The following is a 144,179-nucleotide window of genomic DNA, read 5'->3' as shown; positions in this document are numbered from 1 at the left end:
GTAATGAAGCAGAGATCAGTTTGTTCCTCACTTTCTGTGCTGACGCTGAGATCGTTTACCAGCTTGAGTGAAAGAATAACGTGCCTAGCATTTTCGACTCCTACATTACATGTCACGCCCTGATGTCACATGTCGTTTCGGGACCTTTACGGGTTGTGTGTGAAAGCACGCACATATCCCGGGTAATCACTGGCAATGTGAAGGTGCAAAATCTAGTGACCCGGGAACAATTGCCGGAACAATTTACCCATATATTTGCCGGAATCTCAGTGTGAAAGGGGTTTAAAACAGACACATATTGCTATAGGAAATTAATTTTTTCATTAATTCATAAACAATTTTTTCTCAGACTTTCCTATCATGCATATCCTCAGGTCTTTGTGTACCTCCTTGTATATGGTCTTGTGTATTACTATTTTATGCATGCATATAGATCATGTAAACTCATCTATACCATGTATGGTCTCCATGTTTTCTTTTTCCGATGATCTAATTGAGAGTGTATATTATATGTTTATACCTGTGCTGTAACACATTAGTGTTCTAAGAATATTTAGTAGTCTTTGCATTAACATCCAATCCAGTTACATATGCAAATTAGCATGTTACATCATAATCTAATTGCATAGACATAAAATATTAATAATTATCTTGCTGATTGTACATTGCACATTGTATGAATTCATGTTTTTTTTTAAGATTATTATTTTTTCTTTATTTTTCCTTATTTATTTATTTGGAAAGTGAATAAAAGGTTTTATTGAACCAATTTGTGTGTTAGATAAAGTTCTCAATGCCAATCAACAGAACATTTCTAACAGTTCCAACTCATGTAGAAGCATCAATCTACTTGATTTTAAGTAGTAGTACTTTAAATAATTTTGCTAATTTATTATGATCAGTGCTTGCAGTTTTTTCATATTTTTCTTCTTCTGCGACAAAACCTTAACAGTTTCAGTTAACAGCTTGCAATGAAGTTACAGATAAACATATATAATTCTATATCATACAAGGAAAAAGCTTGCCATTTGAAGGTTTTAATGTCATAGACAGACAGACAGATATATATATATATATATATATATATATATATATATATATATATATATATATATATCTGTGTGTGTGTGTAGCAACGCAAGTCAGAACAGTCTGAAGGTCTGACTCGAGTTTGGTGGTTGTAGCTTGAAAGCTCTAGGATGAATTAGAGTCAGAAATGTTAGTCCCAAAATAAGACATTTAGAGTTTTTCTCACCAGACAGTGTTGACTCGTCTGGTTGTTGACTACATTTAATTCTGAGGAATAAAATGAAATATTTATCCGACTATGTGAAGTTAGATGTGCAGGGGCTCTCAGGATGTAATTTCTTGTGTGAGAACACGTGTTTACCTATCTTCCTCTGAGGAGGTTGAGGCAGTCAGGGGCTGCTGGGTGGAGCAGTCCCAACCGTGTTCCAGCCCCTCGTGCCGGGGGTGTCACTTTTGTACTCCGCAGACTCTGGAGTCAGAGTTGGTGCTCCCAGGCCGAGGAAAGCGGTTCTGCAGATAGTCGTTTTTGCTGGATAGCCTTCGTCATAACGTCCTGACACCTAAGGCCTAGGACTTTTTTGAGGGCCAGCTCCCTCCGGTAAAGAGCGGTGCACACCGCATTACATGGTGCCGTCTCTCCTCAGTGGCCTCAGGAGATCGTTCTGCCAACCCTACTGGTGTTCCAGGCCACAGAGGTCTACGGTGAGCGCTTCTCTCAGTTACTGCCCGGAATCGTAGCGGTGCTAAGAGGCTCGCTACCTCTATGGAGATCTCTAGAGCAGCTAGTACGGTCAACCCCTGCCGGTCCGCTGCTTCAGGGCACCGAGTTAGTGGCTCTAGGTGCACCAGACGACGTGGGTCTGAGGATCGTAGTTTTTAGGAGACTTCAGCTGCGAGAGTCCTGATGCTGTGGCTCAGAACCTCGGATGGCAGGCCCCTCTGGGAAAAAGCGGTGTACACCACATTACACAGTGCCCATCTCTCCTTAGTCCCCCGAGATCGTTCTGCCAACCCTGCCGGTGTTCCAGGGTGCAGCGGTCTCCGGCGAGTGCTTCTCTCAGTTACCACCCGGAAACGTAGCGATGCTAAGAGGCTTGCGACCTCCTGGGAGGTTTCCAGAGCAGCTAGTTCGGCCGTCTCCTGCCGGTGTGCTGCATCAGGGCACTGAGCTAACTCTTCTGATGACACCAGAGATCAGTCTTGAGAGGCTGATTCCCATAGTAGACTATTTGGCAGCGTGAATACTACTACCAAGTGTGTCTCAGTGGGTCCTGCACACTGTAGTGAGAGGCCACAGAATCCAGTTCTGGTGGGCCCCAAGCAGGCTCTGATAATGGAACAGAAATAGACTCTCTGAGGACAGAGGCCATCAAGGTGGTCCCTCCTCAGGTTGCAGAGTCCGGGTCCTACAGCCGATACTTCACTGTTCTGAGGAAGGATGAGGTGTTGTGTCCTTTTTTAGATCTGTCCTTTTTGAACCGCTCAGTCAGGGGACTGAAGTTCAGCACACTTGCACAGGCCAAGTCCAAGGACTGGTGTGTCATGATCTATCAAAAAGATGCACTTAGCTCCATCCTTCTTCATCAGAAGATCGTGAGGTTTGCTTTTGGGGGCAAAAGCCTACCAGTACGGGTCTTCCTTTGGCCTTGCACTCTCACCCCACACTTTCATGACTCAAGCACACTGACGATTGGTTGATATTAGCTCAATCAGAGCAGATGACGGTTTGGCATCGAGGTGTCGTTTCCTGATCACATGAAAGAGCTGGGGTTAAGACTTTACGCCAAGAAAAGTGTGCTTTCTTCAGTACAGAGAACCACTTATCTGGGCATGATGTAGGATTTGACCATGATGCAGGCACGTATGTCACCTGCTAGGATTGAGTCGATCCTCACTGCAGTCGCGAGAGTGAGAGAAGGCCGGTCACTCACTGTCAAGCAGTCTCAGAGATTGCTGGGTCTGATGGCAGTGGAAACCCACTTCACATGCTAAAGGTCATGCGGGGTGCCTACATGCCTTAGACAAATGGAGAAAACCTTGGTTTTTTGTCTCAGGGCCCGGTGCTGGGAGCTCCTTGTCGCCATGTAATGCTAGCAATGGACGCATCCCTCACCGGCTAGGGTGCGGTCATGAGTGGTCACCCTGCCATTATGCTTTATTTCAGTTTTTATTCCTAGAGATCAATTGGTAAAGCAAGGCAAAAAAACAAGAAACAAAAAAAGATAATAATGTAATAACTTAATAATTTAACTTTTTTACTTTTTATAAGTAAATGCTCTTGTCTTTGGTCAAAAAAAAATAAAAAAATAAAAAAATAAAATATATATATATATATATATATATATATCTTTTAAATTGAAATGAATCTATCGGTTTGATAAGATACAACTGTGACTGTGCAGTTCACATCACATGTGTAGTTGTACATACACGTGCACATTAATATTGCCTAATTTTTGTCAAACCGAATAAAAATAATTTCTGTATTTGCATTATTGTTGGAAGAAGGTGTAGACGTTAATAAAACACTATCTAATAGGTAGCAAATTTAAGTTATTGTTAACCAATCTATCCCTTTAGTCGAAAAACTGAAAAAAGCGCTCATGAATGACCATAAGTGGTTAAGGAAGTGTGATGGCGCTGCTCAGCTTTGACGTCATTGGCTGTGAATATCCCTGTCACCGCAGGACTGTCTGTGGTTGGACTATCTTTTAACCCATATTAAACAGCGCATCAAGTTAAAAAAATAATGTTTTGATGCTAAGTTATAAGTCAACAATGAAGTGTTTCTATGTTGAGAAAAATCACCTCTTTAGTGAGATCCTAACCCTAACCCAAAGAATAACTTCAATGAACTACAAAAACAGCGCCTAGTTTTCCCTTTCCATAGGTAGAACGACGGAGGCTTGTGGTAATGTAGTTTAAAACGTTTTATTAACGAAATGAAATGAATAATATATTTAATGTAAAACTGGAAACATAAATATGTTCACTGTGTAAACCTCTATGATATATTTGAGAGGCATGATGAAATTTAGTATTTTAGAGTGAGCAATATTTAAAATGCCTTTATGCCACCTTTCCATTTATTTCTGAAAACTGTGCCCAACATTATTTATTTTATCAACATAGTACAAGTAGTAATCCTGCTGATTTTCGCTTTGATAGGTTAATTATACTCTGATTTATAGCCTTTTGAAATGTACAGTTTTGGGATCTTCCGGGGGGTGCTACTGGGCCCCTGGGGGTAGAAGGGCAGTAAAACCTACATACATGTATTCTGCTCATCATGGACAACAAACTGAGCTGAGTCACATTTATATCTGACTATTTTCACAGATCAATCTTTTCTATTTTTACATCATTACTAGTATACCTTTTGATACGACATTGTGAGGCCATCTGATGAAACATGGACAAAATTATAAAGAAATGATTTAATAATAAAAATAATAGATTATTTATTTGATTTTTTAAGAAAACAGCAATAAATATAATGGATGAACCTGCAATAACTTGCCATTATCTATTCCCCACTGTTAAGCAGTAATCAAGGACAATGTATACAAATTGTGATACTTCACTATTACACAAGGACAAATTAATTCATATATATATATATATATATATATATATATATATAAATAACTAATTAGCAAAAATCAGTGTAAAAATGTCCTCCTCATCCCCGTATCTTACTCCTCAGGTGCTGGACATCAGTAATGTGCATGCTCTTGGTTTGAATACAGTACAAGATCCACGTTGATCATTCCTGTTACATTCTCAGTTATCCCTCAAGTGTTTGTAACAATCCCATGGCACAATCTTGTAATGCAAAATAATGAATCTCGTAACTCCCTGTATTTCACAAAAAATCGGCATTTACTAAATATAAACAATAATAACTTTCTGGTGTATTTTATTTCCCAGATGTCATTAATCTGATCAAAAATGTTTATCTCTTAAGTCAAAGAAATTATCCCGATAATTAATAATATGTAGTTTTTCCAAGTCTAAAATAAGCACATATGAGCCTACCTAGTAAAATGATGTGTTTACCAAGAATCTTCAGAACACAATATTCACCGTTTTCATTTTATTGAAGCATAGACTATAAAGATGATAAAGTAGCATCAAGACAAATAAGATTCAAGTAAAATAATTATTTATCATCAAAAATACATTAACCTCATATATTAATCAATTCACACAGATGAGGGATGAAATGTCACACAGTCCCATCCAGTCAACTGTGATACTGATCATGTAATACATATAAGACATTTGATACTGTTTCAGAAAATAATGATTCCTTATCATCACATCTAAACTGGTTTCATCTCCCCATCATGATCTTCTTCTCTCCTGTCTGAAAACAGTTTGTGGTTGATATCCAGTGTAGCCTTTTCTCAGCCAGAGGATCTCTCAGTCCTAACATCCCATTTTCAGACAGTTCCCAGACCTGGTCAAGTAAAACAAAAAACACAAACAATCCAGATGAAGTTGTTTAATGGACAGAGAGCTCAGCTTATGTTCTGTGTGATTTTAGCAGGGTGAGCAACTATGACCCTTATAGTACTGTACACTTACCATTCTTCAAGCTGTTTTAAGACCTTTTGAGAAGCTTTTTCTCTGAAGACAATTTACCACATCCTCTTCTTTCACTCCTTTCAAGAGCATCACTTGGTCAAAACCCCTCATTTGGCTGATGAGATCATCTGTACAAAGTAAAATTGTTAAAATACTGCAATAAACGATTTCATTCAGCAATAATTAAGAAAAAGTTAGAGATTCAAAAGGTCTTGCTCATGAGACTCCATTAGCATGTGTAGTTCTGGTTTTGTCTGGTCTGAGGAGAACTGGCCCCCCAACTGAGCCTGGTTTCTCCCAAGGTTTTTTTCTCCATTCTGTCACTGATGGAGTTTCGGTTCCTTGCCGCTGTCGCCTCTGGCTTCCTTAGTTGGGGTCACTTCATCTACAGCGATATCATTGACTTGATTGCAAATAAATGCTCAGACACTATTTAACTGAACAGAGATGACATCACTGAATTCAATGATGAACTGCCTTTAACTATCATTTTGCATTATTGACACACTGTTTTCATAATGAATGTTGATCAGTTGCTTTGAAGCAATGTATTTTGTTTAAAGCACTATATAAATAAAGGTGACTTGACTAGACTTCTCTTGCTTTAGCTGTGCTCTTCCACACTAGGCAGAGATTTGAAAGTCTGGCAGCGTGGGCTTTCTTGTTCCCCAAACGCTGACTCATAAACACACTGCCCTTTCAATCACAGACTTCAGCTCCTCTTAAAGGTACAGGATACTTTTGGTATGTATGCAACTATGACTCACAAGTTTTTGGAAAGTTCACTTCTACTGCTGTTCATGCCTCTGGCAAAACAGTAAGGAAGATTTAAGTACAAATGGCATTGCACAACACAGTATCGTTTTATAAGAATCAAACCTAAAATAATGAAATAAAATAAACTTAAACTTTAAACCCACCTCATAATTTACACCTTCTACTTTATGACCTTATTAAGAATGCGTGGTTCTAATTGAAACAATTGAATTTGAGTATATTAACCTACCTCATTGTGAAGTTGTTATTTCTAAAAAGATCATAGATACATTGATATACTCTGTCGTCAAGTAAATTGGCATTCTTTTTTTCCAAGTTTTACTGAAAGAAAACTAGTACTGATGATTTTGCCAGCAGATTATTACATCAGTATATGGATTAGGCTGACCCTGGTAAGTACCTGAAGCAATATTTCTTGATGAAAAATAAGGATGCACTGGCAGTTGCTAAGGGGAGTAAAAAACAATATATACTAAATGGATTCAGTGGTTCACTTCAATCCTCTATCTCTGTCACATGAAGTAAAAAATCACCTTAAAATATTTTTGTTTTGCCATGATCTCATTGTATGAGCAAATTTTGTTTCTAGATTTACATTGATTTCCACATTGGAGAGTGAACAAAGAGGACAATTTCAATAACTGAAAATGGGCACACACATTTAAAGAAATGAAACTTAACTGGAGTTGGGCAATTTAACGTAAATCATGTGAAAACGAGTTACTACTGTGCAATAACTCCTCCTACTTAAATTGTGTCTGTCATAAATGGCAACAAGGTTTGAATGTCTTCTTATTTAAACTTCATTTTTTTTTACATTTTATTTGAATAGTCTGTTTGTTTGAATGCACTTGTTGTGAATACAGCATAATAATTAAGCAAAACACCAAACATAAAAGATTTTATAGACATTATTTGTACATAATCAGTCAAATGTGGTTATACTGTCCAGGGGGGAGGGGAGGGGGGAGGGTGTGTTTACAACAAATTTAAACTGCAACATATTTCACCTCATCATAAAACCTGTTCCTAAACAAATAAATGAGGAGTTCAGATCTGCGGTACTCTATTTTTCTCCTGAGCCAGAGACAACATTAAGAGGTGAGATAGCATACATCTAATCTTAAAGCAATATATTTTAAATCAGTTAACGTAAGAACATTACATGAATATAAAATTAGATTTTATAAGTATAAACAAATGATTTGACGTTTCACATGTAAATATGATCTATTATCTCTCTAGGATTCTCCATAACTTACTTGTTTCTCGTCTTTAGACAGGTTGAGTCTAGGGCAAGCTGTATTAGGATCCAACTATGACTTTCTAAAAGAGTAGTTAAAGGTTTACTATGACATTTGGGTTTGTAGCCAATGTATTATGTTTACAGAGGATTTAGAACACACCATTACAATAAAGTGAAACTGAAACTACATTACCTTAAATCCTTACATTTACTGAACATTAAGTTCTTCAATCTTTGGTTGTGAAAAACAAAGATAATCAGTTCTGCTCTGTTTTCTCCTGAAAGTCTGAGGCAACACTAATAGACAAGATTTTTCAGGTGAATTATTTTTTTTAATTTGACAAAGTAAGCACTGCTGTAGAGCACTACGGTTTTTTAATTACTTTTTTGTTATCTGTTGGTATACAAATTGTACTGAAACCCATTTAAAAGTGATTCTAGAAAGTATGGTGTAATGCAGTACAGTGTTTAATTAAATTAGGATTAAATGCATATCCTACATAAATCAAGACACGTAGTCAAAGTCTGGATAAAATATGATAAAAGTGCAACTGAAATGAATTGCTTTGTCTGGGAAAAAAAATAACATATTTTTAAAAGAATCCTGAACAATAACAGATAAGAGAAAGTATTTTACAAAAAAAAGGATACACTTTTAAAAGTAATACAGATGTGACTTGTAAATCAATTTACATTGAACAGCCTCATGTTGTTACTATTGTTTCACTTATAGCCTTGACTTCCTTTAGATGTTGACAAGCCACTTCAGTGCCATATCACAAGGTATGCACTGACCCAGTCACTACTTCATGCAGACGCAGGTACGGTAGTGACTGAAATGTTCTTCTTTTTTTTTTAAAGAAGAATTTGAATCTACAGTACAACGGAAAATAAGGACAGCTTGATTAGAGGTGGCTGATCACATGAAGATGCAAGAGAGCCAAAACAATAATGTTCTATGTGATGCCTGCCATGGAAATGAAAAACTCACTGCAGTAAAATCATGCTTGCAATGTGTAACATCTTTCTGTGAGACTCACTTGGAAAATCACAAAACAGCAGCAAGGCTCATGAAGCACAAACTGATTGACCCCGTGGAAAACTTGGAAGATTATATCTGTGAGAAACATGAAAAACCACTGGAGTTTTTCTGCCGAGATGACCGGTTATTTCTCTGTCTGATCTGCTTTGAAATAGGACACAACACTCACAATATTGTTCTTATAGAACAAGAAAGTGGAGGTCAGAGGGTGAGAAACATATAAAACACTAATATCTTGAGATATTTAAGCATAGAAAATTTGTGTAAATAAACCAAATTTTGAGATATCTACAAAATTATAAATAAAGTGTCTGTCTGCTTTTTGTCTTCAGACTCAGCTGGTACAGACACAAGCAGAGGTCGAAATGATGATCCAGGATCGAATAAAGAAGACTGAAGAGATAAAAAGCTCAGTAAAAACCAACAAGGTGCACTTTCAGTCATTCAAAACCATAAAAACTATGGACATACAATGCAATCAAAATTATTCAACTCCCCTGACCGGCAAGAACATTTTCTGTACAACAACAAATTCGAAATTTTACCTCTGATCCAGAGGCCCCCAAATTATGATAATTACACATGAATGCAGCTTGAGATCCAGTGAGAAGCAGACAGAGAAGGGATTTTGGGAGCTCAAGCAACTGCCCTTTTATTTCCTGCATTAAAGTACAGTATATGAACATGCTGTAGAGCACGAGGGAAGTTAATTCTATACTGGTGTGTTATCTGTGAAGCAGTTCTCTCTGAACACATGCAGACATCCGACATGCGTACAGAAAACTGCTTTAGCTTCTTAACCTCTTTCACACTTCAAATGGACAAAAAACAAAAATAAAACACATAAAATTACGCAAAATGCCTGTTTTTAGCGAGTGACATTGTAAACAGTTTTAAATGGGTTAGAAAGTCCTAAATGACCATAAAGAGTTGGGAGGAAATCAGTTGTGTCTTGTGTGTAAGGTTTTAAAGAGACAGAGCTGCTTTTAAAATGAACTTGCTGCAGACTGTCATTGATATAAATCAGAATGAGCCAATGAAAGATAAATCACTCAATGCTTTTCTATGATTAACTTTTGTTGCTTGAATAAGGGTAAGTTTATATTCAATTTATAGTTTATGTGATTTGTTTTGTTTTAAGATCACATAAAAGATGTTAGAAGCCTATTAAATGTTTAAAGAAATAATAGCTTTCTGTTATAATGTAATACTGAATGGTTATAACTAATGGCTTAAATTAAGGGGGAAAGGCATTTAATAGAGACGTCAGTAGCAGTATTGGTATCAATAATGCTGGTCTTCATTACTCACCTTGAGGAGCTGGTAGAGATAATGCTATAGAATTCTTCATATAAATCTTAAAGCTAACGCTTTTCCTAATCTAACCAGAACAACAGTGTCAAAATTCTCACTGCTCTGATCCACTGCATTGAGAAATGTCAGGCAGAGCTGCTGGATGTGATGGAACAGAAGCAGAAAACTGCAGAGAAGCAGGCTAAAGAGCTCATCAAAGAGCTGGAGCAGGAAATCACGGAACTAAAGAGGAGACATGCTGAGCTTGAGATGCTCTCACACACTAAAGATCACCTGCACTTCCTACAGGTCAGTGTTCCTTGCTCAGTAATAGCTATAAAAGGTATTTATTCAGACTAAACCACATATTTAGGGATCTCTTTCTCTTGCAATACTGCAGACTTGCTCATCTGTAAGCGGCCCCCCACAAGTCAAGTCCTGGACCAGCAACATTATTGATATGAACATAGATCTAAACACAGAAATCTTGGACAAAGCTCTCCAGAGTCTTCAGGAAAAAATAAAAATGGAATTGAAGAATTTCTTTGAAATCAGTAAGTATTAAGAACTAATTAAGGAATTTAGGACTATAAGGAATGTATGAGCAGGGTCGTAGCTGGGGTTTGCGGGGCCCTGGTGAAGGTTGTACCAGTGGGCCCTGTTTGAAATTGTTTAATTTGTATGTTCGTTCATTTTTATTTATTTGTGCTGTTTAAACAATGCTTAAGTTTTTTTCAAGTTTGGTCAAGTAGGTGTCAAGGTACAGAAACTAAATAATTAAATGTAAAATAGCACTGGATAGTCTTCAATGTAAAATGAAATATACAATCAAACCAAAATGTATTCAGACCCCTTGAACATTTCTCACATTATTACAGTTTATTTGCTATTGCTTCTAAAATGGTTATAAAATATGACAAGAACTTAGAGTTAAACTGTCAGATCAGATTCATCTTGATAATGTCATAACTTTGATAGAAATGTATGTAATGGATTGCAATCAACCAAAACTACAGACAACTGTTTTTATGACAATATATATATATATATATATATATATATATATATATATATTTAAAATAAACATTTTTATCAATTTCTCTAGTAGTTCACTGTATGAAGATTCTTTGGGTATAATATGTCACAGTTCGCTTAATTTTGCTATAGTCTAATCACTTACATAAATGTATCATAGTGTCCTGTACCTACTAGTAAAATCTATAGCCATATATAAAAAATTGTATCTGGTGTCTGAATAATTTTTGGTTTGACTGCGCATAAAATCTTGTTAAAACTACAAAGTAATTCAGTCAAGAGCAGTGAGTGATTTTCTTTCATATTCTTGGATGAACATTACAGCAGCTAGTAGCTAAATGAGGTGCGGTCACTTTAAGAGATGATGAACGCATCCAAAATAATTCTTTTTCCGCAGCTGTTTACTTTCACTTAAGAAATAACTGACAGTTTTTTTGAGCATACTTTCCAAGGCTGGAATATTTTGCGGCTCGCTCTCTCATGCGCACCGAACACAGCGTGCGAGAAACCAGCTACTCTGTTCAGCTTTTCCGTGTCTTGTGTCTTGGTTTGGATGCTTTAATGTTTGAATCGACAAGCGGTAATGCTTAAAAACACGTGAACAAGATAAGCTTTCGTGACGACGCGCAGCAGTGGCCCGTCAACTGTCCTGAGTGTGTTTTTAGGCTGGCCGAGGCCAGGCGATTGAGATCGTTGGACCCTTCAACCCCCCAGGGGTTTTCCCATGATAACGCTGATCAGTACATTTGTTGGTTGTATCTTATAAGGTGTTGTTGAAAGTAAAAATAATGTCCTCATTTTTTTACTTTCTTTTCATCCCTTTCAGTATAAAAGCTAAAAGCTCAAAGGCTCTTGTCAGTGTAATCATAATCACCTTCAATAACACGTAGATTCTCAATACAAAATAAGATTATTAAATACCAATATTATTAATATAAATATACCATTTATTGAACAATTATATGTCATAACAATAGCCATTATAAAAGTTGCTAAGAAATTCTGTCAGAAGTACAAAGCAGGTACAAAGGACAAAGCGAACTACAAATACTTATTTGTAAAAGTATAGTTGGGTGGTCCTCATAATGTTGGCTGTGAAATGCTTAAAGTGAAGTGCTACACACTATGATATATACTTGCACTAGGACAAAATGTTTTTGAATAACTTTTTCTTTTCATAGCCCATTGTCCACACAGACCTTCAATTGTTCAAGAGACTTCTGGATCAGATTCTGGGAGTACAGATTCTGTTCCCTCTCATCCTTTACTGGTGTTTGAAAGTTCTTCAGTGATGGAGAAAAGAGATGTATCTGCTATCCTGAGCAAACAGCAGGACACTCTGACAGAAGTTTTAAAACCTACAACAAGCAGTGTTCAGACAGAGGACAAAATCTACTTTAACGACAAGAGCAGCACTCCCTCACCCAAAAGCGTGGAAAAGATTAATAAAAAGGTTTTTGTCACTGGTAAGACAGGACTGAGGATGGTTTTTTGCTTTAAAGTCTTTTAGTTTTTAGTATGTTTTGTTTTTGTCTTTCTGTGCTATTTATCTATAACTTTAACATCAATTAAAGTAATTGAAGTTTAATGTCAAGTACAAAGAGAGCTACTGTTAAATTTAAAACAATTTTTAAAAAGAAACATTTTGTTTTAGTGCAGCAAACAAGTTCGAAAAAGTACTGAACAACTGAACAAACCCCATGTTACAACCTTTCCATTTTCTCCTACACTATGTGTGTGTGTCTTTTGCTGGGAAGCGGCTTAGTTATTGATTAAGGTTACTAGCAGTGTATACTAACATTCAGTATTTCTCCATCAGCAGATCTGAGTACAATACAGAAACTTTATGCAGGTAACCTTCAAATGATTATGATAAACTCAAGCTGAGATTCCTTTTAGATTGAGTCTTTAAATTGGCTGCTTGTATTTCATCACTGTAAATGTGTTTCTTTGGCAGTGAATGTGATTTTGGATCCTAATACAGCTTACCCTAAACTCAACCTGTCTAAAGACGGGAAACAAGTGAAGCATGGTGGATCCTGGAGAGATGTTCCCAATAACCCTGAGAGATTTAACTCCTCTGCCTGTGTGCTGGGAAAGGATGGCTTTTCCTGTGGGAAATTTTATTATGAGGTTGAAGTTGGTGAAAAAACAGAATGGGACTTAGGTGTGGCTAGAGAGTCCATTAAGAGAAAGGGGAAAATAACAGTGTGCCCAAATAAAGGATTTTGGTGTATTTGGTTAAGAAATGGATGTGAATATGTGGCCAATGAATCACATCCTGTTTCTATTTCCCTAAAAGACAAGCCCCAGAAGGTGGGGGTGTTTGTGGATTATGAGGAGGGTCTGGTCTCATTCTACAATGTGGGGACCAAAGCTCTTATATACTCCTTTACTGGCCAGTCATTCACAGAGAAAATCTATCCATTTTTCAGCCCTTGCAACAAAAGAAGAGATGAGAACACAATGCCTCTGATCATATCTACTAGTTTGTGCAATTATTAAACAATCAATGTTCCTTTTTAAAAAAAGTTAATGCAAGAAATAAATGCCAGGGTTTACACGTTGCCCAAGACTGAACCTCTAACATTTCTCAGAGGTTCAATTGCTTAGCTAGATAACTTTTTATGAAATATTGCGCTATTCTAATTCTATTCTATTCTAAGGCAATTGATGTGGTAGTTTTGTGCTTCTTCTGCTTGAATTATTTTCATCTTTGGGAAAAAAGCATGAATAAATATAAAGGTGGTGGATTTGGTTCTGTTGACTACCGCAGGGCTTCCCAAACTGGGATTCACGGGGAAATTCCAGGGGGTTTGTGAGTTAATGAAAAGCTATTAATTAAATAAATTGTCATTAAATCATAACATTTAAATAAATTAATAAATAATGTAAAAACTATTTATAAATAACTGTGTTTGAGTACTTTTTGAATAGTTCGAGCACATTTAGGTTCCGTGATAAAATTGATAAATGTGATCATTTTGATCACTTTAATTGTGATATTAAATTTTCATGCTGTGTCATCTTTAATAACAAAAACGATGTAAAATAATTATCTTAAAAACTTTAAAACAGATAAAAAAAAATCGAAATATTTTTGAATTAAACATGCAAATTTGTCATTAAATTATTGAGATATTTACTTTTAAAAAAAAAAAAATGGGGGTGGCTACTGGTTCTCAATCTTGATTCTGGTGACCCTGTAGCTCTTTTGTAGAGTTGATTTGAATCGTGTGTTAATAAAAAAAAAAACATACAGAATATGCAATTGTGGTTAAAAGTAACTAGGAAAAAAAAAGAATTAGTATATATATATATATCGATTTTTTTTATTATTTTTTTTTTTCGAAAATTCACTTGTATTAACTTCCTTTAAAATCGTATTTCACAATCAGGCCACTAGATGGAGCACTAGTACTGTGTAAACTCTGATCATTGCAATTGTTTAAAAAAAAATGTGCCGTTATTAAATAAATAATAATAATAAATTAGAAATCAAATCAGCGTACAAAGGACCTTTCCTATAATTCTGAGAACGTCGGAGCACCCATTCCTATAAAAAAGTAGCTAGTCATGATAAGGTGCAAGAAATAACATGATTTTTTTATATAGTCACATATGATGGAGTTGTCTCTAGTTGACTCCAGCAGTGGATTTAGTCATATTTGAATACATAAAAAGTAATTAACTGTAGATAACAGCAGCTCTTGACTTCCACAAATACAGTAACATTCTTAATTCCTCATAACAGCCCTGTTTCATTCCTCTCAACACCTCGTACGACTACAGAATGTAAGAACACCCCATCACACCCCACCCTCTTCTTTTTCTGTTCTTCCCTCCCTCCCTGTTCCCCAGCTCTTTTTCCTTCCCTTTTCCTGAGCTGAATGAATGGAAGGTCCCCCACAGCACAATGGAAGCTGGTCTCTATAGGAATGACAGAAATGTCTGGAGTCAGCAGGAGACGCCCCCCATGACATCACAGACGCGTCATTCCTCCTGACTCTACTCCACTTCTCTCCCCCATCACTCAGTTTTTCCTGAGTAAAGCAGTACATTTGAGGACTGAGACAAAGGTGTTTCATTACATTTGTTTGTAATAGTTTTTTTTCCCTTTGGGGCAATGCATGTGCTTAGTAAGGAAGTGTGTATGTGTGTCACATTCAAACGATGTATATTTAAACTAGAGCCCGACCGATATATCGGCCGGCCGATATTATCGGCCGATATGAGCTAATTGCATTTAAATCGGCATCGGCGTTTATAACGGCCGATGAAACATGAGAAACAGTCTCATATTCTTCACTCATGTTATGAGTGTTGCATAGTTTGCCCACCAGAGGGCGGTCTGCAGCTCCAGAGTTGCAACAGCGCCAGAAATCCACAAAGAAGAAAGCGATCAGCCAAGCCACCCAGGTGAGTCTGTCGTTCGTCATGTGAAATGATTGTAGATTTAGTTCATACACTGTATATAAAAACGGTGTGGTAGTTCTAGTTAACGGTCCTATCATTATCACTTCTAAATATTCTGTAACATCACTTACAGCAGCTAATGCATTGCTATATTAGATTAGCCACAAAGCTAATACCATGTTTATCAGTGGAAGAGCGCGAACGTTAATAAGAGGTCGAACTATAAAGTTAGCGTTTAGTGCTTATTCTATTGCGGTGTGTTTCCCACATAATGACCGCGTAATGGGCCTTTCACACAGGACGCGGTATGCACAGCGCTTGGCCGCTGGGTTTAGCGTTGCCCTTCAGATATAACGCGATTTGCGCTGCGTTGCGCTATGGCGTAGGCGGAGTTTTAAAAACTTTTAGCGGGAGCTCTTTCATAGTCTGTTGTTCCTCTTTTCGGTCAGCAGCAAACATGTATCTGTCCCGTTGTAAGAAGCGAGCGATAGCGCTAGTCCTGCTGATGAGAATTAAGAGAGAAGCAAGGAAGAAGAGGCTACCCTCAGGCCCAGGGAACAATTTGGTGAATTCAGGCTGGTTACGTTACTCTAACGCTAATATAGCTTCCTTTTTAGCAGGCCCCTTAAATGCTTGCTATTAACTTGTTTGAAGGTGGTTCTTCTCAAAATTGACAGCGGTGTGTTCATGGCACTAACGTTAACCATTTTGATTCAGACTGCACAAAGAGAAGAGGAGAAGATATACGGGTCCGTTGTGAATGTGTCTGTGAGAGCAAATATAGTGTAGTTACAGTAACTACAGTAGGTGCGTAAGAAATGATTAAATCAGAGGGGACATGTAAATAAATGTGAGCTGAACAAGCGCTTTTTTCTTTTCTTTTTTTTTCTTACATATTGTTTCAAAGCAGCTTTACAGACATAACAGGAAAATGTTGAAATAATATTGTTAAATATAAGGAGGTTAATACCTATTGCTTGACAAATAAAAAAAATATATATATATTTCTCATTTTTGCCTATGTAGGAGATCCCTGTTTATTATTATTATAATTCTAATGATGACATGAGTAATGATACATGGTGATATTATTAATACACATGCTTATTCTTTCTATGTCTCTCTTTCTGCCCTACAGATGGCTGAAAAAGGTGAATGATGTAGCAGCAAAAGTGTGGGACTACTTCTGCAAATACTTTAACTTTAGTATTATAATTTATTTACAGTACACACACAGACTGTTAAAATCAGCTTCAACTGGAAGAAAGTAAAAGTGTTAAATGTTTAAAATCAGACTGTTTTTTGATCGTTAAAAAATATATACTTTTGATGTGCAATTGTTTAGTGATTGAGACCGTAATCTAAGGCTTTTTTTTACATAAATCCCTTCTGGAAAATGGTTTATACAGCCCACATACATAGAACAGGCAGATATTTTGCCATTGAATGTTATGTAAGTGCAGCTTATAGGAAATGGGTCTAATATCCAGTTTATTTTCAAAATCAAAATATCGGCTTATAAATCGGCTCTTTTCAAGTTAATATCGGCATCGGCCCCCAAAAATCCATATCGGTCGGGCTCTAATTTAAACAGTCTCCTCTCCGAACAGGGAATGGTTTGAAGTCAAATAAACAATATACTGACCATGTTTCCACACAGTTTTTCTCGATGCGACACTATCCCGGGGCAGAGGTTCAATTCTATTCTTTTGACAGAGCAGCATGTGTCAAAGAAAAGATGTCTGGTGTGGTTGTAATTTGGAGTACTGTCCATAAATGGAAAAGCACGGCAACAATCTGCACTGTTTGATTCATGTGATATTGGATTTCTCTCTTAGCTTTGTTCAGATTCTTTTTTTCAGAGTCTTTTTCTCTGTTTCCCCCACTCTGCCTCTCTTTCTGTCTCACTCTCTCTATTCCTTCTTCCCTCATTCTTTCTGGCAGGCATTCAATTTCACACATGGGGGAGCAGAATGAGGGGGAGGTCAGGGCTGTGTCAACAGAGGCTAGCATTTTTTATTATTATTATTTATTTATTTAATTTTTTATTTCATGCTGATACAGGGAGAATGAAGGGAGAAAGAGAGACCTAAGTGTCCCTTTTCTTCCCTCCTTCACACATACACCTGTCTGTTCTCTCACACACTAGCAGTCACTGATTGCTTCCCTCAGCTCTTCTCACTGGAGTTGTCTTGTCTATCCGAGCCACAAGAGTTAATCGTGAAAATGACCTTTCATTTATAACTCTCCAACTGCTCAGGGATGAATTCTATGGAAAAATTGGCATGCAAGTTAACAGCTTGTACGTTTATTGGATTTTACACAAGAATTAATACTATTAAAACTAACAAGAAATTGGCACAGATGCTTTACAGTATGTTTCAGTGGATGCAAAATAAATTCAATGCTTCTGCATTCACTCACAAAACCTTTTTCTCACAAAAGTATTGAAATATGTATTGCTTTACTATTTCTAAATGTTTCCATCACAAAGTTTTGTTGTTGTTTGTTTAGTTTTTTTTAGCAAATTCAGACTTTTTTCAGGGGAACACAATGTTTTTGAGCAACCGGTCTGCCTGATTCCCAAATTAATGACTATTATTATGAGCCAGTTGTTTTTAGTGAATCATTAATTATTATTTTTTTTTACTGAATCTGAATTCAATGTGATACTGTGGTTTTTTGTTGTTGTTGTTTTATTGTTTTATTGTTAGTGTTTTTGGACTGTGTGTGTCCTTAGTAAAGTTTAATGATGAATCAAAAGCAACCAGAACATTCACCAATTTTATGTTATGCTATGCTATGCTAATCTGTTACGTTACGTTACATTTAATAAACGATACTGGCACCCCCGATCTAATCAATTACCAATAGTAAATTACTTGTAGTTAAATATCAGTTTTGTTTTTTTTTTTTTCATTTTATATATACATATATAATATATATATCTCAGAAATATGTCATGTTACAGAAGTACAATAGCTATGTAACCCCACATTTTGTTAATGCACAACTCAGACCTATTAACTGGTGTATGTATGTGTTTGCGTGTGCTAGTGCATGTACATGAGCAAAGTTCAAGCTGTAATTTCTGACACACCCTACTGACTGACTCACATTGGCTAATGAATGCAAAAGCAAACAAGGTGAGGCAGTTAAACATATTTAGTTACATGTCTCATTCTACCATACAGTGTCTTTCCTCTCGTTCTCACTCTCACTTTCTCTCTAATTACTCAGGTGTTGGCAGTGAGTTTTGTAGTGTGCTAGTGCCAGCTTTGCCAGCAGGGCACAAAGGATTTACTGACCTATTGCTAACACTGGGGGCTTCCACTAGTAAGCTAATAAAATGCTTCACACACTTACATTTCAAAATCACACCATGTAACCCAGTCCCCAGCATATGCTGCTTAATACAGATGAAACTTTGCACCTAGAAACATTATTTATGTGCCTATAATTAGAAGCTCATTATAGAAGAGCTCAATTTAAATTACACATTTGTAGCACTACATCTTCTTCTTCTGTATTGCTGACTGTGTTTGCTTCTGTTCGTATTGTTCTCTTTTCTAAGTCATTTTGGATAAAAGCACCTGCTAAAAAAATTAGAAGTATATTTTCATCAGTATGGCTCCAATGAAGAGGGCAATCCTAATCAGAGACAGTTATCTGAACTTTAACAATTAAAAAGTAAATTATATATTAAATATTTTCTCTGTTTTGGAAGTGCTATTATTGTTGGAAACGGTTTGTTAAATTTCAATTAAAAGTGCTGTCAGTGATTTAAGGACTTTTGATAATTACAACAACAAAGACAGCAAACCTAAATACACAAACTAAGTTACATGCAAAGAGTGTTTCTGATTGGCTGAAAAAAAGCATATGCACTATGATTATTTATTTTCCTGTTACAGAAGCAGATGTGAATCCTTATTGCAAATGTTATCAATAATGCTTTGTTGAATTTGACACTTATGTGAAATATATAAAAAAGAATGCTTATAAATCCTTTAAAGCAATTTGAATCACCACATAAAGAGCTGATAATCCATGTGATTTCATATTGCAAACGTTATCAATAATGCTTTGTTGAATTTGACTCTTATGTGAAATATATATAAAAAAGAGTGCTTAGAAATGCTTTAAAGCACTTTGAATCACCACATTAATCAATATAGAGGAGCCTAATAAAGATCTGATAATCCATGTGTCACAAGTCAACAGCCATCTGTACTTCAGGAAAAGTCATAGCCATTAAATCAGAAAAAAAACGGCAGACTTTGCATGCAGCCAAGAGATTAAGCAGGCTGTATTACAGGTGACTTGTCAAACAGAACAAAGAACAGGTGCAAACAAAGAACAGAAACCATGACAACAAAAATAACATTATGCAGACAGGGAGCTCTGGTGGTGAACTTGAAATCTGTGCTAATGGATTTGATACAATGCCCTCCCTCTATACAGACACGCTACCATTCAAAAGATTGGAGTCAAGAGGAGGTTTTTATAGGAAATTAATAATTTTATTCAGAAAGGATGCATTAAAATGATCACAAGTGAGAGCAAAGACATTTACATTGTTTCAAAAGATTTATATTTCAGATAAATGCTGTTCTTTTGAACTTCCTGTTCATCAAAGAATCCTGTAAAAAATCCTGGTTTCATAAAAAAAAAAAAAATTAAATAGCACTGTTTTCTACATTGAGAAGAATAAATATTTATTGAGCACAAAATCAGCATATTAGGAGGATTTCAGAATCCTGTGTCACTGAAGATTGGAGTAATTGTTGTTTTGCTATCACAGAAATAAATTTAATTAAAAAAAACTGCATTTTAAAACAGAAAAGTTACTCAGCTCCACGAGGGTGTTGATAACCTGAATTGGCCTTTATCTATCTGGTTTGGTCAGTTACATTTGGAGCTCTTGAGTACCAGTTTTGGTACTGTTTAATTTTTAAGCAGATATGAAAATGATGCTGGGTGTGCTTTAGTGGATCAGTATCATAAAGCGAGAATATATTTATATGTATATAGCAAGATGAACATGAAAATTAGAAATGAAAGAAAGAAAGATCTAAGTTGTAGTTCTACATACCACGGTACATTCATTTTAGTTTAAGAGCTGCCTCATAGCAGGGAGTCTTTATAAACACTAATCTCTCTCTTTGTGTGTGTGTGTGTGTGTGTGTGTGTGTGTGTTTGGGGAAGATGGAAATTACAATTCGATAATGGGAGGCCTAAGAGTAGAGCTGAATGTAGAGGCAGACTGGTGGCTTGGAAAGTTCAGTTCTTGTTCTTTTGTCAGTTCTTTTAATTTTGTGCTAATGATGGTTTTAGGGGGTGTTCTACCCTGCTGTTCAAAGAACAAAACCGAGAGAGGAGAAGAGAGAGAAAGAGAGAGAAAGCTGACCTTGGCGGGTGAGAGGAGAGGTGGGTAAATAGATTGCATTGAAGTTACCTTGACAACTGGCTATGCTGAATTTGGCCATCTCTGGGCCTATGGGAAAGGGAAAGAGGGGAGAGAGAGAGAGAGATGGTGAGGAGTCAGTTATTTTATGTGTGGTGTGTGTGAGTTTTTTTGTGTGAGGGAGAGAGAGAGAGAGAGAGTGAGAGAGAGATTGAGAGAGAGAGAGAGAGGCTGCAGCCATGCATGGACTTCATATTAATCATTAACACAATGTTCCCGAAAGTTCCTGCCATACTAATACGGAAGATATTCATGATGCACTTTTTCTCTCTCTCTATCTATTACAAGCTCTCTGTCTCTCTTTCTCATTTCTTTTTATTGTTGCTAGACTATGATAATTCTAGTGTAATTTACTTGCTTTTCTTAATATAGAAAGGGAAAATGGAAGAACTGACTTTGGCCAAGCAATGATTTATCCCATGACACATATAAAGATACAAACATAATCCTGCACACATAAATTAATTTTATTTTTACAAATTATGTTTTAATAAATCATTTTTAATTATAAAGTAGTGTTATTTTTTATTATTAACATTCTGATAGAATGCTACTTTTGTTAAAGCTTAGCTAGGTATTTAGTACTCTATGGAACATAAAGCTGTACAGTGAATTTACCATGCTACATTGTCCTAAAAGCTATTGTAATACCATAATTATTTTTTGTACATTGTGCTGCAGAGCTTATCTGCGTTCATGTGCATTGTGTGTGAATGCGCTATAGTGTTACTTCAGCCCTCTAAGACTCCACTCAGCAATCATCAGCTTAATTGAATTCGCAAGACATCGAACGGAGAAAATATAACCAGTATTTTGCCTGAATCAGCTGTCCAGATGATGAATGATACAGAAAGAAAGGAAGAAAGAAAGAGAGAGAGTCATCTGTGTACACTGTACATCCATTTCACACATACTGCACATGTGTAGAGGAAAGAAATTAAAGGTGGAAAAAAGCCTAACACATAAACCAGTGAGGCTTTAACCTTCATGTCAGCCTAACTGGAATGAGTGACATCACTGCATATACACAAAGTTGATAGAAGGAGCGTTCTTGTTTAGACTACTCACGTTGAGCAGCACCCATTCTCTCTCTCTCTCTCTGGCCGTCTACGACATTGTGATAGCCTTAGTATGTATGAGTTGGAACACTCAACAATGTAGTTGGACACAGGAAGAAAAAAATGGGCTGGGTTAGAGGGTGAAGAAGAGGTTTAGCACATTTGTAACCTGATGCGTATGAAGAAGTTGCAGGGAGTGTCTGAATACTTGAGATTGCTATCACTCTGGGATTGCGCTTTTTGTGTATGTTTGTGTGTGTGTGTGTGTGTGTGTGTGTGTGTGTGTGTGTGTGTGTGTGTGTGTGTGTGTGTGTGTGTGTGTGTGTGTGTGTGTGTGTAACCATATGCACTGCCATGAGAGTTGTGGCATTATATCTGAAGTACAAACACAGAATGGCGATAAAGACAAGCATATACACTTGAAACTGTTTTGAACTGCTATCGAACCCTCTCACTCTAGGTTAGGGGCCATATCTTCCCATTCCCAATGCTTGTCAAAACATGAAAAGTGATTAACTTTGTATTGTAGGCTTGTATTTGAATGAGCAGGGTGGTGGGGTGGGGGGATTTTCCTCTCTGTGTGAGCATTGCATTGTGTGTGAAAGAGCTTGGGAGAGGGGGTGCCTCTGTGTGTGTGTGTGTGTGTGTGTGTGTGTGTGTGTGTGTGTGTGTGTGTATGCGTGTGTGTGTGAATTGCTCTGTAACCTAAACTCTCCTGACTCCAGGTGCAAGCAGAGGATTAGAACACTCTTTCTCTCTTTCTGTTTGTGCCAGCCTTGATATGAGAGGGTTATATATGAATATGTTCACTTATCTGATTCTCTTTGAATAAGAGCTGGTGTAATGAGTAATTTTGGTTGTACTTTTGATACTTAATTCTTCACTTTTGGACAAAGAAATAGCCATTAAAGCAACTAAGACCTGATCCCTGGAACTGTCAAATAAAATATAAATCTTTGAAAGATACTCATTGCTTTTTTGGAGCCATTTTAACCAGATTTTCAAGTGAAGTATGTATTATCCACTTTTTTCTCAGATTTTTTCCCCCTGTGAAATTATCAGTAGACAGATAAACAAATTAAAAATAAAGTCTACAGTCAATGTTTTGTTCTTTTTTTGTATGTGTGTGTTTTAAGAATATTAAAGGGGGGGGGGGGGCGAAATGCTATTTCATGCATACTGAGTTTTTTACACTGTTAAAGAGTTGGATTCCCATGCTAAACATGGACAAAGTTTCAAAAATTAAGATGTACGTTTGAAGGAGTATTTTTGTTCCCAAAATACTCCTTCCGGTTTGTCACAAGTTTCGGAAAGTTTTTTTCGAGTATGGCTCTGTGTGACGTTGGATGGAGTGGAATTTCCTTATATGGGTCCTAGGGCACTTCTGCCGGAAGAGCGCGCGCTCCAGTATAGCGAGGCAGAGCACAGACATTTCACTGATCAGAACGATTCACTGATAAGAGCGAGAGCGTCGCGAAAAGTCACAAACACAGTGTGTTTTTGGTTGCCAGGGCAAGACAACCCTGCACAGATTACCAAAAAAACAGCATTAAGGGACCAGTGGATGGAGTTTATTTTTACAGAGCATCAACGGAGTTGTGCAAGTGTTTTTGTTTGTTCCCTGCATTTCGAAGATGCTTGTTTTACAAACAAGGCCCAGTTTGACGACGGATTTGCGTATCGTTTATTTCTTAAGGATGATGCAATCCCAACGAAAAAGGGTCACGATCGTGTGTTGGAACCGCAGGCGGTGAGTAAAACTGCTTCAAATATCTCTGCCTCCTTGTTAGTGCGTCCCCTCCCATGCCGGAGACCCGGGTTCGAGCCCCGCTCGGCGCGAGTCGTTGCTGCTGCTGCTCTCGTTCAGTTTCAGCCTCGGGATCTGATTCTGGATCATAAATAAACGGCTGAATCTGACTGTTAGCCATGGTTTGTTTTGGTTGTTTTTTTTCCTCACAGTGTCACAGCTTCCACATGCTCTCAACGCAAAACTCTACTGGCGCTCGTGATTCTTTAGCTCCGCCCACACGCCACGCCTCCAGCCAGTCGTGTTTTTCCGGGAAAAATCGGACTATCTTTCTCTTATGAATATAATAAAACTAAAGACTTTTTGGAGTTATGAAGGATGCAGTACTACTCTATAGGTACTCAAGATTAACAGGATATTGAGTGAAAACGAGCATTTCACCCCCCCTTTATTGTGTTGGCTTGTTTGCTTTTTTTCTACACCTTTCCAACGCAACCTATATCTCAATTTAATTATGACATCAACAACAGGTTAAAGTTTAAGTTCACCAGTTTGGACTGTTGAGAACCACTTCAATATATATATATATATATATATATATATATATATATATATATATATATATATATATATATATATAGGCTATTGCATAATTGTGCATACAGTACAACTGTTTGTGTGTGTGTGTGTGCTCTTGTTTTTGTGACATATCAGGACACAACTGTGTATAATGACATGGGTATGACCCAGTATTACAAGGAGAGGGTGACTTATGAGGACATAAACCATGTCCCCATATTTCAAAACGCTTATAAATCATACAGAATGAGTTGTTTTTTTTTTTGTTTTTTTTTTTTTTTTTTTTGGAGAAAGTCAAAATGCAAAAAGTTTGCTGTGAGGGTTAGGTTTAGGGGTATGGTTGGTGAAGGCCGATAGAATATACAGTTTCTACAGTATAAAAACCATTACTCCTATGGGATGTCCCCACTTTTCACAAAAACAGTGTGTGGGTGGGTGGGTGTGTGTCTAAGTGTATTTATATGCACTTTTTATGATTACATTAAGTAAATTGTTCAGTGACTCATCCATAACACACAAAAAGACCCTCGCTTCAACCTACAGAAAAAGGATTTAAAAGATTCGAGTCACAGGGATGAAGCAAAATCCCCACCGATTCTTTGAAAAGCCCATTCGCGTGAGAGCACAGAGAATGTCCCTTTAAGCGCAGACTGCGAGAGGAACATCGGCGTCTCCTCCTCTGTGACATCGCGCAGAGGAGCGTCCTATGGACTGTCTGACTCCGCCCACGAGCCAGGAAGCCACAGAGCTCTGTGATCGTAAGTGGCCGTGTAGAGCGAGAGCTGACACAGACGTTTGTGTTATTAGTCCCTGTTCAAGAGAATCAACATGACTGGCGCTTGAACGGAATGTCAGATTAGCTTTCATTTGGACGCAATCCTCATTCCTCGTTGTCAATCGCGCACACAGCTGGGCGATAGCACCATTTCCAGACTTATATCAACAATCTTTTATTAGATTCCCAGTCAGGCTTTTCTGTATAAGACAGTTTACACATACTGAAACAAAGTGGATTTAACAGTGGCTACGTGGTTCACCCGCACTCCAAGATGCTTCTGGTCTCCCAGCGGCTAGACTCACCTCGCATGGACCCATTAGTGAGTTTATGAGTTTCATCTTATTGGATTGCTTTAAACGGTGGCTCGCTCCAATGTTACGATCATTTGGTGTTTACAACTAAACCCCTGTGTATTTCACGTTGTCAGTACGCGCACCTCTTGCACCTCCACACGGGCTTTTTACGCAGCATTTGCCTTTTTATACTGTAACACATCTACTGCTATGCTTAGGGTTCACAGTGAAGTTTGGAGACTTGAGTGGAGAAATCCCAGTTTTGTGTGTGTTAGATAAGGCAGACATAGATAAGAAGACAAACTTGAAGACTGCACCAACAATTAACTGGCTCTGTCCCACGTATTTACGCACACATCCTGAAGTTCCATTTAGCCTACTGTATATATTTTGCTAGTATTTTTATTGAATTATGAAGCAGTCATTCTGACTAGTCATGTGCCAAGTAAGACTGCTGTTTTAACATGAGAGAATGTTACTGGTAGCAATTGAGCTAGATAGGAGATGATGTAGCTATTAGCTTATCTTTTAAATATGTTGGCTAGTAAAGCTGCTATATAAACTAATAACTACTACAGTTGATATCTGTATCACAGATCCCTATAGAATTCAGTGATTAAAATATACAGTTATTTGTCATTACTGTGATTGTGATTAGTAGCAGGGAAGTACTGGTTACGAATTGAATAGATTCATTACTGGAATAAGCAGGCTACTTGTAGCTACTGATGAATAGGTCATTGTGATTGCTTGTTATTCAAAAAATATATGTGCTAGTAACATGATTCATAAATCCCTGGTTAGTTGAAAGGTTTGACCATACACTCTGCTATGACAAACTCTGATTCAGAGAGAATAGCAGGTTGAAAGAGACTCGAGATCCTATCAGCTCAGTCATTTAAACAGCTTGCATGCATGCTTTATCGATGCATGTAACGCAACTTGACGATTGATAAAACCTTTGTTTTTTATACATACGGCTTAAGGCAATATGGAGCCAGAGAGGTAAATGTGCCACACTGTTAAAGCAGCATGTGGTCTGCTTGTTGGAATGAAATAGCATTTATCAAACACTCTGCGGGGCTGCGCTCGCTAACAAAAGACTGAGAACTGGGGACGAGAGCGCGGCTCTGGGGCTGCAGGCGCTGTGTAAATCATCTCAGAATGAGCGATAATGTGAGTTTTCACTGTCGGAATCGCGGCTGCGTTTAAGCCTCGTGTTTAACAGTTAATGTGGATAGCTGAGAGATAAGAGAGACAGCCGGTGGTTGAAATACCGGACAGGACTGCCAGTGTGTCCAGGATTAAGCAGAGCAGAATACGTAATGGGATTATTAAAGTAGCGGAGGGCTCGTTCACTATCAGAAGAAGAAAGACTAAGGCAGCTTGTATCACTCATTTTCAGAGAAGCACGCGAAGAGTGTCTCTGTCTGTCTGTTTTAGAACACGCTTGAGATCACATGTAGCCTACTAAATAAGCTTCTTGCAGATCAATAAACTACAAGGGAACGTTCAATGACGCGACTGATTTACGCGCTGTCCCCCTTCCCCTTCGCTTTGTCACGGATTTGCCCAAAACACATTTCCGAGAGCTATTATTATATTTTACAGCATGTTTACCCCGGATGGACAGTCCCATCTTCTCAGTATCAGAAATTTCCCTTAGTTGAAGAGGGAGTTTCCTCGGATCGTTTTCTGTAACATTTGACAAGCGGTGGGCTAACTGATAGGAGAATAAAATAGATTTTTTTTTTGCCACGAATAAAATAGATTATGAATAAAATATGAACAGAGTGCAATTTTTTTTACACTAGGCATATATCAATCATTTTCGCGAGACTGTTTGTTGACATGACAGTCACTCATGTATTATTAATATATATATATATATATATATATATATATATATATATATATATATATATATATATTACTTTCAAATAAATAAATCTATGTTCAATAATATTTATATTTATTAAATATAAATTTATATTTTATTTCATTTTAAATGATAAAAAATATTTTACAATTCTGAGTTCCTGTGAGCGAGTTTTTCTGGAATCCAATACCACAGTTGTAGATTTCCCGCACCGGATATTCTGCTCCAGTCGATTTGAAGTGATCTGTGGCCAAATGAGTCAGTGCGCTTTGAAGCTGCTGCTGACGGATGAATAAAAGGGCCGGAGAGGAATGCGCGCGCTAGTTGTCGGATCTCGTGCACGAACAGAGCGGTTCACTGTTATGCGAACCGCGCTCGTGAATACACTTGGATCTCACCTCAAAGTTAGGTTAAAGTTTAAAACAACACATCTAACTTTTATCTTACCGCCGTTTCTAGGATGAGATCACTGAGTCAGGGCTTGTGCGAAGGAATTTAACTATGAGGGTTTTTTTTTTCTTTGTGAGTTCAAAAACAGTCTTCAAAGAGCGAGACTCAGCACACCCTCATACCACAAACAGTCGCTCTGTCATTTTCCTGCGCTAACTAAGAACACTTCTCAAATGCATCACCTTGACTTACTTGTTGTTCCTTCGTGAGGAGACAAGGATGAAATTGTGCTGATTTGCAGGAGGAACCATATGGTGGCTCGAGGAGATAGATCAGGAGGATGGGAGGGAGAGATGTAGATAGGGTGTTGTTGAAGTGATTCCAATCCAGACAAAGAAGTTAGTAAGGTTGTGCTGTCCTAGCCCAGATGTTTTTTTCATAGTGGCTGATGGACATTTCTACCTCTTTGTCATGAGCTTAGGTGTCAGAACCATTAAAAACCAGTGATATTGGACCCACTCACTTTTACCGTTTAGCACAGATGTCTGTTCAACAGGGACAATTCTTGGAATTTCATTTTAGGGAGGCTCAGCCCCCAATGAGGGTATAATATTAACAAAAAAGAAATGAATGAATTAAATAAAATATTTGATTAATAAGGTAGGGTGGTATAGCCTACTAAACTTATTGCAATATTCCACTGTATTGCATGGGTTTAACATTTGAGTATTGAATTAGCCAAATACAAGTCTTCCTGATCACACACACACAGACCTGTTTACTGTACAAACATACACTTTTACTGTTTGCATTTCTAGTACAAACCTCTTTCTATGCTCAAGTACTGTCTGTAATCATTTCTGCGCATGACTGTATGGTAGTTACATGCACTGCAATATGTTTATTGAAAGTTGAATTTTTAAATGAAATTGCATTCACTTCATATGTGTTAAAGGGTTTGTTCACCCAAAAATGAAAATTAGCCCATAAATTCCTCACCCTCAAGTCATCCTAGGTGTTTATGACTTTCTTCTTTCTGACGAATCCAGTCAGAGTTGTATAAAAAATGTGATCTTTGATTTTTCAAGCTGTTTGATGGCACTAAGGGGGTGTTGCTGTACATCAGTCCAAAAGTCGTAAAATAAAAGGCACAGTTTTGTTAAACAAAACATCGGTCTACAACTACAGCCTTGACTTCCAATCTGCTGCTTCCTTAAATCCATTCCACTTGGCTCATTCAGTCCATATAAATTGAACACCATTCCGTGTTTTCACTACTCGCGCCTGGCCGCTGCACTACCATGACCCATCGAGGTAAACAAATCATCTAAACATATCTGCTGCTCAGGTGGGTCTGGCTGTGTGCTCACATACTGTCACTAAACAAGCTGCTATTTAAGTGAATGGGCGTCATTTGTTCGCCTGCTGCTTTCAAAGGCATCATGTTGTCTGCGTTGCAGCATCGTATTACAGTTAAACTATGTTGTTATGACTGTTATCTGACATTATTGCTAGACTAGCTAGCTAGCTACAGTACATCAATTTGTTTGATCAAAACAACTTACTAGACTTGTGTTGCTGTGTTCATTTTTGGGAAGCTTTGTATGTGGCTAAAAAAGCAATTTTTTGATTAATATATACCAGAATACAGCAAATGGCATCTACTCCAGTACAATTTTTCTGGAGTTGGACACACTCACATTTATGTTTTTATTTTTTTGCTTCCAACGCCCATGTTTATGCTCAGAATTAGCATGAGTACCAGGGTAATTGGAAGATAAATCAATGATTACTCATAAAATTACACTGATTGTGTGATTCCAACCTGGTCTCCTCAGAAAACGTAACCGTTTTATGAAGTGTTAGTAAACTTTGTGGTCTATAAGCACACATGCTTTTCATAAGTAGACCCATATCTAAATTAAAAGAAGTGTCCACATTAGTCTTATATAAAAAACAAACAAACATGATTTTCTTACATATTCATAGGAACCCTGCCAGCTCCAGACCAGGTATTTGGGACTGACTCTTTGCATAGAAAGGGAACTGGAAAAAAAATAAAGAATGAATGTGAGGAAAAATGCATGGGCCGTCCGCCCATGAAGGGAAACCCTCATGTGCTCCTGCTATCACTCTGGCTTCCTGATTTAACGTCAGATGGCGAAAAGGACAGAGAGAGCAAGCTAAGGTGAGGAATGAGAGAAAAACTGTGTCACTGATCAGGCAAGACCTCACCAGGAAATAACAGTGTTGCCTAGGGATGAAAAACAAACAGGAGCACATACAGAATATTGGGTTGAGTAATTTCTTTTCCTGTCTCCAACACTTTGCACAGAAACTTAGTCAGAGGTACTAGACTGTAGATCACTCACCTCAGAGCTTTGCCAGCTTAAAGCGACCCTCTCCGGAAACCCCTGCGTCTCACTGACACATGGAAGAAAGCTTGCAAGCACCTTATTTTTGTCAGAAGTGAGAGCTAAATCTGGCATAGCAGAATGAAAAGATGAAGTCTAAATGCATAAGCCCAAATAGTGTTGTCAAAATTACCAATGTTGGTACCAGTTGGTACTGAAATTTAAAAAATGTGACTATACCAGAATTTCCAACTAGCATATTGAGCACTGTTGTGTGGCTTCTCAAACAACTCTAATTCACCTATCAGTAAGCCCCGCCCCTTTAGTTACTGTTGCTAACTCAGACAAAGAAACTGAGTTTTCTTTTTCATTGGGATTGGGGTTTAATGCTAAGGGATATTTTACTCTGTATTGTTTTGGTTTAGGAAATGGAATAAAATTAAATCCATTTCCCATCCTCTCAGGATATCTGGAATAAGTTTTACACGTACTCCAGGCACATTGTTTTTCCATTTTTGTACCATAAACACCATCAAACCAGTGAAAGCTTCAGATTTTCCAATGTTTCTCTATGGCTAAAACCTAAAGTTGTCCGAGTTATGCAACTGATGCTCAACTGCCATTGGCTCATCTGTGTTCGAGGGGAGTGGCTTACCGATTGATCAGTTGGCCAATGTGTTCTCGTGTTCAACAGATAAGTCTTAGATTGGCTACTAAGATCGCTTCACACTTTTTACCGACCGCTTACACAGATACACACAGGAGCGTTTGAAAGCCACATCTATCAGTGGATACCTAATAAGTAATAATGTAAGTGTAACCCTTCTCTTCAGGGTCCTCACACCTCGTTCTTGTTCCGAGTGGGTCGGTTGAAGGTGGACACACAAACAAGGAGCCCGGCACCTACTCGCTGGCCTCCATTACATAAGCGCTCCGTGAAATGTGTGAATCTGTAGCCAATCAGAGACATATCTGTTGAGCACGTGAAAACAATGGCCAATCAGAGGAAACTCTAGCATTGTCACATTTTTATTATTTCAGTACCAACATCGGTACTTTTGACAATACTAGATCCCAATTATTAAATGAATTTGAGATCCAGAGCTTAGCAACAAGGAAATGTATGCTGCCTCTGGAGAAAACGTCAGGGGATGTGATGGCAACAATGATAGAGACTGCTTACTTTACCTCTGACAGTCAGCTACTGTAAAGCCCCCTGTGAACTCAGCATCTGTTATGGCTCGAGAGCCCAGAGGAACATCATTCATTTGGCACATCATTTTAGCTGCATCAGCAACTAAAATGCTTTAAAAAGTTGCATACTCTCCACACACCGATTTGGAGCCAAATGCAGCCAAGTTTTTGTTTCCGTGCAGAAATGTGGGAAATTTATGACTTATTCCAGGCCTGTGAGTGGAGTCGTTCTTCTTCCTCTAGTTATTGCTTATTAATTGAGAGTGAATTATGCTAAAATGTTTTAGCAGTTTTCATGCTAGTTTTATTTGACACCAGGAAAAGGTGTCATTTGAACTTGCATCACCATATTTAGAGCTCGATAGCAAATCAGGGATTGATGTTAGAAAGTAAACTGTAACATACCCTAAATACAACTTCTGAAACCAGATGAAATTGCTGGTCTCTCAGTCTGGTTTTGAATGGGTCGAGATTTTTTCCTATTTCATTTATTACATATATTATATTTGTCCTATTCCAGCTAAACACCTGTTCGGCCAGGCTGGAAAACCCATTTTAAACCAGATATGACCAGCAAATGATCTTAGGTTGGGATAAGTGCTTTGTTTTCTAGCCACTATTTCTGTTTCACTGTGACTTTAAAAGGTTTTTAGTGAAGGAATTTAAATGAAAAAGGGAAGATCACTTGTGAAAAAGTCAGGGGGAAAAAGCTAAACAAAACACTGAGAAATGGAAGTCTCCATGTACCCAGTGAATGACATCATGCCTACAAATTTGCAAGGACACAGTTTGTTCTGGTTATTGTACTGCTCTGAGGGAACAGGGCAGTTGCCATGGTTAAGTAACTGTTTTGGTGTTAGTGTATATTTAGCATTCCATTTTGTCTCATTTGCATGACTAATTCAATAGTTTACATATAGAAAATCATTCAAGATCATCACATTTCCTTCTCCTCTCTCATTATTAGACTCTGTTGCAACACTGTCTGTCTATAGTCTCACTGAATGGAATACAGGTCTTTGTTCGGCACCAGCAGTGGCTTCCCGCTTGCATCATCATTACACGGTCAGACTGTAATGAACCTGTGGCTCCTTTTGCAGAATGTAGGCATGTTCTCAGGGTAGATGGGATACAGTTTGTTTTACCTTCCACTATAAGCCCTATAAGTCGCTCGCAGTGATGAAATTAACTGCAACCATTCTTTGATCAGACAGACATAAAGTGAGAATATTGAACAGTCAAGAAAGCATTCCCAGGACATCATTCCAAAAAGTGTGTGTGCTGTTGAAGAACGAGACATAAAATGTGTGCAGCTCCACATTTCTGTATTGTATTGTAAATGAGTGTTCACTGTTCAGGACTTGGTCAATTAGCAAATTTTCATGTTTCAATTCTGTGCTGACCAGATTTTCTAATCTAATCTATCAATCTAAACTTTGTCATCAGACTATCTGTTCTTTATATAAGGATATGAAAATTTTAGGGTAAACCTGTCACCAATTTTTCAGGCCTTGCAATGCATTATGCAATGACAGATTGTACAATGTGATCTTAAAAAGATAGACAGAGAAGACTGTGTGATGTTTACAGCACTGTAGCCATTTAGCCTTGGTTCAGTGTTGGCAAAGCCAGTTGAACACACTGGATGAGAAACACTAGGACAGTTCAGGATTGTAAAACAGCCAGTGGGTGTGCGATCATAAAAAACTGTGCAAAAGTCCATGTGCATCATAACATCTGACACTGACAGAACTCTGTTGGAGGCTAAGATTCTTCACAAGGACCATTACTTAAACCGCGTTCAGACTGCACGATTTTAGTTTTTGGCTCGCCGACAGGTTTTGAGAAATCGCCAACAAATGCCCTAAATCACAGGCAAATCAGTGCTCGTTCACGCACGTGACAATCACGCAGTGTGAATAAGCAAAGATGCGATCTGAGAATATCGCAGACGAGTCGCCGATGCCCGTGAGATATTTGGCATTCTAAATATCTGGACTTGTCTGCGATTCAAAATCATTATAGACCACAATATCAGCAAGCATGATATAGGAACACACAATCCTTGTTCCTCGCGTCTCCCCAACAATTTCCTCCTCCATATTCTTCTTTTCTTGTTGTTGTTTTCGCTGCAAATCAGTACACAGGCAATTCTTACTGCAATCTTCTTGCGGGCTACCATTTTTAATAATAATCCCAGTCTCACTAGAGAACTCCAGTCTTGCACGTGTGATATCACGTTGTTTTCTTGTCACATCTCGCGTGTGTTTGGTTGTGAAACTTAGTTTGCGTGCCAGACACAGTTGTCTGCGATTCTTACTATCGTAAAGTCATGCAGAGTTAAACCTTCTGTCACCAATCCATCGTGCATTGTGAACACAGCAGCGACTGAATGCTGGCCAAGATAGTCATGCATTGTGAAAACAACAGTGACCCGACTACTTTGAAAATCGTGCAGTCTGAACTCGGCTTTAGTCATTGATCAACGTCACACCAGGTGATCAAAGACTCATGAATTTGCACTTTGACAATAGAATGATTCCAGAAATTCCAGACAGCCAATATCACATATAGTGTGCATCAGGCTTAAGTCAACATGACGCCACAAGTGCAATCCATGTTACCTGACGTAATGTGACATACACTCACCTAAAGGTTTATTAGGAACACCTGTTCAATTTCTCATTAATGCAATTATCTAATCAACCAATCACATGGCAGTTTCCATCAATGCATTTAGGGGTGTGGTCCTGATCAAGACAATCTCCTCAACTCCAAACTGAATGTCAGAATGTGAAAGAAAGGTGATTTAAGCAATTTTAAGCGTGGTATGGTTGTTGGTGCTAGACGGGCCAGTCTGAGTATTTCACAATCTGCTCAGTTACTGGGATTTTCATGCACAACCATTTCAAGGGTTTACAAAGAATGGTGTGAAAAAGGAAAAACATCCAGTATGCGGCAGTCCTGTGGGCGAAAATGCTGATAGAAGAGCAACTTTGACTGAAATAACTACTCGTTACAACCGAGGTATGCAGCAAAGCATTTGTGAAGCCACAACACACACAACCTTGAGGCGGATGGGCTACCACAGCAGAAGACCCCACCGGGTACCACTCATCTCCACTACAAATAGGAAAAAGAGGCTACAATTTGCACAAGCTCACCAAAATTGGACAGTTGGAAAATGTTGCCTGGTCTGATGAGTCTCGATTTCTGTTGAGACATTCAGATGGTAGTGTCAGAATTTGGCGTAAACAGAATGAGAACATGGATCCATTATGCCTTGTTACCACTGTGCAAGCTGGTGGTGTTGGTGTAATGGTGTGGGGGATGTTTTACTGAACACTTTAAGCCCCTTAGTGCCAATTAGGCATCGTTTAAATGCCACAGCCTACCTGAGCATTGTTTCTGACCATGTCAATCCCTTTATGACCACCATGTACCCATCCTCTGATGGCTACTTCCAGCAGGATAAGGCACCATGTCACAAAGCTCAAATAATTTCAAATTGGTTTCTTGAACATGACAATGAGTTCACTGTACTAAAATAGCCCCCACAGTCACCAGATCTCAACCCAATAGAGCATTTTTGGGATGTGGTGGACCGGGAGCGTCATGCCCTGGATGTGCATCCCACAAATCTCTATCAACTGCTAGATGCTAACCTATCAATGTGGGCCTACATTTCTAAAGAATGCTTTCAGCACTTTGTTGAATCAATGCCACGTAGAATTAAGGCAGTTCTGAAGGCGAAAGTAGGTCAAACACATTAGTATGGTGTTCCTAATTATTCTTTAGGTGAGTGTATTTCTGAGTTAAACTGGATTGTCAGTGGGACAAAAAATGCAGTGTGGGATTTGTGCTTGGAGGAGATGCATTGAAAAGTATGAGGGTTTGGTGTTGTCATCTGAAAAGTAAAGACCACAAACATGTTAAGAATGTAAACAGGGTCAGTTTTGATTTTATTTTGGTTTTTAGAGAAATTCTAAACTTGAACAACCTCAGTGGGTGTTCTTCCAAGGGTGCAGCTGAACACAGATGTGACTGAAGATTAATCAGTAATGTGACTCACAGGAAACTTCAAAGAGCCCATGTTGCAACAAAAGAACAAGTAAATATTTCTTGGTTGAACGTGCGTACAACGTGATGAATGTTCCTCCAAGACCTCGAACATGCCCACAAGAATGCACATGCTTGCAAACAGCCGCAATTTCTTCTGCGGCCCAAAGTAAAAATACCCAGAATTCCTGGCACTTCATAAGGCACTTATTCCCAGAAGCAGTTGTCTTAGTAACCTTGGCAGTTTTTCATAAGTGCGATCTTTTTCCTACTTCTTTCTAAGGAATACAAATGGAATGGGGTGTAAATTATTAATTAGTGGAGATGGTAGGGGAAGGATTTTATTTATTCATACACAGACATTTTTATCTATGTTTGTAATGAAAGAAACAAAGTAATGTATGTGAAATGAAAATGATCTATGACTGTGCACATAGGTTATTGTGGTAACAATCTATCAGGTAACGGTGTTGAATTAGTGAGTATTATGGGCTGTCTTCTGTATTGTTTCGTTGTTGTCTTGTCTGCAAGCAGTATTCTAGGTCACTCCCTCCTCCCTTGTGTCATCCATTAACAGAGCCTGTGTGTGTGTGGCTCTTCGTTTGATCACAAGTGTGTGCTTGCCACTTTCATGTAGTTCCTTTTCGTGAAGACTGATAGACACCTATTTTTCTCAGTTTTTTTCATTGTTCCTCTAATGTTCATTAAATACACCCACATATATTTTCTTTTTCTTTTCATTGCCTTCCTTCCTTCCTTTTATTATTTTATCCTCTTTTTGTCTCCATGAATGTGTGTAAGTGATGAGGTCAGTGAGAGAGCCACTATGGCAGTAGTAGGCCTATGCTTGAACACAAAGTGTCCGTTTGCAAGCCCATAGTAATAGATTGTGGCACATGGTTCACTGTGTAACTTGTTTCAGACAGAATGTTTTACCATGGTTTGCCCAGTGATTCAGGTTACAAACATATACAGGTGTCTCCAGCCATCCCAATAAACTATTTTAAAGAACCCACATTGAGATGGGAATCGGTAGACTTTTGTGAAATCTGTGGCACTTTCTTCAAAGTTTCCATGTGGAATGATAAAAAAATAAAAATAATTGATTATTGTTTCAAGAAACTAAACAAGAAAAGTAAAAGAGACTATTGTCTTAGAGCCAAGTTATACTTTGCATTTGATTTAATTGGCTACAAATGTGCCAACAATTCTAGATAAAGAATGCACTATCATTGGAAATCCTATAGACAGAGAATAAGAGCAATAAACAAATTGTTTATTGTTGCAGTCATTTGCAAACTCTGCACACATCACTATGTCTCTGTGGTTCTTGTTTTTTTTTAATCCACTGTTTAGTTATTTTTAGACATGAGAACTGAAATCAAGATGCTCATTTTGGTGGAGGGGCAAGCTCATTTTGTACTGTGATTGCATGTCAGCAATGACAGGAAAGTCAGAGCGAGGGAAGAAACAGAAAGAGCGTGTGTGTGTGAGTGTGAGTGTGTATGAGAGAGAGAGAGAGAGAGAGAATGGGAGAGATAATGAATCATTCACTACAAAAGCCATTTAAAAATCAGTCATACTTGTCTGACTCTTTTCCCTCTTCTGTATCCTTCAGCCATTACCAGAATATTAAAACAAACTGAGAATTCCTTCTTGGCCTGGTAAAAAGACTGTAACTCTGATTGCATGTGTGGAAGTGTCTGCATATACTGCAAGTGGCGGTTAGAGGGGAAGTATCTTAACCTCTTGTCCCATGAGACCTACAAACAGATGATGATGTAACTGAGAGCCAGGTCATCAGGTAAAGCAGGGTTTGCCAGTGCTCTTGTGTGGATTTCCACGGCATTACATGCACAGCTGCATGTTATTTCTCACATCCTTTAGTGAACATGCAAGGAGTTCATCAATGTAGACCATCCAAATAAACCTCTAACAATTCACCTTTTGGTCAAATGTCAGACTGTTGTGAATAGAGAGGACAATAAGTTAGTCATGCACTTTTCTCCCTGCTTATTTTTCCATCCCTTACTTCATCTCATTTTCTCATGCACACCCTAAAGTGTTTTGAAGGGGTTGCTCTAATGGCTTCAATCACAGTTTGGCCCAGATTTCCTAAACCCCGGAGAGCTCTGAGATGAATTAAATCGCTAAAGACCCTGCCGAAACCACAAAATAGGGCGAGACATCAAAGTGTAGGATTTCTTGTGCGTGTTATCGCTCTCACTTCAGATATTAGTGTATCTAAAAGTCAGCAGTGGTGTTTTGCAAGTTTTTAGGAATGAGGCAGCACTCGGTTTTATCTGCTATCAATTTGATGTGTTGCTCATAAAGAGTTTATCATTTGCTAAACAGTCCCATAATATGTGTCATAAGCTTGCGCGCAAAGAACTGCGTCAGCCCGGGAAAACAACCGCAGATGAGTTTCACTGTCAAATGTAAGATTGATAAAGGTGAAATTTCCTCATTAGAAATGATTTCGCACTTATCTCCTCAAGAGTCGGCTTTATTCTCCGCGAGTAGGAGGAAAATATGTCTACCTCTCTCAGACGTCCAAATCAAACACGATGAAGGCTGGAGGTACTCTCCATTAGGACCAAATTCCACAGCTACCATGCAGCCAGGGAATCTTATTACTCTCTTTCTCACTCTCCCTCTCCGTGATATTTGTTTAATTACTTTAATGGATTTTGAAGGGATTCTGCGGCAAGCATCAACAGTTACTCACTACTGTAGGCCTACATGTAATTGACAGGACATCCACGAATCCTAACTAAACAGCCGTCTGAACTGAGGTGACATTGGGATGATTTGGAGTCTACAACAGGTTTAATTGCATCTAAGGTCAGAAAACATTGTAATTTTCTCAGAATATACATTTAATATAAGAGTAATTTGCCAATGATTAGGAAATGATTCGTTCAAACCGCTCCCTTCCCCAAGCCTACTCTGCTCTGATTGGTCAGCTGGACAAGCCGGTTGTGATTGGCACAGAGAGGAGTCATTGAGCCAGTGCTACTACTGACAAAGCACCTTTACATAAAACAATTGAAAATATACACAATGTATCAATCATACTACTTACAGGTTGTGGTTCGGTGCGCTTGTTAGTCCAAATTATGAAGACTAGAAGCCAACGAAGATAAAAACCAAGATTAGAGAAGCGGTCCTTGATAAAATTACATGCACACAACAAAAGGTTTGAATTGTATTTCTGTGTTATCCTTGAACACAGTGTCTTCACAACATCATGTAAACACACTAATAGCGGAAGTGCTTGTGTGCAGGTCATACTTTGTTTGTATGCACATTTGTTACCCAGTGACGTATACCGGTAACAGTCAAAAGATTAGAAAATATAAGACTCGTTGATGCGTTTCAGAACCGACTCTCTCTTTTGAGAGACAGTATCTTTATTTATCATGCACTTTTTTGATTAACAACTTTGCAGATTGTTTTCATTTAAGGATAGCTACATTATAAACTGCAAAATAAATATTTTTCAAAAACCCATATAACCTGCTCTTTAAAGCAACAACAGAACGGTTGTGCGTCTCCAAGCAATGCACAGTATCTGAATTAATCCGCATTATGAATGAATCGTGTGAGCCAATGATTCAATTGGCCATTCATAAAGAGAGCCATTTACTTAATTCCTGAATGAATTAGCCATTTGAACGAATTTAATGAATAATTAAATGACTTGTTCATTAAGAAATTTACTGCTACCTATGGCAGTTTAAGTAAAATTTCTTTCTAATGCCACTTTTTGTAATACCCTTGTGATGCTTTTCTCATGTGACAAAAATAGCTTTAACTGATGTTTTGTGGGTATTTTCTCAGCCAAATTTGATGTGAGATTAATATCTGATTAATTAGATTCATTAATGGCCACATTGTGTAATTAATTAGATTCAAATTTTTAATTGCTTGACAGTTAAAGCCCTAATATCGGCTATACATACATATATATTGCTGAAATAAAAATTATATTGAAAACTATATTGAAAATCAATACCTACTTTCAGCTGACCACAAATTTGTGTCTATTCAAGGTAGCCAGATCGGACTGTGGCAAGATTATGTAAGCCTGTTTATGATCAGGATTGTTTCACATCGTTTTACAAGTGTTCTGCCACTGGTCGCATCCCTTAATTCACTCTATTTGGTCATTTCTGCATCTTAAATATGTCCTCCAACAGTTTGATTGAGTTTCTGCCCCCAGGCAGCTTGATTTAAGAAAACACAGTTTATGTAGGACTAGCTTGCTGAGGGTATTTCTCTTTTTCTCTTCTTTCTACGTCTTGTTAGTTTAGATCTTTCTAGTTTTCTCTCGATCACACTGCTTTCTATTATAACAGCTGGGCTGGGCATTTCTATGCTGCCACATCAGGGCCTGATAAATGTACCATACGCTCATTGATTTCCCAGTGCATGTTTATGCAGCTGCTGTAATGACATCACTTTCCGAGTACATGTGGTTGTGTAGGAGTCAGCTACATGTGTTGTTCTTCAGCAGGATGTAGATGGCATCTTTGGCCTTTCAACCACCCAGCAAGCAGTAACGGTAGGATCGTCTCTCTCTGTCTCTGTTATACAACAAGACTGACTGCCACTCAGGCAATAGAGGCACTTTCCCCCATAAAGCTCCCTGTTCTCCGACCTACTGACACAACAAAATATTGGCAGTAGTGCTGTGGTGCAGTCTGTGTGTGCGTTTGTGCTGATACAAAGCATTTTTGTTTTTCGCCATCCCCCTTTATAGAGTTGCTGGCTGCAGGAATACATTCCTCCTCTTTTATCTGTCAGAACTCCCCTCCCTCTCTTTACCTCCTCCTTTTCCCCTAAATTGTTGTGGCACTGTAGCACTTGAGCGTCTGGTGTTAAAATATTCCTTCTTAATGACAAATGAACATGTGGATAGATTCCTCTCCCTAGCAGGTCATTAACATTTGACACATTGGAAGTGGCACTGATGCCACGCCGCGGGCACGGTTCTCTCTGCATTGCAATGGGGTGATTGCAACTCTAAGCGCCTGGAGTATTAATACATTAATTCATTCCATCAAATCCCTCTTCATACAGATTATCAGACCTCTCTTTAACCAAGAAGATGATTTTATTTTATCCCACCAGTTAACAACTGTGTGTGGTTGTCTCAAGTAGCCTATGTATGCGCTTCTATGTGTGTCAGGCTTGCAAATATAAATGTCAACTTCTCTGTGCTTACAAATAAGTGAGTAGACATCCATAAATATTATATTTTTGGCCTAATAATGTCCATAAGTATACAGATATTAGCATTTTTCTCTGTTCAGACATTTTTGGGTGAATTTGTAATAAATATTTTAGCATATGTGTACTTGTAAATTACATTAACCAGATACATTGCATATCCGCCATATGCCACTGAAAGAAATCTATATCCGTCAACCCATAATAGGAAACATCTTTTGATACCTGTTTGACATAAGCATATTCTGCATGCTGCGTGATGAAAGCTCATTCTTTATTGCTGTTTTAATAAGCATGGGCCCCACAATACATCTGGTGTGAGACATATGTATTTCCTGGCTGGCTGCTGTAACGGAAAAAAGTCTTTTGGCAGCTTTTATTAACAAATGTTATTTCCAGTAGACATATGTGGCATAATAAGCACACTTTACTTAACCTGCTTTGCTCCCAAACAATGTTTGCACAATTAAAGCAAACTTAAAAATACTTAAAAGTCTTTGCATTTTGTATCATAAGTGCCATTTATTTTAAAGTTGGCTTTTTTCAAAAGACATGTTATTGATCTCATTGTGAACAATTCCTTCATGCATATTTCAATTTTTACTTGTTTTTCAATGTCAATGTCAATATTCTGGTGAAAAATACCGACTTAAATCCATTCCTACAATCAAGTGCAAGCTCTCATTCATTGTGTAATACACTCAGATGTGCATAAAAAACAGAAGAACGTCCATTTCATCATGACGTTAAAGACATTTACACATGTCTTCTCACACCTTTTAAAGAGATTTGGCTAAGTTTCAATTACCTTACTAAACCATAAGGCCATGGCAAAGGACTTTTGGTTACAAAAAGTGATGTTACAAAGACTGACATCAAATTATGTGCTAACATCATAGATGTAAACAGAAATTGTTAAGAAAAACAGCTATTTCTGATACATTGTTCAAAATATCTACAGCAGGACTGGTGTGTAGGTATTGACTGAAAAGTCAACTCAGACCTTTTTGTTTTTTTCCACACAATCTAATGTGACTATAGAAACAGTCAAGAGTGTGGCATTTTGATAGTATAGGTGAACAGCAGTCAATAGTCGACTCTATTTGACTTTGTAGAATACTGTTGGGAGGACAAGGTAGAGGCAGTGCTCTACAAGAGAAATCAAAAGCCTCTGTGTCGTACAGGGACCTCCAATCAATAACCAGCTCTTCTCTTGCCCCCTCAAGGACGTTATCTCACAAACAAACACAAACACAGGGTCTAGGTTTATGTGGTGCCGTTTTAAGAGGGCTGTATTTGCTGTGACGCATTTAAGCAAGAGCTAGTGAGGGAGAACCATTCATGAGATTTATTAGAAAGGGGGTCCACCAAAAGAGAACGTGAGATGGAAAGGTGGGGGGACAGGAGGCAGAAAAAACAGATGACCGCATTCAGTCCAAAAGAAAGAGATAAAGAAAGGAGGGATGTGGCATCAGAGAAAGAAAGTGAGCAGTGGACATTGATCTGAGTGATCTCTGCTCTAGAGCGGGCCGACCCAACTACTGCAGGTCCATTATTTAGCCTTCAGAGATAAAGAGACAGGAGGCTTCTATGGTGGACGGGTAAGTGAAGAATGGAGGGATACACCTTAACCGCAGTGTGCCCGTAGTCTCACACACATACATGTTGGGGGCTTTCCAATTATTTCAGTTGCTTTAATAGTGAGCTGATGGTATTCTCTCTGTCTCTCTCTCTCTGTCTATCTATCTGTCTTTATGTATGTATGTGTGTATGTATATATGTATATATATATATATATATATATATATATATATATATATATATATATATATATATATATATATATATATATATATATATATATATATATGTGTGTGTGTGTGTGTGTGTGTGTGTGTGTGTGTGTGTGTGTGTGTACAGTATAAATATACATAAAACTGGTTCTAACGATTGCTTTTGGTTTTCACAATTCAGGCAAAACCAGACCTAAACATCTACAGCAGTGTGGCCTTTCACTTTTTCAAAATTGCAAAACTACAAGCGAACCAAACTTGGAATTAATTCAGTGACAGTCAAGCAACACTACCCCTACCAGTAAAATATTTAAAATAATACAAAAGATCTTAAACAAATGCTGTTCTTATATTGATATCAATAACTTATGTTATATCTATCAGCATATTAGAATATTTTCGGAAGTTTCCCAACTGTCATAACAAAGAGAATCTTGTTGAGTGAGTTAGATCTCACAATTTATATGATTAGATCAAACTACCAAAAGTATAACACATTGGAACAGACAAGTGTGTATCTGTATGTTGCATTTCACACAGGGTTCGAAATGACTTAGGACTCTTGGGGGGGGTCCCCTAAAATGTAATTATTAAAGGTTCTTAAGACTACCTTGCTACACTATATACTGTAGGCAAAATTATATGGTCCAATGTTGAAGGTGGGATAATGGTCTTGGGATGTTTTTCATGGTTTGGGCTAGGCCCAATATTGTAGTGGTGTCTGGAGAAGTGGCTATAATCTAACAGGTAACCCTCTAACTCTGGAGAGACAAAGTTACAGCAGTTTTCATGTTAAAGTATATTTGTGGGGGACCCCCCAAAATCCAAAAATGAATTCTTATGGGGGGTCCCTAACGACTTATGGAGGGTCCGGGACCCCCCCAGACCCCACTCATTTCAAACCCTGATTTCACATGCAGGTTGTTTAGATTCATCTCACAACAAAACTTGGAGAAGTCAGGGTTTTTGTTTTTCTCTCTCAATATCACACCCACCTCATCAACAAAAACCATGAAGGAGAAATACTCAGAGAGAGAGAGAGAGAGAGAGAATCTGAATCCCTCTGTGGCTCTTTCTGAACAGCCATCTTTATCAAGGCAGATCCATTTTTGTCTGTGAGCAAAATCAAACAGAGATTGGAGACACACAAACACCACCTCCAACTCTGCATAATAAGGAAAGAAGGGGTGAAAGGGGGAGAAGTTAGGAGGGGGAAAATGGAGGAAAAGTGTGTGTTGAGAGAGAGGCAGGCCTTGAAGTCACATTCTTGTACTGGATAAGGAGAGACCCCATGGATTGGATCAAGGTCGGAGTGTTCATTTAAAACTGCCTCACTGACAGCAGCAGCCCTCAGCATGAATATTAATACTGCTTTAACAACCAGACCAGCAAGACAGCCAGTGCTTCTGCGTGTGTGCGTGCATATGTGTGTGTGTGTGTGTGTGTGTATGTTCCAGCACTAACTCAGGCAATTTGCACTGTGTTTATTCCCTCCACTTTGGCTGGACTAGGATTTGGAGAACCTTGGGTGCAGGATTCCTGCTCAAAGTTCTCACTCACTCACACACAAACAGTTTTGCAAGTCTTTTGAAAAGCATCCTCTTGGACTAAAAAGGAAACTTGCTTGTCTAATAAGCTTGTTTGGTTGCAGCAGTTTAACAGAATATTTTCAGAAAAGGGGGGAAAAATCATCATTTACCTCTTTATTCCACAAATTAAGACATTTTGCAGAAAACTCACTCTTCAATAGAATTAAAGTAAATAGGGACAGAAGCTGTCAGCAGGGGCACATATTTAATTTTATGGAATGGAATGGAATAACTTAACACACTTTCATTTTATATAATATAAAAAAAGTTTATATAAAACTTTAAAATATCTAAAAAGCACCATACGATGGTCATAAAAGTAGTCTGTAGTCTGTTATGTCTTACATGATGAAGAAGTCTATCCATCTATTCTATTCCACAAACAAAGATATGATTAGTCAGCATTCTTCAAAACATCTCCTTTCATGTTCCTCAAAGAAAGACAGACATATGGGTTTAGAGGTACATTTGGGTGACTAAATGATTTAATTATGAATTTTCATTTTAAGGTAAACTATCCTTTTATGCGGTTTCGTTTACATGAACAAAAGAGCTTTTCTTCAAGAAGAAAGGCATGTATATAATAACGTACTTTTGTTACCAAATCTCACACCTTCTCTTTCCATCTCTCGTTGTTCTTGTTGTCCTTTGTTTGACTCTGAGTGCGTGTGAGTGTGTCTGTTGGGAGATCCCCTTAGTAATGGTCTCAGGGCAGCCGGTATAACAGACAAAAGCACTTCCTCTTTTTTTCTCCATCCTCCACTACTTCCCTTCATTTATTATCTCATCTGTTCATCTGCTCCTCTCTTTACATTCAGTCCTCAAAGTCTCAAGCTCTGTTGTAGACATTTTTAAAAAGGCACTCACACACAGTGTTTTCGTCTTTGGATTGTATGTGGTTACTTGGGTTAATGTTTGTAGGAATAAGGATTTATGATGTTTAGCTTGTGTGTGTAAGAGAGAGAGAGAGAGAGAGTGCTAATGCGTTTTATGATTGTCTGTATAACCATCCTGTTGATTTATACATGTGTGTTTATGAGTTATGAACACAAGCATGTCTGTGTGATGGCAGACAGCAGGTTGTAATGTCACAGTGAGGTGAAGCTCATTAGTGTTATTTTCCTCACATTCAGAAGACTGGCCATGCACTGGTAATTAGAGATTTTGTGTTTTGTGTTTTGTGTTTGAACTCATAGATACTCCCATGGTCAATATTATAAACATTACAATTAAGTAATCTTTACAATTAAACAGCCTTGGTTTTTGTTCTACAGGGAATTTTAAAACATTTTTTAAATGAAAATATTTAATATTTTAATATTAAAGTTAATATTTTGTAAAGTAATCAATCCATTATAATTTTTTTAAATTGTAATATATATATATATATATATATATATATATATAATTTCAATTGGTTATAATCTTGATATGCATTTTTGTTTTGTTTTGTTAAACAAGCAACATTTTATTCCTTCTAACTTCAATTGGTGAGATTAACACTGAACAGCCTTTAGCATTTAAAATCCATTATCCTTTGTTTGTATATGTAAGATCTGCATTTGCTTTTGAATTCTTTTGTGTAAATTTGTGGGATATGCCTGTATATCTTTGTTTTTGCTAGGTGTGTGTTTGTGTGTGTGTGTGTGTGTGTGTGTGTGTGTGTGTGTGTGTGCGTGTGTATGTGTGTGTGTGTGTTTGAGCCCCAGGGCTCTTTTCTGCTAGTGGCCTAGTGCCACTAAAGCCAGCCTAAGCTGACCTATTTCCAAAGTACCCCACACACACATACATACATGCACATGGTTGCCGTTTCTCATCTCTCCTGCCTGTCAAAAACAATAAGACATGCACACACATACATTCACACACACACACACACACACACACACACACACTCACAGTGCTACTGGATGTCACTGATCAGGAAACTTGTGGGTTTGTTTTGTGGGTGTGTTCTCTTTTGTGTTTGCTCATGTATCTTTTAATGTATATCCAGGTTCCTGTAAGAGGCACTGAGAGGCCGCTTGTATGTTTGTGTTTGATATATCAGTCAAAGTGTCTCCTGAGCCATGTTTTCACTCCATACACATGGGTTCCAACACCCCTGAGAAATTCTTTTAAAAGTCTTTCTGATGAGATCCTTTGTGATGAGTATATGTATCAGAGTTGATCGATATTGCCGATATTGGATATTTTCTTGGCCCAATATTGAATTTTTTCTGCCTGATTTAATTTAGACTATGTTTGCCATCATTTTGCAAAAATGTGACCCTTTAAGCGGGCTTTACCTTTAAGAGCTCTTGTTTCACTTGCAGCATGCTAGCTTTTTAGTGCATTTTAATTTCCTTCATTTTACAAAAATATATAAGTGAAGTGACATTCAGCCAAGTATGATGACCCGTACTCAGAACTTGTGCTCTGCATTTAACCCATCCGAAGTGCGCACACACACAGAGCAGTGAACACACACACACACTGTGAGCACACACCCGGAGCAGTGGGCAGCCATTTATACTGCGGCGCCCGGGGAGCAGTTGGGGTTCGGTGCCTTGCTCAAGGGCACCTAAGTCGTGGTATTGAAGGTGGAGAGAGAACTGTACATGCACTCCCCCCACCTACAATTTCTGCCAGCCCGAGACTCGAACTCACAACCTTTCGATTGCCAGTCCAACTCTCTTACCAATAGGCCACGACTTCCCCATTGCTTTATATTGCTTTATAATCTAGGCTGTCATCCATTAAAACAGTTGTTGAATTTCAATACTGAAGCATTCCTACTTCAGTTATTACAAGGAGAAAAGTCACAATTACAACATGCAAAGTTGCAATTTTGAGAAAACAAGTCAAAACAGTGACAACTGCAATTCCGAAAAAGTTTCACTTACAATAAAGTTAATTTTTTAATCCAACAGTTCGCTATTACGAGAAGAACGTTTTTAATTATGAGAAATAAAGTTGCAATAGCAACAATTATGAGAATGTTTTTCATCCAATTTCAAAATTATCTCTAATAATTATTTGAAATTTTGTATATTGGATATTTATTGGCCGATATTTCATTGTTTCTGTCAATTTAAACTACTTTTGCCACCATCTAGATCTAATGTTAAAGTAGTGTAATAAATTCAATTAATCTGAGACATTGGATGCAAAATTCACTTTTACTTGGTTATTGCATGTAAATGTGACACAACCACCCTACAATGATGAAAATCCATTCACTCCTTTTTTTAATCCCCAAATAACTGATGTGTTTTTGTAAAAAACATTTCCATATTTGTAATGTATTAATTTTAATCTAGCTTGGTTTTGGCACAGAGTCTATGTTTGCTGCATTGCTCATGCTCAGTTAATCACATTATTTACAACATGTTCTATATGCAGGGGAATTTTATTTTTTATGGTAACGCGCCACCATATACACAAAAAATGGAAGAGATGGGCGAGATGAGCAGTAGCTCATTATGATTTAAAGAGACATGCACTGTGAAACGAAACGAGTCACTGTTATGAGAGCTGTCTTTGACAAGGTAAAAAGGGTGTTGTTTTACATAACCATTGAGGAATTTTAACCAACATACTTAACCTCATGAAGACCCTAAAAAATCATACCAACTTGTTGAAAATGGCATTCAATGTCCACTTTAAAGGAATAGTTCACCCAAAAATGAAAATTATGTCATTAATGACTCACCCTCATGTCGTTCCAAACATGTAAGACCTCCTTTTATCTTCGGAACACAGTTTAAGATATTTTAGATTTAGTCCGAGAGCTCTCAGTCCCTCCATTGAAGCTGTGTGCACGGTATACTGTCCATGTCCAGAAAGGTAAGAAAAACATCATCAGAGTAGTCCATGTGACATCAGAGGGTCCGTTAGAATTTTCTGAAGCATCAAGAATACATTTTGGTCCAAAAATAGCAAAACCTATGACTTTATTCAGCATTGTCTTCTCTCTCGTGTCTGTTGTAAGACAGTTCAAAACTAAGCAGTTTGTGTTCACTTCAGTTCTCTCTTCACATCAGTTCAGTTCAGTCAGTGTACTGTTTGAGTAAATGAATTACTCCGGGATATTGGTTTGTTTTAACTCCGAGTAAGTGTCAGCCACTTTTAAAAAGTTAACAACTTAAGTCATTTGTGGATTAATGCTTATTGGAGACGCGAACCATTTCAAACGATTCAGTTCGATTTGGTGAACTGGTTCAAGAAGATCCGGTTACATCGAATGATTCGTTCACGAACCAGATATCACTAAACTGCAGTGTTTTAAACTCTCTCACAACAGACCCGGAAGAGAAGACAATGCTGACTAAAGTCGTAATTTTTGGACCGAAATGTATTTTCGATGCTTCAAAAAATTCTAACTGACCCTCTGATGTCACATGGAATACTTTGATGATGTTTTTATTCCCTTTCTGGACATGGACAGTAGACCGTACACACAGCTTCAATGGAGGGACTGAGAGCTCTCGGACTAAATCTAAAATATCTTAAACTGTGTTTCGAAGATAAGAAGTCTCACGGGTTTGGAACGACATGAAGGGTGAGTTATTAATGACATAATTTTCATTTTTCTGTGAACTAACCCTTTAAGGCAGAGATTTAACCCTGTAATGGTGTTTTATCTATAAGAGTGCTTGTTTCAACTGTAGCATACAATCTATTATATCTAAAAATTAAAAACATTGTTATCGAATTTCACTATTGATGCAGCCCTAATGCAGTTATATTCACTGTAGGTTTTTAAGATACAGTATTACAGCACAACTATTTGAATATAACCATATCAAAACAGGTGTTATTTGTTAGTTTCAATGAATATCACTCAAATCTAAACTAAGGCTGAGTAAGAGGGCTTAAGTTGAAGCTATGAGCCTGTGACATCATGAATGACAAGAATTCAGTTAAGGTCAGAACAGACGGGAACATTGTGTGTGCGCCTGTGTGTCCATTTGACAGTCTCTGTAAGTGAAGTCAGGGCAGTGTGCCTGCTATTTCAGCAACATTTCTCTCTCTCTCTCTAATTCACTTTATATTCACACAGAGACTTATGCAGAGAGTAGGATAATCCATCGAAAACAGACTCCAGGGTCTTGCGGTAAAGAGCTAAAGGAGTTTGCTGATAGTCCTAGCACCCTTGACGCACAAACAAGATGGTTTGCGTCAGTGGTGTGACAGTCTAGTCTACCGATCCAAATCGGTCACCAAGTAACCTCAGGTTACTTCAGTTTAATATCTGTCAAATCTTATTATAGATTAAAGAAAACTTACAAATTTTAGTGTGTCCATTTCTAACTTACTCAGAGACTCATATTTAGTCAAATATTTAAGTGGTGATTCAGAAAAAGTTTCTGACTTTCTTAGTTAACATAAAAAGAAGGCAGTTTCCTCCATGCCTTTATTTTCTATTTTAAACTTAATCTTACAGGTTTAATTGTTAGATATAATAAAAAGCATAAAGCTGCATTAAAAAAAAACATAATTACAATAAAAAAGTTGCTTAAAAAAAAGGCATAACAGCACGAAGTTGCAGTTAAGAGAAATAAAGGCACAATTACAAGAAATAAAGTTGCAGTGATGAGAGACAGTTCCGAGAATAAAGTTGCCATTACAGGAGCAATGTCGTAATTGTGAGAAATTAAGGCACAACTGCAAGAAATTAATTTGCAATAATGAGGGACAAAGTCACAATTATGAGAAGTAAAGGCACAGTTGCACTAAATAAAGTTGCAGTTATGAGGAACAAAGTCACAGTTATGAGAAGGTACAATTGTGACATGAAGTTGCAGGTATGATAAAGTTTTGATTGGAAAATAATGAAGTGAGTTTATTTCAATTGTAATGCAATTGTAAGTTTTGTAAGTAATTATAAAAAATTAAATAACAATTGTGGGGTGTAAATTTGCAATTACCTTTAAAATTGCATTATTTTTAATTACCTGGTGGAACCAGGCTTTTATTTAAAAAAAATAAAAAAAATAAAATAAAACTGCTTAGGGCTACAAACCCCAAAACTGAAAATGTTAAGAATAAGGGATGCAAAAAGGATCAATAAGCAGAGGAAGAGCCTGGGATGATGGACAGAAACAAAGAGAGGAAGGGGGAAAGGAGGGCAGCTGTGTCTCGGTGGCCATAGAGCTGCAGGTGGGACTTCATCAAACAAAAGACACTCAGTCTCAGCGTCTCTGTCTTTTTCGCTCACCCCTGCCTTTTCACTTCTTGGCAAAATCGCCGTCCGTCTTCCAGTCATGCAGCAAATGAGTTTGTGCTCAAGCCTGTCTGAGAGAGAAATAGAGAAAGTCTGTTTACCCTTATTTCAATGCTGTCTTTTGATCGTGGCGTGACACTGGAGATTAAGCCAGACGTACACCTGTTCTGGACACACACACTGACACATACAGGCTACTGTAATTGGCTCAGTGCAGGTTCGTTCAGGTTAGTGTGTTTATGCAACATTAGAGAGGAGTGTCTGCATTGTTCTACATATATGCCATTAGCCACTAAACATGGGACACCTTCAAAACACATCTGATCCGTCTCTTCCTGTCCCAGATCATGCAGATAATCGTAAGGCTGATTAACAGCTTGACACCTGATGGGTGAACACAGTATGATAGCAGATCAAAAGACAGGTGAATGGTAGATTGAGCTTTTACCAATGAAACAGAAACATTATTAAGTGATTGTGTAAGTCACCTGTCTCGCTCTATTTTTCTCCTTTTTATTTCTTCAGTTATTATTCTTCCCCTGAATGTGACTCATGGTTGGGTTAAAGTGTGAATATGCATCTGTGCATTCAGTGTCTGAATGTTCTTATGTGCTGAAGTTTGTGCATGTGTGCACTTTTGTGTGCACTTTGTTGGCTGTGAATGATATAACACACACTCCACCACCCTGCCCTATAGTGTTTCAGGGGCATGAATGAGGTCTTTATGAAAGAGAGTTTCCTCCAGTCAAGCTGATCCACCTTGCTAATATCCTGACATCTGAAGTGAACCTTGTGAGTATTCTAAACAGATGCTCACTTTTCATCTTTCTTCCCATAGGTGAGAAAATAATGGGTCAGTGACAAATAAGAGAAGTTAAATATGAAGAAAAATTTTTTCGTTTGATGTGGTGGACGAATGAAGTGAATTTTAATTCTGAAATTAAAAACATGTTTGACATGCAAGAGATGTGTGTATGACATCTCGTCAAAAAACATGGTTATGCAATGGTACGCTTTAGTATGCTGTTTTTCTAAAAGGATTAAGGCTGAAGAGAATTGCATTTCTGAGGGCTGAGAGTTGGTGGACAGTTGGCAGATTATGAAAATGGATCCAGAAATGCAATACTGATAAATGAGACATAAAAATATTAAGAGGTCTATCCATTTGAATGAGTTTTAAGAAAACGAAAGAAAAATAGAAAGAGACATACGCATTTGTGTGCTTATCACCACAGGCTTGTAGGTTTTGGGCGGTCCTGCAGGGATCCTCTAGACTGTAGAGTTCAGCGGTGGTCTGCTCTCTGTGGGGGAAGGGCCCTTACAAAGCCATTTATTTTATTACTCTTCCATTCAGCCCTCAGAGGCTCTGTAATCTGCCATTAAACCATTACTGCAGGAAGAGAGAGAAAGAGAGAGAGGGATAGAGATGGAGGTAGGGGTGGGCAGTCACACTCAAGGAGCCTTCCCTGAGGGCCAGGCTTACAGTAAAGCAGCTGGCCATAGACACACGTACACACACTTGCTAAAAACGCTCTGTTGTATGCCTGAATAGACTTTCTACCATTTGTGAATGAGAGCATTTGGTGTAGTAGCTCATAATGGAGTTCAAAAGGTCATGATCTGTGACTTTTGATGTTTTTACGGTTTGGTTTCGCATGCATTCCTGTGTTCACATATTTGCTGAATAAGGATAAAGTACCAATTTTTTCCATATTGTTTCACATACACTCCCATTTAAACGTTTTGGAATAATATTTGGAAATGTTAATAATTTTTCGCAATTTTATTTTTAATCTTGTAAATTCAGCCTTTGTGAAGAATTGAAAGAGACTTGCAAACATTAAAAGTCTTAATGACCCAAAACTCTTGAACGCTAATTATACCGAATTCTGCAGCATTATTACTGTGTGTAGTGTTTCATGTTCATTTTGGGACAGCATGACCCTTCTAAAATGGTGTATAGGTTCATATAAAGATGTATACGATTCAGCTTCAGTTATTTTATTGAAACTTCTGCAGATTCGTCATCGCATGCATATATGCCAACATTTAGATGTCAGCAATGTTCGTTCTTTGCTCGAAAACATGACCCACCGAGTCACTTTGAAGTAAAAGTAGCAAAGAAGAACTAATGATAAGAATAATATGCATAAACGACTGTGTCCATGTCTGTTTTATTTATCTTTAGCTTATTTCTTTCTCTTATTCGTAAACGCTCCTTAAAGGTCTTAAGGGTCTTAGTCTTAAAGGCCGCAGCCAAAAAAAAAAGGTAAACAAATTGTGATTAAATGATTGCTCCACCCAAAAATGAAAATGTTTATGTTAATTTAACATTATAAAGCGACGACAGGAGGAAAGGAATTGTTGACTAAAGCCATTATTTTAGTTTTCTTCATGTACTAAAAGTATTTTTCGTAACGTTACAGTTGAATCACTGATGGCAAATGGAATATTCTGACGATGCTTTTCTCCTGGACCTTGACACTATTATTTATTTGGCAGATCTATGGGACAGTCTCAAGCCTACCGGTTTTTATCCAAAATATCTTAAATTGTGTTTCGAAGACGAACAAAGCTTGAACAGGTTTGTAACAACATGGGGATAAGTAATTAATGATAAAGTTTAATTTTGGGGTGTAGTGTCCCTTTAACATTCCAAGTGGACCGCGATAAAAACTTCAAATGATAAAAATGGGCAACTATGAAAGTATGGCTTTGGTTACCTTCTGAATATGAATGGTAGATTGCTTATTATTTTGGAAGAGTGTGTTCCTTTTTTCTCTAGCAGGATCAGCAGTTTCCCCTCCCTTTCCATCCTCTCTATCGTTCTCTCTTACTGCTTTCAGATTGTGTCATTCTTCATTCAGCCTTGTATTCATTTTGATTCTGCTCTCGCAGCTGACATGTGTGAAATGAATACAGTATCTGTTCACTCCCTCTGTTCTTCCCTCTCTCTCTCTCTCTTGCTCTCTTCGTCTCTTTGTCATTTGTGTGTTTTGGAGACTAGATTCTGAAGATTTGGACGAGTTGATTCTCTCTAAGCCTTTTCTTATCTGAGGAAGGCATACAAAACTAAGTATCTTTCTTTAAGTCTATTTGCTCTTTCTCTTCTGCTCAGGGGGATAAACTGTGTGTGTGAGTCAGAGGATGAAACACTACTGTAGAGGCAGGGAGAGCGGAGATTGGTGCAGATTTCTGGATTACAGGGTCACAAGGTCAAAATGTCAGAGGGTGAACACTGGTACAGAGCCTTTTAGCAAAGTGAACTACTGAGGAAAAAAACATTATTGATATTTTTTGGTTTAAAGTAGTGATCTCTTCATATTTAATATACATATATGCTCTGTGCCTGTGTCTGACCGCCCACTAATATATGTAAAACACAGAATCGCTGCTGAATCTCCAGGGCTACAACAAAAGAAATCGCATTTCATCTGACTTGTGAAGGCAAGTTGTCTATTGAATTTATTGTGAAATGGCAAGCATTACAATTGACAGTTTTCCAGTTCATGGACCAATGACTCTAATGAGTAAGTTATTTTTAGTGAATCAAAAACCTACAGCACGACCACTGTAGTCCGAATCTTTTGAGTCGATTCAATTTAGTGATTCAGAAGCATATAATTTGACCAGAGAGTAGAACAATTCCAGAAACGAATGAGCTTGTTCTTTAAATGAATAGCTAGTTCAGAAAGATGAATTATTTGTTTAATTTCATACTGACGCAGGCACTTTCGTTCAAGGCATTACTGAAGGAATGAACGTTTGAACTAAAATATGAATCTCAGTTCAGTCAAACTACATCTGAATCTAATTAGTAATCTAATCTAATAGTATCTAACAGTACAGTACATGTTTGTAGCCGTGCTAGGTCTCATCTTCATGTGTGGTCAGTGTCAGACCCCTCAGTGTGTGTGTGTGTGTGTGTGTGTGTGTGCGTGCGTGTGTGTTTTGAATTTGCTTTGACGCAGCTGGAGTGTCCAGTGAGACTAGCAGAGCTGCTAAATTAGCCCTACCCTACAGCTGTGCTTATATATAGCCACACGCAAACACACACACTCTATCTCTCTCCTGTTTTATTAATAAAAGTGCTCGGATGGATGTTAAAATGGGCTGAGGAAGACAACTGGGATCGCTGTGTGTCTGGTCAAGATGACTAACAAATGCAGTAAAAAAAAATCATTGAATGAACACTTCCTATCTGTGCTAACACAGATGTGCCTACACGCATGCATATCCAAACAAAGACGGGCTGTCTTGCATTTCTTTTCTCTCCGTTTCCTTTTGTCTTTGTCCTGCATTTATCTTTAGCTATGAAAAGGCTGTGCATCTGTCTCTCTCCTCTCACTCGCTCCTCGTAAGTTCATTGACATTCACTGAACACAGCACAGGGCGCTCAGACCTTCCGGCACTCTGCACTCAGAGACTGTTTGTGTGTGTGTGTGTTCATCACTCTAGCTCTATGATTAGGATTGTTATTCTGTATCAATAAGTGAATTAAATCACAGTCACGCTTTTCTTAGATAAAAATAACAGATGGAACCACTTGGTTTGGTGTCAATGTGTTTAAACTGGAAAATGTTCATGTTTTAATCAGTATTTTTATCTTGTTTTCCAGTAATACATCTTTTTACATAATAAACAAGATTATTCACCTAATAAAGAAAAACTGTGCAAGATATTAAGACTTTTTAGAGATTGCATAACCTTAATTAATTGTTTTTCACTTGCTTTTTAAAAAGTTGATTTAAGCTAAAACGTAGTACTACAAAACAAACTTAACATATCAATGCTTAAAAGATTTTGCAGATGAATTTACCTTTTTTTCTTCTAAAATAATTATTTTACTTGGGAAAAAAAAGAGATTTTATTTATTTATGTTTTTATTTATTTGCCGGTTATTTGGCATTTTTGGCAGTCTTGTTTTTTCAGGTGAATTTAACTTTTCTTTTGTCTTCTAGAAATGTTTTTAATGGAAAATATTTTTATATTATTTAGAGTTGTTTATCAGGTGAATTTAACGATAATTATAATTTTTTTTAATAGTTTTTGTTTTTGAGTATATGTCAAAAATTGTGAAAAAAATTGTCTTTGCTTTTATATATATATATATATATATATATATATATATATATATATATATATATATATATATATATATATATATATTAATCAGATGCAATGTCACTTATAATTTATGATTTTTTAGATATTTTTACTGGAAATCACGATAAATGTGTACATTAAAACATTGTGGAGAAAGTTAGCGGAAAGTGCATTTAGGGTATTCCCTCAGTCTGATATCTGTTACTAGTTGCGCGTCATTTACTGAAATCAAAACCGGAAAAACATCCTAATGTCACACAAACAAACATTCGCACATTGTATGAGAGTGATTTTCAAGAATGGAAAGAAAAACAAGAAGTGACTCAGAATAAAAGTGCCCCAGTTATCTAAATCTCACTCTCTCTTCCTCCTAATGAGAATTCAAGGACTTCTTCTCACACAAGAGCTTGTATGTCACCTTACTGCTGCTCGCTCATTTCAAGTCTGTAATATATAGACATTGACTTTTTTTCTCACCGGTGGGAGTGAACGACAAATGAATCCAATGAGCAGAGCGTGATTTGGTCATACGGTCAATATGACCTGTAGGCTGACTGTTGTCTTGACTAATTGTTATCAAGTATTATATTATTTTAAGGGGATATGCAAGGGTGAGAGGGGTGAATATGCCTTTTTTTGGGCTGATTAGTTCACTTGTTGGACATTTTTTGGGTGAGATGGTTGACAGATTAAAAAATGATTACTGTTTGTCTTTCTTTGTTTTAGCTGTGATTTGCTCTCTATCTCTGCGTCTCTCGCTCTTGCTCTCTGGGGTGTTGGGGATGGGCTCACTCCACGCTCTCCTAATCCCCTTTATCCTGTCTGAAACCTACTCCACCTGTCATTACACATCTGGACACACACACACATTATATGTTACCGCAGTCATACATAAAATACATTTAAGGTTCAAGCTTATAATATAGGTTAATTGTACAGGTATACATAGTGCACTTATAAGTGATGTATGAACAAAGCTGTTTGTACAAAACATGGTTTGTTATGTATCCAGACTGTCCTATTTATATATATATACATAGATAGATTCTAATCTGTCATATATAGCTAAGATTTAAAGATATAATGCAAGTAGTTGGCATGTGGCAATGGGAACTGGGTTTCCAAATGGGTTACAAATACATGAAATGTGTGAGCCAATTATCATAATACGATGTAATATTCAATCATATGGTGAGACAGTTGCTAAATCAGTCAAACTTTAGTGTTTTAGATTATATTTAAGATAAATGACTGCACAAAAATTGTAATCAGTTCATCTCCTTTTTCAGTTATCCACACAATTATTGCTTCCTAATGAAGATTTGAATAGCAGTTCGGGTTTCAGTGTGTTTTGGGGATTGTGATGATTTTAAGATTGAAGATCTGGGCTAGTAAGCTGTCTGTTAGCGGTTCATAGAGTGCAGAATTATTGGGATCCCCATAGGCAGTGTGCCTTTGAGTGAGGAACTGAACTCTGGGCTCCTCCAGAGGGAAGAATCCCTGCAATAAATGTGCAGTTAGGGTAAGAAAATATCTGCCTAAATGACAATATTAATACGTGATAGTAAGGTATTTCCATTTAGAAATGAACTTTAACAATACAGAGTTCCTATACACTATTTGGGATCAGTAAGATATATTTTAAATACTTTTATTCAGCAAGAAAGCATTAAATCGATCAAAAGTGACAGTAAAAGTTTCTTATGTAACAAAAGAAATTCTGAAAATAAAATTAAGTTTCCGCAAAAATATTAAATAGCACAACTGTTTTTAACATTAATAATAATAATAAATGTTTTGAGCAATAAATCAACATATTAGAATGATTTCTGAAGGATTATGTGACACTGAAGACTGGAGCTTCGCTGAATGTCATTTTTAAATATATATATATATATATATATATATATATATATATATATATATATATATATATATATATATATATATATATATATATATATATATATATATATATACAATAGAATAGAATATATGAATATAAACATTTATTTCAAATTACAATAATATTCCACAATATAACTTTTTTTTACTGCTTTTTTGTCCAAATAATAGAGCTTTGCTGAATCAAAAGCTTTCTAAAACATTGAAAATCTTACTGACGGCTAACTTTTGAATGGTACTGTAAATATTTCAGAAATCGTAATGCTGTTATTGTCCTATTGCATTTTTTTTATCGAATATATGATGTTTCAATATAGGATTTTTTAAGGATTTAGACTATAATAAATTAAATAGAAAAGTGCAATGCACCAATATGTTTTTCATATTATGTTTGCTGAGATTTATTATCCCCATTACAGAACAAAAAATATTCTACAATAAACAAATTTTGCCTCTATTTACAAGAGAGTCAACACAATCGATCCTTTTAACCTCAGTTTATTTGCGGAGAGTTGAGAGAAAAGTTCCATTTCTCTTTGTTTAGATGAATTACTAATCTAACTATAATATATTTCCAGCTTCATGTATCCACATATAATAGAAGAAATCTGCTTTTCATTACGTCTGTTGTTGTTGACTAGTTTTATTGATTAGTAGATGATACATTTCTACTACTGTATAGCTCATGCAGTAGACCATGGCCTAGCAACACCAATATCACAAGTTCAGTTCTTGTCAAACATACACCTTGATTGTACTGTAAGTCACTATATATATATTTTTATATATATATATATGATTGTAACTTTTTTCACTACACTTAAATTGACAAGCTATCATTAATTCAATAACAAAACAAAACAAAAATCTAGTAATTTATTTTCTTAGTTAACATTTATGTGACTAGACAGATCATGTCTAAACAAATGCTTATCTTCAAGGTCATCCTGTTTGTGTTTGTGCTGCAAAAGACAGAGTTTGAGGCAGAAACCACCACCAGAAGACACCAGCGCATGCTCCCACTAGTGCAGCGGTGTACGGCTGGCGGGCTGTTCTTTGTTTATTAGCATATCTAGATGACAGTGGCATCGCAGAGGCAGCAGTAATTAAGGGCACAACAATGGAAACAGTAATGATGATTGGCATACCATTACATGCCACAGGGAGGGAGGGAGGGAGGGAGGGAGGAAAAGAGAAAAAGAGTGCAGTGGGAAAGAGATAAATGAAGAAAGCTTGCTCTTTTAATCTCAGCAGGGCTACTACCTCAGTGTACATGCGGGTCTGTGCGTGGGTGTGCACGTGTGTGTTTGCTCTCTTGTTCGCCTTTGTGTAAATATGCGCCAACTCGTTTACTTTTACTGGGAAGTCGCTTGTTTTCCTTTCCCCTCCCTGTCACACAAGCACACTGATTTCTTTGAGATGGCTTATTCAGAAAGGAGGGGTTTTCTTTCACCCCGCCTCACCTCTCTTCACGTTTACTTCTTTTACTGACTATTTTATGATGCTTTTTTTTTTACCTTTTAGATCCTGGAAGCCCAAGTCCTCATTAACTTTCATTATATTGAAAAGAGAGTGGCCAAAATGTTAATCAAAAAAATTGTGTTTTGCGTTCCATAGAAGAAAGAAAGTTGACCATACAATGATATTTCTGGGTTTAATTGTCCCATAAGGATCAGTAAAGTACCTCTATCTCAGCACCTCTTTGAGGGTGTTTGTCTTTGTGAGCGTATGAGAGGTTGACTGTGTTTTCCAGCGCACACAGGCATATGCACACACATTAGGTGTGTTTATGTTGGTCTATGAGACGAAACTCTGTTTATATGCGCAAAAAGTGTCTCCAGACCCCTCCCATTCTGTTTCTCTTGGCACAGACCTTCTCTCTGCCCTACTCTGTATCTCTATCTTTCTTTTTCTTGCACACACTCTCCTCAACCTGCATCTGTGTTCTCTAACAAGAGCAAAAAACCAACATTTGATGCTTTTTATTTTAATCTCAATACCCACCAAATCCATCAACCCAGTTATTGATATCTACCATTACACACACTCAGACTGCACTAATTTACTAATCCCCTCTCATCACTGTACCATTCTGTTTGTTCAGCATTCTCTGTGTGTGTGTGTATGTGTGATTGCTTGTGTGTGTGTGTGTGTGTGTGTGTGTGTGTGTGTGTGTATTCAGTGCAGCTTTAATGATAATCAGAGCAATGCAATCAGATGTATGCCTTACCAGCCATAATTATGAGGAATATGCACAGCAGTGTGGATGATAGGTCTGCTCTCTCTCTCTCTCTCTCTCTCTCTCGCCAGAGCTCTGTGCTGACAGATGGTTGTGTCAGTCATAATGGGGCAAATCCGATCGCTACCGAATGAAAGGCGTCCCTCCAGCAGAGAGAAAGAGAGGGAGAGAGAGAGACGGTCGATGTGTCTGTATTGATGTGTTTACTCAGGGTGAAATTGGCATCCATTAGAGAGAGGATTGTGTGTGCGTGTGTGTCAGTGAGAATATAGGCTCTAAAATGAAGGCTGCATTAATTCATATTCTGTTACACATGCACAGACACTCTTCCGTCAAATGTCCACACTGTCTCTTTTTCAAACACAGACACACACACACACATGCACAGCAGGGTGGACTGCGCAGACAGCATGGCGATGCCGGGGAAGGTGTGTCTCCGGAGTTCCATTGTTCTAGTCAGAGAGGAATCTATGTGGAAAACCTCCTATATAAAAAGGGGTTAGTTAATGTGGGGATGAAGGAAAAGAAAGGAGTAAAGAGAGCTTTAGTAGGAAGTGGACTAGCAGTTTCCACAAGCCAGCTTTTTGGGAAGGGTGTGAGGTTTAGTGTTTATACATTCCTGTATCGAATCTAGGCAGATACAATGTAGAGAGCTGTCAAGAATGTTTCTTCTATATGATATGTACAAGGCAATATTCTGTAACTGTTTTCCCAATTGCTTTTACAAGTCTTCAAAGGAGCTTAAAAATGGATAATGGTGTCAAGATCCTCATAAAAAAGAGAAAATGCAGAGAAGAAACGAGAATGAAAAAATGCTGCACATTCTTTTGCTGGTGGAATGTTACAGTAAATTATTCATCCTGTCAAGAATCCATTTCTAAGGAGGTCTCTCTTCATTCATCACTCGATCTCTGTCTCTCTCTCTCAATTTTTCTATAAGGTTAAAAGTGCCATGGAACACACAGGATTTCAAGCTGCACTGGGACTGAAGTCCACCAATACACTGCCCCCCACCCCACCCATATCTGTCTCTCTTGTTCTCCTTTTTGTACCTCCCATTTGGGCGTCCAATAGCCTCTTAAAAGATAAAGAAAAAAGGCTAAAAATATGTTTCTCTCATGAACTGACACTGCTAGTACCTGGTTTTTCTGGTTGATTTTGTAAGAACAGAATGAACACATGCTATTTTAGTTTACCAGCATTCTGTTTTAAGTTTCATTCGATGCTTTGGTTTGGTAAAAGGAGTTCCTTGGAGGCCACACATCTAAAACAAATCCCCAGGCTCTGTCGTTTATATTATGTGATTTGCAAGTTTGCAAACATCTTCATTCTGAATGTGAATGAAGCGCTTTTGATTGGCAGCTCTTTAGTCTTAATCCGTTAAGAGGGCTCTCCAGAGGGCTAGAATTGGGGAGGATGGGGTAAGAGAGAAGGCGTTCACAGTGTTGACCCATGCACTAATGGAAACGGTCTGCTGAATGATCCCACTTCTGGCACCATTGGACAACAGCTGGGCCTTGGAAGGCTCAGACCCAAAAAGCCCATTTTGGAAATAGGCATTCATGCTGGTAGGGTTTAAAAGATAGAGCCTTGAGATCCCTACAGTCCATTTGTGGGAAGTAACAGACCAGTTGACTTGTGGTAACAATCAAGTTGTTTGCTAAAAACCTAAATAAGTATTGAGAAACGTGAATGAATGTCCAGATTTTGTCTCCAGAAGTTGTCACATAACATTACACAAATCTTGTCAGCAGTCTTATATATGTGTGTGTGTGTGTGTGTGTGTGTGTATATATATATATATATATATATATTAGTGCTGTCAATCGATTAAAAAAAATTAACTAATTAATCGCACAATTTTTTAAAATTAATCGCGATTAATCGCGATTAATCGCAATTAAAAGACTGAAACTTTTTGGATATGTAAATGTAAAATGTAAATAATTAATGTAAAGTCAAGACAAAGAAACTATTTAAATTCAAAATATGATTGTTTATTGGAATTTTTGTTTAACTTGTAACACAGATTTTCTCATGTAAACAACATACCTGCAATAAACCATCAATATCCTCCAAATTAACTGTTGGCTTGAAAGCCATATTTATTACAGAAATAAAAACACAGGCATGTAAGTACCATTTGAATTTCAAAACAATCAATGCCAATAAAATGCTGGTACGCTCATTTGGACATCTGTTTTAATAGAGGTTTTAATCTTTTACCTGCACTGCCGATTTTCAGAGCGCCCTTCACAATGCAAGCTTCCTAATTCATCCCACCCAGAGCAGAAACTACATTACCCATTCACCCTTAAGTTATACAAGTGAATAGCGCATGTGTCGCTTTCCCACTGTTAAGTGTCAACAACTCAACGTGGCCGGAGAAGGTGTGTGAAACTCGTTGTGAGTTATACTAAAGCAAAATCTTGAATATTTATTGTCTGATAAACATTAAAAACTGTCTGCGGAGGTTGAGTCGAGCCCCCGCTGGCTGTTCATTGGCTGCAGCATCTTTTTTCTAAGTTCTAAAAAAATACCGTAGACGGCAAGGCACAAATTTAGATATTCATTTATCTAATTAATCTATAGCCTATGCACAAAGAAAATATGATCTTTTTGTCCCCTTTTTGTTTTAAAGCTTGATGAAGAGAGCGCAAGTTGCTGCAGCTGAGAAGGACAGTGATGCACGCGCACAGGGGTGATTGACAGTTCGCGGCACTGTGTACAAAAAATACTCCGCTACACAATTATTATGTTATTTTCGTTAAGCTTATTAACGTTAGCGTTACAGAAAGGTCTGATTTACGCACTGTTACATTGTTTTTTTTTTTTTTTTTTTTTTTTTTTTTTTTAAAACAATGACATTTGAGTTCATGATTTTAATGTTGCTGTTTCTTGTGGCAGACTGAATGAAGAGTAATGTTTCTTGTGGCAGACTGAAGAGTAATCCGTTTTATACTGAAACTTTCCGTCTAAAAGTCCTTCCTTGGTCTTATCCATATTTCTTTGCACGTTGAACACACATAGGCCACAACTGGAAATAAAAAAAAACTGCAACCGCGTTAATTGCGTTATTTTTTTTAACGCGTTAAATATTTCAAATTAATCGAATATATATAATTATATAATCGAATATATATATTTTTTTTTATATATATATATATATATATATATATATATATATATATATATATATATATATATATATATATATATATATATATTATATATATAATTTTCCGTTTTCCTTGAAGCAACTTGCTTTGATAATAAGGCTTTGCCTTTCTGTGTCTCCACAGCTGCCAGGAGCTCTGAAGAGGAAATTGACTGGTGCCGCTGAGAGTTCTGCATTACTAAACGGGTTCTCTGACACGTCTATGACCCAGGGAGGTGGCAAACGTCTATGTCTGGAAGATGTCACCTTGGACATGGGCCCCAGCTACCCTCAGCCCCCGTTCCCTTCTGGGATGGACAACCAGGGGGGCCCTCTGGAAGCTAATCGACTGAACAGCAACAACAACAATTTGGGGTCGCCATATTCCGTACCCCCAAATGCTAGTCCTGGATCAACACAAGGGACTGGGGGAGGCTCAGGGGGCTTGACAAGCAACTTCAACCCAAATGGGAGCTCAGCCACTCCTTCAGTGGAACAAGAACTGCAGGAGATTTTGGATGAACTTACAAAGAACCCTGATCCCTCCTTACCTGAACTTGACATTGAGAAGATCTTAGGAAAAGAAAGTGATGACCAGGCAAGTAGTGCTGGAGGTTTTGTCCACCTGGAGGGTAATGGCACCCCCAAAAGGTCTCCACAGAGACAGTCCCACCTGGAGGCCCACCTCACTCAGTCCCCTGGTTTCTCTCAAGCTGGGTCGCCTCAGGTGGGTCCAAGTCCTGCTGGGGCACCATATACTCTACCACACCCTTCCAAAACAGTTCCGTCTCCCCTCTCAGCATCACCCTTGTCCTCCTCCTCTTCACAAGGGCAAAATCAAGCACGGTCGCCCATGCTTTCTGCTGCCCTATCAAGCCGGCCCGGATCCAACTGGCATGACATGCCCCGGGCCCAGCAGCTTCAGCAGATGGCATCGAATAGTAAGCATCATTCCAACAACAGTGCAGGTCCCCCACCTGCACAGTCAGGGTTGTCTGGATTGGGCCAGCAGAGTACTTCCTGGGCTGGTCCCTCTCCACCTTACCGACCAGGGGATAAACTGCCTAACTCATCACCTCATCAGCAGCCTTTCAGCCCAGCAGGTAATATTCAGAGCCCCCAGAGTTCTCTAATCTCTAGCATGGCTCCAGCCCCGTCCACCAGACCTTCACCACCCTACAGGCCAGAAAAGCTAGCCAGCCCAGCAATTGCTCAGCCCCCATTCAGCCCCCAAAACAGCATTCTGTCTGGAAATGCCCCACCGGGAGTTTCAGGCACTGCAATCCAAGGTTCTCAGGCAAGTTTTCTTCCTGGTGTGGCCCCAGCATCAAACAACACTCGACCATCCCCTCCTTACCGACCAGATAAACATCCAAGTCCAGCTGGGCAATGCCAACCAGGAACACAACCTCCCACACAAGGACTTCTTTTCAACTCACAAAATACTCAAGCACCTGCAATGTCTAGTCAGCTGTTCAAGGCCATCACATCCAACCAGCCAACCAGTAGCCTCAAGCTCCTAATGCAGGCGCAGGGAAAACCCTCACAGCTGCAACTAAACAAGACCACCACCGCTAGTATGGGTCCAGAACCATACTCTTTCAACAACACCAAGCCGTTACGTCATTTTGACCCCAATCCCTCTGTGAACAAACCGGGTCCTCTGACTGTGGGAGCATACCGCAATGCTAGCATGCAGCCCACGACACCCACATCAGCCACAGGACATGGACATCTTTTGCCACAGCGTGTGCAAAGGGGCATGCCTGCTGGTGGTATTGTGCCTCACTGCAGAGATGTGAGTAACATTGCTTGCTTGTTTTCACAAATGATATGAAGCCAGACAGCTAGTATAAAAATCTACTTTTAATGTGATCTTTAAAATTGTGGGAGTACACAATTTTATTTTTGTAATTCTATTTGGTGTCAGTAGTGGCATGAAAGTGACACTTTACTTTTAAGTGCAAGTAATAGAAGACTTCTGTAGCTGTTATTTCCTAAGACTGTGATGCATCTATCTGTTGTTGTCTTCAAAATTCTTGATTTATATAATCGATAGATGATTTAGCGCATTGAAAAGGTGTCAAAAGAATTATGTTTTAAACAGGACTTTTAGAAGTAAGCAATTAAAAATACAAAGATATAAGAAGACGGAATTACAGCCCTGGTTTTTCCATTAGCTTTGGGTATGCTCACTTCATACTGGGGGAGAAAGATGGAGTGGGCACCCTGTGGTGTGTACTATGGGAAGGGAGGGGAGTGGGTGTTCCGACTCTGATGTGTGTATAAGAGGGGCAGTTAGGAAGCTCCAAAGGTTAATTGAATGGACAGCTGAGCAGAGAATGAAGGAATGTGAGTCTTTGTATGCGATTAGCATTCATGCTAAAAGGCTGAACATGCCCAGTCCATCTCTGTTGATTAGGATAGGGCCAAAATTACTTTGTTTTGTTACTGTCATTTCTAAAAAGATAATTTCTTGAATGAAAAAAAGAGACCATGTAGAGTTCTATAATTTGTTTGCTCTGAAGTGAAAGTATGTGTTTGTTTATGCAGCAAAGAGCAAAGGCTTTTGTGACTGTGTGTGTTTGTATATCCATGCTAAAGAGAGAAAGGCAGTGTGTGTAAATGTGTGTGCCTATAGAGTTTCAAAGTGCCGCTGTGCATTCTGTCTCATGCGTGGCGGTCTGTTTGAAGACAGAGTCCCCCTCTTTCAGCCCAGTAGTCCTCTTTCATCACACCAATAAAAGATAATGAATTTTAGAGGAGACTGAGATTGAGGAAGAAAGAGAAAAGGGGGTCGGTTTCTTTAGTGACATGACATGCATGGTTGCAAACTAAAGAGGGATTCAAAACTTCTATCCCCCAAAACTGACACTCTCTCTCTCTCTCTCTCTCTCTCACACACACACACACACTCACTCACAAAGTTTATTCTAAACCAAATTTAAATACTCAACTCACAATATTTTATTTTTCTGAGCCGAGATTAGAATTTAATTTTAATAATTAAACCATTTACATCTATTTCCTTGAGGAGCGCAAATGAGTAGAAAACAAAAGTTTGATTAGTTATCAAGACTCATGATTCACAAGAACTCAACAGCAACACAGGTATTTTCCCAGCAGGAGCAGCTTTCTTGTAGTCGTTGACTCAGGTGGGGATTCCCTCCTCCTACTGAACACCACTCTCTGTTCTCTCTCTGTCATGCTTACAGTTTGTGGAGGAAGTCTGTTTGTCTGTGAGCTCAAAAGCAGAAGTGAGATTGTATTTTTATTTTTTTTTTTACCTTTGAAACCTCTCTGAGACTCCACCATTCGGGAAAGTAAGAAAGAAAAGAAAATGAAAGAGAGAAAACGTTTAATTGCCCTCACAGCAGTAGTGAATTTTTTATTTTTTTTACCCCGTATCCTCTTGACCACATGTACTGAATATACACACACTCTCACACAAAGCCTACAGGCTATAAACATGCCTAATTTGTGTCTGTGGTGTGTGCTGTCATGTCTTCTATCTACCTCTCTGTGTGTTTAAGTGGTTGCTGAAGAACCCCAGGTGTGGCTTTAGCTGATTGGTTTATGTGACTAGAGACATTTGTGAAGTCATTTGAGTTGTGCTAAATTGATGCTTAAGTGACTCTGAGGTCAGAAGGAAAGCATTTGTGTAATAGCAAAGAAAGGTGGAGATGTGGTTTTCTGGAGAGAGTTGCATTCATAAGGAATCAGTTAGGAACTGTGCTATCTCAGTATCAACTTTGAACTCTCCTAAAAGTCCTTAGATGACTTGGCTTTGGAATAATTGAATGAGAAATGTTTTGTTTATGAAAAATGATGTTGAGACTTTTGGAAGTCAAACTGCAGTCATCATCTCTAAGTACGTGACACAGAGCACAGCACTGAAGTCAGTGATTATTGTGTATGCATGTTGGACCAAGATGAAGATCTGGGTCTGTTGGTTTGAATTTGAGAATTTTAGTTTGACTAAAGTGTATATACTGTATGACAGACTGCTGGGTTTAGTCAAAGACATTCTCTCTCCCACCAATAACAATTTCCACTAGTTTTAATAATATAATAGTATTTATTAATTTAGGTTCAAATATCTTGTTTTATATTTTCAGTAGTTCAGTAGTTTTTATCTGTGATTTTGTATTTGTGTAATTTCATTTTATATTTACATAAATATTAGCTTTATTTTTATTTCAGTGCTAGTAATTTTGATACTTAAATACATTGTTGCCTTGGTGACTTACTGAAATAAGTTTACATATTTCATCTAATATTTATTTGTAATTCATTTTATTACAATTTTTATTTAATTCATCGAAAACTATTTTTATCATTTTAATTTGAATTAACACTGATCTCCACTCTGTTGGTATGTAAATGTATGTATCTCTCTCTTTTTTGTGTTGTCATGTCCTTCCTTCAAGGCTGAACTGGTGGGTTGGGGTAGGGGGGTTGGCTATATACATGGGAGAAAATATTGCATGCCAACACCAAACACACACACACACACACACACACACACACACACACACACACACACACACACACACACACACACACACACACACACACACATCCACAGCAGTCTTCCCAGCAGGGTGTGGAGAGTCTAGCCTTGTTTTGTGCCTCTCTTCTGCTTGGGCACGTTCAATGATTTTAACCATTTTTAAAAGCTCTAAGTGGGTCAGCTGTACATAAATGTGTCTGAGAGAAATACAGAGACAGACAGAAAAAGCAAGAGTGAGGTCACGCTGCCACAAGAGCACATTTTATCTATAGAGTTTGCATGTGTTTGTGTTGGTTTCTTTATTTTGAAAGTTGATGCGTCCTGCATGATGTTATACTCCATATAAAATTGATGTAAACATAATTTTTATAATAATTTTTCTATTTATTTTATATCAGTTCTCACATCAACTAGTATACCAATATCAGTATCAACTAGTGAAAGCAAATATGGCTTTTAAGATGTTTAAATGGAAATTGATTGTAAATTTGCACATAGGATGTTGAGAAAAATGTTCACTGACATGTTATGTGTAGAACACAAAGATCAGAAATGCAAAAACAACTTAAAATCTTGTTGGGAAAGCTTTTTGTGTGACCAATAAGATATTTAGATATCATCTGGTTAGAGTGCACTCCACTGTTTCCTGTGTGCAACTACAAACACAGCATAAGCCATGAAGTCCGATTTGCAAACTATTGACTCGTCTTTGAACCTTTTTTCTTTTTTTTTTATGAGTTGGTTAAAATGATTACTGAAACAGCCTCAAACTTGCTGGTTTGAATCAGACTCAATGAGTCATTGAATCACATCTGGAGTTCACAACTAGCTGATTCTCACTCTTCCTCACTAAACTCTTGAGTTGAACTGAAATGGGAACAACTGCTGTGATTTGGAAGCTACACCTTAGTTTCGGAAACTTTAAAATGCTGGTGTATAATTTAATTATTATATTTTCTGATAAAACATTTTTTCAAAAAAAAAAAAAAAAAGGCATATTTTACAAAGTATCAGTTCTCTTTTTGATTGCTGATTATGGGATCCAGTTGTAATAAACTGTAATTCAAAAAAATTATGAGTGACATAAGAACCATAATCAACTACACATTTGACTTTTTTAAAGTTATATTTAAATATCACAAATACAATGATTAGAGTGACATCATCAAATGGTAGCTATTTTACACAAAATACAAATAAAAAGCCATATTATATGTTAGATGACTTAAATAGTGTATTTATGTATGTACATTTAAATGTTTAATGTCCTAAATGTTCATTTATTTTATTACATTTTTTGTGGATTACCCTTGTTTTACAGCTTAGCCTTTACTGAAAGACTCATATTAAAGACACAAATGATGTCTTGATTTATTGTAAAGAAACTGACAAGGAGGTCTTAGACTAAATGCCTCCTTTAATTTTATTCAGAGTGTATGAGAAAGAAGCCTTGTTGTGTCAGCTTCTGTGCTTTGTGCCCCGAGGAGACGGAGAGAAAAGAGAGATGGAGATAGAGAGGACATTCAGCAGTTCAACCCCTCATCAGTATTTTAATATGAGAACGAGAGCCTGCTTTCTACACGCTCAAATGTTTCTTCCTGGCCTTCATACTCACATTTCCAGCTGCTAGAATCTACAGACGTACTCTGTCAATGTCAAATAAATTTACCTATCCTCTCTGATTCTTTGTTTGTGTGTGTGTGTGTGCGCACGCATGTTGTTGCTGTTGTAGCAAGAACGGCAACGATTAAATCCATCTGCACCAAATGTTCTCTCTCTATGTCTGTTCAAAGGCAGCTCATGTTTAATTCTCTCATTTTTTCATCTTACTGTGGGGGGAGAGAGGAGGGGACGGATGCTAGAGAAAGAGAGGGAGGGAGGGAGAGAGAGAGAGAGAGAGAGAGAGAGAGGGAGGGAGGGAGGGAGGGAGGGAGGAGAGGAGTGTCCGTGTAGAGACTCTGAGAGAGTCTGACTCCAGACAGGAGAATGAGGCAGACATGCAGGAAAAGCATAGTGTGTGAGCAACACTGAGAAAGAGAGAGTATGTGAGTTTAGTGCTGAGGGAAGAAGAGAGAGAGAAGGAGGGAGGGAGAAAGTGGAGGCGGAAAGGGAGAGACAGACAGGAGGCAGACAGAGTGAGACAGTCTTGGCGACTGAGTTCTGGGAGCTGCTTTACACACACAGACACACACACACAGACACTCTCTAAAAGTATCATATACACACTCTATAAAAATATCCACCTACACAAGAGCATTTATATATATATATATATATATATATATATATATATATATATATATATATATATATATATATATATATATATATATCTAGCTCCGATTTATTCAGGCCTCTTGGATGTTTCTGTAAGTCATTTTTCTTCTGTTTGAGATGTGTACAATATGATGTCAAAGCAAATTCTGTTTATTTTAAAGACAGATTACATGAGCACATATTTAATAGCTTAGGTGTTAAATGTAAAAACAATAGATTTGCTGGTCACAATTAAGACTAATGCTACTATATTCTTTTATTGTATTTTTTACTTTCTGTATTTGTTTCTTTGGCATGATAAGCATGTAATGAATGAAAGCCTGTTTCCATCATACAAGAGCAAAAATCTAAACTAAAATATGTAATATTAATAGAAGTCGTATTTTGATATAAACTCCAGAATTATGACTTACTAAGTTTAATGTTGAAATTGAGTTTGAGATAAAAAGTCATAATTCATAATTATAATTTAGTATATTGCAATTTACTTTTTGTCATAATCATGATTTTTAACCCCATCAACCCCATCAATTTTTATCTCAAATATTATATTATATATACAAATTATGATCTCAAAAATGTTTGTTTTTTTTTCACTCCCGAAAACAAGTGTTATTTAAATCAGCAGATCTTCATTCATGAACAAGATGCCTCATTAAAGTCTTTGGATTCATATCAAAATAGTGACTTGTTTAGTGAAGTGCATGTTCATTAGTTCAAACCAATGAAACATTCACGTTCCGAGAGATATGAACTAAAAATCCCAGTGCATTAAAGTGAATGAGAACTGTGAAGGTGCTTAAAAGGTTAATTCAAAAACACAAATTGAATCATGAACTGTGTTTTGCTCTGTATCTTTGCCATATTGTAAATTCCAGTTTAGTCTATAATTCCCAGCTTAAGTCGCTAAACTGCGCTCTTTGCATATTTAACATCAGTTCATACAAACTAGGCGACATGACCAGCCACGTGTGATGACTTTTGGATTTGGTTAGACACTGTGTTTGTGTTACAGCGGGTTATAGAAATGTCAGATTGAGTCTAACATGACATGAAGCCATGTGTGGACAGTGATGACTGACTGTTTGACAGCTCTCGTGTATCTGCTTGCCAGAGTACATTTTAATACTTATATGTATGGTGCTTTATTACATTTGTTCATGTCTTCGTTATATCAAATCTATGTGACTTTAATGGTCAATGCAAATTGTGTCTTAAAGACAGTGTTCAAAACTGAATGGAACAATATATTAAGTATATAATATAGGATGGGACTTGACTTAATTGAATCATTAAAAGTTAAGTTTGATATTAGTTTTAGTTTTAACTTCAGAGTCGAAGGAAAGTACTTTTTGAGGAGCAAAACCTTCAGCTCAGACAGTTTGAGTCTGTTCTTTTTTTTTATTATCGCCAAATATTTGTATTGTAGTTATTATTAAAGTAGAATCATGTATCCAAATGTGCTTAGCTCATCCTCAGAAACCATGAACAGAACTACTCAAGCTAAAAGAAAATATGACCCTGACTACATTAAATGCTGTACGGGTTCAGATTCAGCGAGGACAGACATGGTTTGTGCTTTTAGTGAATTATTGGCTGCAGAGAGCATGAAAGTCAAAAGTTCAGAAGGCCATCAAAGTCCAAACAAACTACAAAGAAGAGCCTGTGGTTAGTCTGAGCCGAAAATATTACAACAAATGATCAATTTTGCATTTAGGATTAAGAGAATTAAATTTTGTATTTCAGAGCCATTCTCATTTACTTTTGCACGCTAAACAATTTGGGGTCTGCATTGGGTCGCCACTCTCTGTTCTAATGCAAAAACTGAGCCCGAAGCCAAAGCGGTTGAGAAACAGTGATCTTGACAGCGGCTCTTGCTGTGGTGGATGCTGATTCAGTCTTTTCTCCTCTCAGCGCCTTCCTGCTCCTGTTTCTCTCTCTCTCTCTCCCTCTCTCTCTCTCTCTCTCTCTCTCTCTCTCTCTCTCACTTTCGCTCTCACTCTTCTTCCACCATTCATTCTGTCTGACATGCAGTCGTTTGTTGTTGTCTTTTCCTCGCCTTCTTCCAGACACCCTGCGGAGAGAGTGATGAAGGAGAATACAGAAGAGGGTATAACATGACGAGGAGGGAGAGGAAAAAAGAGGGTGATGGCGTAAAGCTAGCGCTGAGCATTTGAGTCTTTGTTCTACTTTTATTGTGAACAGGAATGAAAAATGCTGCGGTGCGGTTAGAGAATTGCCAGATCTGCGTCTGATTCGGGCGTTTAATGGGTGCCGTAGCTTTAATAAGCATGTGTTGTCTTGAGCAGGTTAAAGATATCAGTCAAGTGCAGCATGTCACAGTTTCAACATAATGGATCTCTCTCTCTCTCTCTCTCTCTCTCTCTCGCATCCTGTTTCTCCCCATCCATCTCATCTTTCCCGATAGTAATGCACTCTCAGCTATAAATGTGTTATTTTAAGTGTGTAGAATACAACACTCACAAAGCATCTAAAAAAATTGCTGTCATTTACTGGTGGTAGTACACTCCAAATATTCTAGTGCCTAATATCAGAGCATCATTTCGCAGTGGAGAATTGTGTATGTCAAAGTATAGCCTTATATAAGACAAAAAAAAGCAATTTCAGGTTATTTTGGAAGTAGCTGGGAATTTAAAACCATTTTTTTTTTCAAACCGTGCAAAAGAGTGAATAGTAATGGAAAGTCATGGAAATGTCTGAAGTGAAGATGCATTTTGTAGTTGCGCTCCGCTCTAAATATTTAATCAGCTGGATATTGCTCTTCTGTGGAGTAAACGCGCTCGCATAGTGTTGTCTGAACATTACAAATCATTGCTTTGAGACCTTGTTTTTGAATGAATCTGGTTCACCATTTGGTCTTCATGATTCATTTGCAAATCAGTCTAAATTAGACTGTATTTTGTTTATTTTCATTTCATATCAACCACAGATGAATAGAAAGGTTGTGGTTAATCCACTGGTCATTAATACGAGGAGATCTAAAAGAACTGCACAGCAGAAATAAATGCTCTGCTTTACTGTATCTATTCAAACAACCCAATAAACACCTACATTTAAACACTCACACCCAATGCTTTACGCCCATTGGCTGAGGAACATGCACAGGGTTGTGGCTACAGTCTAAGCTTAGCTACCAAGTCTAACACTTGTACATATGTGTTTGTTCCTGTCTGTTATATGCAGTGTGTGTGTGTGTGTGTGAGAGAGAGAGAGCCTACAGGATGGTTTGTGTGAGTGGTTAGTCTGAAGATACTTGAAAACCTCTCTCGACTTGACCTGTGTAAAATAATTCTACATTATACAGTATATGGGTGAAAAGAAAAGCATGTAGTTGTAGATACTTAGATCCTCATAAAGATATGACAATCAGCAAAACAATTTGCGTCTAAGCAACTGTTCAAAAGTTATAGGGGTCGATAACCTTGTTGAAAGAAGTCTCATCAAGTCTGCATATGATCAAAAATAGAGTAAAAACAGTAGTACTGTAGTACTAATTTTAACATATTTTAATTCTAATTTAGTCCTGTATTGACAGCTGAATTTTCAGCGACCATTCCAGTTCCTTCTGAAATATGCTAATTTGGTGTTTAAGACAGACATCAGTGATACTGATTTAATAATACTTTTAAAAATACTTTTATGGCAACCATGATACATTTTTTTTTCCAAGATGCTTTGAGTTATAGAAAGTACAGAACTCTCACTTTTGATCAATATAATGCATCCTTGCTAAATATAATCATTGTAAAGAATTTATTATCTCACTGAACCTTCAGTTTTGAATGGTAGTATGTCAGTTTAAATGTTTTGGTTGATGAATCTGCATATCAATGATCCCAGCATAACACGAACATATTGCAGTGACATACTTTCCAGAATAATTTAGACAAGATTAAAACCAGGATTAAATTTGGCGATCCAGCAGCAAATGTTACGAAAGCGAATCCATCTCTTAGATTCCCAACAGGGGATCATCTCACACATGGATGTTCATCCCTGCCTCCTCTGTCGCACTCTTGCAGAGGAACATATGGGCGAGAATGTGGCTTGCATAATTAGACAGATCTCCAATAACACGCTAACACCGGTTTGTTTTATAAAATTCCCATTCTGCCTCATTTATTTTTCTCCAGCTTGATTTGTTCTCAACTTTAAGAATTGCTAATCGAAACATTCCCTTTCAATCATTAAACTGATGTACGCGAGTCGAGTGCTCTGTATAATGCCTTTTAAATTGCATATGAGGTACTTTGATGTGTTTCAATGTTTTATACAAGTAGCTAATGACAGAGTAAGAGGGTGAAAAAGGAGGTTTCATTTGGTTTCCTCTTTTAAATAACAATAAATAAACATAATGATAAGCCACTGTGGCCCCTTAGCGTGCGATTTGTGTTGTGCATGTTTGACATCTGTCAGTTTTAATGGTGGCGGCTCCTTCACTCATCCCATAGGGCTTTATCTTCCACTCCGCACACAAATCTCTCAATCAATTTACCAAATGAAACCGGGTGTGCAGTGCTTAAAAGAACAGTCCGTGCTTACTGAGCACGAGATGGAAAGAGAGAGAGAATATATTGTTGATGTGACCCGTTCCCCAGCATTAACCTAATTCATTTATCCAGGATTACGATGCGTTATTAAAGAAACAACGGAGGTTGAAAGTGAGTGAAAAGAAGAGAATACATTCAAGAAAGTAAGACAGCATAAGAGACGGGGGGAAGAATGAGAGTGGAAGAGAGATGGGCGAATCCATCTTGAAATATAAATATGTCTGATGCTGATTATACGGTTGATTCTGCATTAAAAATACCTGTTTTAGCGCTACCCCTTTAGTTATTTATTCAGCAAGAAAGTTCATGTGCATCAAACCTCAAAAAGGCAAAATGAAGAAAAGCATCATGCATCATATCGTTCATTATTTTTAAACAACAAGCAAGCTAAATGTGGCATCTATATTTTGTGGCATTTACAGCAGAAAATCACCACACTAAACTGTAGAAGCTGTTTGTTTTATATTTGATGTTAGAAATGTTTTTTTTTATTGTTTAACGACTATAATTACCCATAATTATCTTAGAAAATTACTATAACATTGATGTTATCTGTGTAGATTTTATAGTACTTGATATTCAGTTGATAAAAAAAAAAGAAATACTTTGTAACAACCTGAAGCTTTGACTGTTTAGTGGACTTGGTTTAGAATCTCCACATCTTTCTGATAGCTCCTCCCCTTCCTGATCAGCCTAGCTCAGGTTATCATACTAGGAAAGAAGAGAAGAAAGAGCAGCCACATAAAAACACACGAGGGTTTTTAGATCCTCACATTTCTGCATCATGACAAGGGAGAGGGGAGTGATACTGAGATACTAGATGAATAAAGGGAGAAAGTGCCCAAGGCCATGTAGTGTGTGTGTGTGTGTACGTTATCAGTGGATTTAAATTGCTATCTTTGCATGAGGAAAGAAAATAATTGGTGGATCTCAAGGTCTCCCTTTAATAAAGATGACAGAGAACCTTGAACGTGCTGCAGACATCACAGAAAACACACACATCTTATGCATTATTTTGATTACATCTCTCTTTGGAAAACTCCAAATTGGTCAATCAAGACATGCTGGGGTCAGTTTCGATGTAACGTTGTATGTACAGTTATATATGTAAGTGAGTCTTGGTACTGACCACCCTGTTGGGCTTTATAGCCTTTTCTTGAGCTTTTAGCTAACATACATGGTTTATGATTTAAACTGTTACTTTGATTGGATTTCATTTAAATAGTTATTTCAGCATTTTTCTTTTTGTATGCGTTTCACTTATCCTGAAATGGAAGCCAAATCTTTAATGCGTTACGAAAAGATTTGTGTGGTTAGAGGAAGATAAACCCCTACGGAATGAGTGTTATTTTAGGGCGCCAGCCTGTCGTGGTAGCGTTGTGGAGTGTATTAGAGGCTAATAAGCACAGGGTTTACAGGTTTAGAAAGAGCATCGGAGGTGTTTATAAAGTGTTTGTAAGGGATTGTCTGTTCCGTGCAGCTTCAACCAGTCTGATTTAGACAAGGGTGAGTGGTCTAAGCAGCTGATCTATCCTGACAGCAGTTATCCCCCCACCATCCCTCTATGTGTGTGTGTGTGTGTGTGTGTGTTTCAGAGTACATGTGTGTTAGCATAAGAGCGGAATTGAGCAGATTGAAGAGGGATGGAGAAATAGAGTTAAATAATAATAGCAGAGTTTCATAATGAGCGAGGAATGAGGGGAAGTGTGTGTGAGTCTAAATGAATAATCTCTAGGGAAGGTGTTGTGCTGCTGCTCAGACAGAAGTAGCTCTGCCTTATGTTCATCCCTCTTTGTACACACACTCTCACACATACACACACGCACACTTGTGGTCTACAGGAAGGAAGTTCTGGTGAGCTGTTGACTGTTTTTGCAAACTGAAAGCCAGAGGAGCCACGGCATGTTGGCTGACATCTCACAGACCACTGTGATATTACAAACAGCTCTCTTTCGAACTCTAAACCGAGGATGAATAATTAAAACCTCTTTCAGCTTAGTTCCATAATAACTGCACATATACGCTCTTTTATGAAGCGTTTGTGCTTCAGTGCTCTTTCAACTGAAATGTGGATATTTAGCTTTATCGTGTGCATCCCAGAGGATGCAGGCTGAATCTTGCTGAAGTTTTGTTGTTTAATGTCGTGTGTTTTGTGATGTGAGGAAGCCTCATAGGGAGACTGCATATTCACATATCTGCATAATGAAGCAAATTAATAACTTTGGCCAATTATTTCCTCGGTGTGCAAGTTTTGTTTGCATTCTGTGGACAGTTTGAGAAAACAGCTGAAGAGACATACAAAATAATGTCTTATCCTAATGTCTTACCCTAAAGTTACGATGTTTGGGTAGGAAATAAATCTGAAAGTGTATGGACAAAAAATATTTTTTTTCATGTTTGTGAATGACGTTTGAACTATCCCTTTAATGAAAATCTAATAATAATAATAATAATGTTGTTATTATTGTTGTTGGAAGGGAATAGAAAATATCATTAGCTCAGTATAAAACAATAGAAGTCAATGAAAAGTCAACACAGTGATACAAAAACAAGCATATGTGTGTTTTAACTGAAGATATTAGTCTTTGGAGAAATGGAATAGTACACTGTAGCAGCACACAATGCTCTTCATTTCTCTGTTTCTAATAATCTCTCCCCATTTCCTCCTCGTTTTTAGATATGAGCCACCAGACCTGTGTGCTTGGTATTCTGCACCACACACACACACACACACACACACAGATAGATAGACACACACACATACACCTGTAAGGTATCAGGATCTCAAGAGAACTCAGTGGAAATCAAACTTCTCTCTCCCTGTAAACAGTCTACACTGGAATCAAAGCCCTCCTGTCTGTGTGGTCAAACAGACTCTGTGTTTGCCAAGTAGATGAGAAACGCAAAGCCTGGACATGTGATCAGATCAAAAAAGAAGAAATGTCAGAGGTCTGTCCCCCATCAGGGACTGTAAGACATCCAGTTATAGCAACGTGTGTTTTTCATGAAAGAGAGGAAGTCTGGAAGACACTGTGTAAATGCAACATGTGAACTAGTAGTGAACTGTCATTCAATTTTCAACTCCATTACCAGTGACCAATCGCTGGCTGTTAATGTTATGCGTTCTATTTGATTGTTTATGTATTCTTTTTTCATATTTCTTTTTTTCCTAATTAAATTGTACATACCTCTATTATTTTAATAAATTATATATATATATATATATATATATATATATATATATATATATATATATATATATATATATATATATATATAATACATTATGAATGTAAATGTAATGATTTATTATTCATTTAATATTTAATATGTATTAAATTCATATTTAATTAAAACATATTTAAATAGAATTTAAAATAATTAAAATAAATAATATACTAACTTTCTATATGCATTTGCAACAAAACATACAAACATTAACAATATAATAAATTATAAAGCATATCTAAATGTAATAATGTATTACTTAATTAAAAGAATATCATTTTAGCAGATTGACACAATGCATTTTAATTAAATTGTACAAAGCTCTATGATCTATTTTATTTACTGTATTATTTCATTTAAAATTAAATGTAAAAAATGTTACATAAACTAATAAATTGTTAAATGTATGTCAATTTAATTATTATCTATTAAATAAATACAAAATATGCATTATCTATTGAGCTCCTGTAACATATTAGTCAGCCAAGCAACACACCCAATATCCTTCTGGTTTATATGAGAACTCATGCATTGAGAATTTGAATTGATTCAGTTTCAACAGAGCTCTTTTGAATACTAGAAGATATCTATAATTGTTTATTCAGTTAAAATTATTAGTCAGTGTACAGAAAGAGGATAAAACAGGAGTGACAGAGAATATTCATGCTAACAGTATAAGACAACAGTGACTAAAATGGCTTATTAAAACACTCGGTCAGATGCAGTTGAAGGCCGACCGTGTTGTCTTTGTGTTCGAGTGTAGCAGCTAAGCAGAGCCCGTCCCTGGTGACCTTGCCCTGAGGTGGAATAGAGGGAGGAGGGTGGACAGGAGAGGGGTGGGAGGGGGGTGTACACAGATGGTAGAGAATATGGTTCCAGGGTATTTCGGATGGGGCCTAGCTCGGACAAACGCAAACAAATAAGCCTCTGCATTCAGTGCGGAGAAATAGAGCATCATTGTTAAAGAACTGCTGAGACGGATCTTAAAAGAAAGCCAAGGTAAAGTAAATCAATTCAAGAATTTACTTGGTAATAATTAGAAGGGTCCACCAGGGCCGAAGGTGCCGAGAGCTATACTGAAGATATCGTAGCCCCAGCGCCGTTCTGTGGTTCTGCAAGGTTGAGGACACAGAGCCCAGCTGCGGCAGAAATGAATGCTGAATAAATTAAGCACTCTGCCAAGTTAACACTAGGCTGGCAGCAGCTCTTCCCCTTTAAACCCAGGTGTGTGTGAATGTGTGTACTGTACGTGTGAGAACATTTTTAATGTGCAAATATGTTTTGTGTGAATGCAGTATGTGGGCATGCCCCATCACACTTGTGTGTGTGCGCGCGAATCTTACTCTTTTCAGTGTCTGGCACTGGTAGGGGGATGGGTGAGTGTGTGTGTGTAGAAATGCATGCCAAGGTGAAGCGGTGTTTGGAGCGCCCTAAGAAATGAATTTTTGTGATATTATGTATAGAGTGACGTGACATACAGCCAAGTATGGTGACCCATACTCAGAATTCGATTCGGGCTGTGCATTTAACCCATCCATGGAGCACACACACAGAGCAGTGAACACACACACACACTGTGAACACACACCCGGAGCAGTGGGCAGCCATTTATGCTGTTGAGAGTTCAGTGCCTTGCTCAAGGGCACCTCAGTCGTGATATTGCCAGCCCGAGATTCGAACCCACCGAGATTCGGTGTCAAACTCTCTAACCACTAGGCCACGACTTCCCCATATGGTAGACATGGCACAACGTGGTTAACCAGACTGGCACAAAGACTGGCTCTTGTCTCCAAGCCATACAAACAGAGAAGTAGAGAGAGAGAGAGCTGATATGGTTTGTTGTGGAAGTAGGTCAGGCGTCACATTCATTAACATCTTCCTCTCATGCCCGATGATGTGAGCTGTTCCCACTATCACACACACATGTACATGTTTATATCGCTGTGTGTGGACACACATAAATCAGGGCATGCAAAACTTGCATATGATCAGAGGTTATAAATTCAAGACAGACACTCATATATTCAGCATGCATTTGTAAAGAAGGTCATTTGTCAGTCATCATTTCATATCGCTTTAACCCCACCATCCAAGCAATAGAAGTAAATAAACTTGGTTACTGTGGAGATAAGAGCAGTACTTAGTGTCTGCCTTTGCTCTGGACAGCTGGACTTCTGCTGGACGGCACAGCGGAGCGCTCTACACAACTCTTGTCCCACTTTCTCTCACACACTTTGCTTGCATGTGCTCTCGTCGTTCTCGTACCTGCTTCAATTACCCATTGAGCTTTCTAATTTACCTTTTTTGCAAAAGTTGTGTGCCTGAGTCAGTCCCTTCCTCTTTTCTTATTCCTCGCTTTCTGTCCACTCCATTCATCCCCATCTCATTCTTTTCTTACTCTTGCAGTCATATGCTTTCCCTCTTTCTGTGTCCCTCCCCCTCTTTTCTCCCAGCAAGGTCACTTGGAGTTGCATGACAAAGCGACTTCACTGACATTCACAACAGCCCCCCTCCCTCCTTTCCCTTCCTATAGTCCTGCACTGCTGGTTTTCAGACATTTTCCCATGACAATTAGCTAAAGCATTGAGAACGGACCTAAATATAGAGAGCAAATAAAGCCTTACTTGGTGTTTAATTTGGGATCTTAAGCCTAGAATGTAACCAAAAGTTCAAGATTGGAGGATTGTAATAGATTATGAATGAGGGTGACCATACTAAAACAATCAACCACAGCTTACTCTCTGTGTGTGAGGTTTCTGAGTGAGTAAATTTGCAATCGGTGATGCCAAAAAATAAATATAAATCTTCTAAAGGAATATACATTTTTTTTAAACTGCTAAATGAACTCGACATATCACTTTTCAGAAAAAAGAAAATAAAAAAATGTAAAAATAATTAAATAAAAACTAAATGAAAGGGGAAGAAAATATTGAAATGTCAAAAATCTATAATAACCCTGGTTTAGATGACAAGAGCAAGGTCAAACATGCATGCTCTGGGTTAAGTGAGAAAACATCCTTTCATGCTTGGCAGCACGCAAATGCATAATTGGTTTTATTACTCTTGTTAGTTTGTTATGGGTAATTATGTCTCTTTTATGTGGTTTAGGAAATAGTTAGTGCTTTTTCATCAGTCCACCTTTACAAACGTTTAATTAGTGTCATTAATCTCATTATGATATTTTATTCTGCACAATTTTATTATCAATTTTTTATTGTTTAGTTTTATCTATTAGGACCCACTTTATATTAAGTTTCCTTAACTATGTATTTACATTTAATTAAGTAATTTGATACAATGCACATAGTGTGAACCTGCATGTTTTTACGATGTATGCTTCTTTTATTCAAAAATACCGTCCTCTAATTAAATCTGGGGCCAGTTCAATAAACTTAGTCACAATGTTAACAGTTTGTCTATCATTAATTATTTTACCAAGTGTTCTTACTTTCCAGATACAGTATCTACCATTTTATGTAACTGAATTAAAAAAGTTATGACCAGTCTTGAAGAAAAAAAAATTGGATGACTAACTTTTAAGACTAGTCTTAGTAAGACTAGTTAGTAATTTCTTGAGTTTACAGCTATAATTACACCGTTGATCCTACCTCTAGGCTACCCCTTAAAGCTAACCATACTACCAAACCTATCCCTATCCTTACCCATATCCCACCTCAATAGCAGAAATTTTTTTTTTGCAATTCAACATTTTATTATTAAGTAGCTTAATAATGGGTTAAGTGATAGTATTATATAGTATAGCTTATATAGTATTTAAAAACACTTAATGTATAGGGCCATTTACTATTACTTGATTGTTATCGTACTTTGCAATGGAGCGAGAAAGAGGGGGGGGGAGCAATCTAAATTTACATTTCTTTCCACATTGATGGATTTGACAGGGTTAAACATATGTCTCTTTCTTTGTTACTGTCTTGTACGCACAGGAACGGTTGCATTCTGTTCGACAACAAAGACAGCGGATTGCTTTGATAACCAGTGCTGCACTGGCATAAAGTTGGCTTGACGTTGGACGTTGGATATTCGCAAATCTAGGGAGCGTCTCTAAAGTTACACGAGAAACTACTATACACTTCTCTAACGTCAATAGCATGCAAGGAGAATGACTAACAGTCACGAAAACAACTTTTAACTGTTCATCCAGGTGTCAACTATAATGCACACCTTTTATATTTTTTGATAATTATTAAAATAAACTGTAAATCATGTGGAAAACAATTGCTACTTTTCATTACCGAATGGACTTAAATACAAATTGAAAGCTCAATAACATTTGAACAGAATGACTCACATTCATAAAACATACTGTAAAGTGTTCATCTAGGTGTCAGCTATAATGCACACCTTTTATATTTTTCATAATTATTCAAATAGACTGTAAATCATGTGTAAAATATTGCTACTTTTCATTACCGAATGGGCTTAAATACAAATTTAAAGCTCAATAAAAATTGAACAGAATGACTCACATTCATAAAACATACTGTAAAGTGTTCATCTAGGTGTCAGCTATAATGCACACCTTTTATATTTTTCATAATTATTCAAATAGACTGTAAATCATGTGTAAAATATTGCTACTTTTCATTACCGAATGGGCTTAAATACAAATTTAAAGCTCAATAAAAATTGAACAGGATGACTCACTTTCATAAAACATACTGTAAAGTGTTCATCTAGGTGTCAGCTATAATGCACACCTTTTATATTTATCATAATTATTCAAATAGACTGTAAATCATGTGTAAAATATTGTTATTTTTCATTACCAAATGGGCTCAAATGTAAAATATGCCATAACTTGAAGCTCAATAGAATTTGAACAGAATGACTCACATTCATAAAACATACTGTAAAGTGTTCAACTAGGTGTCAACTATAATCCACACCATTCAGATTTTTCATAATTATTCAAATAAACTGTTAATCATATGTAAAATATTGCTATTTTTCATTACCGAATGGGCTCAAATGTAAAATATGCCATAATTTAAAGCTCAATAGAATTTGAACAGAATGACTCACATTCATAAAACATACTGTAAGGTGTTCATTTAGGTGTCAACTATAAGCCACACCATTCAGATTTTTCATAATTATTCAAATAAACTTTAAATCATATGTAAAATATTGCTATTTTTCATTACCGAATGGGCTCAAATGTAAAATATGCCATAATTTGAAGCTCAATAGAATTTGAACAGAATGACTCACTTTCATAAAACATACTGTAAAGTGTTCATCTAGGTGTCAGCTATAATGCACACCTTTTATATTTTTCATAATTATTCAAATAGACTGTAAATCATGTGTAAAATATTGCTACTTTTCATTACCGAATGGGCTTAAATACAAATTTAAAGCTCAATAAAAATTGAACAGAATGACTCACATTCATAAAACATACTGTAAAGTGTTCATCTAGGTGTCAGCTATAATGCACACCTTTTATATTTATCATAATTATTCAAATAGACTGTAAATCATGTGTAAAATATTGTTATTTTTCATTACCGAATGGGCTCAAATGTAAAATATGCCATAATTTGAAGCTCAATAGAATTTGAACGGAATGACTCACATTCATAAAACATACTGTAGAGTGTTCATCTAGGTGTCAGCTATAATGCACACCTTTTATATTTTTCATAATTATTCAAATAGATTGTAAATCATGTGTAAAATATTGCTACTTTTCATTACCGAATGGGCTTAAATACAAATTTAAAGCTCAATAAAAATTGAACAGGATGACTCACTTTCATAAAACATACTGTAAAGTGTTCATCTAGGTGTCAGCTATAATGCACACCTTTTATATTTTTCATAATTATTCAAATAGACTGTAAATCATTTGTAAAATATTGTTATTTTTCATTACCGAATGGGCTCAAATGTAAAATATGCCATAACTTGAAGCTCAATAGAATTTGAACAGAATGACTCACTTTCATAAAACATACTGTAAAGTGTTCAACTAGGTGTCAACTATAATCCACACCATTCAGATTTTTCATAATTATTCAAATAAACTGTTAATCATATGTAAAATATTGCTATTTTTCATTACCGAATGGGCTCAAATGTAAAATATGCCATAATTTAAAGCTCAATAGAATTTGAACAGAATGACTCACATTCATAAAACATACTGTAAGGTGTTCATTTAGGTGTCAACTATAAGCCACACCATTCAGATTTTTCATAATTATTCAAATAAACTTTAAATCATATGTAAAATATTGCTATTTTTCATTACCGAATGGGCTCAAATGTAAAATATGCCATAATTTGAAGCTCAATAGAATTTGAACGGAATGACTCACATTCATAAACCATACTGTAAAGTGTTTATCTAGGTGTCAGCTATAATGCACACCTTTTATATTTTTCATTATTATTCAAATAGACTGTAAATTATGTGTAAAATATTGCTACTTTTCATTACCGAATGGGCTTAAATACAAATTTAAAGCTCAATAAAAATTGAACAGAATGACTCACATTCATAAAACATACTGTAAAGTGTTTATCTATGTGTCAGCTATAATGCACACCTTTTATATTTTTCATAATTATTCAAATAAACTGTAAATCATTTGTAAAATATTGTTATTTTTCATTACCGAATGGGCTCAAATGTAAAATATGCCATAACTTGAAGCTCAATAGAATTTGAACCGAATGACTCACATTCATAAAACATACTGTAAGGTGTTCATTTAGGTGTCAACTATAAGCCACACCATTCAGATTTTTCATAATTATTCAAATAAACTGTTAATCATATGTAAACAATTGCTATTTTTCATTACTGAATGGGCTCAAATGTAAAATATGCCATAATTTGAAGCTCAATAGAATTTGAACAGAATGACTCACATTCATAAAACATACTGTAAAGTGTTTATCTAGGTGTCAGCTATAATGCACACCTTTTATATTTTTCATAATTATTCAAATAGACTGTAAATCATTTGTAAAATATTGTTATTTTTCATTACCGAATGGGCTCAAATGTAAAATATGCCATAATTTAAAGCTCAATAGAATTTGAACAGAATGACTCACATTCATAAAACATACTGTAAAGTGTTCAACTAGGTGTCAACTATAATCCACACCATTCAGATTTTTCATAATTATTCAAATAAACTGTTAATCATATGTAAAATATTGCTATTTTTCATTACCGAATGGGCTCAAATGTAAAATATGCCATAATTTGAACCTCAATAGAATTTGAACAGAATGACTCACTTTCATAAAACATGCTGTAAAGTGTTCATCTAGGTGTCAGCTATAATGCACACCTTTTATATTTTTCATAATTATTCAAATAGACTGTAAATCATTTGTAAAATATTGTTATTTTTCATTACCGAATGGGCTCAAATGTAAAATACATTTGAGCCCATTCGGTAATGAAAAATAGCAATTGTTTACAATTGTTTACATATGATTAACAGTTTATTTGAATAATTATGAAAAATCTGAATGGTGTGGCTTATAGTTGACACCTAAATGAACACCTTACAGTATGTTTTATGAATGTGAGTCATTCTGTTCAAATTCTATTGAGCTTTAAATTATGGCATATTTTACATTTGAGCCCATTCGGTAATGAAAAATAACAATATTTTACAAATGATTTACAGTCTATTTGAATAATTATGAAAAATATAAAAGGTGTGCATTATAGCTGACACCTAGATAAACACTTTACAGTATGTTTTATGAATGTGAGTCATTCTGTTCAAATTCTATTGAGCTTCAAATTATGGCATATTTTACATTTGAGCCCATTCAGTAATGAAAAATAGCAATTGTTTACATATGATTAACAGTTTATTTGAATAATTATGAAAAATCTGAATGGTGTGGCTTATAGTTGACACCTAAATGAACACCTTACAGTATGTTTTATGAATGTGAGTCATTCGGTTCAAATTCTATTGAGCTTCAAGTTATGGCATATTTTACATTTGAGCCCATTCGGTAATGAAAAATAACAATATTTTACAAATGATTTACAGTTTATTTGAATAATTATGAAAAATATAAAAGGTGTGCATTATAGCTGACACATAGATAAACACTTTACAGTATGTTTTATGAATGTGAGTCATTCTGTTCAATTTTTATTGAGCTTTAAATTTGTATTTAAGCCCATTCGGTAATGAAAAGTAGCAATATTTTACACATAATTTACAGTCTATTTGAATAATAATGAAAAATATAAAAGGTGTGCATTATAGCTGACACCTAGATAAACACTTTACAGTATGGTTCAATTTTTATTGAGCTTTAAATTTGTATTTAAGCCCATTCGGTAATGAAAAGTAGCAATATTTTACACATGATTTACAATCTATTTGAATAATTATGAAAAATATAAAAGGTGTGCATTATAGCTGACACCTAGATGAACACTCTACAGTATGTTTTATGAATGTGAGTCATTCCGTTCAAATTCTATTGAGCTTCAAATTATGGCATATTTTACATTTGAGCCCATTCGGTAATGAAAAATAACAATATTTTACACATGATTTACAGTCTATTTGAATAATTATGATAAATATAAAAGGTGTGCATTATAGCTGACACCTAGATGAACACTTTACAGTATGTTTTATGAATGTGAGTCATTCTGTTCAATTTTTATTGAGCTTTAAATTTGTATTTAAGCCCATTCGGTAATGAAAAGTAGCAATATTTTACACATGATTTACAGTCTATTTGAATAATTATGAAAAATATAAAAGGTGTGCATTATAGCTGACACCTAGATGAACACTTTACAGTATGTTTTATGAAAGTGAGTCATTCTGTTCAAATTCTATTGAGCTTCAAATTATGGCATATTTTACATTTGAGCCCATTCGGTAATGAAAAATAGCAATATTTTACATATGATTTAAAGTTTATTTGAATAATTATGAAAAATCTGAATGGTGTGGCTTATAGTTGACACCTAAATGAACACCTTACAGTATGTTTTATGAATGTGAGTCATTCTGTTCAAATTCTATTGAGCTTTAAATTATGGCATATTTTACATTTGAGCCCATTCGGTAATGAAAAATAGCAATATTTTACATATGATTAACAGTTTATTTGAATAATTATGAAAAATCTGAATGGTGTGGATTATAGTTGACACCTAGTTGAACACTTTACAGTATGTTTTATGAATGTGAGTCATTCTGTTCAAATTCTATTGAGCTTCAAGTTATGGCATATTTTACATTTGAGCCCATTCGGTAATGAAAAATAACAATATTTTACACATGATTTACAGTCTATTTGAATAATTATGATAAATATAAAAGGTGTGCATTATAGCTGACACCTAGATGAACACTTTACAGTATGTTTTATGAAAGTGAGTCATCCTGTTCAATTTTTATTGAGCTTTAAATTTGTATTTAAGCCCATTCGGTAATGAAAAGTAGCAATATTTTACACATGATTTACAGTCTATTTGAATAATTATGAAAAATATAAAAGGTGTGCATTATAGCTGACACCTAGATGAACACTTTACAGTATGTTTTATGAATGTGAGTCATTCTGTTCAATTTTTATTGAGCTTTAAATTTGTATTTAAGCCCATTCGGTAATGAAAAGTAGCAATATTTTACACATGATTTACAGTCTATTTGAATAATTATGAAAAATATAAAAGGTGTGCATTATAGCTGACACCTAGATGAACACTTTACAGTATGTTTTATGAAAGTGAGTCATTCTGTTCAAATTCTATTGAGCTTCAAATTATGGCATATTTTACATTTGAGCCCATTCGGTAATGAAAAATAGCAATATTTTACATATGATTTAAAGTTTATTTGAATAATTATGAAAAATCTGAATGGTGTGGCTTATAGTTGACACCTAAATGAACACCTTACAGTATGTTTTATGAATGTGAGTCATTCTGTTCAAATTCTATTGAGCTTTAAATTATGGCATATTTTACATTTGAGCCCATTCGGTAATGAAAAATAGCAATATTTTACATATGATTAACAGTTTATTTGAATAATTATGAAAAATCTGAATGGTGTGGATTATAGTTGACACCTAGTTGAACACTTTACAGTATGTTTTATGAAAGTGAGTCATTCTGTTCAAATTCTATTGAGCTTCAAGTTATGGCATATTTTACATTTGAGCCCATTCGGTAATGAAAAATAACAATATTTTACAAATGATTTACAGTCTATTTGAATAATTATGAAAAATATAAAAGGTGTGCATTATAGCTGACACCTAGATGAACACTTTACAGTATGTTTTATGAAAGTGAGTCATCCTGTTCAATTTTTATTGAGCTTTAAATTTGTATTTAAGCCCATTCGGTAATGAAAAGTAGCAATATTTTACAAATGATTTACAGTCTATTTGAATAATTATGAAAAATATAAAAGGTGTGCATTATAGCTGACACCTAGATGAACACTTTACAGTATGTTTTATGAATGTGAGTCATTCTGTTCAATTTTTATTGAGCTTTAAATTTGTATTTAAGCCCATTCGGTAATGAAAAGTAGCAATATTTTACACATGATTTACAGTCTATTTGAATAATTATGAAAAATATAAAAGGTGTGCATTATAGCTGACACCTAGATGAACACTTTACAGTATGTTTTATGAAAGTGAGTCATTCTGTTCAAATTCTATTGAGCTTCAAATTATGGCATATTTTACATTTGAGCCCATTCGGTAATGAAAAATAGCAATATTTTACATATGATTTAAAGTTTATTTGAATAATTATGAAAAATCTGAATGGTGTGGCTTATAGTTGACACCTAAATGAACACCTTACAGTATGTTTTATGAATGTGAGTCATTCTGTTCAAATTCTATTGAGCTTTAAATTATGGCATATTTTACATTTGAGCCCATTCGGTAATGAAAAATAGCAATATTTTACATATGATTAACAGTTTATTTGAATAATTATGAAAAATCTGAATGGTGTGGATTATAGTTGACACCTAGTTGAACACTTTACAGTATGTTTTATGAATGTGAGTCATTCTGTTCAAATTCTATTGAGCTTCAAGTTATGGCATATTTTACATTTGAGCCCATTTGGTAATGAAAAATAACAATATTTTACACATGATTTACAGTCTATTTGAATAATTATGATAAATATAAAAGGTGTGCATTATAGCTGACACCTAGATGAACACTTTACAGTATGTTTTATGAAAGTGAGTCATCCTGTTCAATTTTTATTGAGCTTTAAATTTGTATTTAAGCCCATTCGGTAATGAAAAGTAGCAATATTTTACACATGATTTACAGTCTATTTGAATAATTATGAAAAATATAAAAGGTGTGCATTATAGCTGACACCTAGATGAACACTTTACAGTATGTTTTATGAATGTGAGTCATTCTGTTCAATTTTTATTGAGCTTTAAATTTGTATTTAAGCCCATTCGGTAATGAAAAGTAGCAATATTTTACACATGATTTACAGTCTATTTGAATAATTATGAAAAATATAAAAGGTGTGCATTATAGCTGACACCTAGATGAACACTTTACAGTATGTTTTATGAAAGTGAGTCATTCTGTTCAAATTCTATTGAGCTTCAAATTATGGCATATTTTACATTTGAGCCCATTCGGTAATGAAAAATAGCAATATTTTACATATGATTTAAAGTTTATTTGAATAATTATGAAAAATCTGAATGGTGTGGCTTATAGTTGACACCTAAATGAACACCTTACAGTATGTTTTATGAATGTGAGTCATTCTGTTCAAATTCTATTGAGCTTTAAATTATGGCATATTTTACATTTGAGCCCATTCGGTAATGAAAAATAGCAATATTTTACATATGATTAACAGTTTATTTGAATAATTATGAAAAATCTGAATGGTGTGGATTATAGTTGACACCTAGTTGAACACTTTACAGTATGTTTTATGAAAGTGAGTCATTCTGTTCAAATTCTATTGAGCTTCAAGTTATGGCATATTTTACATTTGAGCCCATTCGGTAATGAAAAATAACAATATTTTACAAATGATTTACAGTCTATTTGAATAATTATGAAAAATATAAAAGGTGTGCATTATAGCTGACACCTAGATGAACACTTTACAGTATGTTTTATGAAAGTGAGTCATCCTGTTCAATTTTTATTGAGCTTTAAATTTGTATTTAAGCCCATTCGGTAATGAAAAGTAGCAATATTTTACAAATGATTTACAGTCTATTTGAATAATTATGAAAAATATAAAAGGTGTGCATTATAGCTGACACCTAGATGAACACTTTACAGTATGTTTTATGAAAGTGAGTCATCCTGTTCAATTTTTATTGAGCTTTAAATTTGTATTTAAGCCCATTCGGTAATGAAAAGTAGCAATATTTTACACATGATTTACAGTCTATTTGAATAATTATGAAAAATATAAAAGGTGTGCATTATAGCTGACACCTAGATGAACACTTTACAGTATGTTTTATGAATGTGAGTCATTCTGTTCAAATGTTATTGAGCTTTCAATTTGTATTTAAGTCCATTCGGTAATGAAAAGTAGCAATTGTTTTCCACATGATTTACAGTTTATTTTAATAATTATCAAAAAATATAAAAGGTGTGCATTATAGTTGACACTTGGATGAACAGTTAAAAGTTGTTTTCGTGACTGTTAGTCATTCTCCTTGCATGCTATTGACGTTAGAGAAGTGTATAGTAGTTTCTCGTGTAACTTTAGAGACGGTCCCTAGATTTGCGAATATCCAACGTCCAACGTCAAGCCAACTTTATGCCAGTCTCTGACGCTGTGATATCTAATCTATTAAATGCACACTTAAATGTGAGTTGCATGAAGAGCTGAGTGAGCGCGCGGAACGGAAAGGGGAGGCGGCTTGACGGACTGCTTTACTCAAAACGTGCGTGTGTTGCTGGAGGCTCTGGATTGGAAATCTTGTGAGGTGTTGGGGAGTAGCTCAGGACAGGGGGAAAGAATGAAAAGCCCTCCCTTATCGAGGGCACAATCGGAAACGCTGTTTAACTTGGCAAGCTTTCCCGGATAGAGCGCAAAGCTGCGTCCTGACAGACTAAAACATGTCGTATATTCACAAGTCACGGAGTTTTGAGCCCAATTATAATTTATGTTTATCAGTACACTGGGCTGACTAGATAGATAACAAACTGGGGTTTTTACAGTCGACAAAGACAGGCGACAGAAAAGCTCAGCGTAAACTCTTAGTTTAGGACTGTGAGAGTGCGCAGGCGCCATCTAGCGTTCGCTTGGAGGAAACAACACGTTCTCTTCGTACATCTCTGTTCTGTTGGATTTGTGAGAGTCGCTGATTATCATACTAATCAACTCAGTGTTTTCTTTCCTTGCGCTTTGCAAAGCATCTGAGCGGCTGACGAAACAGAAAATGTTTAAACATTACTCATGATATCTTAAAGGGTTCGCCTGAAAAATTAAAACCCTGGCATCATTTAGGCTACTCACCCTCATGTTGTTCCAAACCCACATGACTTGTGATTTGTGACTGAAGCTGACAGAATGTTCATTTTTTAGCGAACTCTTTTAAGAACCTTTAAGAAGTAACAGATGTGAGTGTTGTTTAGAATCCATTAGAAGTTGTGGTTCTTCATGGCAAGCAGAATCATGCATGGACAGTTCTCAGGCACAGCCTTAACAACAAAAGCATCTAAACCAGCTCTTCATTCCAGCTGCACATACCCAAGTGCTGGATCAATATCCATTACCAGCTCTACAAGCCATTCATTTCCACTGCAAAGCACCATGATATTCCCCCGGGAAGCCGTTTCACCACCCTGCCTGCTACAAGCAAAGATCATTACACCAGATTCATGCTAGGAGTGTCTGTTAGTGCCTCAGATTACCTCTGCTTGTTCTTGAGCATGATATTAGCTGTGTGTGTGATGCTAAGCATATGTAGTTTGAGATTTAATTGAATTCACACAACATAATAAACCCAGTAATTTCATTTGGTGTTTGTGTCTTTATGACGTGAAGCAGACCATTGCGTTCTGCCAAAGACGAAAGGCCAGACGTGAAGTAGTTATCTCTCCACGTCTTCATAATGGTCTGTGATTAATGTTCTACTCTGGTTACGCATGTGTTTTCAGGATTTGGATGGGAGTAGGGAGGGAAGAGGGTGGGGAGTGTTTCTTCTGTAGGAATGGGAATATGGGAATGCCGAGCTGGACTGCTCGGGTGGAGGGGTGCATTCAGACAAAGCCAACGAAAACAAACATCTGTGGCTCGGGGAAGGCAGCGTCTGGTCTGAATCCTCTGTGGTTATTTACAGATGTTTACAACTTTGCTAAGGAAAGAAGCCCTGTTAGAACATGTTGGCTTGGTTGAGATGACCTTTTTTAGCGGTGTTGGGTTACTCTGAATGCCGTCACGTCTTTGATCACGGTGAGGTTATACGTAGTTAGTTAGAGTTGTTTGTGTGGGTCTAGTGAAGGTGAGATCATGTCTGTGTGAATTTGGCAGGCCTTGTTTTGACACATTTGAGTTATGTGTAGCTAAAATGTAGTTGGAAGGTGAGTAGAGGTTTAATAGTGATCTTTCTTTTATTTTCTCTCTTAGGATCAAGGTGCAGGAATGGTGCCACATCTTCAGGACCCTCCGTCAGCAGTGCCACGGCAGCCCCAGGGCAGCAACTACAACATGATGCTTAAGAATCAGCTAATAAGCAAACAGCTTCAACAAGTCAGTGCTCAAACTCCATGTTAAAGTTTAGTTTTGTTGTTTAGCATGGCTGAATTGCCTTTTAATTTGCACCTCTTAAGAGGTAGAATTTGGTTCACTGTCTTAAGTGTGTTAATGTATTACTTTCTGCTTCTTATAGGAAAAGCAAAGGCAAATGGAGCAAATGAATAGAGGGCATATCACAGACTGCCGACAGGTGGCATCATTTCAAGGTACAGTAACATCAAACCACATAAAGATTGGTAAATACTGGGTCTGATTTACCATTTTTGCATAAAAATGTACACTTGTTTTTTTCATGCAGAAGTCATGATTCATCAGTTTTAAACTGAATCATAAGTTTAAACACAAAGAAAAAAATATCTTAAACTGTGCACACAAAAATGTTCCAAATGCAAATCATTTATTAAGAATCAATATTAAAATGTCAAGTATGTTTATATATATATATATATATATATATATATATATATATATATATATATATATATATAAACACTGTTAGTAGAAAAAAAATATTAAAATTAAATAATAAAATATTTTAAAATAAATATAAAAATACAGAAGCCCTTATATGGACATAGTTTGTGCATGTTTATACAAATTACTAGATTTATGCATTTATGTATTGGTGAAAATTTATAGGATCATAAATAGCAATTTTTATAAAATTGTTAGTGAATGAGGCCTACTGTTTATTTTGTGCCAAAATTTTGCTATATGTGACCCTGGACCACAAAACGAGTCTTAGGTGTCAATTTTCAATTAGACAAAAAATATTAGGAAAAAAAATAATACTTTTAATACAAGGATGCATTAAATAGATAAATTAGATTTACAATATAACTGTTTTGCTATATTTGTAATCAAATAAATGCAGCCGTGGTAAAGATGAGAGACGTGGATTAAAAACATAATAAAATCCTACCAACCCCAAACTTTTGAACAGTAATATGCTCTAAAAAGCCATGCTCAAAATCAATTATTTTCGCTGTTGTGCAGGTCCAGGTCGACCACTCCCTCCAGAGTGTGGTGGATATCCTCTGGGAGCTTCTCAACAGCCAAATTCCTCCATGCTCTCCCATAGTGGCCCTTTACCCTCAAATCGAATGGGTCTTTCCTCCAGCTCAGTGTCCCAGATGGGCCCATCCGTTGGAGGATACATGTGCAGCAAAGGTTCCAAACAACCCCTCTGCCACCCATCACAAGACTTTGGAATGGCGATGCAGCCTGGCCAGAGCATGACGGGAATGGGTGGCCCTCCACGTCAACCGTTACACCCGGCTCACGCTGTGACACGACCAGGAATGCCATGTCCAAACCTACCAGGCGGTCCTGTGTCGACCCACCAACTGCGGCAGGTGCTGCACCAAGGCGGAGCTCTTCAGTCACATATGATGTTCCCTTCTCAGCAGCAGCACCAGCAGCAGCCCACGTCACAGTCCCAGCTCTGGCAGCACCAACAAGGTGTGCAACCACATATGGACCCTGCGAACCACCAGCATCCCTTCCCTGCCGGAGGAGCCCTGCCTGGATGCCGAGGTCCTCAGTTTCCACAGCGATCCGGCATGGCAGGTATGCCAGCCAACTTCCCTGGTTCCCGTCCTCCTCCAAATCAAGTAGCCCCTGGTTTGGTTAGCAGACAGGACCAGAAGATGCCCAACACCCAGCCACTATCCTCCATGTCCCAACAGAACTTTAGAATGCGAGGTCCGCTTTCCGCTCTAGCTGTTATGAAACCAGGAGGACGTTCCATGATGCACCCTGCCCATGGGATGGCGCCTCCTAGTTACCAGAATGCTTCCGCGGGGAAACACTGTTCAACGCAGAGCTACAACCCCAGAGATAAACTGCCTTCCTATGACTACAGAACACAGCATCAGAGCAATGGAGCAATAGCAGCGGGGCTACAAGGACCTGGAGGTGGAGGTGGTGGCGGGGCAGAGGTGGACTTCATAGACACTCTGGTGGGCAACAATGAAGACTGGCTAAACAATCTCACCATGATTGATGAATACCTTGAGCAAAACTCGTAGGGACTGATCAAGAGCATCCTAGGTTTGAAAATCACTACACACAGCTCCAGAATGGGGCCGTAGGGTCATCGCTCTGTAAAGGCGCGTTCACACCAAGAGCGCTAACTATAACAAGAACTATATTAGTGTCCACACCAACGGACGATAATATTCTGTTCCTTATAAGCTTACAGCCACATTGTCTGCTGTTGTAAGGTCCTGACTTTTCTGAACTTTTATGGAAATCCGCTTTGGCAAGCTGTTTCGGACCCCAGGAACGAACTCCAAACTTTGTGTTGGTCTAAATTTGTTCTAAATAACGCAGTATATTAAGTCCTTTAAATATGCAAGCTGTTTAAACTTATGTGGTATCTGATTGGCATAAAAAACTTTTTAGTTCATCATTATATCTTTACATCTTTGGTGTGAACGAACCTTAAAGTCTTAAAGCGTTTTTTGTTGTTGTTTGTTTGTCATGGCTAGCATTAGTGAGAATGTATCAGTGGAAATGAGGCACTGCTAACCCTCCTGAAATGGTTTTGGCTGTCGTTAAACTGGCTTATATTATAAGATGCCCTTTCCTTTTCTCTATGGTTGCTCTTCCAGTGCTCCCTGCGCTGTTTTAGGATAATATTGCAATTATTGTCAAATGTATTATGGAGTGAAACACTGATTTATGAAAACATGGGCTTTGCTCAGCAGTGTAAAGAAAGTTCTCATTCAGTTAAAGGGACAGTTCACCCAAAAATGTCTGTACAATGAGAGTTAATGGGGTTTAAAACAACACTGACTTTCAATGTATGTAAAACGGGTGAACGGTCCCTTCAATGCAATGTGGTAACAGTATTGTTGGCAGTCTCATGCCAGACCAGGCTCATATGTCCAGCTTTTCATTCTTGCTGTTTGAAAAGCATATGAAATCATTTCTGTGATGAACTATTTGAGGGTATTTCAAAAGGGGCTTGTCCTGTACATAAAGGATTTTGTAAAATATGGTTTCTTAAACTGTAACATACAAAAGAGGAAGTACACATATTTATACTTCTTTTCTGCTGATGAACTCTTCAGAATTTCTTTGTAAATAATTATTAAAAGAATAAATAAAACAAAAATGCAATGTAAAGAAATGAGTGTCATATTGAAACTGCAAATTAAATATTTTACACTAAGCAACTCTATTGTAATTTGTATTATGCTAGACAGTATGGTTAAATGTGGAGTAATACTATGTATTACAAAGGTGAACAATTTGTTATGTTTTTGACATAACCGGACTTCTGGTACTCCAGTCTGGCTTAAGAAGGTTGTCTTGTTTTGCGTTTTTAAATTGTGAGGTTTGGAGTTCAGTGTTTCTCAGCCTTGTTACAGCATTTAATTCTAACATTAGTTGCACAATCTAAAGGTTGTCTAACTTAACTCTAACTTATGTCATATTGCAAGAGCATAATACTTTCTACACTAGACACCAGTGTCTTTGTATTAATATATTCAATCTAAGGAAATGAGGATCTTAAGGATCTAGATGCTTTTGGAACAAGGACACTTTGCAGCAATTCTAGGAATGTTTTTTTTAAGTACACACCAGCTACACTGAAACATCAGCCTCAATGTAGCAGAGGGACACATATATGATCACGCCACATTTTATGTAATATAAGAGCAACACCTTTTACAGTAAGTGCATAAAACCCACAGTCCAGAGTCTTGGGTTTCCAAAAGTTCACGACCATGAAGTTGGTGCCATGAACTTTAAGACTGATTTGTGATTAATTGTGATTTATTATATTTTGTCTTCATATTTTTAGATTGGAAAATAAACTGTAAAAAACAAAAATGTCCCCTGTTCTTCTTTAGTATATCTTACTTCTGTTTAGTGGTAAGAGTGACGTTTATGATGACAGATAAATATTAGCACCATACCTCATTTAGTGTTGAAATGCCTGATAACTACTGTGCTAAAATGTTATAGGTTCACAAGAACACAAGGGTCAGTATATATCTCTTTGTGACTGCTTATCAGGACGAGGCAGGGATTAAGTAAACATATTTGTGATATTGATTTAAGAGAGAAAACACTGCTGCTCGCTTAAATTTTTGTTGTGGTTTTTTTCTTTTGTCTTTTTTTTTTTTTTTTGAATGGGTTAATTGATATCTTTAGTTTAAACTTAAAGGACAGAAGTGCTCACAGAAGTATTTCACTTTCCAATCATGATGTTATGATTCCTGATGTGGCAGTGTTTTCCACAACACAACTGAACATCCCTTTCATTCATTTCCTTCATAGTGTAGCTTTTTAGTGTGGTAAATTAAATCATTATTTTCTTATCTTGAGGTAATATGAGATCAAATGGTCATACATAAAATAAAAATAATAAGTAGTCTAATAAAGATGCTCCAGAATTTTGTGAGGCAATATTTTCTTACAATTAGACCTCTAGCCTATGTCACACTTTTTTTTAGGAATCTGTAAGCTTATAGCAAGGAATAGGTTAATGTATTTTTTAAGTGTTTTAAGGCTCACATTTTTCAACATGTACTTTTTTCTTACCGTGCAGTTGAAAGACAGTGGGGTCATACAGGACTCTATGTTGCCTATCTAAAACGATATTCATTTCTGGTACAAGATTCTGCATACACTATACAATCTGTTCTTTTGCATAAGCTTCCTTAGATAAACAGATAAATATAAACAGGCATTTTTGCATAGTTCCTCTTAATGCTGTTTTATGGTTTTGCCTGTTTCATTTTTAGAACAGCAGTTTTGCTTCCACATATAAAGTGGCCTTTGTTTCTGGATCTGCAGTTGATGGTTTTAGAAACTCATATCTGTTACTACAGGTTGATGTATCACACAGTTACAGATCAGAGCTACACAACAGAAGTCTGGGTAAATTCAAACTTGACAATCCATACTCTTTCCCAGAGTCATAATTTGCACAAAATGCTGTGTGGACAGGCTCTAATGAAGTAACAGTTAACTGCCATCTGTAAGAAGTGAATGGAATGATTGGTATGACTATGCAACTTCTGGGATCAGATTGCACAGCCATCAGCTACTTCACTGAGCAACTCTTTAGTTTGCACTTTTATGAAATATGTTCCTGTTTAGTGGCTCAAATTAATAAAGCTTAATATCCAAGAAAAGTAGTGTATTCATGATGTGTCAAATGTTAATGAGTAACATCAATGAGTGAGAGAAGTAAAAAAAAAAAAATCTGTAAATTTTGGGGAATTTTTTGGGGGAAAAATAAAATCCCTAGGCGTGCACTTTTTTGTGTTTCTCTAAATGATAAACCGAGCTAGGGTGTCAGGCAGTTTTGACAGAAATGAGGCAACAAACAGATGTAGGCCTGTATTTCTGACCATATAGTTCTTTCTGAGCAATATTGACTGCCAACATACACTAGGTTAGTTGTCAAATGTTTAATGGGATCTTGCTCTGAACTTTGACCTTAAACTTTTTTTTACCAAAAGCTATTGCCACTGATAACACTAATGACATGAAATAAAGGGACAAACATTTTAAATTATTTATATTATTAATTACTCATTTTGTTTAGTTTTTACACTAGATAGATCCTAAACGAATGCATAACTTATATACAATTTTTATTATTATTATTATTCATATTGTGTGTCAAAATGTGTATATTTTGTGTGATGAAATAATCAGTTCTGGTAGGATGCTTTTAAATGTAGTTTCTTAAATATTTGAAATCTATTTCTTGACAGAGAATGACAGCATGTTTTGAGAACAAGCCTCGTATGTCACCGTCCTTATCAAAAACTACAACTGCCTAAATTCCTTGCAGTACGCGACTTAACAAGTAGCCAATGGGTGCCTTGACCGCTGTCACGTGATTCGGGCAGAGCGCTTCCTGCGGCGGAGCAAAATAGACTGGCGATCTGAGGAACGGAGAATTGCAGTTTCTGGGTAAGTAAAGACGTTTGCAAACCCAACATTGCTCGGGTCGCACATTAACACTTCCCGGCGAGGGTCTGCTCTTTATCTAGGGCTGCTTGGAGCGGACTCGGGGGTAAATGTAGCAGTTAAGAGCTGTCGCAGAGATAGGCCTATTTCCTGGTCACAGTCCTGTGCTGGAATACATTCACAGTGTAAGAGCTCCCACGAAATCGCTAGAAGTTATAAAAGTGGACTTTTTAAAGGCGTGTGAAGCTTGTTTTGACGTGTATGTCGTTATCTCTTATTGTATGAATATACGTGGATGTGTGTACATATACTGCTCATAATTTTCCATCACATCATCACAGAAGTTGGTGAAAGTGTGTAGCTGCTTTCGTCATGATTGATCCGGGCATTTAAAACCTCAGGTTGAATCGGCCTTTGATTGCGTTCCTTTCTCCTATCTCTTAGCTAAAAGTCATTTTTCATAGGCGGGGAAAGAAGGCTGTAAAAGTGCACCGTCACCTAAAAGCCACAGCAGTCCTATCATCATTATAAATAGCTCTCTCTCTCTCACACACACACACCAAGGCTGAATCGTTTACATGCCTGTTTCTGACTGCTAACCTCATGTGCCATTCCCTCAGGTGTCCATGTGAACCTCAGAGCTTCATATTTGCCCCTCAAATGAATCAGAAATCTGAACTTGTTGCATTTTCCACAACACTGTTCATGGCATAAGTGTAAATTTAGCCCCAAATTAGTGACTTGGGTGCTGATGTTTTTCTGTATGCAGACATATTGGTGAAGGGTTTGGTGTCAACATGAAGAAGCTTGTGACAGGTTTGGCCTGCTGGGTGGCCTTTATACAAATAGTTTTTTTTATATTTTAATTAAATAACGTTTATTAAATAAGTTATTATCATTTAATTTACAGTACAACCTAAATCAGTTTAATCAATTAAAGATTTGTCAGCTTATCTGTCCCATGATGCATCACGACTGACAAGATGTTCATTGCCTTTCATAGCTCTGGTGTTGCTGTCGATTCACAATATGTTTCATATTTCCTTCACTTCCTTTCAGACACATTTGTGATAGTTTCTGCCAAAAGATATATATATGTGATTGTATAAACAGCCACTGTGCTTCTTGAGAACATTAGGGCTCATAGAAAATATAAAATTTTAATGACATATCAATCTTAGCTGTATGGCCCAGGTTTGCATAAGACCATCATCATTTTCCGACCAAATTCTCCCCGTCGTTGCCTGTCGTACTATTCTGTAAGATCAAGTTGAAAAGTCATCTCAAAGCAGAAGACCTGGAGCCAGCCGACATACTGTCTGTCATACTTTGGTTATAAACTTGTGTTTTGCCTTCCAGATTTAAATATTTTTCTGTTTTAATCTTGTGAATCTGCTGATTTACATATGTTACTATGGTTATTAATTGGCTTACACACATTATCTTTCAAAAGTTTGGGCTCAGTAGAATTTTTTTTAAGAAGAAGAAATCAATTATATACTCATCAAGGAAGCATTAAGTTGACAATAAACAGTTATAATGTTACAAAACTTTTCTGTTTCAAATAAATCTTCAAATTTCTTTAGAAATGTATATTCACCAAATAGTCTTAAAATAAAAAAAACAATTGTTGATTTCTAAAGGATCATGTGACAAAAAAGACTGGAATCACTGGAATAAATTACACTTTAAAATGTGTTTAAATCAGCTTATTTAAATTGTAATAGTATTTCACAATATATAATAATTGAATTGTAATGTAAAATGTAGCCCAGGTGAATATAAGTCTTCTTTAAAAATAATCATACAGACTCCAAGCTCTTGAATGATATATAGTGTCGATGATTTGTAGAAGTATTTGAAGCATCTGTTCAATGCGTTAAAATCACTTCATTCCTTAATTGCCCATTTGTAGCTGTCATTTTAAAGATGTAGATGTTAGAAATACATACAGATATTTTTATGGTGAATTGACTGAAAAATGTAGACAGGACTAATGTCTACAAACCTGAACTGCTGGGCAGCAGAAAATATAAACTATATTGTTGAGCTGAAAGAAAAATGACATGTGTCTTGTGGAGGTGGACGAAGCAAACCCAGTGATGGCCTCGGCTCCTATAGCACCTTACAACTCCAGTCCTCTGGGGAACAGCTCCAGCCCAAACGTGAGTGAAGCCTGCGTGCTGACATGCTGTAATTGTGCTGTCCTTCTGTCCTTTGACTGTAACAGAATGTTTCTCATTTTTTCCCTTTTTCCTTACAAACTGCACTATCCTGTAAGTGTGCAATCCTGTTGTAGGGGGGTTAGTCTTTAGTGTTCTTCAATTAATAATGCACTTCGCTGGTATCAAATAGAGCTGCCCTTTTCTCTGCTTACATATAGCAGCCATATAGATGTTATAGAAGAGAGATATCCTGCCTTGTGCTTCTTTTATTGACATAACGTATTTTACATTTGAGCTGTTTTAAACTGCATTTTCAAGGTCTCGTGTGGTATTAGCGCTTAAAAAAAAACAAATAGTTAAAATATACAATTTGATTTAATTTAGAATAGGGTTAATATAGTTATATATATAATATAATCAAATGTAACATAATAAAATGTAAAAACTTTTTTTTTCACATAGGGTCATGATGTTAAAAAAGAAAGTTGACGTCCACATTATGTCTCATCTATCCAGCTGGTCTATTTTAAGTGCACTCAGTCCAGCATAGCTGTTCAGTACATTTATAGAGTGATTAATAATATGCTTGCATATTGCATGTTGCTAAATGTATACAAATTGTGTAATTCAAATGTGTACTTGTAATAGTGGTTAAAGCAAAATAGATAGTTTTCTTTAAAAGCAGAGCTTCCTACACGGACAGTGTCTGGCTTGGCAAAGGGAACGTCTCTGGGCAGAGGGGATTCCAGGCAGACAGGGAGTTGGCACATCACTAGGGCTTGAGCCAGGAGACTGCTGTTCCATGCATATGTTAGTGGAGCTGTAACACCTGGCAGGTGATAGGCAGCAGAACCCAAGTCTCCATTTTTCCAGTGTCCCCGAGGACTGCTAGAGTGATTTTGTACAGAGAATCGTCCATCTGTCTCTGATTGCCTCTTTTTATCTTAGTGAGTCTCCTTTCATTGTTTGTTTGTTTCTTCCTTTCTTTTTCCTGTCGCAGCTTAATATGAAGAAATGATTATAACTAAGCCTTTTGGGCTTGATTTCCCAGATGACTGTGAACAATTGCAGACGAATGTTGCACACAAAAAAACACTGTACCTTTAAGATGTCTTTAACGGTGTCTCTTTCAATCCTCTCACTAGTTTTTTATTCTCCCCTTTCCTCATCTGTCCACTTATGTTTACCAAACTACTACTTATTTGTGTGAAACAGGTTAGTTTTCCAGCTAGGATCTGTGTGTGTGTGTGTGTGTGTGTGTGTGTTTGGCTGCTCCATTTGTCATCTCAAAAACACAGGAGAGTCCATTACCCAGAAGCCCTTGCTTCACTCTGCCCACAGTGTTGTGACATGTAAACAGCAGCAAAAGGCCGAATAAACGACTACACGCAGTGAATGGCACTCTTAGCTCACATTCCAGTTCACTAACCTTCAACTGGCAGCAGGAAAACAGCCCAGGGAAAGAGAATCTGGATCCCTGATCACATACACATAGAGTATCAGACTGGTGCTCAAAGACAGAGGGTGACAGAGGACAGTCTCCTCTTACTCTTTATTTTCCTCTCTTCACTACTTCCTCTGCCATTACTTCCTGTCACTCTCAGATTTTTCCCCGGCGTTTCTTTCCCTCTGATCAGATGCCACTGAGTACAGTCGTGCTCAGAACTGTAGTGTATTAATGTTGTGAGTAGAAAAACAGTTGTGATCATCCTTATTTGAGATTGTTTGCGTGTGTTAGGGATGTGCCCATGTCAACCCCATGTTCCTGCATGTGTTGACAGGCGTCCAGAGAGAGCCTGAAGATGGAGCCGCTGGCAGATGTTGCCATGCTTCCAGGAGAAGAGAGAGTGATCGGTGAGTGAGAGCATGCGTCCATGTTTGTGGGCTCTTATTGAATAAGTACTAAATGTATATCTTCATAAGCCTTTTAGTCATACTAGCATTTTTAAAAAATTTATTAACACTTTGAAATGTAATGTTCAAATAGCTTACCGGTGCTAAAACTGTTGATTTGAGATTGAAGATAAAGTAGTAATTGGTTATTAGGTACTGAAGTTTTACCTAAGTTTTATTTTTCTTGATTCCAGAAATCAAATGATCAAAAATCGTGTCTAATTAATAGAAATCATGAAAGCTTTTTCCATTTAATATAAATGTATTAAACAAATAATAAAATTTTAATAAGTAAGGAATATGTAATTTTTTCATATAGTTTCATATAGCCAAACACATTGACCTTGTCCAGTGTCTGCACTATTTCTCTCCTGAAGTTACTGAAGCAAAATAAATCAAGACGCATATGCAAGTTGAGCATACAGAATGTGTGTTGTTAGAAAAATCATGCATACATACAGTACAGGCTTACCAGGGCTACAGACAAAAAAAAATCACTTAAGAAAAGTAAATGGGCACCAGATTATTTTTATTAAATGCCACACTTTTGTTTTATTTTATTTTATTATTTTTTGACACCTTAACATTTCAGTCATACTCTCAAGTATTTATGTCTCCCATTCTTTACAGCATCAACATTTTAATCCATTTTAATCTTGTAGATGTCCTAGGAACTAAGGTTCACTTAAAGTGGGAACTAAACATCTTTTCCGACTTGAGAACTACTCACTAAGAATTGTTTTTCACAGACCATAATTATGTCAGTATCACTTGGCCATTGAGTGTAGTTTGGGCTTCTTCTCAATGCACACATCCAGTCTGTTCTTCTTCATTAGTAACATATATTTATATAGGAGGTGTTGAATTTGATCTTTAGCTCTTTGCATTCTTTCTTATCATGTAGACAACAGGTTAAATAAAATTATAAATATGCAATATAGTGCATATTAGCAAAATGCTCCTTGTAATAGTTATTTTTTTCTAGCAGACTAATGAGCTTATTAATCGCTGAATGGTTATTCTGTGGTAAATGTGTTGTTATGTGGCATTGATTACAAGCTTTAAACATTTTCCACCATTTTGAAACACTGAATGAGCGATTACATGAGACATTTCAGTAAGTTTTTCTGTAGGCTATCTTATAATATACCTTTTTGGTGTCCATTCATGTTTATTTCATACTATAGTACTGTAGTAAAGAGAAAGATGATTCTAGAGATTCACGTTCCTGCCACATTAAAGAGAGCAAAAATAGTATGTATTGTTTGAATTTCGTTATGAATTTGGCAGAATTTTAAAGGTTTAAAGTTTTATTGGAAGGCAAGTGAGCAACAAATAATAGGAAGTTCAGGCATTAACTGAACATAGCATATAGACTAAAGATCTTGATACCAAGAAGCCTTATTAGTACTGATTATAAACGAAAACTGTTAAAGATATTGTTAATGTCCATACAGCTGACAGCTTTACCTGTTGTAGTTTGTTCAAGTTGTGTGCAAAATAGACACTGCTTTTCTGAACTTTTACTTTGCACATCTTGCATTTTCGATCTCTGCCACTACTGGAGCTGCTTTTAGCAATCGTGCCAGCAACACTGCTGTTCGGCAGAGATGAGGACTTTCTTTACACTACAACTTTGATGCACATTGTCTCAGTTTACGTCAGCATAACAAAAGATGTGATATCAAAACAGTCTGGAAAAAAGGCGTTACATGCAAAGTCATGTAAATGTATAGATGCCGGTGGTGACTTCAGCAAAAATATCACATGCAAATTAACATTTTTGGTCACTGTCTGGACCCCTTCTTACTATGCATGAAAATACTATGGTAATGTGTACAGTGAACATGACAAATTTCAAAGCATATGCTTTAAGACCTAGCATACTAATAAAGTAGCTATAAATGCTTAATAAAGCACCTAAGTGAGTCAGGTCAGTGCTTTGACTCATGAAAACCAACCAAATATTTAAATCGTTTTAAACTTAAAATCATGGGGGACAAGGATGCAGCGTCACACAGTTTTATTTAATAGTAATAGATAATAATAAGTAGAGGAGTATCACAATAAAGTACTTGGTTGGTCATGTGGTCTCAAAATGGCCAGGACAGCGCTCTTATGTTATATACTATAGTTTTGTCTTGACCACTGATATGACTGGACTCTTAATTTAATGTGATTGTATGTTTTGACAAAACATGTTTGTCAAAAGTACTTTTCATATCTTAGCTACTTAACTTTAAAGCACCTTTAATGGTTTCACACAAACCTTTTAAGTCAGATTTTATGGGATTATATAAATGTTGAGCTTTATTTTTCCAACTGTTTTACTCATCAGATAAAGACATCATCTACATCTGCCCTTTTAATGCTGCAGTCAAAGGAAAGGTGTTCATCACCAACTACAGACTTTACTTCAAGAATACTGACTCGGTAAGAGAAACTTTCATTTTCATTTCCCAAAATGCAACGCATTAGTTCTCTACGTGTTCAGGCATAGTCATTCTGAGGCCATGTCAGGTGCGCCTTTAAAACCAGCTTATCCATTTCCTTCTGTCTTTCAGTCTTTCCTTCTCAATTTCACCTTTAAAGGCTTGTTTCCACATTCTTTATTTTGAAACTAATTTTAGTATCCACTAGGGATTTAACGATTCATTTAACTCACAATTTTGATGTAATTATTCGATTCGATTCACAATTTAAGACAATTTATAAAATTTAATGTGTCCTTTTATTATTGCTTGGACAAAATGCTGCACGTTTCTTTGTGAAATTGAAATGTAACACTATAATAATATACTTATATAGCACGTTTTCTCTTTTGTTAGTTTTGATTGCTTCTGTTGTTTCTGTCTGCTGTTTGGATAAATGTGTTTGCTAAATAACAAAATGTAAATATAATGTAAATCTAAGTAACAAAATTAAATAGAAATTTTTAAACAATGCCCAATTCAAAAAAATAAGTAACACAAAAAAAATCTCTTTATATAAACAAAAATGTGCACTTTGCATTTAAAATTAGAGGCAACCACTGCATTTTAATCATGAGCCAAAAAAAGATGCTGCATACATGCAACATGAACAGTTTTTCACCTAAATTAGATAATAATCTAGCAAAAACAGAATGATTTGACTTCAGTTTTGTGAAACTATACATTAAAAAAATCTGTATGAAAAAGAAACAACAGACGGGCTGAATGAGATGCAGATTCACTTTCTGCCAGCAGGTGGCACTTAAAGCGTTTCCTTGGTTTCCACTGTAAACAAAGCAGCGCTGCACTTATTATCTTTAATATGCATTATACAGAGGCAAAAGGAAAAGAAAAAGATACCTTCTAAGCTTTTCTAAAGACAGCAATTTCCCCTGTATAAACTCTTACCCTTAATTGAATCGCGATCGTTTAGCATTTTAACCAGTTTGAATCATCACATATTTGAATCGAGCACACATCTTTTAAGTCTGTATTACAAGAGACAACAGAAGAATTTGGTAGCACTGGAAAAAGGAGTCAATTCATATCACATCATATCAGTCAGAGAAAGACTTTCATCTCGTATCTGGTTTTATCTTTGGTTGGCTAATGGTAGCGGACACCTGCAACCCTGTTTTGTGGATATTTTGACTTGATTGGGTCTGTTGCCATGATCTGTCTGTCTGACATTGTGCAAACAAGAAAGAAAAAATGTGAAATTCATTCAAGGGTCGATACAGTAATATAAACTAGGGATGAAACGATTACCGGTATGACAGTAAATCATGATAAAATTCCCCACGATTAGTCTTAATGTTTTATATTTTAATGATCATTAAAAGTGTATTTGATTACTGCGATTTGAAGAGCTCAGGATAAATAAATACTGCCCAGCATAAAGCAAAGTTTCAAGTAACAGTCTCACTTGCGCACAGCAGGACAGCTGGGAGGTTTTAAAAGAGCACTGAGTGAATTATACTAATAATTATGTGAATTAATTAATTATATGAATGTACCTCTGAGAGTTCTCACTGTCTTCAGAAAAGATACAATGGCATTTTGTTTTCATCTTCACTCCATGTAATACCTAATAAAGAAGTGTTCTTACCGCAATGCTTTGTCTACAGAGGGCACATGAAAACAGCTCTAATTCTGCTGTGCCATTAGTGCCACCTGCTGTCAGAGAGTGGATTTACTGAGCATGTACATTTTTGAATTTGCATGGCCTGATGCTGTACATTTTGACCGATGTAACAAAAATATGCTTATTTTTATTCTATACATTTAAACAATTCGGATAAGGAATCTAGAATTATCTGTGGAGCGAAAAAAATGTAATTAATCACTTAATGCTTTTCTTTATTTAAAGGCTGAAATGTGAGATTGACCATTGTATGAAACTTTTTCAAAGCTTTATTTGAAAATTTCATACACGGTATTAGACTTTTGTCATCTGGTTGTTTTAAATCCGGACATAATTGGTAATCTTATTGTTTTAGTGTTTATGCAAACCAAACTTGTTAAATGATTTATACGGCAGAACATTTCCAGGTCATTTTATCATTTTGATCATCTAATCATGATAAGGAATTTGTATACTGTTACATCTCTTATGCAAATGTTACATTGAGTGTTTTAAAGTCTTATTCTTTAGATTGATGATCTAGTTTAGTTGTGTCTCGCAAACTTTTAAGTAAACTTTCTGTGACATGCTTTAGCACATATTTAATTGCAAGGAACTAAAAGTGTCACACCTGATGTGTTTATAGTACATACGTCCAAATAAGATTGTTGTCACTTCCTGTCTAAAGGAGACACCAGTTACCCTGGACGTGCCATTAGGTGTCATAAGCCGTGTAGAGAAGATGGGCGGAGCCTCCAGTCGAGGAGAGAACTCCTACGGGCTTGAAATCATCTGCAAGGTATCGCTCACACAAAGCCCTAGAAATTCACATCCCATAACCAATAATGTTAAGGGCAGCAAATGAGGGGTAATGTGGTGGTGGGATCCTAAAGTGTCGCAAGCCAGATTTTAGCTTGGCATACTGCATGTGTAGTATCTTATAGTGTTTAATAACCATTAGCTCCAAAAAGTTTTTTGATTGTTTTCTGTACATATTAGTACCTTCATCTATTTTTTAGAGTACTTACAGCTTCTGCTTTGAATGGAAACTGGTATAGTATGAAAACGTGATAGGTTAGGTTAGAGCACAACTAGCATCCCTTTTTTGGAAGTGTGACATTCTCAAATCATTTTGTTTGTGTGTGTGTCAGGACATGAGGAACCTGCGATTTGCTCTGAAGCAAGAAGGCCACAGTCGCAGAGACATCTTTGAGATTATTTTCAAATATGCTTTCCCACTGTCTCATGGAATGGTCAGTGTTTGGTGTTTAATGTTATTCTCAAATGCTAATGTTTCGATTCATTCAGAAATGATTTAAAACTACATGAATCACTTTTGTGCATTTTATGCAGTGCGATCAAGTGTTTCAGCATTTTATAACCGGCTTTCATCATTAGCAAAATGCATGAAATACTGGTTTAACTTACTCTTTCACTTTTCCTATCTTTGACTTTCACAGCAACTCTTTGCCTTTCTGAGTCAGGAGAAGTATGAGGAGAATGGCTGGAACGTTTATGAGCCCATGGAAGAGTACAGGAGGCAGGTGAGGACCAGATGCCAAGACTTGTTCAAACTGTTCACACTTGCCATTCACTTGCTAATATAATGTAATATAACATTTTGGTCACACTTTATTTTAGGGTCCAATTCTCACTATTAACTAACCATTAACTATGACTTTTGCCTCAATTAACCCCTTATTTGCTGCTTATTAATAGTTTATAAGGTAGTTGTTAAGTTTAGGGTATTGGGTAGGATTATGGATGTCATGCATTATATATACACTTTAGAAGCACTAATAAACAGCCAATATGTTAATAATAAGCATGCTAATAAGCAACTAGTTATTAGTGTGAATTGGACCCTATACTAAAGTGTTATCAATATTTTATTATAATATGACATTGCTAATGTAGTTGCATAAAATACTACACAGTGTACTTTTATTAATGATTATGTGTTGTTTTTCTTTTCTGATTGTCAGGTTCTACCTAATAGCGAGTGGAGGGTCACTTTCATCAATAAGAACTACGAGCTGTGTGACACCTATCCCACAATTCTTGTTGTTCCATTCAAGGCCACAGATGAAGATCTTAGAAGAGTTGCTGCCTTCCGCTCCCGCTGCCGCATCCCGGTGAGCTCTTTCACAGATGCCCAGTATGAAAGGCCAGAAGAATGGTGTGATTTTAGTTTGGAAGGTCATACTCAAGCTTCTGCTGCATAATTTAGGCTGTTTAGTGGAACATTTTGGAGAATGCCAATTAAAATTTTTGCACATAAATAAGAAAGCAATGCTTTCCGGATTTATTGAATTGTGTATTTACTTTCATGTATTTATTGTGATATGTGATATTTATTTTTCTTATTATTATATGTTGTAGGAAATGTATATATCTCTATATGATGATAATGCCTAAGATGTTTAAAATTCTGTCCACTGCAGTAATCCAAAATTATTTTTGTACGACTGATAACTAAGAAATACCCTATATTAAAATGTTATGCTGTTTTGTCTTAATAAATGGGGGGGGGGGTGTATAAAACTACATCGTCATTTTAAATTCTACAAGTGGATTTACGCATCACAAGATTATAATGCACAGTATGAAAAATGGATTTTCATTTTGAGATCTGCTAAAGATAAAAAGTGATTAACAGTGTTATTACATTAATACTGTTTTTAAAGTTTAACTTTAAGTGAGCATTACGTGAAAATGTAATATAAATTAGCATGCACATATAATATATAACTAATTTGTAATTTATATCTAAAATACTAATAAAAAAGAAAATCCCTAATATTGGCAACCAGTATGGTATGATACATATTGTGCACTCCTAGATGATTATAAAGCTTTCTTTTGTTTAACAATGTGTTGTTGTTGTTTTTTTTTATGTTTGTTGGTGACCTTACCTTCCGTAATGATGATGTGTTTCCTTCCCCTCTCAGGTGTTGTCGTGGTTCCATAAAGAGAACCATGCTGTGATCACGCGGTGTAGCCAGCCGTTGGTGGGAATGAGCGGCAAGCGCAACAAAGATGATGAACGTTATTTGGACCTAATCCGTGAGGCCAATGGGACTACCAAACTCACTATCTATGATGCCAGGCCTAATGTCAATGCAGTGGCAAACAAGGTAAGATCACAGAGGGTTACTAATAATTGGGGCTTGAGAGATTCAAATTCATCTCCGAGAAATTCTAGAGAGTTTTTGAATATGAAAACGCTATTTGTTTACCTCATATCTAACTTATGGCCTTATCCACTGAAGGTATGGAAAAAAAAAAAAAATTCTTTTGGTACATGAAGTGTGAAAATAAGTGTGTAGAATTTCTTTACATGATCACATATGTTAGCATGTACACTTACCCTGCAGGCCACAGGAGGGGGTTACGAGGGCGATGATGCATATCAGAATGCTGAGCTGGTCTTTCTGGACATCCATAATATCCATGTCATGAGGGAGTCCCTGAAGAAGTTAAAGGACATTGTCTACCCCAATGTGGAGGAGTCTCATTGGCTCTCCAGCCTGGAGTCCACTCACTGGCTAGAGCATATTAAGGTTTGTTTTTATTCCATGCATGCCAATATATATTCTAAATAGGTGCACTTAAGTGGTACGCAGGTGCGCATGCGCAACCAAAAGAAAAATCGCTCATTTACGTACCGAAATGGTTGACAGCTGTTAATGCACAATTACAATTTTAGATTGACAAACTGTAATACTGTATAAGATTTCTATTCGAACTGAGAGCATGAATATAGGCTATCAGCTGCTGTTTTCAAAGCACGATGCAAGCCTGTGACATTTCACTCACATTCTTCAATAGGCAACACTAAACCCAGCAGCACGTATACTTGCCGGCAACCCGCCAAAATAAAAGCTTGCTGATTTTAAGTTTAAAAAAGATGAAAATTCATTTAAAAAAGTAAATATATTAGCATTTTATTTTTAAATGTATTTTTATTCAATGTTCTCTTTTTATTTAAAAATATAATAGTATTATCACATTTTATTATTTTGTTTATTATTTTATTGAGAAAAAAAAAAAAAAAAAAAAAATATATATATATATATATAAACCGCAATAATATCACTATCATTATTTTTGTATATTGTTTTGTAAAAATTCTGCACAATTACTTTCTGTACCATTTAATGGGTCACACTACGTGCAGTATGGAGACCAAATCAAATCTCCAGGTGCTCTTTTGAGATCCAGGCTGGAAAAATGATGTGCACCCCTGATTATAAAACTCAACATGCTCTACTGTAACTACCTTCTATCCTGCACTAGCTGGTGCTATCAGGGGCCATCCAGGTGGCCGATAAGGTGTCTTCTGGGAGCTCTGTGGTGGTGCACTGCAGTGACGGCTGGGACCGCACAGCTCAGCTCACCTCTCTGGCCATGTTGATGCTGGACTCATACTACAGGACTCTCAGGGGCTTCCAGGTGCTGCTGGAGAAGGAATGGATCAGCTTCGGACACAAGTTCGCTTCAGTGAGTCCCAGCTGGGTTACAAAGTCGTGCATCAGGAAAACCACACATTTAATGATGGAGTTTGAGTTCTGTGAGCCATGTTCGGGGTGATTGCTTTAAAAGAGTTGATAGAGCATTAATGAGGATAAACCACATCTGGGTGTTTTAGGTTTTTTGTACACAAATTGTTATCAGTTGATATTTACTTCATGCTCTGTGTGTGTGTAGAGAATCGGCCATGGAGACAAAAACCATGCAGATCAAGACAGATCACCTATCTTTTTGCAGTTTATTGACTGTGTGTGGCAAATGACTAAACAGGTAGGAATCCAATTGTAATCTACATTATACTGCTCCAAACCTGTACAGTTTTTTTTTCTCTCTATTCTGTGGAACACAAAAGGAGGTATTTAGCAAAATGTCTGAGCTGCTGTTCAGTCATTGTGGATGCTGATCTATCAGGATCCACAGCATCTGCCTTCACGTGACATTCCCAATCATCTGGATTCTGTTAAAATGACTGGATTTAGCCCCCTGTGAAAATTTGCTGAACAACGGTAAATGTGACCGTATTGTAACATGAGACAACACAGCTTTCAGCATCATTCATATTAGCATCATTACGATTAATCACATGTGATTGTCATGCGTGTCTCATCAGTAAAGCCGGTTCTGTGATTAGCAGTAAATGTCCAGTGTCCACCACCTGCTTTCAAATGGAGCGGCACTTAATATACAGAGTCGTAGTTCGCTGACAAGTTACGCAATATCGCATTCATAACCGCATGCGATTCATCTGCGATTATGACGCGGTATTGCGTAGATGGTCAACAAGGTAGCTATTGTATGTAGTCAGCAGTAGTATTAGTATTACATTGTCTACTTTTATAACACAGAAATCAGCATCTCAACTATCTCTTTTGTGTAAATTTACATTTATGCATTTAGCAGACACTTTTATCCAAAGCAACTTTTTTTTTTTGCCAGTATTTAAATCAAAAGACAACGTAATACAGATCTGAAATGCATTTAGTTAATGTGTTTTGTAAAATTATAGTTATATTAGAGTTGAATGTGTTAATGCAAGTAAATCTCTTTAACTGGGCATGCACTGATACCACTTTTTCCAGAACGAGACCGATACTTTTATTTTCTGTACTTTCCGATGCAGTCATGATCTTAAACTTTTATCTCTTTCCCACATCTGCAGTTCCCAACAGCGTTTGAGTTTAATGAACGTCTCCTGGTGGTAATCTTGGATCACCTGTACAGCTGCCGCTTTGGCACTTTCCTCTACAACTGTGAGAGTGCCCGTGACAGCAATGTAAGAAATAACACACCTCACAAGCAATTGGTGTGCCGGTGATATTAAACCACAGAAGTTCCTTCCTACCCTGATTTACAGTAAAGTGTTATATTTAATTAATTTTCACTGATTTTGCATACAGCCACTGAATGGTGGCCTTCCAAATACAGTGGAGCCAAAAGTTTGCAACCCCCAGAAAATGCATGCTTTTTGTATTTTTCTCATTTTATAAAATTTATCTCTTTTTTTGTCAAAAGATTGCAATTTAATTGATTTGAGCTGAATTGAGAATTTACTGTGAATGCAAAATGTCTTCTTATTTGTTCATTTTGTCATGATTAAAAAAAAATCTTCATTGCTTATTGGAGGCCAGATGTCATCAATAGGGATATATTGGCCTTTGCTTTTTTTCTCTCACATGCACGCATTGCTCTTTATTTTTCTCTGTGCTTATTGTGTGAAGTTGAGCATGAGTAAAAGGGATGCTCCACTAACTCTCAGTCAGAGTCAAATACACTTTGGGGAGTTGTCCACTGCAACAACAATGTTAGGAAACACAGTCTTGCTTTACATCTGCTAAGCAAAGTATTCAAACACCTTACCTGATGTATTACCAATATATGCAACAAATTAACAGCTGATTCTGTATTACCAATATTTTAAATCACCTGTACTTTACTTTAAAAGACATATTAGAATGATTTCTGTACTTTTGATTAAATTAATGCAGCCTTTCAAAAACACTTAGAAATCTTTAACTTAGAAATCCAAACTTTTGGCTGGCAGTGTAAATATTAAAACTCCTGTCATTTTCTTTAATATAGTATAACACTTAAGATTCACTTTAAATAATTTAATATTGTTTATTCGAAATGCCAACTTTCTGATTTTTCTATTCTTTTTTTCTCTCCATTTTGTTTCATTAGAACGTTCGGGGGAAGACGGTGTCTCTGTGGGCTTTTGTCAACAGTGACACATCCTTGTATATAAACCCCTTCTACACTCCAGAATCCAGTCGTGTGCTTTACCCTGTTGCCAGCATGCGCCACCTAGAGCTTTGGGTGACTTATTACATCAGGTGGAACCCTCGCATACTACACCAGGTATCAACATACAATCACAATCAGGTTGTGGCTTCTGTGGCATTTTTGTATGGTAATAAACATTGTTTAAGCTTTCTTTAGGGTATATCCAGATAGATGTTTAAAGGGGTGTGGGTGGGGGGGCATGTACATCTTTTCTATAATGGGTGTTTTTGCCTCTGGCTGGGATTTAGTGTTTGTGTGTGTTTGTGTGCACCTGACTTAGTGGTGCAGAAAATCCTCTCTCTCCAGTTTAATTACGTCCTGACTGGCACTGCGGTGAACTGTCACTCAGAATGTCCTTATCACCACACACACACACACACACACACACACATGCATTCTGTTACAGAGGTTTTGCAGGAGCCACTTCATCATTGGTATAAATAAACATTTTACCACCTTAGTCATAACAAAGATTAATGCTGTTTACCATTTACATATTCAAATAAACCAGTAAAAACATTCAAATGTAGTGAGTACAATCCAAAGTGCACCACATCTGATTATTAAACTGCACATTCTTATTATAATTATCCAGCAAGTCATAGATTAATACAAAATGCTTGTCCGAGAACTAGTGTTCCAAGATCTTGCATGCATCACAAAACATTTTTATCATAAAAATGCAGATTTTTTGCTGCCCTCTTGTGGCTATTTCACATGTGTTCATGTTTGTGCATATTTGTGTATATCAGCAACAGAGTCCAGTGGAGCAGCGCTACAAGGAGCTACTGGCGTTGAGGGATCAGTACCTGAAGAAACTGGAGGAACTGCAGCTCTCGGACTCCACCCACTTGACAAACAGCTCCACCCCCAATACGGCCACGCCCAATCAGCACATCACACACTTACAGACACCGTTTTGATCCCACTCGCGAGCTGTTACAGACATTGGACATTTGTACATAGCAATAGTGATTATTATGGTAACACAATTAGTAGTGATGTCGGCGATAATGAGTAACAAAACAATTATGCAATAAACCACAGTACAGCCTTCATCGTGCAAAAACGTCAAACGAAAAGAGAAGCCTTAAAGTGACAGTGCGGGTTTTTTCATGCCACATACCATGGACGAAAGTGAGTCAGATTACGTGTGTGTATCCCAGACGCAACTTGGATACTGCTTGTGACGATTGAACGCGATCAAGTCTGACGGACGTATGTGATTTATGTGTTGCGTTATGTGTGTTCTAAAGTGTAGATCTGAGTGAAGAACATTTTTGAATGTTGAGCACCAGTAAGATGGCATGTAACTGGTGTTTAGAGAGTGCTGGTCTTGTAAACCATAGTCTGCATGGTGTCAGTCAATCCAGTATCAAGCAGGGTCCTCAACCTTTGGGTAGAGATTTCATTTCATTAGTACACTTGGTTTAACTGCTTGGCAAACTCAAATGGCTGACCTCAGAAGGTAAAGGAAGCAGAAATGTTGTCTAAATGTCTTACTTTTTCCTCTGTATGATATGGTAGGAAAATGTTCTGAAGCAATTAACATTAGCTTGTTGAACAGACCCAGGGTTTTTTTTAAGCGAGCGACGCGGATACCTTTTCGGTGCCTTTACTCATATCTGAGGTTTTCAGGTGTATATGTATATTTTTTTTTTTGAGAAACATTGTTTTTTTCTTTATGGCAGCATCAGTGGTAGATTCAAATGATTTCCATTCACTGTGCATTTAAGCAACGGGTTGTTTCTTCTCCTGCTGAGGTCTGGAGTTGAACAATTCGAAGCCCTCTATGCTAGTGGCGTTTGGTTATACCCTGTAAAACGATGTGCCATTGCCACGGAAAGCAAATATTTTGTTGTTGATGGAGCTGACAGTATTGCTTCCAATGAGACGTAGCAGAGTCTGCGAAGACTTTAGGGGACGGAGTGGCTGGGATATGAAGCGGTCTGATTGAGCTGTTCCAAATTCAGCCTTTTCCTGAGGAAGAGAGCTCTGACTGACACGGGGTGAAAGAGGGCGGCTACAGAGAGCCACTGCTCATGCTGTCTCACAAAACTGAACTTCTAAAGACTTTGACCTCAATGAGGATATGAAGTTTAAACCATAGTGTGTGTGAAGAAGACAAACAAGTCCAATAAACAAACACATTTGCGGTTGGATGTTTCTAGGGGGGAAAAGACAAATCTATTTTTTATTTTGTACAAGCACCAGAACTATGTAATTACCTCAAACAAAAACCTATTTTACTGTTGAAAGTTCTATTGTTGTAAAATAGAATGATTTTATTCAGTGTAAAATTTGACAGTTTTATAAAAAGGAAAGTAATTAGAAAAATGTTTTGGTAATTTGTTGGACATCCTATTATAAGTATAATTTTTTTAATGGGCATTGGGGTTTTGCTTTGTAACATTTTAAAGATCTGAAAACGATCTGATTCTGTAGGGAATTCTTTTGTTCTCAATCCCATTGGATCAGATTGAGTGAAGGAAAGCTGCACACTCTGATTTTTTTTTCTTTTTTCTGACATTAGCTTAAGTTAGACTTAATACTTTAGAGGGATCTATTTTTGTTTTGTATTCCCACATGTATCCTTTATTTGTTGGCCAGCTATTGTTCTGTACATAATGCTGATTAAATTAATTTAAAGAGTTCACAAGGAAAAGACTGTATGCTCATTATTGTCCTTATATATGACTGCATTATGGCTTGCATTACTATTATATGCAGTACTACTAGCATATAAACCACCCAGTGCACTTTACTTTTTGTCTAAAATGACTGATCACCTTTAAAAAGATGTTATTCAAGAAGACCTGCAAGCATGCATGACTGCATTGAAAATTCATGCTCTAATCACACACACAAAAAAATTGATTTACTGTCACACTGATATGAAAACAGCATAGATATAAAATTATTTCCGGGAAATGTAATAACCACAAGCCCGATCTTAAAGCAAACAGATGTTTCCTTTAGGTAAATTGAGGAACATGCGTCACGTTATCTATTACAATGTACGTTTTTATTGAAAATACAATAAAACCCGTTATATTTCGAAACTTTTCAAGTTTAATGCATAAAAAAAAAGAAATCCGTGATTTTAAAGCTGAATTTCCAGCAGCCATCAGTCTTCAGTGTCACGTGATCCTTTAGAAATTATTCGAATATGCTGATTTGAAGCTCTACATATTTTTTTTAATCAGTATTAATAATGGTGAAAACAGTATTTTGTGGAATCTGTGATTCATCTGTTTAAATTATTAATTGTTGAATATAGCTGGCTTTTCAGAAGAACAGCATTTATTTTAAAAAATATTAAGTGTTCCGAATCTTTATGTTATTTAAAGTATTCCAAATGTTTGTTTAACCATAAATTGTTCTATACATTCGCATGGTCTGTTAACGATCTAAATATGGCGGGGGTGGAGGGGGTTTGGTCATCGCTGCTTCCTTGACATGAATAAAAAGAAACGCTAGTTTATCTGTCAGCGGCGGCAGCAGAACAGGAAGCAGAGAGGCGACCACAGACTGCTGCACACGAACAGCCCCATACAGATGACTTCCTAAGCACACAAGAGGAAGCGAAAAGACATTCACATCTTACACGAAGGAGCACGGAAAGGTGGGAAATGGAGAAACAGCAGTATTCGTCGGGTTCAGAGACACCGGTGCTGCCGCCTGTCCCGCGCAAACCGCGAAACCTCGGAGGAGTCCTCCCTCCACCACGACGGGACAGCGTGGATTCACCAGACAGGTTACAAGACTTGTTTGTATGCTGAAATATACAATTATATATGTATTTTTTAGTATATAAATAAGCCACCTATGGTGTGCACGCGCGCGATTCAGACAGGCCTTTTTTGTGATGGAGAGATAAAACGCGTCCTATATATATTGTCTATTGTTATGATATTTACCCTGATGTGTACTGTACATTAGTGTGTTTCTGCTCAGATAATACTGATATAAAAACTATTTCTAATTCAATGTTTCTATCCATCCGAAACTATCAGCACGCATCCTTCCATCACCATTTTAAGGTAACTTAACGTTAGCCTATTACTGATGTGACGAAGAAGTGATAACATTAACTGAAACGATGAGACATGAAAGCATGTTTGAAGCCAAATGCAAGAAGTTCAATATATTTTGTTGCATTTTTCAGCAACGAAAGCTCAGTCTGTGTGACCTCAGATCGCCATTTGTCATATTTAGTCCACAGACCACAGGATGTCAGCACTGCACATTAATAGTTGCATCTAAACTGTGCCAGAATGGAGCTTGTAGTTTCACATAATAACAGCTAATGTCAGATGCATTGACTGAAAGACTCACTTGAGTGTTTTGTGTTTTCATTTTGTCACACAGTCCTGGATCTCATGTGGAGTGGTGTAAACAGCTGATAGCGGCCACTATCTCCAGCCAGATCTCTGGCGGTGTCCCTCCAGAAGCCATAACCCGTGAATGCAAGGTTAGAGGATGTTTTTCACTCCGAGTCAGACTTGTATTGTATATATTATAAGCAAGTGATCATGTACAGCCATTGGTGATATCACTAAATAACCCTAGAGGGGTGATGAGGACCCATGAGCGGGTTTGTTTTGTGGTAATGTCTAACTGACTCTACATGATCCCAACATATTACTCTGTTGCTTACCAAACAATAAACACATGCAAGTGAAATACTGATTTGAGTAAGATTATATTTTATTATCATACCTTTGTTATATTTACTCATGGAAACATGGTATTCAAAATTAATGTGGGCAAATATTAAGTTTATTTTTGTTGTTGTTTGTTTGTTTTTGTCTCATAGTGAGCCATTATGATTTTGTGTTTTGATTGACAGGTTGGGAAGAAGATAGATTTCAGGGTAAGGGGGATGGAAGTGGGGTGTTTGTCAGTTTGCTTCAAAAGGACCAATGCTTTGAGCTGTAAATTAGAAATGATATGTAACACTACAAATATAACTACTGTCTTTGCACACTTTGTCTGCTTTCTTTGTGTGTGTTCAGTATGTTTTTGTTGCACACTGTCTTTTTGTTGTGTGTGTCTTCTGTTCATACGCCCTTCTTTCTGCTTTAGCGGGGTGTTAAAGGATGAATCTGATGAAGAAATTTCTTGTCATATTTTATCACATTCAAAATGAAAAAAGGTCAACTAATTTGCATAAAAATGAAGCCTGTTTTTAAGATACAAAATGTTGCTGTCTGCTGTATTTTCAGACTTCTTGTCCAATGTATATCTGTTTTTACAGAAATGAAATGAAAGATTATTATACATTTTTAAATACGTTACATGCTTAATATTTTGCTTCTTATTTTCAGGATTCTTTATTAAAAAAAGTGAAAAAAAGGAAAGTTCAGGGGAACACCATTTATTTGATATAGGATTTTTTATTTTTGTGTAACGATTTAAACACTTTTAGTCAATTTAATGCATTCTTGGTGAATAAAAGAATTATTATAATTATAATATAATTCAATTATATTAAATTATATAAAAAAAATTGTTAAAGATGTTTTGAACAACTTATTGACCCAATTTAATATATATATATATATACATATATTATACACACACACTGGTGTGTGTGTATAATATCAGCTTTGTAATACTAAATAATTATTAACACATTAAATAAATGAGAATGAGATTTTAGATGGTAGGTAGTAGATAATATTAAATATCCTAAAAAATAGGCATAGTTTTTTTCCTTTGTAAAGTGAAATAATATTCTTCTGATTTTGGGGTAAAATATGACTTGGAAATTTCTTTACATTTTTCTTGACAAGATTCAGTCTAATGTGTGTTAAGTCTGCGTGCCTTTGTGCCTACACTTACATGAAAGTGTGTGTGTGTGTGTTTGTAACTCATTTTTGTCTGATGTCTATGCGTGATCTCCAGGTTTCCAAGAGGCCAAACTTGAAGGTAAGGCTAAAGATCAAGAATCTGTATTGAAGCGCATCAGAAGCATCAAACACACACATTAGAATTATTAAGTTGCCATTAGCTCAGATCTGCTAATGAAGTAGTAATGGCTGAGCAGCTGTATGTTTATTTTTCTCTTCCCTCTTAAATCACACTTCCTGTCTCTGTGTGAGGATACGACCTATCAACCTCAAAGAGCAACTATCATCTTTGTTGTATTCTCTGTCTCTTTCTCTTTCCAAAACAAACATTTAAACCACAGGAACCTTTTAACAAACACTTTCTTTCTTTCTTTCTTTCTTTCTTTCTTTCTTTCTATCACATTATCTGTATTCTTCTGCGTCCGATGCTCAGTCTCAGGACTCTGGTGAAGATGTTTGTCACTTTGACAGTGACTATGAACTGCCGTCTCACACTACGGCAAGTTTCTCTCGCTTCAACACTACTTGCTTAGTCTATCTTTCCTCTGTCTCACCTCTGTTTCCACTGACTCAGTTATTTTACTACTGTCAAGCCTTTACATCAGCCCAGACTTTATGATAGCAGCTGTATTATTATGAGAAATCACACTACTTTTCAAAAGTTTGAGGACAGTAAAATAGTTTTCTTTTGAAAAATTGTATACATTTATTCAACAAGGATGCGTTAAATTGATGACAGTTTTTATAACAATGCAAGTGTCTTTACTATTTCAAATAAAGAGATAAATGAAGCCTTGGTGAGCATAAGAGACTACTTACAAAATCATTCAAAAAAATCGTACCCACCCCAAACTTTTGAACAGTAGTGTATGAACAAGATGTAAGCAGAATAAAGTAACTGCTGTGTGGACTTTGAGAGGTTTTGTCTTTTTACCCTGTAGCAGATTTTCAAGGATGTTCGAAGGCAGGCGCCCATGGATGAAGTCCCACTGGTCCCCGGAGAGACGATCAAAACCACTGGTATGTCGGAGCATTCGTGGTGACACTGGTTTCCTGTTAGCTTGTATCATTGTGTTGAGTTATATTTGTGATCTTCTGTCCCTGCAGTTAAAGATGTGATGTATATCTGTCCTTTCACTGGAGCTGTGACCGGCACACTCACAGTCACAGACTACAAACTCTACTTTGTCAGTCTAGAACGGGTACGAAGAAAAAAAAAAACATTGTCTGTGTCAAGATCAACATAGTGCCTTGATATTGTATTATATGATGAAATTAAATGTTAAAGTTAGTGTCTTATTCCATCCGTCTCCGCAGGATGCTCCTTTCATATTGGATGTGAACCTGGGTGCCATCAGCAGGCTGGAGACGTTCAGTGTACAGAGTCTTGGGGAGAATACTAGTGGCATGGAGATCGTCTGTAAGGTCAGATGCACCACCTTCCACCCACATGTTAGTCTCGTTCATAGGAAACATCCACCCACACCAACAGAGCTCAGTGTAAACACAGGGTCGGTCTACAGGGGTTGTAAAATTGTCAAATCTTACTGACTCCAAACGTTTCAGTGGTAAAGTACAAAAATATTTATTCAAAATATTTATTTGATTTTAAAATGTATACAGTATATTGAATGATGATAATTCGTAGTATAGTCATGTTATTAACATCATACACCAAAACACAAGGTAAATAAAGCAAATCCATATTTACATCAGTATTTTTAGGGAACATAATGAATTAAAGAATATGTTTCAAATTGTTGTCTGAAGGATGAAATTTGAATCTTATTAAAGGAAAATATATCTAAATTCGTCCATGTCAGTGATTTGTGATTTGTCTCAATAGGACATGAGGAGTCCTAGGTTTGCTTATAAAAAGGAAGAACAGAGTAACCAGGAGATTTTGGAGGTGTTGACCAAGTATGCCTTCCCGCTGTCCAATGAGCTGGTAAGACATGGCCTGTTCAGAGCAGTGATTGGCCAATGGATCTGCCAGTAATTACTCAAGTGCAGTTGGTTCATGCCCCCACAATCCATTTTTTCCTTTTTCTTTTGCAGTCTTTATTCGCTTTCCAATACAAAGAGCAGTTTCCAGAGGATGGATGGAAGGTTTATGATCCAGTGGCAGAGTATAAAAGAATGGTGAGATGTGTCGCCCATCACTGGAAAACAATAGACTTGTCAGACTGATTTCTTTCTTTAACTTAGTTCTCGTTTCTCTTCTTTTCTTTCTCCACACTGTCTGCAGGGTTTGCCTAATGAGAGCTGGACCATCAGTAAGATCAACAGTAATTATGAAGTGTGTGACACTTACCCTGCTCTGCTCGTCACCCCAGCCAGTATTAAAGAGGATGAGATCAAACGTGTGGCCTCTTTCAGAGTGAAACACCGTATACCAGTAAGTGAGTGTGTGTGTCCGTGCAACACTACCTTACAAAATCATCTTTTTTCCACCCAATATTTGATTTTACACATTGCAGTCTAGGGTTGTCAGCATTTCACAGTAGTTACACATTCAGCAACAGAGTCCTCAGAGAAAGTGAATACAGACAAACTATTGTTCGAAAGAGGTTTTGTTTAAAAAAAAAAAAAAAAAAAAGAATACTTCATGACATTTAAAAACGGTAAAGGCATTTCTAACTCAAAATAAATGCTACTCTCTTGAACTATTCATCAAAATAATCCTGAAACCAATTGGATCACAATTTCCACAAAAATATTACTTAGCACAAAATCAGCATATGAGAGTGTGATACTGAAGACTTGAGTACTGATGACTGCTGACAAGTCAGCTTCACCATCTTAAGAATAACTTCTATTTTAAAATGTTATAATTAAAATAAATAGAAACTCTCACTGCAGTGTCTACATAGGCTCTATGATGATATGTGGGGCTTTTTTTCACTTTTGGTGGCATTTTTCCCTGAGCCCTGATTCATTTCCAATACTGTTCTAAACTAGTACCAGTGAAATTTTCCCAGTTATTATTGAAGTGATCAGAATGAAGAACAAAACCACTAATCACAACCTCTTTTATTTCTTTGAGGTCCTCTCATGGATCCACCCAGAAACTCAGGCCACTATAGTTCGCTGTAGTCAGCCCATGGTGGGCCCGACAGACCGCCGGTGTAAGGAGGATGAGCATTACCTCCAGACCATCATGGATGCCAATGCACAGTCCCATAAACTCACCATTTTTGACGCTCGACAGAGCATTGTGGCTCACAATCACAAGGTAATAGCGATTTCCTTCACTGATGTTTTCTCAGTTCAGTTCATCAATGCAGCAGAGTAAAAATACCATGCTGCTAAGTATTTTTGAGGGAAAATGTAGGGAAGAGATTTCTATGCCTCTCTCACACATAATGCACACATGCTCATGTTGTTTCGTGCAAATGTAGTTTTGAATTATTGAGTAGCCATCTGTGCAAATGTATATCTGAAGAGCCTTTCAGGAGATACAAATGGAAGCCAAGAATCTTCTCTAACTATTTCCTGCTGTTTCACGCCTCAGGCTAAGGATGGAGGTTATGAAAATGAGAATTTCTACCCCAACATGGAGCTGAATTTCCTTGAGATCCCAAGCATTCATGTCATGAGAGAGTCTCTGCGTAAGCTGAAGGAGGTGGTCTACCCTACCATCGACGAACCCCACTGGCATTCCTCCATAGATGCCACACACTGGTTGGAGTACATACGAGTAAGCACCAGCTCTAATCTTTATTCCTACAATATGAATTAAAAGTGGACATTTTTGTTCTCCTACTCACCTTTTTACCAAGATTTGTCTCAGATGGTCGAATCATGGCATCCAGTGTGCACCCAGTTTAAAGGAGTTGATTCTCTCTCTTCCTAGCTCTTGCTTGCCGGTGCGGTGAAGATTGCAGATAAGGTTGAGTCGAGTAAGAGCTCTGTGGTGGTGCACTGCAGTGACGGCTGGGACCGCACAGCTCAGCTCACCTCTCTGGTCATGCTAATGCTGGACTCCTACTACAGGACTCTCAGGGGCTTCCAGGTGCTGCTGGAGAAGGAATGGATCAGCTTCGGACACAAGTTTGCTGCGGTGAGGGAAGCTGAGTGTGAAAGGGACTCTATATGGGGTAGAAAACTGACTGGCATGTTATTGAGTGTTATCAATGTTGGAAATAGTTTTACCGATTAATATTTTGTTTTGGGATTCTTTGAAAGTTCAAAAGAAGAGGATCTATTTGATCATTATGAAATATTTTGTAAAATTATAAATGCACTGATTGTCATTTGAACGATTTTAATGTGTCCTTGCTGAACGGAAGTATTCATTTCTTAAAAAAAAAAATATATATATATTTTTTTTTTTTTTATCATAGCGTGTTGGTCATGGAGATGAAAATCATGCAAACTCCGAGCGCTCGCCTCTATTTGTGCAGTTCATAGACTGTGTTTGGCAAATGATGAGACAGGTGAGCTGCACCGTTTTTGCTAAGCACGAACATTTTCATTTGTAGTAAAATGTAGATTTCGAATGAAATGTTGTTTAAGATGTTACGTTGGTGTCGTAAATTCTCGTTAAATGGATACTGATGTTTTGGAACTCGCTATGAATGTCTTTTATAATGTGTTCTCAGTTTCCCGCTGCCTTTGAGTTTAATGAGCTCTTCCTCATCACCATCCTGGATCACCTCTACAGCTGCCTGTTTGGGACATTCCTTTACAACAGCGACCAAGAGCGAGTGGAAAAGGCATGTACCTCTGTGTCAACCCTGGGATTCAGTAGTAGAAGATTTGATAGACCAATGCTGACATTTTCAAATCCTTCTCTTTGTTTTTAGGAAGTGAACCATAAAACGGTGTCTTTGTGGTCATACATAAATAGCCAGCCAGAGGACTTCACCAACCCCTTCTATGTTAACTCTGAAAACCATGTTCTGTACCCTCTGGCCAGTCTCAGACATTTGGAGCTCTGGGTTGGATACTATGTACGCTGGAACCCCCGCATGAGACCACAGGTGCGAAATGTTCTCAACACATTAGCAAAGCTTAAACAACGCACGTGAACTATTAAGAAACCGCTCTCTGAGGAACTGAAATGTGGTTTGTGTATTCACTCTTTGTCAGGTGCCTGTACATCAGAACCTGAAGGAGCTGCTGTATCTGCGTGCAGAGCTACAGAGGAAGGTGGAGGAGTTACAGAAAGAAGCATCTTCATCACGCTCGATCTCCTCTTCATCAGAGCATGCATATTCTCCATCACATGGTGGTATACCTCTACACACCTCTGTGTAATGCACATGCAGTACTCACATTAGGGAATTCATCATTATCAGGAAGTATAGAAGGAATCTGTAGGTTACAGTAAAGACAGTGTGAAGTCTAAATCTATTGTTCGTTTCTCTCTGGATAATGCCTCGGGCAGATTATATGGAGGCCCAGCACAAAAAGAGGACAGTCTCCAACACAATTCAGGTTCATTTTGGTTGTTTGGAAGTGCTCCGATAGACTTCCTTCGGATCAGATAACCAGGAAAGCTTTTGATTTTGATCGAGGTTATGAAAAACAGTATTTTAACTTTCATTTAACTTGAATTGTAATTATTGACACAAGTTTGAATAATTTATTTGTAGTCAAAATGATATGAGCATCTTTTAATCACAGTATTTCTGTGACATTTTCTGTAGTTTATCTTCACTGCCTCAGCGTTGCCTGCCTTTGTGCCAGTACCAGTTTAATATTTCACATCACTTTTTACTTATTTATAAAATCTTACGTGAACATCTCATTCCCCTACCTGTGAATTTGTGTTCATATAGTATCTTGTGTTCAGGTTTTACCTATTGAAATGAGATTTTGCTAGATACATTTTTATATACAAGGAATGGGGATTTGAATGTTGCTGTTGCTATACTGCCATTTTGGAAGCAGATACTGTATTTGTCTTTGTTTTTCTGTTTCACTTGTTAGTATGAAAGTGGAATTAGGTTTTAATGTGCACACCCTATTACTACTTTGATAATAATTACTACTGAAATCTATGTTTACACAAGGTAAGTACGGACCATACATATATATCAACTCATGTTTGATTACACAAGTGCAAAGAAAAGTTATCTGTGAATCGCTCCCATGTTTATGTTGTTACTATTTAATTGTAATCATGGGTGTTTTGACTTTACAAATGGCCAACAGTTCAGATCATTTGAACAAGGGATGCCATATAATATACAAAAAAAAATAACAATTACGTGTAATAATTATAATGCACCTTAAAAAAATCATGTAAGAATATATTGTGTATTTGTTTTTCCTTTTTATTAGTATATTTTTGTATTAGTGCGACCCTGGTTATCCTTTGTACATGCACATTTTTTTACTTCTGTTAAAAAATACAAATTGACTCCAGAAACTTATAACCAGACTTGAAGAAAAATAAACGGGAAGAAATCAAAGACAAGATAAATTGTTTATTATTGGGTTTCTGTATGCCGATTTTTTTTGTGTGTTGTTTTTTACCACCAAGTATAACCAGTGAGATACAGAGTGAAATTTGAGTACATTTGAATATATAAATGTCTAGAAGAGGACTGCCAGTTGATACCTGTCTAATTAATTGTTTTCATTACCGTCTGTATTTGAGTGAGCAGGATATAAACTGAGGTTTAATCCTGAATGACAGTTTTTTTGGTTTACGTCAAAGCTGGATTTGAATTCATTCAATGACTGATAAACCTACAGCATTAGTCTAATCTGTGGCAGTATCATGATGCAAGAACTAAACTGGCAGTGCAAATCAAGACACTTCAGAAACTATCATCCCAAAAACACATTTCTCAAGTTCATAAATAAACCCAGTACACAAGAAAACCCTTTCATATCTACAGCTCGAATCCAAAACATGCATATCTGTACAGTTCAGCACGTACACCCTTGTTTTGACAAAATTGCAACTATACTGGCCAAACGACACCAGAGAGAGCCCAGAGATCCTTACAAATGCAACGTCCACCATACAAACTACTAGTGCCCAGAAATGTAGATGGCCAACTGAAGGAATAAGCGAGGTTTTAACAGACACATGATGCGTCCAAGCAACAAATCTGGAAGCAGTTCATCAGAAACGGGCGATGATTTTGTCTAAAATGTTCAAGACACTTTTGAATTTTGCACATTTGCCTTAACCAAAACGGTTGTATCTTTCACTCAGTTGTTTCAAATTCATTCCACTGGATCACTAGACTCACACCAAAGTCAAAGAACATGCAAAAAGGCAAAGCCATCACATTTCATCTTTGGTGTTCTTCATTTCTTAAAAGTGTAGCACCAAAAAAAAAAAAAAAAAAAAAGCTACATTGTTCTGGTAGCCAAAGCAGTAAAAAGTTACATTCAGCTAACATTCTCTTTGTTAGTTTTCACCATAGATACTGTACAAAAGCCTTGGTAGGACGCGTCTTTAAAGGAAAGTACAGCAACATTCCGAGCCGATATGTCTGACATCATTACCATTCGCAAGACTTTCCTTTATCTTGGGCATGTGAGTTAACAATATCTCAGACCAGTTCAAACTGCAACAGAGTGTTAAGGTGAGAGTGTTCAGTGGTCGAAATTTCAATAAGAATCCATGTGATCAGGAATTTTGCATGAGGGCAAAAGATTTCCGAATGCAGAATTCGCAAATCAAGTTTGCCACACAAATTAACAGAAAGCTGTGTGCTTTGAAAAATATCTGCGTGACGGCAGACATTTTTGCCCACAAATTTCGGTGAATGTGACCACACCTTTATACTGAAACAACGTACATAACCTAGTACATCTAGTTTGTAGACATTCAAGTGAGGCAGCCCTTCTAACGGTCGTGACTGTTAGTGCTGTGCTAGTAAACTAGTGTGTCTTCCCTAATGTTAGCGTGGTAAGGCATTGGGAAGGAAAGCACCATTGGCAAGGGCTTGAGTTATGGGGAAACAAAGGTGCACCTGAATTCACAGTGAAAAACAACAGCTACAGGAAAATCTGGAGCATCTCAAGTGGGGGACAGGATGGTTAAGGACTGAGCTGCTATTTAACCCGGTTTTGCTAACTCTACTTCTAGATGGTGACCTTCCACATCCGTGGAAATGAAGGGTCTAGACAAGTTCTGTGGCACCAACGCCTGAGGCTTGGCTAAAGAAGTGGGAAAACTAGCAAAGCTGGAAAGCAGCTAGGGACTCATTAAGGCAATAGCAAAACTAGCGAGGGTGTAACAGGTCACTAAAAAGTGTGAAAGCTAAAGCTGAAACATGCTACAAAGGATAAAAACACTAAGCTAGGGCAAAAAACTACTCCCCGTAATCCAAAAAGAGTTGGGGGCACAAACATTTATGTACATTTACTGCTACAAGTGTAAATAGAGATACACTGATACACAGTTTGAGTACAAACTTGGAAACGGTATGCAATATACAAGCACATTAATCCCTTAAAACCCACAAAAGGCAATGGATCAGAATTAGCGTTACGAAGAGTTACTACACTGCTTAAGTATCGCGCTAACATGAAAACATAACTTCGGTTACTTCCAGCCACGAGTTACTTCACGTTAATGTATACTCAATCTGATCACGCCGAATCAAACTATTCCTCAAAAGAAGGAATTGTAACCACTGACATCCAACTAACACACACAAAAGCGGTCAACACGGCTTCTTCATCAACACACATCACATCTTCACAGTTATACCAATTTTAGTCATTGTTTCATTTTTTAAAAGCAAATTAGAAGGAAGCAGCTGTTGGTTAGGTTTTGACCTCAGTTGTTTGCCTTTTTTTTCTTTTTCTTTTTTTTTTTTACACTCTAGTAAAATGTTAGCTAAAACACAAAATCTGCATATATGTATAACAATCTTTTCACATTGCTCTGTGAAAGCAAGGCAAATATATACAGATCACATTAAAACAACAACAAAAAAACCTTCATCTTTTTTTCAATTGCGGATTCCACAACAATGGCTCTCTTAAGCCTGTCTTGCTGTGAAAACATAAGGAAAACAGTCTTAACCTTTTAAAAGCATATTTCTACAATTATCCAATCAGATGTTTTTGTAAACCTTGGATTAATCACTTGTATCACTGTTCATTAATGTGTTCATTAGGAATGATGAGCTAAACTGACAAGCTAAAAGACTGTAGCACGGTATGTGTGGGTCTCTTTGTATGGGCCTCTATAAACAGACCCAAGTGAGATTTCTTGGTTCTCAGCAGATTGTTCTAAAATTCATTATTAGGTGTTCAATTCATAGCAGTATTATTGCAAACAGGCTTAGTACATTGTTGCATGTGAACAGTTCATATTGAATTTAAGGAAAAATATTACACTATGTTTAAGGTTTATTTAAACAGTCGCATTGGTACTTCAAAAAGGGAGCTGTGGTGCAAATGTGCCAGGAAATACAGTGGCATTCAAATGAGACAACAACGATTTAGAACTGCGTCCACTTCGGTTTGGATGATGCATTTCAGATTACACTGCATTTTCCTCTGTTGGTGGCTCAGCGTTGGGAGGCTGGAGAAGAGTTTGCTGAACTGCAGTAGGAAGGAAAATAATGCAATTATTAATCATTCTATCAAGTATGTGTGTGTGTGTGTGTATGTATGTATATATAAATATATATATATATATATATATATATATATATATATATATATATATATATATATATATACAGTCTTGTTCAAAATAATAGCAGTACAATGTGACTAACCAGAATAATCAAGGTTTTTCGTATATTTTTTTATTGCTACGTGGCAAACAAGTTACCAGTAGGTTCAGTAGATTCTCAGAAAACAAATGAGACCCAGCATTCATGATATGCATGCTCTTAAGGCTGTGCAATTGGGCAATTAGTTGAATTAGTTGAAAGGGGTGTGTTCAAAAAAATAGCAGTGTGGCATTCAATCACTGAGGTCATCAATTTTGTGAAGAAACAGGTGTGAATCAGGTGGCCCCTATTTAAGGATGAAGCCAACACTTGTTGAACATGCATTTGAAAGCTGAGGAAAATGGGTCGTTCAAGACATTGTTCAGAAGAACAGCGTACTTTGATTAAAAAGTTGATTAGAGAGGGGAAAACCTATAAAGAGGTGCAAAAAATTATAGGCTGTTCAGCTAAAATGATCTCCAATGCCTTAAAATGGAGAGCAAAACCAGAGAGACGTGGAAGAAAACGGAAGACAACCATCAAAATGGATAGAAGAATAACCAGAATGGCAAAGGCTCAGCCAATGATCACCTCCAGGATGATCAAAGACAGTCTGGAGTTACCTGTAAGTACTGTGACAGTTAGAAGACGTCTGTGTGAAGCTAATCTATTTTCAAGAATCCCCCGCAAAGTCCCTCTGTTAAAAAAAAGGCATGTGCAGAAGAGGTTACAATTTGCCAAAGAACACATCAACTGGCCTGAAGAGAAATGGAGGAACATTTTGTGGACTGATGAGAGTAAAATTGTTCTTTTTGGGTCCAAGGGCCACAGGCAGTTTGTGAGACGACCCCCAAACTCTGAATTCAAGCCACAGTACACAGTGAAGACAGTGAAGCATGGAGGTGCAAGCATCATGATATGGGCATGTTTCTCCTACTATGGTGTTGGGCCTATTTATCGCATACCAGGGATCATGGATCAGTTTGCATATGTTAAAATACTTGAAGAGGTCATGTTGCCCTATGCTGAAGAGGACATGCCCTTGAAATGGTTGTTTCAACAAGACAATGACCCAAAAAACACGGGCAAAGTCTTGGTTCCAAACCAACAAAATTAATGTTATGGAGTGGCCAGCCCAATCTCCAGACCTTAATCCAATTGAGAACTTGTGGGGTGATATCAAAAATGCTGTTTCTGAAGCAAAACCAAGAAATGTGAATGAATTGTGGAATGTTGTTAAAGAATCATGGAGTGGAATAACAGCTGAGAGGTGCCACAAGTTGGTTGACTCCATGCCACACAGATGTCAAGCAGTTTTAAAAAACTGTGGTCATACAACTAAATATTAGTTTAGTGATTCACAGGATTGCTAAATCCCAGTAAAAAAAATGTTTGTACAAAATAGTTTTGAGTTTGTACAGTCAAAGGTAGACACTGCTATTTTTTTGAACACACCCCTTTCAACTAATTGCCCAATTGCACAGCCTTAAGAGCGTGCATATCATGAATGCTGGGTCTCATTTGTTTTCTGACAATCTACTGAACCTACTGGTAACTTGTTTGCCACGTAGCAATAAAAAATATACTAAAAACCTTGATTATTCTGGTTAGTCACATTGTACTGCTATTATTTTGAACAAGACTGTATATATATATATTAGTGCTGGGCAATAATTACATTTTTTTTAATCGTGATTAATCGCATTATCGTGTGCGATTAATCGAAGTTAATCTCATTGTTATGGACAGAACTAATAATGCATTCAAAAGAAGTGTATTGTGCACTTTTTCCATTTAAATGTAGGCGTACTGCTATATGAACAAATGTGTAATAACATTTGGTTTGGAAACACTTTAAACAAATAATGTGCTTTTTACAGCAGTGTTCCTTGTACATAATAGCAGTTTAAAATATTTATTGTAGCCTAAATCTTAACTTATAACATTACTTTAATTAAATTAAATATAAAACAAGCTATTTATCACAGCCAGGACATTTTTATAGAAAATATTTTGTCATTTGTTATAGAAAAAAAGTTATATTCAGAGTCCATTGCCTGGATCATAACATTATAACAGGCAGCAGTCCCTGGCATGGATGGAAGAGGTGGGCAAGAGCACAGAACAGTTACTGTATATACAAAATAGATCAGTTAGTGTGAGCGCTAAACACGCTGGAGTGCAGATCTTCTGATGAGTGCTGCATGGTTGGATGTACAAAAAGCTATAGATGTGTAAAGCAATATATTGTGTGAGGGCTGTGTTACCGCATCCCATACGACTCAAAATAATAAATCACAAAGTTAACAAAATGATTCACTCCACTGTGTTGAGCAAGAGTGCTCTTTGTTGTCTTCACTTGATATCGGAAACTTCCTATTTCCAACCTATAAAGTCATGATTACGAGCTTGTTGCATTCTTTTCTGTTAAAGTGGTTTGATGCTTAACCTAAATAATTTGATCAGGAGCAGCCCCTCCTGTGACCCATGATTTGTCTGTATTTGTATTCAGAGCCAGAGAGCAATGGACTTTCATAATAATAAGAAACTGCATTAGGGGCCGTTCACATATCGCGCCTAAAAACATGTGGAAAACGCTAGGCGCGCCGCTTTCTCCTTCTTTCCAAAGCGCTCGGGCAGAAGCGCTCCTGAGGTGTCTGCCTTTGCTAAGCAACCACGACCTGCTCTCTCCATGAAGAAGCGGAAATTTCAGCAAAGGATAAATGGATTTGCAGCACTAAAAATCGCTCGCAGTAGCTCTGCTACTAAATTTATTTCAAAAAGGCAATCCATATACAGTTATGAACAGCCGTTCCTTCATCTTGGCTGAGTTTTCAATGTTGTTACGGGAAAGGATGAAGCTGATTGGTTAGTTCTTGTCACATGACCCGCGGTGCGCTTGCGGCTCTCTGAAAAGTTGAGATGTTTTTAATTCGATGCGGTGCGGACGCACCTGGAAAAAACGGGCGCGTCGCACCCATATTCATATATATATATATATATATATATATATATATATATATATATATATGAATATAAACAGATCTCAACTTCAGGACTGAATTAAAAAAGGTAAGAAAACACCCATAATGCTTTGGGTTCGATCAGACTATCTGTGAGCAGGGATACAAAGGGCTTGCAGATTTTGCTGACAAATAAACTCAAATAGACATTTGCCTCATATCTTCAGCATAAACGGTGTCAATACCTTGTGGCTCCTGTGCAACTACAGCATCTGGGGCATCTGCTTTCACCATATCTGCATTTAGACTCTCTGTGGAGAGATAAAGCACATGGTAATGAATGAACTGAAAAACACAAGCCACGTGGTACACTTACAAAGAAAATGTGTTTGTCTTTACGCTGTATGCTGAAGCACAACTTCTTCTTCTGGTAGGAGATGTAACTGCCCACTGCACCGACCAGAGCCATACCAATAGCGCTCACAATACCAGCGATGGTTCCAGTCTCAGCCATGGTGTCTATGAATGAACACATAGGCCACTATTTAAAGATATACCTGGACCAAATTAGCAAATGCTCTACAGAATGTTCTTTTAATAGCCCTAAATAGGCTGCAACTTAACACAATCACACCGTAGTTGTCATCAGCAGAATCCGAATCTCTGCCACTCTGTCCGCTACTACTTCCACCACTTCCACCTGTGGAAATATGAACACTTCAAATCACATTCCTACGTTTTGCCAATTCTTGTTTATTTTATTTTACATGTCACATGATGTGATGATCTTTCAGGCAGTTTCCGTTTGTCACCTTTGCCTTTGTCGGGTTTGTAGGAGTTATCATTGCCCACATCCTCAAGGTCTAGGTCTGAGAAACCTGAGAATTTGGAAAAGACCATTAGCGTGAAAAGTACTTTTTTTTTTACTTTTTTTGTGACCCCAAAAGAGGAAAAGCCCAGCACACCAACACTGCAGGAAACAGAAAGCTGAGCTGCCGACTAGGGCTGGGTCAAAAAATCTTTCCATTTAATATTGATTCTCAAGATGAAAAACTTTTTCTTTGTTTATTTCCGCAAAAAAAGTTGAATATAATGTACATCTGGTTTCAAATTAATTAACGTAAATCCTATTATTACCAGTATTTTTCTAGAGATGGACGAAGATACAATGTGTTCTTTTAACACTCTCGACTTACAGCTCAACACAAATAAGAAGCACGAGCGAACAGATAATCTCTTCCACTTTACTACAAATTACAGCACAAAATAATCATGAATTGACATCTTGAGATATGGTAAAGACAGTAAAACTTACTGAAATGTATAATGCAATCGTTCAATCACAGTTTCAAGACTCTGGAAAGCCATTTAATGTCCATAGTTTGTTATTTAGCAAGAAGTAACTCATTTTGATAAATGCACTATATTAATATTCATTATATTTTACTTAACCCATTACTAATGTTACAATTATGCAATGGATATTTGAATAAATCTGTTTTTGAAAAACGTTTTCATGACAAAACCACTATTTTAATGATGATTATATCGATAACAAAAATTAGTAAGCAGAAGCATCTCTTGGTTTTAATTGTTTTTTTTTAAGCGAATGAGAACAGATGACGATTGTTTTATTTGTAATTTATTTTTTGAGTATCGATTATTATATCTAAAAATAAATAGCAATTGAATTTAATCTTTGTTGTTAAATATAATAGCAAAGTACCAGTTAAAGTGTTCCCTGTATATTTCACAGCATTAGTTTATAAGTTTAGCATTACATTTTTTTCCTTAAGAAAAACTGAAATGTACTTATAGATTTCAAATATTCTAAATATTGCCATAGACATTAAATAGTTCTATGTGAACAAATATGGAGTTAAATTGAGATCAGAATTGAATGTTATTCATTTGAGAGGTTGTCAATCAAAATCAAATCATGTAATCTGTATCAATACCCAGCCCTACTGCTCCATACAATTTAGGGGAAGCAATGAAACTAGCAATCTGACTGATTAAACCAAAATCCATGCAAAGTTAAGATGCAAGAGATCAGAAAACATGGTGATCACTAGGTTAATGCTTCAGTTCTCAAAAGCCTTGACCTGAAATCAGACATGATTAGATTTAAATAATGGTGAGATCAGCTTCATTTTGTAAGTACAAAGGGAGATTTTTCCAGGCAAGAAGATAAAGAGAGGAAGAGGGTGGTAGAAGAGGTTTCCCAAGCCGTTACTCTATTCCTTACCACCAGTTCCACCTCTGCTATTGGGTTTGCCGTCATCACGGCCCCCTCCTCCGAGGTCTTTATCTAGCAGGGACAGGAAATGCCATCAAACGTAGCTAGCTTGGATTAATCAACACTGACTAGCAACATAGTAGCATAAGTTTCCCAGTGATAGACTGAAAGGGCAATATTTATTGACTTTTTTAAATGTGATACCTTTGGCTATGCTTTTGATGACCATCAAGTGTACACAGGCTTTTACAGAAAATTAACAAAATGGATACTGATGCTGCACACTATATGTAATTCTATAGGAAACAGAGGGCCCTTCATCTTAATTCTCGGCACCATCTTTGTGCATTCATATCCCCTTTTGGAGAATAGTTTTATTTCAGTTCACCGTTTCCTTTTCTCTTCAGAATGTACAGTAGAACAAAGTCTGCTTTGATGACGCAGCTTATTTTGGCCAAGACCGTTCTCATATTACAACTCAGTTTAACAGGCTAGTTCTATCCAGAGGTGCTTTTAGATTTTGCTCTGCACAAGTTTACATTATTCCTGTTAAAGGTTTCTGACCGTACACTTGTAAATAATAACATATTTCTAGATTCAGTAAAGCAATTATATATGTTTTTTTCTCTATTTGTCTACTTCTGTATTATATTGCATTATTTAATTCAGTTTTTCTTAGTGTTTAATTTCTACTGTGTGATTCCTATGTATGGCTGAACTTGTATGCTGGACGTTCTTCTGCACTAGAAGCTTCTGTCACCAAGACAAATTCCTTGTGTGTGTAAACACACTTGGCAATAAAGCTCTTTCTGATTCCTGACTGAACTACTCGATTGAAAAAACTGACATATGGAGAAAGGTAAAAGTGGATAAAAAGAAAAATACCTACCGCCTTTGCCAGACTCTTTGCCCTTTCCTCTGATGTCATTGTCAGGGTTCAAGGCATCTTCAAGATCCAAGCCCCCAAAATCTATCAGCCAAAAGAAATACACACTGTGTAACAAATGAAATATGCACAGTACCAATTAGGGCAGGGCGATATGGCAAAAAGTATATCTCTGTATTTTTGGCTGAACTCCAATACATTTTCTACATTTTTTTATTTGGATTTTATATATATTTACTTTTTCTTTTTCTTTTTTACATCCGGCCCAATGTTGTCCAATGGAAAAATGTTTAAAGGCAATGAAAACAAATATGGCGCAAGTAACCATCTAGGCTATGCTATATATTATGTGCAAAAAATTGACTAAAATCACATTGCATTCTAAAATTGTAACATTACAATCTAAAAACAAAAACGGTGCTATTTAATTGCATAAAATACACTTAGCTTATTTTTTGGTTTAAAATTTGTACACATAGCACATTTATTGTCCAACTACAAATATTTTAGTAAAATGTATACTGAAATCTGGTAAGTTTTAGCAGATAATTGCATGCAAAATTGATATTTTCCATGACTTTCTAACATTTACAGATGGAGAATATACATGTGAAAAGTTATGCACTGAGGAAAAAATCTAACTACTCTATATATATCGAAATAAATGTTACCATATCACTTTTTAAAAATATACTGATATAGTGTACCAACTCGATATACCGCCCAGCCCTAGTACCAATGTTTTTATTTTTTGTTTTTTTATATGGCTAAGTGACAATGAAAACAAGTGGTTTCTGTGTAATATGAGATGTAAATGTTTGAAACAAAACAAAGCTTTAAATGCTTCATATTGTCTGAAGTCAAGATTGAACACACACAATCTCACAAGACAAGATGAGAATGAAGACAACTGTAAACAATGTTATCATAACGTGCTGTGATATTGGGGTATAAGACAAGCTGGATAAGGACTCGAGCTGACATCCATCAGAAAATCTGTGCTATGACTTATTTTAACTGCCGTAATTCTGTCATCATTTACATCACTTGAGTACAAGCTAAAGCATGTTTTTTTAATTGCTGTGAACTGTATGAAAGGTATGCATTATATTAAAAACGTATCATTAGTGACTTTGCCTTCTGTTATGTCTGATTAAGATAATTCAGAGCATTATAGAAAATGATGCTAAACATTCCATGATCGCATTAGTTATTAGACTGAATCAAAAGTGAAATCTAATCACCTTTCATCCCACTTTTAGATTTGCTTTGAATACACATATCTACATGCAAACAGACATGGAGACAAACGCGATGAACGGTTCTACAGGGAAACTGACAGCACGGTACAAACCAGACTGGGCTTTCCGAGGGGGAACAGAGGTTCGGAGAAGACTAGGGGGTGTTCGGGGCAACAGGTCTGGCCGAATGGTGGCGTCAAACGAATCAGTGAATGTCTCTTCTGTTAGTGGAGGTTAGTTAATATGTTAGCATTGTAAAGCATTTTACATACATTCGGGGTATTCAAACCTATGATGTAGACTGATTAGTAAGCACCAAAATACAGAATAGTATTAAGTATTTGTGATTGTGAGGTTTTTATATTCTGCAGTGCTCTAAATAGGCAACTCCCCAACCTAAACCATACACAATATTATTTGACCACAGATAACTATATATGAGCTCTAAGAGCTTTCTATTTAAGAACTAAATCCTGCTGACTCATCATAACACAAGAAACAGAAACATATGTTTTAGCACTCAAAGATGTCCAGTGGTTATTGAAGAAGATTAGTAGGGAGATTTGATTTATGCTCATCTCACGCAAAACAAGCATCTGGGTAACATTAAGTGCCTCTTACCTGTTTCTTTGGGCTTTGTTGGTTCCTTGACTGTGGGCTTAGCAGGTTTATGAATGGGTTTCACTGTTGAACAAATTAAGATCATTTTTTCCAGATTATTTTAAATAAAGTATTCAGTTCCTTTGATAGTTATTTTAAGTCATAAGGTGATAACTGATCGCATCATTTAATTTTGAAAGGCTCACTTAACATTTGCTCTGCTTATTACAGTGCTATGAATTACAACAAACAATGGTTACTCTCACCTGGTCCTCCTGCACCACCTGCTGGGTCCACTTTAGGTGGTGGTTTAGCTGAAGAATAAAAAAAAGCTTAATTCTTAATAAAACTTAATACACAAAATAATATCCATCTGACAATACACTGTAAAAAAAATTGTATGCAATATAACAGACTAAAACTGCTACAGTAAAAACTGGTGGTCGACCGATATATAATCGCCAAGGCCGATAGTGTTTACTTCCTTTTTAATTATATTTTTATTCAATATTTATTTATTTGTGAAAAATACTTTGTCATCTAAAGTATGAGTATTTATTCTTTAATCCATTGACAAATTATTTCAAACTTCTTAAATATTAATAATAATTAAAAAAGTAATTATAACGGCTTTATATCAGCTATCAGCCACCCTGCTTTCCAAGATATAAGCATCAGCATAGGCTGTCAAAAAAACAATAGCGGTCAAGTTAAAACCTGTTAATTGGTTACTGGTAAGTTCCCTTACTATGACTTACTGTGAAAAACTGTAATAGATCTAACCTTGTCATTTTACAGTAAATACTGTTACATGTAGTTTGTGGCAGTGAAAAAAACTTTTATAGTTTACAGTTAACATTCTAAACGTAATATATATATATATATATATATATATATATATATATATATATATATATATATATATATATATATATATATATTACATTTAGAATTTACAGTAAAATACTGGCAGCTGTGGTTGCCAGAACTTCACCATAAAGAATGTGGTACTACCGTTTTAGGTTTTACAGACTTAACTTAAATTCACAATAAAATACCATATTTCATCAACAGATATAATGTTAATAAAACAATATATTGAAGTACTAATATCTGTTTTGAACCACTGTAATGCACTGATAACCACCAAAAACTGGTGGTGATGAGAAAGTCACATTGACATTGAGTGTATCACAGTGTGGTATGGAAACAGCTCCAGTCAAGACTACAAAGCCCTGCAGAGTTGTGCACTTAGCTGAGCACATCTCCGGATCTGCTTTCCCCTCTCTGCAGGACATCTACCTCAAACGCTGCAAACCCAGACAGCAAGCAGTTTCGGCCCAGAACCGGACCACATCTGGGCCGCATGGATTTCATGTGGGCCAGATGTGGGCCGGTTCTGGCCTGAAACTGCTTGCTGTCTGGGGAGGCAGAGCTGTTAAAATCATCAAGAACTCTATCCACCCCAGTAACCATCTTTTTACTTTGCTGCCATCAGGTAAGCACTTCCATAGCCTGATGGCAAAACCGAGAGACTCAGGAGGAGTTTCTTCCCCCATTTATATTTTATTCTTATATTTTTATTGTTTACTTTTTTCATTCTTTCATAGCTATATTTATGTTATAGCTATATTTTCATCTGTGTTGTATTATTTAATAATTGCACTGTCCATGGAGCAGACCTGACTCACATTTCACTGCTGGTTATATATGCTCTATATAATTATGTATGTGATGAATAAAAATCTTAAAACTTGAATGAACCAAAGCTCATCATAACCAGCTTTTCTATGAGATGAGGAGGGCAATACTTATATATAGAAGGTGCACAGTGTCATTCACACAAACACTAAACCGCATCATGGTGACACATGATACTGAAACAATGCAATAAACATTAATTTAACAACATTAGATGAAAGATTAAACCCTAATGTACACAATTGATAAGAAAAAACATATATATATATATAAAAAAAAAAATATATATATATATATATATATGAAGAGTCATGCAGGGAATTCTGGGAGTGTATATATATATATATATATATATATATATATATATATATATATATATATATATATATATATATATATGAAGAGTCATGCAGGGAATTCTGGGAGTGTCAATTTACAGGTTTTCACTGTAAATTATAAAGTGACTTTCTTTTTCTCTTCCAAAAAATTTATTTTTAAACAGTATTTTACTGTAAAATTACATTAAATGCAATTACATTTATTCACCGAATATAGTATGGAAACTTATTGTTAAAAAGTTAACAGGTTTTTACTGTAGCATTTTACAGTCTTTTACTGTTACATCACACAAATTTTTTACAGTGTAGTTGTTTTGTAAGTATGTTTACATTTCACTGTATTTTTACAGAATTATTCCTGCAAACACAACTTTTTCTGTATAAAAAAAGGATTTTAGTACAGTGAAAGGCAATGCTGTTTATACAGATCCCTACTACTGCTGTCACGCTAACATGGATGCATCATCATAATTGTCATACTTACTTGGTTCATTACTCTCAATTGCATCTGCCAAGTCCAGCTCCTGACTTATTCCTATAAAACACACAAAATAAGAAACATTCACAAAATATCTGTGCACTAATTGGTCAGCCACTGTGTTTTATTCACAATAAAGCATGGCTATGATCACTTCACTCAGTCAAAGAAAGCCTTCTCATGCAGGAGATACATTGTTATGTGTGCATCTGTGTGGAAGCCCACAGTTTCTGAAGTGTGGATGGAATATTACTGTATTTATTAGTTTTATGTATCAGGTATGATGCTGTATTCCATCAGTTTACATTGTAATGATGCTTGCAAATTTGCGCTGTGCTGCAAATCATTTATTTATTTTTTTACCTAAAAGAGGGGTGAAAAAAAACAGATCTTTTCTCATGTTGAGATATAAGCGGATATACGTGAGTAAAAAATATACTGTAGCCTGTGATAACAAATAAATAACATGACTGATGAGAACAGTTCATATTCTCTGTTTTTTTATTTGAGCTCCAAAAAATGAGGCTTGATACAGGAAATTTTGCTTGCCATTTACTTTCACTGTCAGGAACTTTTTTTTCGTGGAAGGATAACATTTATTGAAATCAATCATACAAACATATCAATACATTTTGTTTTGGTTTAAATATTTGTATTGTGTTGAAACTTTTTTATAAAAGTAATACATTACTCAAGGAGTGCTTCATATTGTGTCAAACAACGTCTTTCAGTCGTGAATTATTCACAAAATAGCACGGCCACGGCCTATTGCTTAAATATAAATGCATAATTTTATTCTGATTTGACTGCAATATGGGCAGTATACGGTATCATAATAAAAATCTATGCTAATTACTAAAGACTCTTTTTGATACAAATTCCACAGTAGGGCCGCTGCATTCCTGGATTTTAACAAAGACATGAAAATGACAGCTTAGCAATGCATTCTTCAAGCACAAAGGGACAAAGAATCTTTTGTGCTCATGTACTACACAACAAAGAAGTTTCTGCAAAGATTCTTGCCCCATGTGTCATTTTTAGCAGTACATTTCTAAATGGTTTCTTCTGTAATAAGCCAGACTCAACTCTGAGTCTCCATGTCTTATGCAATGACTGTCTACCATATATTTTTAGCACTGGGTAACAGATAATGTGGTGCAACACTCCAGTGAGGTACCCTAAGTCTTAAACTTCTATATTTCTTTATCTGTCTCTTTGAATCTGTCTTTTTCTAATTCCTCTTTCTGTCTGCCTCTTCTGCATTTTCTCCCCCTTGTTCAGCTACAGGTTGTCTTAGTGCACACATTAGGTTAGCTAAAAGCTAAAAGCAACAGTCATCTCTCATGCAGCACTGCCAAAGCCAGCTCAGCATTGACACACTGTTATGTGATCAATACGTCATGTGACAGCAGCGAATCTATCTGATGTTTTTCCCATTTACAATAGATACCTATGAGTTTAAATACAGTACATTAATTAATATGTTTTCATTTTGGCTTCCACTGGTAAATCAGATGGCATGGTATTGATTGATTACTGACAAAAATAATTAAAATCAAACCTTTCAAAACATTAGCCTTACACCTAAAACAGTGGTAAAACTATATGCTCATAAATATACAATGTGTTTTCAGGTAAGGGAGTGTAAACATGTATCTATTACATATACAACTGTGTGGTGTGTCTGACAGGAAAAGAGGGAGGGGCAGTTTACCTCAGCCAGAACTGCAGATGCTGACATTCCTCATTCATGTCAATGGTGGGTAAGGTAAGGGGGTTTTTATACAGTGCACCACATCCTCTATGCTTATAAACAGTATTCAAAGTAGTCTTTTTTTAGAAAAAAATCTATTTTGCTCATACAAGCATGGAATCTTTTGACATTGTATTCGTGTGTGCCTCACACCAACAGAGGGGGGACTGTTACCCCCTGTCATAAAATGATGGTATCTTCCCATCTTCCGCAGTCTCCAAAAAATTCCAAACTCCTCTGCTGTACCTGGGCGCATTGTGGCTTCGTATGCGCATGCGCTCTGACTCTACGCCTCCCAACGTTGGATACCTGTACCGCGCTACCATGAGGAGACTGTGGAAATTATTTTGTTCTGTAAATATATTTAATTTCAAGCAGAAATGAACAGTATTGCTTTGTTTATATTTTTCAGCCCAGATATAAAACATGATTTACTCCGTTAGAAAAGGTCAATAAAACATTTCATTCTCTATTAAATAAGAGATGCAATGCACCATGAATTGGTAATATTTTACAAGTCATGGCAAGGTAATAATCCAATTTTATTTTAAAATACATGACGATGTTACTTCATGGAATAAGCGAAACCTAATCGAAAGACACCCCAGGGATTGGTCTTTAAATAAAGAAGCAAATCCATTCATTGCGATATTATCTTAAATTAGTCCTAAATACATCTTTGCTCAAGGGGAAACAAAATAATAAGATTAATATTAGTTATGCACTTTTGATATTCAAAGGCAAGAACAGTAATATTCTTCTCATCCTCATTAGTATGCTTAAGGTACAGCTTTAAAATGTCCCACCACGCAATAAACTAAATGTAATGTTTCGTATTTAGCTGAGCATCGTTTGTTGAGTCTCAGCATGTCATGCACGGCGCTGTAGCCCTGGCTCGACCCAGACAGATAGATGATCTAGACCCAGACAGATGTTAAAACGCAACTCAAACATGGTGATTTGTGTGATTCCTGCGCCTAGTGCTTTTTATAAAAACGAAGGCTGCCTTAAAGTCAAAGTTTAAATGCTTTAAATCAATGCTTGCCTACGGGGCCGACAGAAAATGACGAAGCAGGCATGGCACCGGGTTCAACAAAGAGGGGCGCAACGCTTACCTTTCACTATAAGCAGAGAAAAGACCGCTAGAAGCGTCCATGTCGAGAGCTGTTTCCACATGTTGAAAGTCCGAGATGGCACCGGGTTTACAGCGATATTAAATATTGGCAAGAGATGATAAATATATGACGATTTGCTCCTGGGGCCTAAGGGTAAATGTGAGGGTCGTAGCTCCTGACTTAGATCAGAAAAGCTTGCGCGAGAGTCTGCAGTGCGAATGAGCGAGAAAGGGCTTCTGAGGCGCGTGTTAGATCACGTTACAGCACCGGCTTTAGGGCGGTTCCTTAAACTCAGCTCTACTTTTTACTTAGATCACGCTGAAATACAGTTTTTATAATTAGGGGAACCTACCGATTATACTCGGTTTGGCTACAAATAAATAATAGTGAACATATTAGTGAACTTTGACCAGCTGAATGTAGAATACAGCAGGTAGCGATGAAGGACTGCTCGAGGAGATGAGATCATGGCATTTTCTCGTGCATTTGCCTATTCACTTAGAATGACTGAATTAGGATAATTGTGCGTCTCTGAATAATTAAGTGACTTGCACAATTGACTTCAGTTAATAATTCATGTTTGGTTGGTTAACACGTGGATCTCTAGTTTATATATCAGTTAGCATTCAGTAATTATTTACTTATTTAAAAAAATGCATTAAGAAATTAATTGCACTTTTGGAGAAAACGAAATACTATATAAGCAACACAACAACTGCTGTGAAGTGTCAGTAGTTAGTAAATAAACAGTATAAAGTCCAAAACCATTGGTACTTGGACCTACAAAGCAGGAGGCCCTTTAAAACAGGCTAAAGTATCTATTTTGCTATTATCAGACACTCAGTTTACATAGTTATATGCTGGAGTGTTATTGCAACTAAAATAAAATGATATTGTCATAGTGGCATGCGTAGACGGGGGGCTGGAGCTCCTGACCCTTGAACCCCGATAACATGACCCTGACCCTGCTAAGGGCATGCATGCCACTGTCATATTAGCAGCATACATTATTCTTAGTCACTGACTGGTAAATGTAGTAATTTGGGGGTTTGACTCTTCTGGTTGGTAAACTGTTTTCTAACTGCTTTTTTATGATCCAGTTTTATAAAGGAAGGCATTAACGATCAGTGTATTTGCATGTATTCTTGAGTTTTGATCTGCTCTTTGACTTCTGAAACCTAAGATTATAGCAAGCATACTTTGATACCGAGAGTATAAATTGGTACTTACATTATATCTGTGCTTTACTGTAATGCTATGAAACATACTGTAGTCATGGCCAAAAGTTTGGGAAGTGACATAAATTTTGATTTGCAAAGTTTTCTGCTTCAGTACTTGTAGATTATTTTTTCCACATGTTTCTATAGTATACTGAAAACAATGATATGCATATCAGAAGTTTTAAAGGCTTTTATTAGCAAAACAATATAATGGGTCAGTATTGTTCTTCATTACCTCTGCTGGATATTGACTTCTGACTGATGGTGATCCATTATTGCTTTAATAGATCTCAGAGTTGATCTCAATTTGTGGACTTCTGCTTGTCCACTCGCCTTTTGAGAACTGACCACAGGTTCTCTATGGGATTGAGATCCAGGGAGTTGCCTGGACACGAATCCAAAATGTAAATGTATTGATCTTCCATCCACTTCTTTATCACTCTTGCTTTGTGGTATGGTGCTCCATCATGCTAGAAAATGCACAGATCATCAGCAAATTACTTTTTTAGTGAAAAATATCACTCTTGAAGGAATTTTGATACAATTATTTTATTAATGGAAGTGATTTTTGGGCAGACTTATGAGAGAACCCACTTCCTTCACTGTAAAAATGACAACTCAAAATTGTTCACCTTACAGAGATATTTGTATACAGTGACAATAAAATTGCTATTTGGAACTTGAATTATCTGTTGTAAGCCACTTGATTTCACTTTCAGACGTTTCTGAGGAAAAGTTCATCTTATTTTATAAATTTAGTATTTTGAAGTTGTAGTTGACACTCAGTTAGAGCGAGGTCAACTTATCTGCACATGCTGATTCAAATTTGTCATGGCTGCTGGCTGTGACGGGTTTTCCAAGGTTTTTCTTAGGAGCTCCCTTCGAAAGTTTGAAAAATTCCGCTCTGTGTTGTGTATATCGGTCTAGCTGCGGTGCCTTCTACAAACGCAGTTAAAGTTAAGGTGATGAGTTGGGCTCAGGTGGTTGTGCTATGGGATGTGTTTCCCATACATTTATTTTTGGAGACTCGCCACGATTTTAAAACTGATCGATTTTCATTAAGTCCACCTGATTTACGCAGCAAACATATTTTTTTTGTTATCAAAAAAAATCTTCTCTAGAGGGACTTGGCTGTTGTTATTGATTCTATTTGGAAGTCTACCGAAAGTTAAGTTAGGGCCACAAAAGTAACAGTAACGTTTGTTTATGTTGTTGCCGTTGAAACCGTATTACGGAAGTTCTAAGCGGCCATGCATTATAATTTTTTTCCTTCTTGTTTTCTTGTTATAACAACTTAATTTTCTCGTTATCTTGACATCATGAAAGTCGTTTTCTCGTTATAATGACTTAATTTTCTCGTTATCTCGACATAATTTTCTCTAAGATGTTACAAAACTGCGCCAACAGGTGGCAC

The 144,179-nt window shown here is 36.8% G+C and overlaps 6 protein-coding genes across 21 annotated transcripts in view; 5 read left to right on the top strand and 1 right to left on the bottom strand.

Annotated features, from left to right (window-relative positions):
- Nucleotides 1-677, top strand: part of LOC113052537 (E3 ubiquitin-protein ligase TRIM39-like) — a 3,952-nt gene extending 3,275 nt beyond the window's left edge. The window contains exon 5 of the mRNA XM_026216948.1: nt 1-677. This exon is cut by the window's left edge and continues 972 nt beyond it. The gene's annotated coding sequence lies outside the window, so the exon portion shown is untranslated.
- Nucleotides 678-7,414: 6,737 nt separating this feature from the next.
- LOC113052536 (E3 ubiquitin-protein ligase TRIM39) lies at nt 7,415-13,817 on the top strand. 2 transcript variants are annotated; one of them, XM_026216947.1, is made up of 9 exons: nt 7,429-7,497; nt 8,376-8,425; nt 8,504-8,892; nt 9,017-9,112; nt 10,074-10,286; nt 10,378-10,531; nt 12,194-12,478; nt 12,832-12,864; nt 12,970-13,817. In XM_026216947.1, the coding sequence occupies exons 3-9, from the start codon at nt 8,566-8,568 to the stop codon at nt 13,515-13,517; spliced, it is 1,656 nt and encodes a 551-aa protein (XP_026072732.1). In that variant the 5' UTR covers nt 7,429-7,497; nt 8,376-8,425; nt 8,504-8,565; the 3' UTR covers nt 13,518-13,817. The 2 variants fall into 2 exon arrangements, with proteins under 2 accessions (XP_026072730.1, XP_026072732.1); XM_026216945.1 differs by lacking the exon at nt 8,376-8,425 and having other exon boundaries at nt 7,415-7,497.
- An 11,093-nt stretch (nt 13,818-24,910) lies between these two features.
- Nucleotides 24,911-95,001, top strand: LOC113052081 (trithorax group protein osa-like). Of its 2 annotated transcripts, none has more exons than XM_026216385.1 (5): nt 24,911-25,037; nt 62,604-64,256; nt 91,695-91,817; nt 91,957-92,029; nt 92,820-95,001. In XM_026216385.1, exons 2-5 carry the CDS (start codon nt 62,682-62,684, stop codon nt 93,851-93,853), a joined length of 2,805 nt encoding a protein of 934 aa, XP_026072170.1. In that variant the 5' UTR covers nt 24,911-25,037; nt 62,604-62,681; the 3' UTR covers nt 93,854-95,001. The 2 variants fall into 2 exon arrangements, with proteins under 2 accessions (XP_026072170.1, XP_026072168.1); XM_026216383.1 differs by lacking the exon at nt 24,911-25,037 and adding an exon at nt 25,044-25,376.
- Nucleotides 95,002-97,686: 2,685 nt separating this feature from the next.
- LOC113052079 (myotubularin-like) lies at nt 97,687-115,397 on the top strand. Of its 4 annotated transcripts, none has more exons than XM_026216380.1 (15): nt 97,687-97,766; nt 99,845-99,928; nt 101,710-101,782; nt 104,160-104,254; nt 106,605-106,715; nt 107,068-107,169; nt 107,377-107,460; nt 107,902-108,051; nt 108,868-109,053; nt 109,294-109,479; nt 110,216-110,419; nt 110,627-110,719; nt 111,609-111,722; nt 112,631-112,807; nt 113,491-115,397. In XM_026216380.1, the coding sequence occupies exons 2-15, from the start codon at nt 99,866-99,868 to the stop codon at nt 113,653-113,655; spliced, it is 1,803 nt and encodes a 600-aa protein (XP_026072165.1). In that variant the 5' UTR covers nt 97,687-97,766; nt 99,845-99,865; the 3' UTR covers nt 113,656-115,397. The 4 variants fall into 4 exon arrangements, with proteins under 4 accessions (XP_026072165.1, XP_026072164.1, XP_026072166.1 ...); XM_026216379.1 differs by having other exon boundaries at nt 113,485-115,397; XM_026216382.1 differs by lacking the exon at nt 97,687-97,766 and adding an exon at nt 101,533-101,611 and having other exon boundaries at nt 99,851-99,928; nt 113,485-115,397.
- A 741-nt stretch (nt 115,398-116,138) lies between these two features.
- On the top strand, nt 116,139-125,009 carry LOC113052077 (myotubularin-related protein 2-like). Of its 8 annotated transcripts, none has more exons than XM_026216367.1 (17): nt 116,139-116,489; nt 117,104-117,206; nt 117,585-117,608; nt 119,021-119,086; nt 119,532-119,607; nt 119,695-119,789; nt 119,905-120,012; nt 120,434-120,535; nt 120,646-120,729; nt 120,836-120,985; nt 121,634-121,822; nt 122,102-122,287; nt 122,444-122,650; nt 122,934-123,026; nt 123,192-123,305; nt 123,396-123,572; nt 123,682-125,009. In XM_026216367.1, the coding sequence occupies exons 1-17, from the start codon at nt 116,365-116,367 to the stop codon at nt 123,847-123,849; spliced, it is 2,067 nt and encodes a 688-aa protein (XP_026072152.1). In that variant the 5' UTR covers nt 116,139-116,364; the 3' UTR covers nt 123,850-125,009. The 8 variants fall into 8 exon arrangements, with proteins under 8 accessions (XP_026072152.1, XP_026072151.1, XP_026072157.1 ...); XM_026216366.1 differs by having other exon boundaries at nt 119,529-119,607; XM_026216372.1 differs by lacking the exon at nt 119,021-119,086 and adding an exon at nt 118,643-118,666.
- On the bottom strand, nt 125,010-141,817 carry LOC113052078 (CD99 antigen-like protein 2). Of its 4 annotated transcripts, XM_026216375.1 has the most exons (12): nt 141,546-141,816; nt 138,684-138,734; nt 136,427-136,474; nt 136,182-136,244; nt 135,674-135,781; nt 134,323-134,403; nt 133,443-133,505; nt 132,007-132,072; nt 131,829-131,894; nt 131,594-131,713; nt 131,440-131,505; nt 125,010-128,115 (listed from the first exon to the last, which is right to left on the bottom strand). In XM_026216375.1, the coding sequence occupies exons 1-12, from the start codon at nt 141,604-141,606 to the stop codon at nt 128,054-128,056; spliced, it is 855 nt and encodes a 284-aa protein (XP_026072160.1). In that variant the 5' UTR covers nt 141,607-141,816; the 3' UTR covers nt 125,010-128,053. The 4 variants fall into 4 exon arrangements, with proteins under 4 accessions (XP_026072160.1, XP_026072161.1, XP_026072162.1 ...); XM_026216376.1 differs by lacking the exon at nt 133,443-133,505 and having other exon boundaries at nt 141,546-141,817; XM_026216377.1 differs by lacking the exon at nt 135,674-135,781 and having other exon boundaries at nt 141,546-141,813.
- Nucleotides 141,818-144,179: the final 2,362 nt, after the last annotated feature.

The sequence above is a fragment of the Carassius auratus genome, chromosome 32 (genome assembly GCF_003368295.1).
Source record: "Carassius auratus strain Wakin chromosome 32, ASM336829v1, whole genome shotgun sequence".
In the NCBI taxonomy this organism is placed as follows: domain Eukaryota; kingdom Metazoa; phylum Chordata; class Actinopteri; order Cypriniformes; family Cyprinidae; genus Carassius; species Carassius auratus.
This window is presented reverse-complemented; position numbering and strand designations above follow the sequence as displayed.

What these genes read in the sequence shown, in the direction of transcription:
- LOC113052077 (XM_026216366.1), top strand. Translation starts at nt 116,365, where the DNA reads ATGGAGAAACAGCAGTATTCGTCGGGTTCAGAGACACCGGTGCTGCCG. An exon ending in AACTGCCGTCTCACACTACG is followed by an intron (nt 119,087 to 119,528) that starts GCAAGTTTCTCT and finishes TTTACCCTGTAG; the next exon opens with CAGATTTTCAAGGATGTTCG. An exon ending in ACTGGTTGGAGTACATACGA is followed by an intron (nt 122,288 to 122,443) that starts GTAAGCACCAGC and finishes CTCTCTTCCTAG; the next exon opens with CTCTTGCTTGCCGGTGCGGT.
- LOC113052078 (XM_026216375.1), bottom strand. Translation starts at nt 141,606, where the DNA reads ATGTGGAAACAGCTCTCGACATGGACGCTTCTAGCGGTCTTTTCTCTG. An exon ending in AGGTGGTGCAGGAGGACCAG is followed by an intron (nt 136,245 to 136,426) that starts GTGAGAGTAACC and finishes TTTGTTCAACAG; the next exon opens with TGAAACCCATTCATAAACCT. An exon ending in TAGCAGAGGTGGAACTGGTG is followed by an intron (nt 132,073 to 133,442) that starts GTAAGGAATAGA and finishes CCAAATTCTCAG; the next exon opens with GTTTCTCAGACCTAGACCTT.
- LOC113052081 (XM_026216383.1), top strand. Translation starts at nt 25,329, where the DNA reads ATGCTTCTGGTCTCCCAGCGGCTAGACTCACCTCGCATGGACCCATTA. An exon ending in CACCTCGCATGGACCCATTA is followed by an intron (nt 25,377 to 62,603) that starts GTGAGTTTATGA and finishes GTGTCTCCACAG; the next exon opens with CTGCCAGGAGCTCTGAAGAG. An exon ending in ACAGGTGGCATCATTTCAAG is followed by an intron (nt 92,030 to 92,819) that starts GTACAGTAACAT and finishes GCTGTTGTGCAG; the next exon opens with GTCCAGGTCGACCACTCCCT.
- LOC113052079 (XM_026216379.1), top strand. Translation starts at nt 99,866, where the DNA reads ATGGCCTCGGCTCCTATAGCACCTTACAACTCCAGTCCTCTGGGGAAC. An exon ending in TCCCACTGTCTCATGGAATG is followed by an intron (nt 107,170 to 107,376) that starts GTCAGTGTTTGG and finishes TGACTTTCACAG; the next exon opens with CAACTCTTTGCCTTTCTGAG. An exon ending in ACCCTCGCATACTACACCAG is followed by an intron (nt 112,808 to 113,484) that starts GTATCAACATAC and finishes TGTGTATATCAG; the next exon opens with CAACAGAGTCCAGTGGAGCA.
- LOC113052536 (XM_026216945.1), top strand. Translation starts at nt 8,566, where the DNA reads ATGAAGATGCAAGAGAGCCAAAACAATAATGTTCTATGTGATGCCTGC. An exon ending in AAGAAAGTGGAGGTCAGAGG is followed by an intron (nt 8,893 to 9,016) that starts GTGAGAAACATA and finishes TTTTGTCTTCAG; the next exon opens with ACTCAGCTGGTACAGACACA. An exon ending in GCTCAGTAAAAACCAACAAG is followed by an intron (nt 9,113 to 10,073) that starts GTGCACTTTCAG and finishes TAATCTAACCAG; the next exon opens with AACAACAGTGTCAAAATTCT.